General features: G+C 32.8%; 1 protein-coding gene across 1 annotated transcript; it reads left to right on the forward strand.

The window, feature by feature from the left end:
* Nucleotides 1-61,569: 61,569 nt before the first annotated feature.
* On the forward strand, nt 61,570-111,439 carry LOC143235137 (uncharacterized). The gene is made up of 5 exons (XM_076472994.1): nt 61,570-62,045; nt 80,371-80,852; nt 104,427-104,530; nt 106,733-106,827; nt 110,546-111,439. Exons 2-5 carry the CDS (start codon nt 80,378-80,380, stop codon nt 110,805-110,807), a joined length of 936 nt encoding a protein of 311 aa, XP_076329109.1. The 5' UTR covers nt 61,570-62,045; nt 80,371-80,377; the 3' UTR covers nt 110,808-111,439.
* Nucleotides 111,440-144,179: the final 32,740 nt, after the last annotated feature.

Here is a 144,179-nt window from a genome sequence, read left to right on the forward strand (position 1 = left end):
AAAACATTAACAAAAACCAACTTTTCGTGTATTCATTAGTAACACAGAAAACATTAACAAAAACCAACTTCTCGTGTATTCATTAGTAACACACAAAACATTAACAAAAACCAACTTCTCGTGTATTCATTAGTCACACAAAACATTGACAAAAACCAATTTCTTGTGTATTCATTAGTAACAGAAAACATTAACAAAAACCAACTTCTCGTGTATTCATCAGTAACACACAAAACATTTACAAAAACCAACTTCTCGTGTATTCATTAGTAATACACAAAACATTAACAAAAACCAACTTCTCATATATTCATGAGTAACACAAAACATTAACAAAAACCAACTTCTCGTGTATTCATTAGTAACACAAAACACCAACAAAAACCAACTTCTCGTGTATTCATATGTCACACAAAACATTAACAAAACCAACTTATCGTATATTGATTAGTTACATAACACATTAACAAAAACCAACTTCTCGTGTATTCATATGTCACACAAAACATTAACAAAACCAACTTCTCGTGTATTGATTAGTTACACAAAACATTAACAAAAACCAACATGTTGTGTATTCATAGGTCACACAACACATTAACAAAAACCAACTTCTTGTGTATTCATTAGTAACACACAAAACATTAACAAAAACCAATTTCTCATATATTCATTAGTTACACACAATACCTCAACAAAAATCAACTTCTCGTGTATTCATAAGTCACACAAAACATTAACAAAAACTATTTTTTTTTGTTTTCATAAATCACACAAAACATAAACAAAAACCAACTTCTCGTCTATTTATCAGAAACACAAAACATTAACAAAAACCAACTTGTTCTGTATTCATTAGTAACACAAAACATTAACAAAAACCAAGTTGTTGTGTATTCATTCGTCACACACAAAACATTAACAAAAACCAACTTCTCGTGTATTCATTAGTAACACAAAACATTAACAAAAACCAACTTCTCGTGTATTCATTAGTAACACAAAACATTATCAAAAACCAACTTCTCGTGTATTCATTAGTAACACAAAACACTGACAAAAACCAACTTCTCGTGTATTCATTAGTAACACAAAACACCAACAAAAACCAACTTCTCGTGTATTCATATGTCACACAAAACATTAACAAAACCAACTTCTCGTGTATTGATTAGTTACACAAAACATTAACAAAAACCAACTTGTTGTGTATTCATAGGTCACACAACACATTAACAAAAACCAACTTCTTGTGTATTCATTAGTAACACACAAAACATTAACAAAAACCAATTTCTCATATATTGATTAGTTACACACAATACATCAAGAAAAATCAACTTCTCGTGTATTCATAAGTCACACAAAACATTAACAAAAACTATTTTTTTTTGTTTTCATAAATCACAAAACATAAACAAAAACCAATTTCTCGTCTATTTATCAGAAACACAAAACATTAACAAAAACGAACTTGTTCTGTATTCATTAGTAACACAAAACATTAACAAAAACCAAGTTGTTGTGTATTCATTCGTCACACACAAAACATTAACAAAAACCAACTTCTCGTGTATTCATTAGTAATACACAAAACATTAACAAATACCAACTTCTCGTGTATGTATTCCTGACTCAAAAATGAACAAAAACCAACTTCTTGTGTATTCATTAGTAACACACAAAACATTAACAAAAACCAGCATCTTTTGCATTTATTAATGACAAAAAACATTAACAAAAACTACCTTCTTGTGTATTCATTAGTCACACACAAAACATTAACAAAAACCAACTTTTCGTGTATTCATTAGTAACACACAAAACATTAACAAAAACCAACTTCTCGTCTATTTATCAGAAACACAAAACATTAACAAAAACGAACTTGTTCTGTATTCATTAGTAACACAAAACATTAACAAAAACCAAGTTGTTGTGTATTCATTCGTCACACACAAAACATTAACATAAACCAACTTCTCGTGTATTCATTAGTAATACACAAAACATTAACAAATACCAATTTCTCGTGTATTTATTCCTGACTCAAAAATTAACAAAACCAACTTCTCGTGTATTCATTAGTAACACAAAACACCAACAAAAACCAACTTCTCGTGTATTCATATGTCACACAAAACATTAACAAAACCAACTTCTCGTATATTGATTAGTTACATAACACATTAACAAAAACCAACTTCTTGTGTATTCATTAGTAACACACAAAACATTAACAAAAACCAATTTCTCATATATTCATTAGTTACACACAATACCTCAACAAAAATCAACTTCTCGTGTATTCATAAGTCACACAAAACATTAACAAAAACCAACTAATAGTGTATTCATTATTAACACAAAACATTAACAAAAACCAACTTCTCGTCTATTTATCAGAAACACAAAACATTAAGAAAAATAACTTGTTCTGTATTCATTAGTAACACAAAACATTAACAAATACCAACTTCTCGTGTATTTATTCCTGACTCAAAAATTAACAAAAACCAACTTCTTGTGTATTCATTAGTAACACACAAAACATTAACAAAAACCAGCATCTTCTGTATTTATTAATGACAAAAAACATTAACAAAAACTACCTTCTTGTGTATTCATTAGTAACACACAAAACATTAACAAAAACCAACTTCTCGTGTATTTATTAGTAACACACAAAACATTGACAAAAACCAACTTCTTGTGTATTCATTAGTAACAGAAAACATTAACAAAAACCAACTTCTCTTGTATTCATCAGTAACACACAAAACATTTACAAAACCAACTTATCGTGTATTCATTAGTCACACAAAATATTAAAAAAAACAACTTTTTTGTGTATTCATTAGTCACACAAAACATTAACAAAACCAATTTATCGTGTATTCATTAGTCACACAAAACATTAACAAAACCAACTTCTCGTGTATTCATTAGTAACACACAAAACATTAACAAAAACCAACTTCTCGTGTATTTATTAGTAACACACAAAACATTAACAAAACCAACTTCTTGTGTATTCATTAGTAACACAAAACATTAACAAAACCAACTTCTCTTGTATTCATTAGTAACACACAAAACATTAACAAAACCAACTTCTCGTGTTTTCATTAGTTACACAAAACATTAACAAAACCAACTTCTCGTGTATTCATTAGTCACACAAAACATTAACAAAACCAATTTATCGTGTATTCATTAGTCACACAAAACATTAACAAAACCAACTTCTTGTGTATTTATTAGTCACACAAAACATTAACAGAAACCAACTTCTCGTGTATTCATTAGTAACACACTAAACATTTACAAAACCAACTTATCGTGTATTCATTAGTCACACAAAATAGTAACAAAAACCAACTTCTTTTGTATTTATTAGTGACACAAAACTTTAACAAAAACCAACTTCTCGTGTATTCAATAGTAACACACAAAACATTAACAAAAACCAACTTCTCGTGTATTTGTTAGTAATACACAAAACATTAACAAAAAACAACTTCTCGTATATTCATTAGTAACACACAAAATGTTAACAAAAACCAACTTCTTGTGTATTCAGTGGTAACAGAAAACATTAACAAAAACCAACTTCTCGTGTATTCGTTAGTCACAGAAAACATTGACAAAAACCAATTTATCGTGTATTCGTAAGTCACACAAAACATTAACAAAAACTATTTTTTTTTTGTTTTCATAAATCACAAAACATAAACAAAAACCAATTTCTCGTCTATTTATCAGAAACACAAAACATTAACAAAAACGAACTTGTTCTGTATTCATTAGTAACACAAAACATTAACAAAAACCAAGTTGTTGTGTATTCATTCGTCACACACAAAACATTAACAAAAACCAACTTCTCGTGTATTCATTAGTAATACACAAAACATTAACAAATACCAACTTCTCGTGTATTTATTCCTGACTCAAAAATGAACAAAAACCAACTTCTTGTGTATTCATTAGTAACACACAAAACATTAACAAAAACCAGCATCTTCTGCATTTATTAATGACAAAAAACATTAACAAAAACTACCTTCTTGTGTATTCATTAGTCACACACAAAACATTAACAAAAACCAACTTTTCGTGTATTCATTAGTAACACACAAAACATTAACAAAAACCAACTTCTCGTCTATTTATCAGAAACACAAAACATTAACAAAAACGAACTTGTTCTGTATTCATTAGTAACACAAAACATTAACAAAAACCAAGTTGTTGTGTATTCATTCGTCACACACAAAACATTAACATAAACCAACTTCTCGTGTATTCATTAGTAATACACAAAACATTAACAAATACCAATTTCTCGTGTATTTATTCCTGACTCAAAAATTAACAAAACCAACTTCTCGTGTATTCATTAGTAACACAAAACACCAACAAAAACCAACTTCTCGTGTATTCATATGTCACACAAAACATTAACAAAACCAACTTCTCGTATATTGATTAGTTACAAAACACATTAACAAAAACCAACTTCTTGTGTATTCATTAGTAACACACAAAACATTAACAAAAACCAATTTCTCATATATTCATTAGTTACACACAATACCTCAACAAAAATCAACTTCTCGTGTATTCATAAGTCACACAAAACATTAACAAAAACCAACTAATAGTGTATTCATTATTAACACAAAACATTAACAAAAACCAACTTCTCGTCTATTTATCAGAAACACAAAACATTAAGAAAAACAACTTGTTCTGTATTCATTAGTAACACAAAACATTAACAAATACCAACTTCTCGTGTATTTATTCCTGACTCAAAAATTAACAAAAACCAACTTCTTGTGTATTCATTAGTAACACACAAAACATTAACAAAAACCAGCATCTTCTGTATTTATTAATGACAAAAAACATTAACAAAAACTACCTTCTTGTGTATTCATTAGTAACACACAAAACATTAACAAAAACCAACTTCTCGTGTATTTATTAGTAACACACAAAACATTGACAAAAACCAACTTCTTGTGTATTCATTAGTAACAGAAAACATTAACAAAACCAACTTCTCTTGTATTCATCAGTAACACACAAAACATTTACAAAAACCAGCTTATCGTGTATTCATTAGTCACACAAAATATTAAAAAAACAACTTTTTGTGCATTCACTAGTCACACAAAACATTAACGAAAACCTATTTATCGTGTATTCATTAGTCACACAAAATATTAACAAAAACCAGCTTATCGTGTATTCATTAGTAACACACAAAACATTAACAAAAACCAACTTCTCGTGTATTTATTAGTAACACACAAAACATTGACAAAAACCAACTTCTTGTGTATTCATTAGTAACAGAAAACATTAACAAAAACCAACTTCTCTTGTATTCATCAGTAACCCACATAACATTAACAAAAACCAACTTCTCGTGTTTTCATTAGTTACACAAAACATTATCAAAAACCAACTTCTCGTGTATTCGTTAGTCACACAAAACATTAACAAAAACCAATTTATCGTGTATTCATTAGTCACACAAAACATTGACAAAAACCAACTTCTTGTGTATTTATTAGTCACACAAAACATTAACAGAAACCAACTTCTCGTGTATTCATTAGTAACACACTAAATATTTACAAGAACCAGCTTATCGTGTATTCATTAGTCACACAAAATAGTAACAAAAACCAACTTCTTTTGTATTTATTAGTCACACAAAACTTTAACAAAAACCAACTTCTCGTGTATTCAATAGTAACACACAAAACATTAACAAAAACCAACTTCTCGTGTATTTGTTAGTAATACACAAAACATTAACAAAAAACAACTTCTCGTATATTCATTAGTAACACACAAAATGTTAACAAAAACCAACTTCTTGTGTATTCAGTGGTAACAGAAAACATTAACAAAAACCAACTTCTCGTGTATTCGTTAGTCACAGAAAACATTGACAAAAACCAATTTATCGTGTATTCATTAGTCACACAAAACATTGATAAAAACCAACTTCTCGTGTATTCAATAGTAAAATGCAAAACATTAATCAAAACCAATTTCTCGTGTATTCGTTAGTAACACACAAAACATTAACAAAAACCAATTGATCGTGTATTCATTAGTCACACAAAGCGTTAACAAAAACCAACTTCTCGTGTTTTCATTATTAACACACAAAACATTAACAAAACCAACTTCTCGTATATTCATTAGTAACACACAAAACATTAACAAAACCAACTTCTCGTGTATTCATTAGTAACACAAAACATTAACAAAAACCAACTTTTCGTGTATTCATTAGTAACACACAAAACATTAACAAAAACCAACTTCTCGTGTATCCATTAGTAACACACAAAACATTGACAAAAACCAACTTCTCGTGTATTCATTGGTAACACACAAAACATTAATCAAAACCAACTTCTCTTGTATCCATTAGTAACACACAAAACATTAACAAAAACCACCTTCTCGTGTATTCATTAGTAACACACAAAACATTAACAAAAACCAACTTTTCGTGTATTCGTTAGTAACACACAAAACATTAACAAAAACCAACTTCTTGTGTATTCATTAGTAACACACAAAACATTAACAAAAACCAACTTCTCGTGTATTCATTAGAACACACAAAACATTAACAAAAACCAACTTCTAGTGTATTCATTAGTCACACAAAACATTAACAAAAACCAACTTCTCGTGTATTCATTAGTCACACAAAACATTAACAAAACCAACTTCTCGTGTATTCGTTAGTCACACAAAGCGTTAACAGAAACCAACTTCTCGTGTTTTCATTAGTAACACACAAAACATTAACAAAAACCAACCTCTCGTGTATTCATTAGCTACACAAAACATTAACAAAACGAACTTCTCATTATTCATTAGTTACACACAAAACATTAATAAAAATCAACTTCTCGTTTATTCATTAGTAACACACAAAACATTAGCAAAAACCAACTTCTCGTGTATTCATTAGTAACACACAAAACATTAACAAAAACCAACTTGTTCTGTATTCATTAGTAACACACAAAACATTAACAAAAACCAACTTCTCGTGTATTCATTAGTAACACACAAAACATTAACAAAAACTAATTTCTTGTGTATTCATTAGAACACACAAAACATTAATAAAAACCAACTTCTCGTGTATTCGTTAGTCACACAAAGCGTTAACAAAAACCAACTTCTCGTGTATTCATTAGTAACACAAAACATTAACAAAACCCACCTTTTCGTGTATTCATTAGTAACACAAAACATTAACAAAAACCAACTTTTCGTGTATTCTTTAGTAACACAAAACATTAACAAAAACCAACTTCTTTTGTATTCATTAGTCACACAAAACTTTAACAAAAACCAACTTTTCGTGTATTCAATAGTAACACACAAAACATTAACAAAAACCAACTTCTCGTGTATTCATTAGTAACACACAAAACATTAACAAAAACCAACTTCTCGTGTATTCATTAGTAACACACAAAACATTAACAAAAACCAACTTCTCGTGTATTCGTTAGTAACACACAAAACATTAACAAAAACCAACTTCTCGTGTATTCATTAGAACACACAAAACATTAACAAAAACCAACTTCTAGTGTATTCATTAGTCACACAAAACATTAACAAAAACCAATTTCTCGTGTATTCATTAGTCACAGAAAACATTAACAAAACCAACTTCTCGTGTATTCGTTAGTCACACAAGGCGTTAACAAAACCAACTTCTCGTGTTTTCATTAGTAACACACAAAACATTAACAAAAACCAACCTCTCGTGTATTCATTAGCTACACAAAACATTAACAAAAACGAACTTCTCATTATTCATTAGTTACACACAAAACATTAATAAAAATCAACTTCTCGTTTATTCATTAGTAACACACAAAACATTAGCAAAAACCAACTTCTCGTGTATTCATTAGTAACACACAAAACATTAACAAAAACCAACTTGTTCTGTATTCATTAGTAACACACAAAACATTAACAAAAACCAACTTCTCGTGTATTCATTAGTAACACACAAAACATTAACAAAAACCAACTTCTCGTGTATTCATTAGTAACACACAAAACATTAACAAAACCAACTTCTCGTGTATTCATTAGTAACACAAAACATTAACAAAACCCACCTTTTCGTGTATTCATTAGTAACACAAAACATTAACAAAAACCAACTTTTCGTGTATTCTTTAGTAACACAAAACATTAACAAAAACCAACTTCTTTTGTATTCATTAGTCACACAAAACTTTAACAAAAACCAACTTTTCGTGTATTCAATAGTAACACACAAAACATTAACAAAAACCAACTTTTCGTGTATTCAATAGTAACAAACAAAACATTAACAAAAACCAACTTCTCGTGTATTCATTAGTAACACGCAAAACATTAACAAAAACCAACTTCTCGTGTATTCGTTAGTAACACACAAAACATTAACCAAAACCTAATTTCTTGTGTATTCATTAGTCACACAAAACATTGACAAAAACCAACTTCTTGTGTATTCATTAGTCACACAAAATATTAACAAAAACCAACTTCTCGTGTATTCATTTGTAACACACTAAACATTTACAAGAACCAGGTTATTGTGTATTCATTAGTCACACAAAATAGTAACAAAAACCAACTTCTTTTTTATTCCTTAGACACACAAAACTTTAACAAAAACCAACTTCTCCTGTATTCAATAGTAACACTCAAAACATTAACAAAAACCAACTTCTCGTGTATTCATTAGTAACACACAAAGCATTAACAAAAACCAATTTCTCGTGTATTCGTTAGTAACACACAAAACATTAACAAAAACCAATTGATCGTGTATTCATTAGTCACACAAAACATTGACAAAATCCAACTTCTCGTGTATTCATTGGTAACACAAAACATTAACAAAAAACAGCTTCTCGTGTATTTGTTAGTCACACAAAGCGTTAACAGAAACCAACTTCTCGTGTATTCATTAGTAACACAAAATATTAACAAAAACCAACTTGTTCTGTATTCATTAGTAACACACAAAACATTAACAAAAACCAACTTCTCGTGTATTCATTAGTAACACACAAAACATTAACAAAAACCAACTTCTCGTGTATTCGTTAGTCACACAAAGCGTTAACAGAAACCAACTTCTCGTGTATTCATTAGTAACACACAAAACATTAACAAAAACTAATTTTTGTGTATTCATTAGTAACACAAAACATTAACAAAAACCAACTTTTCGTGTATTCTTTAGTAACACAAAACATTAACAAAAACCAACTTCTTTTGTATTCATTAGTCACACAAAACTTTAACAAAAACCAACTTTTCGTGTATTCAATAGTAACACACAAAACATTAACAAAAACCAACTTCTCGTGTATTCATTAGTAACACGCAAAACATTAACAAAAACCAACTTCTCGTGTATTCGTTAGTAACACACAAAACATTAACCAAAACCAACTTCTTGTGTATTCATTAGTAACACACAAAACATTAACAAAAACCAACTTCTCGTGTATTCATTAGTAACACACAAAACATTAACAAAAACCAATTTCTCGTGTATTCATTAGAACATACAAAACATTAACAAAAACCAACTTCTAGTGTATTCATTAGTCACACAAAACATTAACAAAAACCAATTGATCGTGTATTCATTAGTCACACAAAACATTGACAAAAACCAACTTCTTGTGTATTCATTAGTCACACAAAATATTAACAAAAACCAACTTCTCGTGTATTCATTTGTAACACACTAAACATTTACAAGAACCAGGTTATTGTGTATTCATTAGTCACACAAAATAGTAACAAAAACCAACTTCTTTTTTATTCCTTAGACACACAAAACTTTAACAAAAACCAACTTCTCCTGTATTCAATAGTAACACTCAAAACATTAACAAAAACCAACTTCTCGTGTATTCATTAGTAACACGCAAAGCATTAACAAAAACCAATTTCTCGTGTATTCGTTAGTAACACACAAAACATTAACAAAAACCAATTGATCGTGTATTCATTAGTCACACAAAACATTGACAAAATCCAACTTCTCGTGTATTCATTGGTAACACAAAACATTAACAAAAAACAGCTTCTCGTGTATTTGTTAGTCACACAAAGCGTTAACAGAAACCAACTTCTCGTGTATTCATTAGTAACACAAAATATTAACAAAAACCAACTTGTTCTGTATTCATTAGTAACACACAAAACATTAACAAAAACCAACTTCTCGTGTATTCATTAGTAACACACAAAACATTAACAAAAACCAACTTCTCGTGTATTCGTTAGTCACACAAAGCGTTAACAGAAACCAACTTCTCGTGTATTCATTAGTAACACACAAAACATTAACAAAAACTAATTTTTGTGTATTCATTAGTAACACAAAACATTAACAAAAACCAACTTTTCGTGTATTCTTTAGTAACACAAAACATTAACAAAAACCAACTTCTTTTGTATTCATTAGTCACACAAAACTTTAACAAAAACCAACTTTTCGTGTATTCAATAGTAACACACAAAACATTAACAAAAACCAACTTCTCGTGTATTCATTAGTAACACGCAAAACATTAACAAAAACCAACTTCTCGTGTATCCATTAGTAACACACAAAACATTAACAAAAACCAACTTCTCGTGTATTCATTAGTAACACACAAAACATTAATAAAAACCAACTTCTCTTGTATCCATTGGTAACACACAAAACATTAACAAAAACCACCTTCTCGTGTATTCATTAGTAACACACAAAACATTAACAAAAACCAACTTTTCGTGTATTCGTTAGTAACACACAAAACATTAACAAAAACCAACTTCTTGTGTATTCATTAGTAACACACAAAACATTAAGAAAAACCAACTTCTCGTGTATTCATTAGAACACACAAAACATTAACAAAAACCAACTTCTAGTGTATTCATTAGTCACACAAAACATTAACAAAAACCAATTTCTCGTGTATTCATTAGTCACAGAAAACATTAACAAAACCAACTTCTCGTGTATTCGTTAGTCACACAAGGCGTTAACAGAAACCAACTTCTCGTGTTTTCATTAGTAACACACAAAACATTAAGCAAAACGAACTTCTCATTATTCATTAGTTACACACAAAACATTAATAAAAATCAACTTCTCGTTTATTCATTAGTAACACACAAAACATTAGCAAAAACCAACTTCTCGTGTATTCATTAGTAACACACAAAACATTAACAAAAACCAACTTGTTCTGTATTCATTAGTAACACACAAAACATTAACAAAAACCAACTTCTCGTGTATTCATTAGTAACACACAAAACATTAACAAAAACTAATTTCTTGTGTATTCATTAGAACACACAAAACATTAATAAAAACCAACTTCTCGTGTATTCGTTAGTCACACAAAGCGTTAACAAAAACCAACTTCTCGTGTATTCATTAGTAACACAAAACATTAACAAAACCCACCTTTTCGTGTATTCATTAGTAACACAAAACATTAACAAAAACCAACTTTTCGTGTATTCTTTAGTAACACAAAACATTAACAAAAACCAACTTCTTTTGTATTCATTAGTCACACAAAACTTTAACAAAAACCAACTTTTCGTGTATTCAATAGTAACACACAAAACATTAACAAAAACCAACTTCTCGTGTATTCATTAGTAACACGCAAAACATTAACAAAAACCAACTTCTCGTGTATTCATTAGTAACACGCAAAACATTAACAAAAACCAACTTCTCGTGTATTCGTTAGTAACACACAAAACATTAACAAAAACCAACTTCTCGTGTATTCATTAGAACACACAAAACATTAACAAAAACCAACTTCTAGTGTATTCATTAGTCACACAAAACATTAACAAAAACCAATTTCTCGTGTATTCATTAGTCACAGAAAACATTAACAAAACCAACTTCTCGTGTATTCGTTAGTCACACAAGGCGTTAACAAAAACCAACTTCTCGTGTTTTCATTAGTAACACACAAAACATTAACAAAAACTAACCTCTCGTGTATTCATTAGCTACACAAAACATTAACAAAAACGAACTTCTCATTATTCATTAGTTACACACAAAACATTAATAAAAATCAACTTCTCGTTTATTCATTAGTAACACACAAAACATTAGCAAAAACCAACTTCTCGTGTATTCATTAGTAACACACAAAACATTAACAAAAACCAACTTGTTCTGTATTCATTAGTAACACACAAAACATTAACAAAAACCAACTTCTCGTGTATTCATTAGTAACACACAAAACATTAACAAAACCAACTTCTTGTGTATTCATTAGAACACACAAAACATTAATAAAAACCAACTTCTCGTGTATTCGTTAGTCACACAAAGCGTTAACAAAAACCAACTTCTCGTGTATTCTTTAGTAACACAAAACATTAACAAAACCCACCTTTTCGTGTATTCATTAGTAACACAAAACATTAACAAAAACCAACTTTTCGTGTATTCTTTAGTAACACAAAACATTAACAAAAACCAACTTCTTTTGTTTTCATTAGTCACACAAAACTTTAACAAAAACCAACTTTTCGTGTATTCAATAGTAACACACAAAACATTAACAAAAACCAACTTCTCGTGTATTCATTAGTAACACGCAAAACATTAACAAAAACCAACTTCTCGTGTATTCATTAGTAACACGCAAAACATTAACAAAAACCAACTTCTCGTGTATTCGTTAGTAACACACAAAACATTAACCAAAACCTAATTTCTTGTGTATTCATTAGTCACACAAAACATTGACAAAAACCAACTTCTTGTGTATTCATTAGTCACACAAAATATTAACAAAAACCAACTTCTCGTGTATTCATTTGTAACACACTAAACATTTACAAGAACCAGGTTATTGTGTATTCATTAGTCACACAAAATAGTAACAAAAACCAACTTCTTTTTTATTCCTTAGACACACAAAACTTTAACAAAAACCAACTTCTCCTGTATTCAATAGTAACACTCAAAACATTAACAAAAACCAACTTCTCGTGTATTCATTAGTAACACGCAAAGCATTAACAAAAACCAATTTCTCGTGTATTCGTTAGTAACACACAAAACATTAACAAAAACCAATTGATCGTGTATTCATTAGTCACACAAAACATTGACAAAATCCAACTTCTCGTGTATTCATTGGTAACACAAAACATTAACAAAACCAACTTCTCGTGTATTCGTTAGTCACACAAGGCGTTAACAAAAACCAACTTCTCGTGTTTTCATTAGTAACACACAAAACTTTAACAAAAACCAACTTCTCCTGTATTCAATAGTAACACTCAAAACATTAACAAAAACCAACTTCTCGTGTATTCATTAGTAACACGCAAAGCATTAACAAAAACCAATTTCTCGTGTATTCGTTAGTAACACACAAAACATTAACAAAAACCAATTGATCGTGTATTCATTAGTCACACAAAACATTGACAAAATCCAACTTCTCGTGTATTCATTGGTAACACAAAACATTAACAAAAAACAGCTTCTCGTGTATTTGTTAGTCACACAAAGCGTTAACAGAAACCAACTTCTCGTGTATTCATTAGTAACACAAAATATTAACAAAAACCAACTTGTTCTGTATTCATTAGTAACACACAAAACATTAACAAAAACCAACTTCTCGTGTATTCATTAGTAACACACAAAACATTAACAAAAACCAACTTCTCGTGTATTCGTTAGTCACACAAAGCGTTAACAGAAACCAACTTCTCGTGTATTCATTAGTAACACACAAAACATTAACAAAAACTAATTTTTGTGTATTCATTAGTAACACAAAACATTAACAAAAACCAACTTTTCGTGTATTCTTTAGTAACACAAAACATTAACAAAAACCAACTTCTTTTGTATTCATTAGTCACACAAAACTTTAACAAAAACCAACTTTTCGTGTATTCAATAGTAACACACAAAACATTAACAAAAACCAACTTCTCGTGTATTCATTAGTAACACGCAAAACATTAACAAAAACCAACTTCTCGTGTATTCGTTAGTAACACACAAAACATTAACCAAAACCAACTTCTTGTGTATTCATTAGTAACACACAAAACATTAACAAAAACCAACTTCTCGTGTATTCATTAGTAACACACAAAACATTAACAAAAACCAATTTCTCGTGTATTCATTAGAACATACAAAACATTAACAAAAACCAACTTCTAGTGTATTCATTAGTCACACAAAACATTAACAAAAACCAATTGATCGTGTATTCATTAGTCACACAAAACATTGACAAAAACCAACTTCTTGTGTATTCATTAGTCACACAAAATATTAACAAAAACCAACTTCTCGTGTATTCATTTGTAACACACTAAACATTTACAAGAACCAGGTTATTGTGTATTCATTAGTCACACAAAATAGTAACAAAAACCAACTTCTTTTTTATTCCTTAGACACACAAAACTTTAACAAAAACCACCTTCTCGTGTATTCATTAGTCACACAAAACATTAACAAAAACCAACTTCTCGTATATTCATTAGTAACACACAAAACATTAACAAAAACCACCTTCTCGTGTATTCATTAGTAATACAAAACATTAGCAAAAACCATCTTCTCGTCTATTCGTTAGTAACACACAAAACATTAACAAAAACCAACTTCTCGTGTATTCATTAGTCGCACAAAACATTACCAAAAACCATCTTCTCGTGTATCCATTAGTAACACAAAACATTAACAAAACCCACCTTCTCGTGTATTCATTAGTAACACAAAACATTAACAAAAACCAACTTCTCGTGTATTCATTAGTAACACACAAAATGTTAACAAAAACCAACTTCTTGTGTATTCAATAGTAACAGAAAACATTAACAAAAACCAACTTCTCGTGTATTCATTAGTTACACAAAACATTAGTAAAAGCCAACTTATCGTGTATTCATTAGTAACACACAAAACATTAACAAAAACCAACTTTTCCTGTGTTCATTAGTCACACAAAACATTAACAAAACCATCTTCTCGTGTATTCATTAGTAACACACAAAACTTTAACAAAAACCAACTTTTTGTGTGTTCATTAGTCACACAAAACATTAACAAAAACCAACTTCTCGTGTATTCATTAGTCACACAAAACATTAACAAAACCAACTTGTCGTGTATTCGTTAGTCACACAAAGCGTTAACAGAAACCAACTTGTTGTGTAATCATTAGTTACACACAAAACACTAACAAAATCCAACTTCTCGTGTATTCATTGGTAACACAAAACATTAACAAAATCCAACTTCTTGTGTATTCATTGGTAACACAACACATTAACAAAAAACAGCTTCTCGTGTATTTGTTAGTCACACAAAGCGTTAACAAAACCAACTTGTCGTGTATTCGTTAGTCACACAAAGCGTTAACAGAAACCAACTTGTGTAATCATTAGTTACACACAAAACATTAACAAAAACCAACTTCTCGTGTATTCATTAGTAACACACAAAACATTAACAAAAACCAACTTCTCGTGTATTCGTTAGTCACACAAAGCGTTAACAGAAACCAACTTCTCGTGTATTCATTAGAAACACACAAAACACTAACAAAATCCAACTTCTCGTGTATTCATTGGTAACACAAAACATTAACAAAATCCAACTTCTCGTGTATTCATTGGTAACACAAAACATTAACAAAAAACAGCTTCTCGTGTATTTGTTAGTCACACAAAGCGTTAACAGAAACCAACTTCTCGTGTATTCATTAGTAACACAAAATATTAACAAAAACCAACTTGTTCTGTATTCATTAGTAACACACAAAACATTAACAAAAACCAACTTCTCGTGTATTCATTAGTAACACACAAAACATTAACAAAAACCAACTTCTCGTGTATTCGTTAGTCACACAAAGCGTTAACAGAAACCAACTTCTCGTGTATTCATTAGTAACACACAAAACATTAACAAAAACTAATTTTTGTGTATTCATTAGAACACACAAAACATTAATAAAAACCAACTTCTTGTGTATTCGTTAGTCACACAAAGCGTTAACAAAAACCAACTTCTCGTGTATTTATTAGTTACACAAAACATTAGTAAAAACCAACTTATCGTGTATTCATTAGTAACACACAAAACATTAACAAAAACCAACTTTTCGTGTGTTCATTAGTCACACAAAACATTAACAAAACCAACTTCTCGTGTATTCATTAGTAACACACAAAACATTAACAAAAACCAACTTTTTGTGTGTTCATTAGTCACACAAAACATTAACAAAAACCAACTTCTCATGTATTCATTAGTCACACAAAACATTAACAAAACCAACTTGTCGTGTATTCGTTAGTCACACAAAGCGTTAACAGAAACCAACTTGTTGTGTAATCATTAGTTACACACAAAACATTAAGAAAAACCAACTTCTCGTGTATTCATTAGTAACACACAAAACATTAACAAAAACCAACTTCTCGTGTATTCGTTAGTCACACAAAGCGTTAACAGAAACCAACTTCTCGTGTATTCATTAGAAACACACAAAACACTAACAAAATCCAACTTCTCATGTATTCATTGGTAACACAAAACATTAACAAAAACCGACTTGTTCTGTATTCATTAGTAACACACAAAACAATAACAAAAACCAACTTCTCGTGTGTTCATTAGTAACACACAAAACATTAACAAAAACCAACTTGTTCTGTATTCATTAGTAACACACAAAACATTAACAAAAACCAACTTCTCGTGTATTTGTTAGTCACACAAAGCGTTAACAAAAACCAACTTCTCGTGTATTTGTTAGTCACACAAAGCGTTAACAGAAACCAACTTCTCATGTATTCATTAGTCACACAAAACATTAACAAAACCAACTTGTCGTGTATTCGTTAGTCACACAAAGCGTTAACAGAAACGAACTTGTTGTGTAATCATTAGTTACACACAAAACATTAAGAAAAACCAACTTCTCGTGTATTCATTAGTAACACACAAAACATTAACAAAAACCAACTTCTCGTGTATTCATTAGAATCACACAAAACACTAACAAAATCCAACTTCTCATGTATTCATTGGTAACACAAAACATTAACAAAATCCAACTTCTCGTGTATTCATTGGTAACACAAAACATTAACAAAAAACAGCTTTTCGTGTATTTGTTAGTCACACAAAGCGTTAACAGAAACCAACTTCTCGTGTATTCATTAGTAACACACAAAACATTAATAAAACCGACTTGTTCTGTATTCATTAGTAACACACAAAACATTAACAAAAACCATCTTCTCGTGTGTTCATTAGTAACACACAAAACATTAACAAAAACCAACTTCTCGTGTATTCATTAGTAACACACAAAACATTAACAAAAACCAACTTCTCGTGTATTTGTTAGTCACACAAAGCATTAACAAAAACCAACTTCTCGTGTATATGTTAGTCACACAAAGCGATAAGAGAAACCAACTTCTCGTGTATTCATTAGAAACACACAAAACACTAACAAAATCCAACTTCTCGTGTATTCATTGGTAACACAAAACATTAACAAAATCCAACTTCTCGTGTATTCATTGGTAACACAAAACATTAACAAAAAACAGCTTCTCGTGTATTTGTTAGTCACACAAAGCATTAACAAAAACCAACTTCTCGTGTATTCATTAGAAACACACAAAACACTAACAAAATCCAACTTCTCGTGTATTCATTGGTAACACAAAACATTAACAAAATCCAACTTCTCGTGTATTCATTGGTAACACAAAACATTAACAAAATCCAACTTCTCGTGTATTCATTGGTAACACAAAACATTAACAAAAAACAGCTTCTCGTGTATTTGTTAGTCACACAAAGCGTTAACAGAAACCAACTTCTCGTGTATTCATTAGTAACACAAAATATTAACAAAAACCAACTTGTTCTGTATTCATTAGTAACACACAAAACATTAACAAAATCCAACTTCTCGTGTATTTGTTAGTCACACAAAGCGTTAACAAAAACCAACTTCTCGTGTATTCATTAGTAACACACAAAACATTAACAAAATCCAATTTCTCGTGTATTTGTTAGTCACACAAAACATTAACAAAAACCAACTTCTCGTGTATTCATTAGTAACACACAAAACATTAATGAAAACCAACTTCGTTTGTGTTTTAAACTTATTATTTATTTGTAGTTTATCATCTTAGTTTGGCTTTTGTCATTGTGCCAGTTAGTAAAACATAAACATTGTTGATACAAATATATATGCAAAAACGGCTCGTTTGGGTTGAGAAAATATTTTGCATATAAGATCGAACAACGTTTCAACCTTCTTCGGTCATCATCAGGTTCACAAAGAAAGAAAGAGGTAACTGACCGGAAGCTGACCTTTCTGTTTAGGTGTGTGCATATAATGCTTTCTACTGTTTGTGTAGGAGATTAACACAGCATAACATCCACCACTACACTGGTACCAATTAACACAGCATTACATCCACCACTATACTGGTACCAATTAACACAGCATTACATCCACCACTATACTTGTACCAATTAACACAGCATTACATCCACCACTATACTGGTACAGATATGTAGATGACACGGTTGAGGGATTCAAATCTACAGAACACATACCTAATTTTTTCAATCACATTAACTCTATACATCCCAACATTAACTTCACATGTGAACAGTAAGAAAGCAATCAAATATCATTTCTTAATCTCAAAATTACAAGAATCGACACTCAATTCAAAACAGAAATCCACCGAAAAATCACCCATACTGGACTATACATTCCTTGGGACTCGGCACATGAAACAAAACAAACACTCAAAATATTAAGAAACCAAATAAACACAGCCATTAAACTATGCTCACCAGATAAAATTAACGATGAATTAGACAAAATAAAACAATACTTCATCAACATCAATAAGTTTCCTCCACAAACCGTAGAAAACATTATACACGCACACCTAGACAGAAAGCAAAATCAACCAACTAAAGTAAATATATCTCACGAATCAAAAAATCACGGAACCATATACTGCTGCATACCGTATATTCCTGACATCAGCAAACAAATAACCAACATTTGGCAAAAATTAGTAACAAAATATGACATTCCAATTAATACCAAATTTATTCAAAAACCAGGCACAAAACTCAGGTCTATACTATGTAAAAACTACACTGACAAACACCACACCAACATTATTTATAAAATACAATGTGATAACTGTCACGACTTCTATATTGGAGAAACAAGTAGAAAAATGGAAACCAGATTCAAAGATCATAAAAAGTCACTTTCACACGTTTTCGAACACTGTAGGTCAAATAAACACAACATAACCATAGAAAACACCCAAATACTAAATAAAGAAACAAACATGAACAAATGCAAAATTAAAGAAGCCTTACTTATACAACAATTTAAACCCAAAATAAACCAATATAAAGGAACACCTTTATACCTTTATTAAATACAATAAAATAAAATAATATATTCAAACATCTAGCACCGCCCTCTAGATTTCGACACTCAGTTACACAACCCCTTCCAAACATGTCGTCAGCTTCTGGTCAGTTACCTCTTTCTTTGTGAACCTGACGATGACCGAAGAAGGTTGAAACGTTGTTCGCTCTTCTATGTAAAATATTTTCTAAACCCAAACGAGCCGTTTTTGCATACATATTTCTCTACAATTGGGTTTTCTCAACATCACTGATAGTTGATACAAAAAAAATTTTGTCGTTGTATCGTTTTATCTGTTATCACAGTAATTTAACTTACTAAGCAGATGCTGTGTAGTAATGTTATGTCTATCAGAAAGATATGAAAACATATTTTGTTGTATCGTTTTATCTGTTATCACAGTAATTTAACTTACTAAGCAGATGCTGTGTAGTAATGTTATGTCTATCAGATAAATATGAAAACATATTTTGTTGTATCGTTTTATCTGTTATCACAGTAATTTAACTTACTAAGCAGATGCTGTGCAGTAATGTTATGTCTATCAGATAAATATGAAAACATATTTTGTTGTATCATTTTGTCTGTTATCACAGTAATTTAACTTACTAAGCAGATGCTGTGTAGTAATGTTATGTCTATCAGATAAATATGAAAACATATTTTGTTGTATCGTTTTATCTGTTATCAGAGTAATTTAACTTACTAAGCAGATGCTGTGTAGTAATGTTATGTCTATCAGATAAATATGAAAACATATTTTGTTGTGTCGTTTTATCTGTTATCACAGTAATTTAACTTACTAAGCAGATGCTGTGTAGTAACGTTATGTCTATCAGATAAATATGAAAACATATTTTGTTGTATCGTTTTATCTGTTATCGCAGTAATTTAACTTACTAAGCAGATGCTGTGTAGTAATGTTATGTCTATCAGAAAGACATGAAAACATATTTTGTTGTATCGTTTTATCTGTTATCACAGTAATTTAACTTACTAAGCAGATGCTGTGTAGTAATGTTATGTCTATCAGAAAGATATGAAAACATATTTTGTTGTATCGTTTTATCTGTTATCACAGTAATTTAACTTACTAAGCAGATGCTGTGTAGTAATGTTATGTCTATCAGATAAATATGAAAACATATTTTGTTGTGTTGTTTTATCTGTTATCACAGTAATTTAACTTACTAAGCAGATGCTGTGTAGTAACGTTATGTCTATCAGATAAATATGAAAACATATTTTGTTGTATCGTTTTATCTGTTATCGCAGTAATTTAACTTACTAAGCAGATGCTGTGTAGTAACGTTATGTCTATCAGATAAATATGAAAACATATTTTGTTGTATCGTTTTATCTGTTATCACAGTAATTTAACTTACTAAGCAGATGCTGTGTAGTAATGTTATGTCTATCAGAAAGATATGAAAACATATTTTGTTGTATCGTTTTATCTGTTATCACAGTAATTTAACTTACTAAGCAGATGCTGTGTAGTAATGTTATGTCTATCAGATAAATATGAAAACATATTTTGTTGTATCGTTTTATCTGTTATCACAGTAATTTAACTTACTAAGCAGATGCTGTGTAGTAATGTTATGTCTATCAGAAAGATATGAAAACATATTTTGTTGTATCGTTTTATCTGTTATCACAGTAATTTAACTTACTAAGCAGATGCTGTGTAGTAATGTTATGTCTATCAGATAAATATGAAAACATATTTTGTTCTTGAAACAATAAATTTACAGATTTCTATTACTTTAGGTTATTTTCTGAACTGTTAGAAACGTGAAGATTTCTTTGAAATTAAACTAATAATTATGATTTGTTAAAACCAACCATATTTATACTGTATTCAATACATCTAGAGAAAACTCTGGCCTATTCCTTCACTAATGGTATTTATAAAACACCAATACTGTACATAACCCATTCCAAGAATAATCAGATGGAATTGAGATATGGTACAAAAAGTAAACCAGGAAAGTGAACATCTGTCATCCAGTTAGTGTATTTGCACAGCTTTTAAAAAAACCATAATGAAATGTAACTTAATAAATCAATTAAATAAAAGTGGATGTTTTTCAACAGTTCGAGGTAAGTTTCCCTGGACTGTTTTCAGACTTTTAATGATTTTGAGTGAGGTTTAGCAATTTGTGAAAACTGCAAAATGTTGACTTTGACATGCCAAGGTAAACAGCTTGACTGATTAACTCTTATATTAGTAGATTGTTTATATGATTAAGAAGTTAGCACACAGGATCACATGCAGAAGTTCTAATAGTTCTCAAACAGACCCAGAACTCAAGTTTTCATAGTTTCTTATTCCTCTCATGAGAATAAGTATATCTTTTTTGTATAGTTCAAGTCATAAATAATCATGTACATCTTTAAAAGAAACTTAAGAGTTTTGTGAAATTAGGAACAACTAATTTTGTTAGATAATTGTTGTTATCTTTCTTGTATTTCTTACAGTCCTATTTTTATTCAATACTATGTAACGTTTTAGTTCATACATTGTGGAGATATGATGAAAAAATGTTTCTTTGAAGGTCTTACTTCAATCATATTGTACAAAAAATATGTTATGAAGTGACAAAGATTTGTTACAATGTACAACCAGTAACTAACAACTGTTCCTTTTAATTTTTAAGTGAGATTAAACGTAGTGAAAAATGTGGTCCTTAACGTGTAACTGAAAACAGGTTCAAACTGAAATTCTGTTTGTATGTTTTTCTTTATCTGCATGTATAATGAGAAGTGATACTTTCTGAAATAATGAGAAGTTTCTTTGTACAGTGGTTGGAAAAATTAGATATTTCTGTATTGATTTGGTTTACAGTAGATACACTGTATATTAAATGAGTAACACACGTCTCTTGGTCAAACATTGATAAAAGTGTCACAATAACAGTCTAGTTCAGCCAGGCAAACTGGTTAAGATGTTGACATTGTACAGTTATAAAGGTTGAAAAACTAAATGCTATAACTTAGAAAGAGACAACAGGCACACTTTGGTTTGAGTTCAGTTCTCATAAAATATCTTCCTTAGAAAATCACTGACTTCAGTGTAATAAGTGAGATTTTTTTTATTAATGGTTTTTATAAAATAGCTTAAAACAGATGTAATAAAGTGTGTATTGTGTACTTTGTTCACTTGGAGCTAACTCACTTTTTACATTTCTGTGTAACTTCTTTGTCCTATTTGGAGTCACCAGGCCTTATTGGCCTGTTTCTCATTTGTTATCTGTTAAAAGTAATGGCCATTTCTTTTTGTGGTGTAAAAAAATTATCCAGGGGCATAATACTGTTTATGTTATATGACCAATACCATTAAAAGTGTTTTAGCATGAACCAGTGAGCTGGATGCTGTTACATCTAGCAGTTAACCCAAGACTGATGTTATGGTTGATAACTGAATACAGGCATATTGAGATGGTTGATATCTGATTAAATGTCACAGACTATGGTTAATAGAAGATGCAGATATGGTTGATGATTGAATATAAGGCACTTACAGTTGAATCCTTCTATTTAACAGAAGACTCACATTATGGCTGATGCCTTATTAGAAAACAAAGGATTGTGCTTTGCTACAAAACAGATACAGTGTTTTAAAGTACTTAACTTTCATTTATATTTGCTAGTCATTGTATGGGAAATTTCCTAAGGTGATGATGTGTTGGTAGTTCTTTGGTAGGATTTCACCCTTTTTCACTGATGTATTAAGTTGTTTACAATTTTATGAAAATGGTGCAAACTAGTTTTTGGAAAATAAAATGTTATTCAATAATGTTCATTGGGTTGATTTATTGTAGTTTAAGTGCAGAACTGGTAAAGTAATGCTATTTGAATTGTCTTCTTTAGGAAAAGTGGTGATAAATAGCTCATCAAAACGTTTTGTTTGTTGATGCAGGTATACAAGTATAACATGTTTTATCACAGTAAGTAGGTGGTAGTATTTATAGCAATGGCGAAGAGTTGTTCGTAGCATAATGTAACACATTATTGTAACAACTAAATAAAGCCTTCACATGAAATCAGAAGAAATGACAAGATATATGATGCTTATTATGATTTGTATTGTCGAATATTACGGAATAATCCGGGCATTTCGATAACACGTGCATGCAAATTTAAATGTCATTTGGTTTTGGTTTTAGTTACGGATTTTCCATAATTCAGCTACGCAGATGTCACATGAGGACCTTTTAACAAATCGAAACTATTACTTAGGTCAACTTATTGTTTCGTTTACCACAATGAACATTTATTATTAGTGTTTTAGAACGATCGATGAGATTCGCGTCGCAATTGGTCTAGAGATATGAAAAAAATTCACTTGTAAACTTACGTGTGAAAAATCTCTACGTTGTGGATAAAAATGAGTATTATCGAATTTCATCGCCGAGGAATTGGTGTAGAACAAGAACAATCTGAAGGCAAAGAAACCATAGCAGACGTGTATTTATAGACAAACATTTTACTTTAAGCATGAATATCAGGAAATCTAAAATTCTATAAAAGAACTTTAATTTGTTATTAGATATTTTTTTTTTGAATAACACAACGAGCAAACGGACGAGAGAAAGTTCAGATGGCGCCATTACCTACAATTTACGACTACTGACCAGAGAAAGAGTGAAGCCCTCACCCAGTTAATTAAATAACGATATTGTTAAAACTCCCCATCACTGAATGTGCAAAGAAATGAAATTAGTATCATAGCATGAGACTTGACCTGCAATCTGAGGATCGCGGGTTCCAATCTATGTTACGCCGAGCATGCTCGCCATTACATTCGTAGGGCATTATAATGTGACGGTTAATCCAACTACTCGTTGCTAAAAACCCAAGAGTTAGCAGCGGATGGTGATGACTAGCTGCCTTATCTGTTGTCTATAACTTTTACATTAAGGACAGCTAGTATAAATAGCCTTCTATTTGCGCTAGCTGTCCTCAGTGTAGCTTTGCGCGAATTTTAAAACAAACCAAATTATAGTGCAAGTCGCACCAAACTACCCCTTTAAGCTACACCAAGTTAAGTAATTTACAATTTTGCCCAGGAAACTGTTTCTCTTAATCTGTTTTTGTTTATTCCTAGTACCTTACGTACTTTAATGAATTCATACTAGATGGCGATAGCAGCGCATGGCTAACAAAGTGAGACAATGTGAAACGCGTCTTGTTTCCATTCTCGTCAGTGTGCTCTAGATCTGAATTCCATGTGTGTAAATAGACTGTATTTAATGACGAGTATTGGAAGTAACGACGTTTGTTATTATTTCACACTATGAATAAACATCAGCCTTTCAAAACTCCAATGTATTAAGGTGGAGATAGAACGGGAAAAATTTATTTTTAACACCATATAAGTGTCGTCTTGTGTCATACCACATTGAGTGTCGTCTTCTGACATACCACATTGAGTCCCTGCATGGCCAGGTAATTAAAGCGTTCGATTCGTAATCTGAGGGTCGTGGATTGGTATCCCCGTCACAACAAACATGCTCGCCGTGGGGGCGTTATTATGTTACAGTCAATCCCAATATTCGTTGGTAAAAGAGTTGGCGGTGGGTGACGTTGACTAGCTGCCTTCCCTCTAGTCTTACACTGGTAAATTAGAGACGGATAACGCAGGTAGCACTCGTGTAGCTTTGTGCGAAATTTAAAAAAAACATACAAAACAGATACGTAGCTAACGTATCTGGTTGAGAATCAGAATGTCAGGTTCGGTTCATGACCTTGCGCTCTGAACTTTCAAGTGTAGCTGTGTTATAAGAGTGACAGTTTAGTTGTTTGATCATGCGTAATCGCTATACGCGACGAGCCCTGTCGATTTGATTACCTTCTTTCTTGGTCCGGAGATTGTTTTCGTGTACCTGACCCTCCTGGGTATAAAAATTATATATACCCAAATATCAGAGACAGACAGATCGAACGATGATCCCTGAGTACGATGTCATACTCTGACCCAAAGTCATACCAAATACCACACCCTAACTAAAGTACGGGGTGGAGGAAGAGGTCTCGTGCACCTGACCCTCCAGGGTATTCCACATAATTACCCAAATACCAACACAAAGCTCGAGAGATTGTTTTCCTGAACCACGGGGTCTTCAAGCCTAGCCGTTTAGTCCACTATACAAATGGAGTCATTCAACTGAACAAAGAAACACTAACGAAGAACACTTACATTCATTGTACGAAAGTGTTCAGCAAGTTTGTTGAGACCCAAACGTGACTTTCGAATTCTTGTCTTTGTTGTATTCCATCACAATGTAGCCCTAATGAGTTTTGATGTAATTAGACAGTAGTGAGAAATCAGTTTACATTTACTGCGTCTCGCTGAACGTTCCTTTAATTTATTCCAGAACTCGTGAAGACATCTTATTAGTTGAATATTTATAAATCACTGTTTTTCATGTTTCTTTTTTTTTCGTCGTGTTTTTGTTTACAGAGGTTACTGGCGAACTTTTGCACCTCTGCTTTTATTTACTTGTCTTTATTTTTAACATAGAAAGCTTTAAGAGGTTATAACGTTAAGACACGATGTTCAATCCCTATGACGTTCAGGTTAGCTCATGTTGTATGTTATGTTTAAACAAGAACTGATAGAACTTGTATGACATTTGATTGGTTTGTTAAGAAGCATACTTTTTTTAAAATATCAAATACTGTTCATTGGGTTGGATTGAATTTCGCGCAAAGTTTCACGAGGGCTATCTGCACTAGTCGTCCCTAATTTAGGACTGTAAGACTAGAGGGAAGGCAGCTGGTCATCACCGCCCACTGCCAACTGTTGGGCTACTCTTTAACCAACGTATAATAGGATTGACCCTCACATTATAACGCTCCCACGGCTGAAAAATGAAAGAGCTGTAAGTTTACTAGCCTACGAACACTAAAATCCGAGGTTCGATTCCTTGCAATGAACACAGTACATAGCCAATGTGTTTTTTATCTAGCAGCAAACAATTATAAACGATACTTCATTTAGTCATTCTGCTTATTTCTAAGCATTAAATTGAGTAAATTTATATATACGTGTATGTATGTATGCAGTGGAGCCCCTCTAATCAGACCAGTTTGTCTCAGTTCCGAAGGTGGCTGCTTTAGAGGGGTTCCACTGTATATATATATCACTAATCATGATGTCAGAGAAGCTACCTCTATATATATGACTCATTCAATAACACACACCACCATTCCCAATTTGAAGAAGAAAGGTCCAACTTTCGAAAGCGCTCGGGGTATAAGGTTTTTATTTCATTTCTATCAAGACTTCTTGAACCAGCATCATAAAGAACTTCATGTTATGTGCGTTTAGATAAAACATAAACTTAATGGATTTATTTTCTAAAACGTTTTTCGTGGTTAAAAAAAAATTCAAACTAATAACGTATACAAAATACGTGAAACCTTACATGATGTAGTTGTTTTTCAATAAATAGTTTTGACCTAGGTGGTCAGGATACTCCACTCGTAATATGATGGTCGCGAGTTGGAAACCTCGGCCCACCAAACATGCTCGACCTTTCAGCCGTGGAGACTTTATAATATGACAATAAATCGTTGGTGAACGAGTAGTCCAAGGGGTTGGCGGCGGGTGGTGATTACTGTCTTTCCTCTCGTCTTTCACTGCTCAATCACGGACGATTAGTGAAGAGAGCGCTCGTGTAGCTTTCTTTGCTCGGAATTCAAACCAAATTTAGCCATTTTAAATTTTAGAACAATTTTAAAAATTCATTACGTTTTAAAATCTGATTGTTGGTTGGACAACGCTAATTTTCAACTCCTGAATTCGAAATGATCAGCACGTGTAAACTAAGTGAAATACATAATAGAAGTGTTATCAAGTCTGACTGCTTCGAGCTGTACGCTCAGGAAATACGTCATATTGCTGTAATTTTAGGTTTGAAAGATGGTATGTAAGTAGAATGTGTCGAACTTTACTGAAATATAAGAGTTTTGGTATTTCTAAAACTGAAAACTATCGAATTCGTGTTAGAAACGTTATATATAAAACTTCCTGGTGTAGAACATTTTAAACCTTTAACCGATCGAATGAACACATCCTGGATAGAGTTGCACAGAACCGATCGTGCGATAAAATTCACTTTGCTAAGAACCACCGCGACAGACAGACGTGAATGTTATAAGATGTTAAAGTTTATGCTGGTATCTCATCTTCCTGAAGTGTTAGCCAGGTGGTTAAGACAGTCGACTCGTAATCCGAGGGTTGCGAGTTCGAATCCCCGTTACACCAAACAATCTCGCCCTTTCAGCCGTGGGGGCGTTATTATGTGACGGTCAATCCCACTAATACGTTGGTAAAAGAGTAGCCCAAGAGTTGGCGGTGGGTGGTGATGACTAGCTGCCTTCCCTCTAGTCTTACACTGCAAAATTATGGACGGCTAGCGCAGATAGCTCTCGTGTAGCTTTGCTCGAAATTCAAAACAAACAGACCCTAAATGTTAAGGTTTTTCTTGTTCGTCGTTTCTTTCCTAGCTACTGTTTCTGATAACAGTTGTGGAGCGAAGATATACTCAGTCGATAGTCTTTAAAAATTGGGGTTTCTACCCTGCCCCTTTCTGTCAGACCTGATGTAGATACAAACCTAGTTTCTTAGCAGTCTTGGTGAACTCTCGTGTAGAAATGGGAATGTCTTTTTTTCTCTCTCTAGCAATCCATGCTGTGTAGGGATTTCGAAAGTCGATACAATACAGACAACATCAATCGTAAGAGACAAAAATTTACTTCAATGGGCTTCGCGCCCGTGTTGAATAGGTGTTTGTACAGGTGCAACCCCCTCGTGGATCAGATGATTCATTAGCTGTTGGTATAATAGCACGTGGAGAGATGCCCCTCGTGCCGCACGCGAAAGTGGTCCGTCACGATGATGGATTCAATCCGCAATCAGTTTTTCTCTTCTTTTTGGTAGCCAGCAAACTGTAGCGCATCATTAACCGAACTCCGTCAACCTCCAGGTAACCTCCAGTTCTGAAAACATGTTTCATGATTGTTTTTGTCACGTGCGTTCTCTGTAAGTGCAAACATTTAATACCTTTTGTTTTGTCGGCCACAAACTGTATGAAACCTCATCATACCTTTGCAAGAAAAAAAAAACAAATAAACCAGTCAATGGTATATTTGGGAAAGGGGTGCAGGTGGTATGCAGGTTTGATACCAGTAGCTTACTTTTTGTTAAAAACGGTTGTATTCCTTTAACAGCAAATACTTCTCGGTTGGCTTGGCGGTAAGTCAATGGACTTATAACGCTAAAAATCGAGCTTCGATACCCGCAATGGGCGGAGTACAGGTTGGTGCTTTACAATAAACAAAACGCACCACAAGTATAGAAAGATAATACATAACCACAAGTATAGAAAGTTAATACACAACCACAAGTATAGAAAGTTAATACTTTACAATAAACAAAACGCACCACAAGTATAGAAAGATAATACATAACCACAAGTATAGAAAGTTAATACATAACCACAAGTATAGAAAGTTAATACATAACCACAAGTATAGAAAGTTAATACTTTACAATAAACAAAACGCACCACAAGTATAGAAAGTTAATACATAAATAGATACTGAAAGTCATTAAATATTTCTCCTTTTTGGAACCTTTAACAATGTTTTTTTTTACATCAGGTATTTTTACTATGGACCCAATTTGACATTCTAAGGTCATTCTCCCTCGGTGAAACAACGGTAAGTGAACAGACTTACAACGCTAAATTGTGTGATTCGATTCCCTGCTGTGAACACGAGATAACACAGTATTGTTTTACTCTTAAGTATAACCGCAGACCCATGACTATTTTGTAAACACATTACTGCTGACGTTTGTTTATTATTTTGAACCAATTATTTTCGGTTTTACTCGAGTGAGCTGTTTCTCTTAATGTTATCGTCCTGATTCAAAGCTTACGTCAGACTCATAAAAATCATGTTAATCTTGAACCTTAAACATTCGAAAACGAACTCTAAAACTGGTAGACATTGTTTTGAAAACAAATCGTTGTTACTCTAAGTCACCATCTGAAATCCCATTAACTCCTGTGATGCTTCACTGCTAATTACTATTACTCTAAATTTGAAAGGGTTTCAATAAATGGGCTTAAGTTTTCGTGTCAGTAAAACGGACATAGTAACACGTCTCTCACAGGTAAAAGAACCGATCAGATATTGCAGGATTTGTTTGTTTTTTCTACTTTGTTAAAGATTAGATGCACAAAAATAAAACCAATGACATTTGAAGAAACAACAGACCCTTTTCTGGTCTCATACACTATGGTGGTTCGAGTCCCAAACATGCTCGCTCTTTCAGCTGTGACAGCGTTATAATGTGATGGTTAATCTCACTATTCGTTGGTAAAATAGTTGGCGTTGACTAACTGTCTTTTTTTCTAACCAAGCATTTCAAACATAAGGGACGGCTAGCGAATAAAGCCCTCTAATAACTTTGAGTGAAATCTATCAAACTTAAGTCGAATGAAAAACAAAACGTTACTCGTTCAGTATAAACCTGATGTTTTTTCCTCTTTACGTATTAAAGGACGGTCAAACAGAATAATAATGAAACATACATTATACAAACTGACATAATTTGTTTTTATGAGTTACCTTGTCCACACCATCGATATTATTTATACCCAGTTTCTTCGGAAACAAAGAAAGGCCACAGGTGCCAGGTAAAATCACAGTAAGAACGATCCTTTAGAAAATTGGGTTGGACATCAATTCGAGTTCTCATGCATGCATCACGAAGACAAGATACTGTTTACGTCTGTTTAGAATTCTTCAAAGCTCGGCTGGTTTAGTTATTTGATCAAAAATGCTATTTACATAAAGGGTGATGTGGAAGAATCACACATACATAAAAAAAGTTAACTCAGTCACGAACAGTAACAGTTTGGTTACGTAGAGACGAAAGAAAACAATAGATAAAAAGCTCCCTCTGTTTTTTGTTTTTGTTTTTAGTATTTGCTTGAGTCTGTCATGGTATTAAAATCAGATTTGATTGGACGGACAATCGCAGCGTGATTTTGTTCCAAACACGTGAACGGCAGATTTAATCAATATGTTCAGAAAATACTCTCAATTGAGACATCTGCGTATATTCACTCGGTTGGATCTGCAGATATGTTAAAGAACCGCGTGTAGTAATAAACAGGAACGAATGATCTAACGAAATATTTTCTTAGTAACTGCAACACGAACAATGGTCAAACGAACAAAAAGTTACCATGTTGGAGTTTAATCAAACCCTACATTTCTTATAGTGCGATTACGGATGCGTAGAGTGTTTAACACTTACGAAGAAAATTATGAAACCTCAACGTCAGTGATCATATCTCGCATAATGCGAGACTAAAAATAAAAATAAACCTTATGTCAAAACGTCGCATTAAGCTAGACAAGAGCTATCTGCGCTTCGCCGTCGCTAATTTTGAACTGATAGATTTGGGGGAATGTATATAGTCAATGTCGCATTTGGGGGAATGTATATAGTCAATGACACATTTGGGGGAATGTATATAGTCAATGACACCTATTGTCAACTCTTGAGCTGATTTTAGTCTGATCAAATTGTAGCACCGCAACCATAAACTGCGGATCGTGTTTCTTGTGTGGCAAAGGGACGCAAACCATGTTCCCTCGGAGTTATAGCCCAGCACGTTAAACAATTGGCCACACCTGGCCAATTTGTTAATTAGAAGTTACATATTACAAAGTTTTGGTTTTTACTCAACTTGTAGAGGTCAAGTACATTATATAAAAATATATTTGAATATACAAATTAGTAAGTCACGTGACAACCTCAACCACATAAGGTTTGGGGGAGATGGTATGTATAAGAATTAGTTTTAAAATTTGTTGTCGATTCGTCGATAGTATGACGTCACCGAAAACTGATCGCTTTGCAGATGGTTATGTAACAACTCTTTACGAAGCAAAACATTTAAACCATTGATACCATAAAGTTTTGCTCTAACTGGAAGTTCAGAACACTCAGAATATAATAGCATTGGAAGACAACAGTTGCATACCTCAAGCAAAAAGCGAGTGGAAGGGATATTCGTGCTATGCGATGTAAAGATATACGGGTCAAATCTCCAGGTGTAGCGCCTAAGGATTTCTCTTCGATCGGACCTTTGAAACTGACGTTGGGAAACCGCCGTCCTCGTACACTAGATAGATTATGGAATGTAAACACATAACAGTTGTGTGTCTTGGAAATGATAACCGTAAGACGTAGCCTTTTATAATGTTAACTGCACTGCTATTGTTAAGTTGACCGATATATATAATATGACTTGGCGACATGGACTGTAACGTTGTGGCGAGGTTCCAACATCATGTTAATATATAGTATAGTACATATTAATACAACAACACCAGTTTGTGTTCGATTTTACCCAGAACTTGTTATTACAATTCTTCTCTGAGACCTTCCAACTAGAGTCAGCGTGTTTAAATGTATGATAATTTAGTTCTTATAAGCCCATGACATATTGCTGTAATCACGAAACAAGGGCTGATTCTCCAACGGCAGGATAACAGCTTTGCTTGATGGCTTATTCAAGTGGCTTAGCGTCAGCACACCAAAATGCACGTTAATAGGAGCGCACGTGGAAGGCGCGTGATTTTAGTGCTTTATGACAACAGTCGCAAATTTTACTTTCGAGTGGAACGCAAAACATAATTCGTGAGAACACAACATCCTGGTTCAAGAGTCCTTGATTAAGATTCGGTTTAGTATGTTTCTCATCACTTGGCATTGTATACAAAACACGCTTAGAAAACACTCAATATATATATATTGTTCAATTTTGCTCTCGCCGCGCCCCGTCGAATACGGCCCCTTAAATAGTTATACACACACACTTTCAACCCACTTTGCGCCTATCTTATTTTCAGAGAAAAATTGGGCCTCAGTTTGACCACAATTTAGTTAGTGGGAGGGGACAACCCATCAAGTGGCAGCGTGGACTCTCGCTAGTGTGTTCGGTAATAGATGCTACCAGTCTCGCGCAGCGCGTGCTGAGAAATAGCGGTGATGAACGATCATTGATCGTCATCCGCGAATCCAGGTGCTGCGTTCTCACGGTAACCTCCTCCTCTCTGGCAGCCTAATTAGTTTCTCTCTGTATTGGACTGCAGAGATGCATCAACGCTGGACTTGGTCCGTCCCGTTAGAGGCTCATCATGGTCGCTCCGAATCCTTAAAGGCTAGGCAGACAATAGGCTCGCTTTGAATGACACGTTTGAGAAGCGAGAAATCATTTTGGATTCCTTTGTAATACTTTTTTCTTTTAGCCAATAGTTTGTAATCCGATTCGCATGGTGGTCATTGTTTGCAGCGGTTCTTTCTCTAGATTTCTGTAAAATCCAGCTGCCCACACAATTTCAAGCCCATCAATTCACGTGCAAACCAACTCGAGTAAAGATAACATTAAACCAGCCACGTTCCACTTATTTATAACGTAATGATTCAGTTTCTAGCGTCTGCAAATGTACTACTGGAAACTCAACTTTTTTCTATGAAATAATAACAAAGAAAAATGGTATTTCTAACCAGGTAAGTCAGATGTTCTTCGAAAGGAAGCTAATATGTCTAATAACACTTAGTGGCGTAGTGCTTTCAGCTGTTTCGGAAAGATCTACTGCTTATATTATTAAAATATTATTCCTTAAATATAAGTTGGAAGCTACAAATTATACTTTCCTCACTTGGACGCGAGAGGGCCGTTTTTAAAGAATACTTCAAATGAAAGTACAATATGTGGTGTCTATTGGTTTAATCGGAAGTTTGTTTTTGAATATGGCGCAAAGTTACACGAAGGCTGTCTGCGCTAGCAGTCCCTAATTTAGTAGTGTAAGACTAGAGGGAAGGCAACTAGTCATCACCACCCACCGTCAACTGTTGGGCTACTCTTTTTATCAAAGAGTATGTGTCTCTTTCTTATAGCAAAGCCACGTTGGGCTATCTATTGTGTCCACCGAGAGGAATCGAACCTCCTCATTTACCAACGAATAGTAAGATTGACTGTCACTTTATAATGTTCTCACGGCTGAAAGGGCGAGGATATTTGGTGTGACTGGGATTCGAACACACTACCTTCAGATTATGAGTCGAGCGCCCTAACCACCTGGCCATGCTGTGCCAATTACGGTAGGAAACATACACAAAAACGACAAAACATGGTCCAAATTATCGTAACAAACATAAAATCCGCGAGCATATGGTTCAGATCATGGTATGGAAACATAAAAGTGTACGATGGGCTATTTGTGTTATGATGACCGCAGAGGCTAATAACAAAATAAACGTTGCTCTGTATGATATTTTCTAATATGTTTGAGCCACGTCATTGAAAAAAAGAAATGAACTTGTGTCGATTGCCTCCAAACGTATGTATGCATAATGCATAAAGTCAACATAATGGTTTTATCGTGAATATTGAAAATAACAAACAAAAGTACCACATGTTCAAGAATGGCAAACAAATATTTTCAACTAAAATGTTCTACAAAAGGCCCTCTTGCGGCCAAATGAGAAAACTGTGATTTGGAGCTCTGAAATTAAATTAAAAGAGCAATGTTTTAAGAGGATATGGGGAAGACTTTTTAAACAACTGAAAAGTACGTCCGATTAAATGGGTCGGCAGGGCCAAGTGGTTAGGACGCTCGACTCCTAATCACGGGTTCGAATCCTAGTCACACTAAACATGCTTGCTCTTTCAGCCGTGGGGGTGCAATATGTAACAGTCAATCCCACTATTCGTCGGTGAAAGAATAGCTCAAGACTTGAAGGTGTGTAGTGATGACTAGCTGCCTTCCCTCTAGTTTTACCTTGCTAAATTAGGGACGGCCCGTGCAGATAGCGCTCATGTAGCTTTGCGCAAATTTCAGATAAACAAATATACCACAATTTAGACCATGTGTTGCTTTCGTTTAAGCTTTCTTATCACAATTTAGAACGTGTCTTGACGTCTTTTTATGTTTATTGCCATGATTTGATGTTTTTTTTGTTTCTTAATATGATTCGGACCACATTCTGACATTATTTTATGTCTGTTGGCGTTTATTATGTTTTCTTACCATGATGAGAACCACGTGTAGGTGTTTTTTTAAAGTTTTCTAATCATCATTTGGACCAAGTGTTGGCGTTTACTATGTCTTATTACCATGACGTGCACCATGTGTTGTTTTTACAATGTCTATTTACCATGAATTGGACCAGGTGTTGGTATTCACTATGTCTTATTACTGTAATTTGGTCCAGGTGCTTCACTACCAACCCCACGCCAGTACAGTGGTACGTCTCCGGATTTACAACGCTAAAATCAGGGGTTCGATTCCCCTAGGTGGTCTGAGCAGATAGCCCTTTGTAACTTTGCTATACAAAAAACACATACACACACTTTACTTCCATGACGTGGCCCAGATGTTGGTGTTTACTATGTCTTCTCACCATCATTTGGAACAGGAGATGGTGTTCACTCTGTCTTATTACCATGAAGGGGAACAGGTGTTTTATTACCATGACGTGGATTAGGTTTTGGTATTTACAATGTTATATTACCATGACTTGGACCAGGTGTTTGTGTTTACTCTGTCTTATTACCACGATTTGGGCCAGGTGTTGGTGTTTACTATGTCTTATAACCATGATTTCGACAAGGTGTTGGTGTTTGGTATGCCTTATTACCATGACTTGGAACAGGTGTTGGGGTTTATTATGTTTTATTACCATGATTTGGACCAGGTGTTGGTGTTTACTATGTCTTATTACCATGATTTTTACCAGGTGTTTTATTACCATGACGTGGAGCAGATGTTGGTGTTTACTATGTTTTCTTACCATGATTTCGACCAGGTGTTGATGTTTACTATGTCTCATTACCATGATTTGGACCAGGTGTTTTTGTTTACTATATCTTATTACCATGATGCGGACCAGGTGTTTTCTTACCATCACGTGGAACAGGTGATTCCTTACCATGATTTGGACCACATATAGGTGTTTATTATATCTTACTACTATAATTTGGACCAGGTGCTTTATTACAATGACGTGGACCAGCAGTTTGTGCTTACTATGCTTTATTACCATGACGTGGCCAGGTGTTGTTGTTTACTATGTCTTATTACCGTGATGTTGACCAGGAGTTTGTGTTTACTATGTTTTATTTTCATGATTTGGCCCAGGTGTTGGTGTTAACTAGGTTTAATTACCATGACGTGGACCACATGTTGATGTTTACTCTGTTTTCTTACCATGATTTGGACCAGGTATTGGTGTTTTATATGTTTTCTTGCCATGACGTGGACCCGGTGTTTTCTCATCATTATTTTGACCAGGTGTTTTATTACCATGACGTGGAGCAGATGTTGGTGATTACTATGTTTTCTTACCATGATTTCGACCAGGTGTTGGTGTTTACTATGTCTTATTACCATGATTTTGACCAGGTGTTGGTGTTTACTGTGTCTTATCACCATGATTTGAACCAGGAGTTGTATTACTATGACGTGGTCCAGTTATTGGTGTTTACTCTGTTTTTCTACCATGAAGTGGACCAGATGTTAGTGTTTTTATGTTTTCTTGCAATGTCTTGGACCAGATGTTGGTGTTTACTATGTCTTATTTTCATGATTTGGACCAGGTGTAGGTATTTACTATGTCGTATTACCACGATTTGGACCAGGTATTGGTGTTTACTATGTTTTTTACCATGATTTGGATCATGTCTTGGTGTTTCCTATGTTTTATTAAGATGACTTGTACCTTGTGTGGGTTTTTATTATGTTTTAACACCATGATGTTGACCAGGTGCTGGTGTATACTATGTCTTCTTTTTATGATTTGGACCAGGTGTTAGTGTTTATCATATTTTATTACCATGAAGGGGATCAGGTGTTTTCTTACCATGATTTGGACCAGGTGGTTGTGTTTACTCTGTGTTAGTAACATGACGTGCACCAGATGTTTTCTTACCATGATTTGGTCCAGGTGTTGGTATTATTATGTCTTATTACCATGTATTGGACGAGGTGTTGGTGTTTACTATGTATTATTACCATGATTTTGACCAGATGTTTTTTTACCATGACGTGGATCAGGTGTTGGTGATTACTATGTCTTATTACCACGACTTGGACAGGTATTGGAGTATATTATGTTTTCTTACTATGATGTGGACCAAATGTTGGTGTTTAGTGTGTCTAATTACCATGACTTCGACCAGGTGTTGCTGTTTACTATGTCTTATTACCATGAAGGGGACCAGGTGTTTTCTTACCATGATTTTGACTAGGTGTTTTATTACCATGACTTGGATTATGTGTTGGTGTTTACTATGTCTTATCACCACGATTTGGGCCAGGTGTTGGTGTTTACTATGTCTTATTACCATGATTTGGACCAGGAGATTTATTACTATGACGTGGACCAGATGTTTTATTACAATGACGTGGATGAGGTGTTGGTGTTTACTATGTCTTATCACCACGATTTGGGCCAGGTGTTGGTGTTTACTATGTCTTATTTTCATGATTTGGACCAGGTGATTTATTACTATGACGTGGACCAGATGTTTTATTACAATGACGGGATGAGGTGTTGGTGTTTACTATTTTTTATTACCATGACGTGATCCAGATGTTGGTCTTTTTATGTTTTCTTGCAATGACTTGGACCAGGTGTTGGTATTTACTATGTTTTTGTACCATGATTTGGACCAGGTGTTTGTGTTTACTATGTCTTATTACCATGACGTTGTCAAGGTGTTGGTGTTTATTATATTTTCTTTACATGATATGGACAAGGTGTTGGTGGTAAATATGTCTTAATATTATGACGTTGACTATTTGTTTATGTTTATTATTTTTTCTTACTATGACTTAGAATAGGTGTTGTTGTTTACTATGTTTTATTCCCATCACATGCATCAGGTTTTGGTGTTAACTATGTCTTATTACCATCATGTGGAACAGGTGTTTTCCTTCCATGGTTTCGACCAGGTGTTGGTGTTTACTATGTCTAATTACCATAAAGTTGACCAGGTGTTTTCTTACCATGATTTAGACCAGGTTTTGCTGTTTACTATGTCTTACTTCCATGAGTTGAAACAGATGCTTTATTACCATGGCGTGGATTAGGTGTTGGTGTTTACAATGTCTTATTACCATGACTTGGACCAGGTTTTGGTTTTCACAATGTCTAATTACCATGACGTGAACCAGGTGTTTTCTTACCCTGATTTGGACCAGGTGTTGGTGTCTATTATGCCTTCAGGCAATGATCTGCACCTGATGTTGGCGTTTACTATATCTTATTACCATGATTTGGACCAGGAGTTGGTGTTTAGTATGTTTTCTTACCATTATTTAAACCAGCTGCTTCTTTACCATGTCGTGGATCAAATGTTGGTGTTTACGCTGTCTTATTACCAAAACCTTGACAAGGTGTTGGTGTTTACTATGTTTTATTACCATGACGTGGACCAGGTGTTTGTGGTTATTATATTTTCTTCTTATGATGTGGACGTGGTGTTGGTGGTTACTATGTCTTATTATAATAATGTGAACCAAATGTTGATGTTTTTTACGTTTTCTTACCATGACGTTGACCAGGTGTTGGTGTTAACTATTTCGTATTACCATGCCTTGAACCATGTGTTGGTGTTTACGATGTCTCATAACCGTGATTTGGACCAGGTGTTAGTGTTGACTATGTGATATTATTATGACGTTGGCCAGGTGTTTTCTTACAATGATTTGGACCAGGTCCTTTATTACCATAGCGTGGACCAGGTGTTGATGTTTACTATATTTTCTTACCATGATTTGGACCAGGTGTTTTTTGTTATGTGTTTTTGCCTTGCATTAGACCAGTTGTTGGATTTTACAATGTCTAATTATCATGGATTGGACAAGGTGTTGGTGTTTACTATGTCTTATTACCGTATCTTGAACCAGGTGTCGGTGTATACTATGTTTTATTATCATGATTTGGACCAGGTGTTTGTGTTTACTATGTCTTATAACCATGATTTGAATCAGGTGTTTTATTACCATGACCTTAGCATGATTTGGACCAGGTGTTTGTGTTTACTATGTCTTATGACAATGACTTGGACCAGGTGTTTTCTGTCCATGATGTGGACCTGGTGTTGGTGTTTACTATATGTTATTACCTAGTCTTGTACCAGGTGTTGGTGTTTACTATGTCTAATTTCCATGATTTGGACCAGGTTTTGTTGTTTATTATATCTTAACACAATGATGTGGGCTTGATGATGGTGTTTACTATGTCTTATCACCATGATTTAGACCAGGTGTTGGATTTTACTATGTGTTATTACCATGACGTGGACCAGGTTTTGGTGTTTATTATGTTTTAACACCATGTCAAGGACCAGGTTTTTGTCCTTACTGTCTTATTACCGTGATTTGGACCGGGTATTGGTGTTTTTATATTTTCCTGCCATGCCTTGGACTAGGTGTTGGTTTTAACTATGTCTAATTACCATGATTTGGACAAGAAGTTTTCTTACCATGAGTTGGACCAGGTGTTGGTGTTTACTATGTCTTATTACCATGAGGTGGGCCAGGTGTTCCTGTTTATTATGTTTTCTTGCCATGACTTGGACCAGGTGTTGGTTTTTACTATGTCATCTTACTATGAGGTGGACCAGGTGGTAGTGTTTATTATGTTTTTTGCCATGATTTGGTCCATGTGTTGGTTTTTACAATGTCTAATTACCATGATTTCAACCATGTGTTGGTGTTTACTATGTCTTATTAACATGACGTAAGCTAGTTGTTGGTATTTACTATTTTTTATTATCATGATTTTTACCCGGTTTTGGTGTGTACTATGTCTTATTACCATGATTTGAATCAGATGTTTTATTACAATGTCGTGGACCAGGTGTTTTCTTACCATGATTTGGGCCAGGTGTTGATGTTTACTATGTGTTATTATCTAGGCTTGGGTATGTGTTGGTGTTTACTTCGTCTTAGTACCATTTCTTGGACCATGTGTTGGTGTTTACTATGTCTTATTACCATGTCTTAGATCAGGTGTTGTTATTTACTCTGTATTATTTCCATGACGTGAACCAGTTGTTTTCTTACCATGTTTTCCACCATGTGTTGGTTTATCTACTATGTTTTATTACCATGATTAGAACCAGGTGTTGGTGTTTACTATGTTTTATTACTATGACGTGGACCAGTGTTTTGTGTGGTTACAATTTCGTATTATATTGACTTTGACCAGGTGTTTGGTGTTTATTATGTCTTAACACCATGATGTGGACCTGGTATTAGTGTTTAGTATGTCTTCTTACCATGATTTGAACCAGGTGTTCGTGTTTACCATGTGTTATTACCTCTACTTGTTCCAGGTTTTGGTGTTTACTATGTCTCATTACCATGATTTGAACCTGATGTTGTTGTTTACTGTGTCTTATTACCATGACGTGGACCAGTTGTTTTCTTACCATGATTTCGACTAGGTGTTGGTGTTTACTATGTCTTATTACCATGATTTGGAAAAAGAAGTTTTCTTTCCATGATTTGGACCAGGTGTTGGTGTTTACTATGTCTTATTACCATGACTTGGACCAGGTATTTGGTGTTTATTATGTCTTAACACCATGATGTGGACCTGGTGTTGGTGTTTAGTATGTCTTCTTACTATGATTTGAACCAGGTGTTCGTGTTTACCATGTGTTATTACCTCTACTTGGACCATTTATTGGTGTTTATTATGTTTTCTGCCATGACTTTGACCAGGAGTTGGTTTTTACAATATCTAATTACCATGAATTGGTCCAGGTGTTGGTGTTTACAATGTCTCATTACCGTGACGTGAACTAGGTGTTTTTTAGCATGATTTTGACCATATGTTGGTGTTTATTATGTCTTATTACCATGATTTGTACCAGGTGTTGGTTTTTATTATGTCTTAACACCAGAATGTGGACCATTTGTTGGTGTTTACTATTTCTTATTACCGTTTTTGGACCAGGTTTTGGTGTTTACTATGTTTTCTTACCATGACGTGCACCATGTGTTGTTTTTACAATGTCTATTTACCATGAATTTCGACCAGGTGTTGGTGTTTATTATATTTTCTTACCATAATGTGGACCAGGTGTTGGTGTTTACTATGTCTTCTTACCATTATTTGTATCAGGTGTTTTTTATGATGTTTTTTGCCATGACGTGGACCAGGTGTTCGTGTTTACTATGTCTTATTACCATGACTTGGACCAGGTGTTTGGTGTTTATTATGTCTTAACACAATGATGTGGACAAGGTTTTGGTGTTTACTATGTCTTATTACCAGGATTTGGACCAGGTGTTTTCTTACCATGACGTGGACTACGTGTTTTCTTACCATGATTTGGACCAGGTGTTGGTGTTTACAATGTCTCATTACCGTGACGTGAACTAGGTGTTTTTTAGCATGATTTTGACCATATGTTGGTGTTTATTATGTCTTATTACCATGATTTGTACCAGGTGTTGGTTTTTATTATGTCTTAACACCAGAATGTGGACCATTTGTTGGTGTTTACTATTTCTTATTACCGTTTTTGGACCAGGTTTTGGTGTTTACTATGTTTTCTTACCATGACGTGCACCATGTGTTGTTTTTACAATGTCTATTTACCATGAATTTCGACCAGGTGTTGGTGTTTATTATATTTTCTTACCATAATGTGGACCAGGTGTTGGTGTTTACTATGTTTTCTTACCATTATTTGTATCAGGTGTTTTTTATGATGTTTTTTGCCATGACGTGGACCAGGTGTTCGTGTTTACTATGTCTTATTACCATGACTTGGACCAGGTGTTTGGTGTTTATTATGTCTTAACACAATGATGTGGACAAGGTTTTGGTGTTTACTATGTCTTATTATTATGACTTGGACCAGGTGTTGTGTTTATTATGCCTTTTTACCATGATTTGGAAGAGGTGTTGGTGTTTATTATGTTTTGCCATGACTTTGACCAGGAGTTGGTTTTACAATATCTAATTACCATGAATTGGATTAGCTGTTGGTGTTTACAATGTCTTTTACCATAACACGGAACAGTTGTTGGTGTTTGCTATGTCTTATTACCGTGATTTGAACCAAATGTTGCTGTTTACTATGTCTTATTACCAGGATTTGGACCAGGTGTTTTCTTACCATGACGTGGACTACGTGTTTTCTTACCATGATTTGGACCAGGTGTTGGTGTTTACAATGTCTCATTACCGTGACGTGAACTAGGTGTTTTCTTAGCATGATTTTGACCATATGTTGGTGTTTACTATGTCTTATTACCATGATTTGTACCAGGTGTTGGTTTTTATTATGTTTTCTTACTATGAATTGGACCAGATGTTGGTGTTTATTATGTTTTTTGTCATGATTTGGACCATGTGTTGTTTTACAATGTCTATTTGCCATGACTTCGACCAGGTGTTGCTGTTTACTATGTCTTATTACCATGAAGGGGACCAGGTGTTTTCTTACCATGATTTTGACTAGGTGTTTTATTACCATGACTTGGATTATGTGTTGGTGTTTACTATGTCTTATCACCACGATTTGGGCCAGGTGTTGGTGTTTACTATGTCTTATTACCATGATTTGGACCAGGAGATTTATTACTATGACGTGGACCAGATGTTTTATTACAATGACGTGGATGAGGTGTTGGTGTTTACTATGTCTTATCACCACGATTTGGGCCAGGTGTTGGTGTTTACTATGTCTTATTTTCATGATTTGGACCAGGTGATTTATTACTATGACGTGGACCAGATGTTTTATTACAATGACGGGATGAGGTGTTGGTGTTTACTATTTTTTATTACCATGACGTGATCCAGATGTTGGTCTTTTATGTTTTCTTGCAATGACTTGGACCAGGTGTTGGTATTTACTATGTTTTTTGTACCATGATTTGGACCAGGTGTTTGTGTTTACTATGTCTTATTACCATGACGTTGTCAAGGTGTTGGTGTTTATTATATTTTCTTTACATGATATGGACAAGGTGTTGGTGGTAAATATGTCTTAATATTATGACGTTGACTATTTGTTTATGTTTATTATTTTTCTTACTATGACTTAGAATAGGTGTTGTTGTTTACTATGTTTTATTCCCATCACATGCATCAGGTTTTGGTGTTAACTATGTCTTATTACCATCATGTGGAACAGGTGTTTTCCTTCCATGGTTTCGACCAGGTGTTGGTGTTTACTATGTCTAATTACCATAAAGTTGACCAGGTGTTTTCTTACCATGATTTAGACCAGGTTTTGCTGTTTACTATGTCTTACTTCCATGAGTTGAAACAGATGCTTTATTACCATGGCGTGGATTAGGTGTTGGTGTTTACAATGTCTTATTACCATGACTTGGACCAGGTTTTGGTTTTCACAATGTCTAATTACCATGACGTGAACCAGGTGTTTTCTTACCCTGATTTGGACCAGGTGTTGGTGTCTATTATGCCTTCAGGCAATGATCTGCACCTGATGTTGGCGTTTACTATATCTTATTACCATGATTTGGACCAGGAGTTGGTGTTTAGTATGTTTTCTTACCATTATTTAAACCAGCTGCTTCTTTACCATGTCGTGGATCAAATGTTGGTGTTTACGCTGTCTTATTACCAAAACCTTGACAAGGTGTTGGTGTTTACTATGTTTTATTACCATGACGTGGACCAGGTGTTTGTGGTTATTATATTTTCTTCTTATGATGTGGACGTGGTGTTGGTGGTTACTATGTCTTATTATAATAATGTGAACCAAATGTTGATGTTTTTTACGTTTTCTTACCATGACGTTGACCAGGTGTTGGTGTTAACTATTTCGTATTACCATGCCTTGAACCATGTGTTGGTGTTTACGATGTCTCATAACCGTGATTTGGACCAGGTGTTAGTGTTGACTATGTGATATTATTATGACGTTGGCCAGGTGTTTTCTTACAATGATTTGGACCAGGTCCTTTATTACCATAGCGTGGACCAGGTGTTGATGTTTACTATATTTTCTTACCATGATTTGGACCAGGTGTTTTTTGTTATGTGTTTTGCCTTGCATTAGACCAGTTGTTGGATTTTACAATGTCTAATTATCATGGATTGGACAAGGTGTTGGTGTTTACTATGTCTTATTACCGTATCTTGAACCAGGTGTCGGTGTATACTATGTTTTATTATCATGATTTGGACCAGGTGTTTGTGTTTACTATGTCTTATGACAATGACTTGGACCAGGTGTTTTCTGTCCATGATGTGGACCTGGTGTTGGTGTTTACTATATGTTATTACCTAGTCTTGTACCAGGTGTTGGTGTTTACTATGTCTAATTTCCATGATTTGGACCAGGTTTTGTTGTTTATTATATCTTAACACAATGATGTGGGCTTGATGATGGTGTTTACTATGTCTTATCACCATGATTTAGACCAGGTGTTGGATTTTACTATGTGTTATTACCATGACGTGGACCAGGTTTTGGTGTTTATTATGTTTTAACACCATGTCAAGGACCAGGTTTTTGTCCTTACTGTCTTATTACCGTGATTTGGACCGGGTATTGGTGTTTTTATATTTTCCTGCCATGCCTTGGACTAGGTGTTGGTTTTAACTATGTCTAATTACCATGATTTGGACAAGAAGTTTTCTTACCATGAGTTGGACCAGGTGTTGGTGTTTACTATGTCTTATTACCATGAGGTGGGCCAGGTGTTCCTGTTTATTATGTTTTCTTGCCATGACTTGGACCAGGTGTTGGTTTTTACTATGTCATCTTACTATGAGGTGGACCAGGTGGTAGTGTTTATTATGTTTTTTGCCATGATTTGGTCCATGTGTTGGTTTTTACAATGTCTAATTACCATGATTTCAACCATGTGTTGGTGTTTACTATGTCTTATTAACATGACGTAAGCTAGTTGTTGGTATTTACTATTTTTTTATTATCATGATTTTACCCGGTTTTGGTGTGTACTATGTCTTATTACCATGATTTGAATCAGATGTTTTATTACAATGTCGTGGACCAGGTGTTTTCTTACCATGATTTGGGCCAGGTGTTGATGTTTACTATGTGTTATTATCTAGGCTTGAGTATGTGTTGGTGTTTACTTCGTCTTAGTACCATTTCTTGGACCATGTGTTGGTGTTTACTATGTCTTATTACCATGTCTTAGATCAGGTGTTGTTATTTACTCTGTATTATTTCCATGACGTGAACCAGTTGTTTTCTTACCATGTTTTCCACCATGTGTTGGTTTATCTACTATGTTTTATTACCATGATTAGAACCAGGTGTTGGTGTTTACTATGTTTTATTACTATGACGTGGACCAGTGTTTTGTGTGGTTACAATTTCGTATTATATTGACTTTGACCAGGTGTTTGGTGTTTATTATGTCTTAACACCATGATGTGGACCTGGTATTAGTGTTTAGTATGTCTTCTTACCATGATTTGAACCAGGTGTTCGTGTTTACCATGTGTTATTACCTCTACTTGTTCCAGGTTTTGGTGTTTACTATGTCTCATTACCATGATTTGAACCTGATGTTGTTGTTTACTGTGTCTTATTACCATGACGTGGACCAGTTGTTTTCTTACCATGATTTCGACTAGGTGTTGGTGTTTACTATGTCTTATTACCATGATTTGGAAAAAGAAGTTTTCTTTCCATGATTTGGACCAGGTGTTGGTGTTTACTATGTCTTATTACCATGACTTGGACCAGGTATTTGGTGTTTATTATGTCTTAACACCATGATGTGGACCTGGTGTTGGTGTTTAGTATGTCTTCTTACTATGATTTGAACCAGGTGTTCGTGTTTACCATGTGTTATTACCTCTACTTGGACCATTTATTGGTGTTTATTATGTTTTCTGCCATGACTTTGACCAGGAGTTGGTTTTTACAATATCTAATTACCATGAATTGGTCCAGGTGTTGGTGTTTACAATGTCTCATTACCGTGACGTGAACTAGGTGTTTTTTAGCATGATTTTGACCATATGTTGGTGTTTATTATGTCTTATTACCATGATTTGTACCAGGTGTTGGTTTTATTATGTCTTAACACCAGAATGTGGACCATTTGTTGGTGTTTACTATTTCTTATTACCGTTTTGGACCAGGTTTTGGTGTTTACTATGTTTTCTTACCATGACGTGCACCATGTGTTGTTTTTACAATGTCTATTTACCATGAATTTCGACCAGGTGTTGGTGTTTATTATATTTTCTTACCATAATGTGGACCAGGTGTTGGTGTTTACTATGTCTTCTTACCATTATTTGTATCAGGTGTTTTTTATGATGTTTTTTGCCATGACGTGGACCAGGTGTTTGGTGTTTATTATGTCTTAACACAATGATGTGGACAAGGTTTTGGTGTTTACTATGTCTTATTACCAGGATTTGGACCAGGTGTTTTCTTACCATGACGTGGACTACGTGTTTTCTTACCATGATTTGGACCAGGTGTTGGTGTTTACAATGTCTCATTACCGTGACGTGAACTAGGTGTTTTTAGCATGATTTTGACCATATGTTGGTGTTTATTATGTCTTATTACCATGATTTGTACCAGGTGTTGGTTTTTATTATGTCTTAACACCAGAATGTGGACCATTTGTTGGTGTTTACTATTTCTTATTACCGTTTTTGGACCAGGTTTTGGTGTTTACTATGTTTTCTTACCATGACGTGCACCATGTGTTGTTTTTACAATGTCTATTTACCATGAATTTCGACCAGGTGTTGGTGTTTATTATATTTTCTTACCATAATGTGGACCAGGTGTTGGTGTTTACTATGTTTTCTTACCATTATTTGTATCAGGTGTTTTTTATGATGTTTTTTGCCATGACGTGGACCAGGTGTTCGTGTTTACTATGTCTTATTACCATGACTTGGACCAGGTGTTTGGTGTTTATTATGTCTTAACACAATGATGTGGACAAGGTTTTGGTGTTTACTATGTCTTATTATTATGACTTGGACCAGGTGTTGTGTTTATTATGCCTTTTTACCATGATTTGGAAGAGGTGTTGGTGTTTATTATGTTTTTGCCATGACTTTGACCAGGAGTTGGTTTTTACAATATCTAATTACCATGAATTGGATTAGCTGTTGGTGTTTACAATGTCTTTTTACCATAACACGGAACAGTTGTTGGTGTTTGCTATGTCTTATTACCGTGATTTGAACCAAATGTTGCTGTTTACTATGTCTTATTACCAGGATTTGGACCAGGTGTTTTCTTACCATGACGTGGACTACGTGTTTTCTTACCATGATTTGGACCAGGTGTTGGTGTTTACAATGTCTCATTACCGTGACGTGAACTAGGTGTTTTCTTAGCATGATTTTGACCATATGTTGGTGTTTACTATGTCTTATTACCATGATTTGTACCAGGTGTTGGTTTTTATTATGTTTTCTTACTATGAATTGGACCAGATGTTGGTGTTTATTATGTTTTTTGTCATGATTTGGACCATGTGTTGTTTTTACAATGTCTATTTGCCATGACTTCGACCAGGTGTTGCTGTTTACTATGTCTTATTACCATGAAGGGGACCAGGTGTTTTCTTACCATGATTTTGACTAGGTGTTTTATTACCATGACTTGGATTATGTGTTGGTGTTTACTATGTCTTATCACCACGATTTGGGCCAGGTGTTGGTGTTTACTATGTCTTATTACCATGATTTGGACCAGGAGATTTATTACTATGACGTGGACCAGATGTTTTATTACAATGACGTGGATGAGGTGTTGGTGTTTACTATGTCTTATCACCACGATTTGGGCCAGGTGTTGGTGTTTACTATGTCTTATTTTCATGATTTGGACCAGGTGATTTATTACTATGACGTGGACCAGATGTTTTATTACAATGACGGGATGAGGTGTTGGTGTTTACTATTTTTTATTACCATGACGTGATCCAGATGTTGGTCTTTTTATGTTTTCTTGCAATGACTTGGACCAGGTGTTGGTATTTACTATGTTTTTGTACCATGATTTGGACCAGGTGTTTGTGTTTACTATGTCTTATTACCATGACGTTGTCAAGGTGTTGGTGTTTATTATATTTTCTTTACATGATATGGACAAGGTGTTGGTGGTAAATATGTCTTAATATTATGACGTTGACTATTTGTTTATGTTTATTATTTTTCTTACTATGACTTAGAATAGGTGTTGTTGTTTACTATGTTTTATTCCCATCACATGCATCAGGTTTTGGTGTTAACTATGTCTTATTACCATCATGTGGAACAGGTGTTTTCCTTCCATGGTTTCGACCAGGTGTTGGTGTTTACTATGTCTAATTACCATAAAGTTGACCAGGTGTTTTCTTACCATGATTTAGACCAGGTTTTGCTGTTTACTATGTCTTACTTCCATGAGTTGAAACAGATGCTTTATTACCATGGCGTGGATTAGGTGTTGGTGTTTACAATGTCTTATTACCATGACTTGGACCAGGTTTTGGTTTTCACAATGTCTAATTACCATGACGTGAACCAGGTGTTTTCTTACCCTGATTTGGACCAGGTGTTGGTGTCTATTATGCCTTCAGGCAATGATCTGCACCTGATGTTGGCGTTTACTATATCTTATTACCATGATTTGGACCAGGAGTTGGTGTTTAGTATGTTTTCTTACCATTATTTAAACCAGCTGCTTCTTTACCATGTCGTGGATCAAATGTTGGTGTTTACGCTGTCTTATTACCAAAACCTTGACAAGGTGTTGGTGTTTACTATGTTTTATTACCATGACGTGGACCAGGTGTTTGTGGTTATTATATTTTCTTCTTATGATGTGGACGTGGTGTTGGTGGTTACTATGTCTTATTATAATAATGTGAACCAAATGTTGATGTTTTTACGTTTTCTTACCATGACGTTGACCAGGTGTTGGTGTTAACTATTTCGTATTACCATGCCTTGAACCATGTGTTGGTGTTTACGATGTCTCATAACCGTGATTTGGACCAGGTGTTAGTGTTGACTATGTGATATTATTATGACGTTGGCCAGGTGTTTTCTTACAATGATTTGGACCAGGTCCTTTATTACCATAGCGTGGACCAGGTGTTGATGTTTACTATATTTTCTTACCATGATTTGGACCAGGTGTTTTTTTGTTATGTGTTTTTGCCTTGCATTAGACCAGTTGTTGGATTTTACAATGTCTAATTATCATGGATTGGACAAGGTGTTGGTGTTTACTATGTCTTATTACCGTATCTTGAACCAGGTGTCGGTGTATACTATGTTTTATTATCATGATTTGGACCAGGTGTTTGTGTTTACTATGTCTTATGACAATGACTTGGACCAGGTGTTTTCTGTCCATGATGTGGACCTGGTGTTGGTGTTTACTATATGTTATTACCTAGTCTTGTACCAGGTGTTGGTGTTTACTATGTCTAATTTCCATGATTTGGACCAGGTTTTGTTGTTTATTATATCTTAACACAATGATGTGGGCTTGATGATGGTGTTTACTATGTCTTATCACCATGATTTAGACCAGGTGTTGGATTTTACTATGTGTTATTACCATGACGTGGACCAGGTTTTGGTGTTTATTATGTTTTAACACCATGTCAAGGACCAGGTTTTTGTCCTTACTGTCTTATTACCGTGATTTGGACCGGGTATTGGTGTTTTTATATTTTCCTGCCATGCCTTGGACTAGGTGTTGGTTTTAACTATGTCTAATTACCATGATTTGGACAAGAAGTTTTCTTACCATGAGTTGGACCAGGTGTTGGTGTTTACTATGTCTTATTACCATGAGGTGGGCCAGGTGTTCCTGTTTATTATGTTTTCTTGCCATGACTTGGACCAGGTGTTGGTTTTTACTATGTCATCTTACTATGAGGTGGACCAGGTGGTAGTGTTTATTATGTTTTTTGCCATGATTTGGTCCATGTGTTGGTTTTTACAATGTCTAATTACCATGATTTCAACCATGTGTTGGTGTTTACTATGTCTTATTAACATGACGTAAGCTAGTTGTTGGTATTTACTATTTTTTATTATCATGATTTTTACCCGGTTTTGGTGTGTACTATGTCTTATTACCATGATTTGAATCAGATGTTTTATTACAATGTCGTGGACCAGGTGTTTTCTTACCATGATTTGGGCCAGGTGTTGATGTTTACTATGTGTTATTATCTAGGCTTGGAGTATGTGTTGGTGTTTACTTCGTCTTAGTACCATTTCTTGGACCATGTGTTGGTGTTTACTATGTCTTATTACCATGTCTTAGATCAGGTGTTGTTATTTACTCTGTATTATTTCCATGACGTGAACCAGTTGTTTTCTTACCATGTTTTCCACCATGTGTTGGTTTATCTACTATGTTTTATTACCATGATTAGAACCAGGTGTTGGTGTTTACTATGTTTTATTACTATGACGTGGACCAGTGTTTTGTGTGGTTACAATTTCGTATTATATTGACTTTGACCAGGTGTTTGGTGTTTATTATGTCTTAACACCATGATGTGGACCTGGTATTAGTGTTTAGTATGTCTTCTTACCATGATTTGAACCAGGTGTTCGTGTTTACCATGTGTTATTACCTCTACTTGTTCCAGGTTTTGGTGTTTACTATGTCTCATTACCATGATTTGAACCTGATGTTGTTGTTTACTGTGTCTTATTACCATGACGTGGACCAGTTGTTTTCTTACCATGATTTCGACTAGGTGTTGGTGTTTACTATGTCTTATTACCATGATTTGGAAAAAGAAGTTTTCTTTCCATGATTTGGACCAGGTGTTGGTGTTTACTATGTCTTATTACCATGACTTGGACCAGGTATTTGGTGTTTATTATGTCTTAACACCATGATGTGGACCTGGTGTTGGTGTTTAGTATGTCTTCTTACTATGATTTGAACCAGGTGTTCGTGTTTACCATGTGTTATTACCTCTACTTGGACCATTTATTGGTGTTTATTATGTTTTCTGCCATGACTTTGACCAGGAGTTGGTTTTTACAATATCTAATTACCATGAATTGGTCCAGGTGTTGGTGTTTACAATGTCTCATTACCGTGACGTGAACTAGGTGTTTTTTAGCATGATTTTGACCATATGTTGGTGTTTATTATGTCTTATTACCATGATTTGTACCAGGTGTTGGTTTTTATTATGTCTTAACACCAGAATGTGGACCATTTGTTGGTGTTTACTATTTCTTATTACCGTTTTTGGACCAGGTTTTGGTGTTTACTATGTTTTCTTACCATGACGTGCACCATGTGTTGTTTTTACAATGTCTATTTACCATGAATTTCGACCAGGTGTTGGTGTTTATTATATTTTCTTACCATAATGTGGACCAGGTGTTGGTGTTTACTATGTCTTCTTACCATTATTTGTATCAGGTGTTTTTTTATGATGTTTTTTTGCCATGACGTGGACCAGGTGTTCGTGTTTACTATGTCTTATTACCATGACTTGGACCAGGTGTTTGGTGTTTATTATGTCTTAACACAATGATGTGGACAAGGTTTTGGTGTTTACTATGTCTTATTACCAGGATTTGGACCAGGTGTTTTCTTACCATGACGTGGACTACGTGTTTTCTTACCATGATTTGGACCAGGTGTTGGTGTTTACAATGTCTCATTACCGTGACGTGAACTAGGTGTTTTTAGCATGATTTTGACCATATGTTGGTGTTTATTATGTCTTATTACCATGATTTGTACCAGGTGTTGGTTTTTATTATGTCTTAACACCAGAATGTGGACCATTTGTTGGTGTTTACTATTTCTTATTACCGTTTTTGGACCAGGTTTTGGTGTTTACTATGTTTTCTTACCATGACGTGCACCATGTGTTGTTTTTACAATGTCTATTTACCATGAATTTCGACCAGGTGTTGGTGTTTATTATATTTTCTTACCATAATGTGGACCAGGTGTTGGTGTTTACTATGTTTTCTTACCATTATTTGTATCAGGTGTTTTTTATGATGTTTTTTGCCATGACGTGGACCAGGTGTTCGTGTTTACTATGTCTTATTACCATGACTTGGACCAGGTGTTTGGTGTTTATTATGTCTTAACACAATGATGTGGACAAGGTTTTGGTGTTTACTATGTCTTATTATTATGACTTGGACCAGGTGTTGTGTTTATTATGCCTTTTTACCATGATTTGGAAGAGGTGTTGGTGTTTATTATGTTTTTGCCATGACTTTGACCAGGAGTTGGTTTTTACAATATCTAATTACCATGAATTGGATTAGCTGTTGGTGTTTACAATGTCTTTTTACCATAACACGGAACAGTTGTTGGTGTTTGCTATGTCTTATTACCGTGATTTGAACCAAATGTTGCTGTTTACTATGTCTTATTACCAGGATTTGGACCAGGTGTTTTCTTACCATGACGTGGACTACGTGTTTTCTTACCATGATTTGGACCAGGTGTTGGTGTTTACAATGTCTCATTACCGTGACGTGAACTAGGTGTTTTCTTAGCATGATTTTGACCATATGTTGGTGTTTACTATGTCTTATTACCATGATTTGTACCAGGTGTTGGTTTTTATTATGTTTTCTTACTATGAATTGGACCAGATGTTGGTGTTTATTATGTTTTTTGTCATGATTTGGACCATGTGTTGTTTTTACAATGTCTATTTGCCATGAATTGGACCAGGTGTTGGTGTTTATTATATTTTCTTATCCTAATGTGGACCAGGTGTTGGTGTTTACTATGTCTTCTTACCATTATTTGTATCAGGTGTTTTTTATTATGTTTTTTGCTACGACGTGGACCAGGTGTTGGTGTTTACAATGTCTAATTACCATGAATTGGGCCAGGTGTTTATGTTTACTATGTCTTATTACCATGACGTTGACCAGGTGTATGTGTTTACTATGTCTTATTACCATGATTTGAACCAGGTGTTGGTGTTTACTGTATCTTATTACCATAATTTGAACCAGGTGTTTTATTACCATGACGTGGACCAGGTGTTGGTGCTTACTATGTCTCAATTTCCTCATTTAGACCAAGTGTTGGTGTTTACTATGTTTTTTTACCATGACGTGTACCAGGTGTTTTCTTACCATTATTTGGACCAGGTGTTGGTGTTTACTACGTCTTTTTACCTAGACGTGGACCAGGTGTTGGTGTTTACTATGTCTTATTACCATGACGTGGACCAGGTGTTGGTGCTTACTATGTCTCAATTTCCTCATTTAGACCAAGTGTTGGTGTTTACTATGTTTTTTTTACCATGACGTGTACCAGGTGTTTTCTTACCATTATTTGGACCAGGTGTTGGTGTTTACTACGTCTTTTTACCTAGACGTGGACCAGGTGTTGGTGTTTACTATGTCTTATTATCATGACTTGGACAAGGTGTTTGGTGTTTATTATGTCTTAACACAATGATGTGGACTTGGTGTTGGTTTTTACTATTTCTTATTAGCATGACTTGGACAAGGTGTTTGGTGATTATTATGTCTTAACACAATGATTTGGACCAGTTGTTGGTATTTACTATGTTTTATTACCATGACGTGGACCAGGTGGTTTCTTACCATGATTTGAACCAGATGTTGTTGTTTACTTTGTCTTATTAGCATGACGTGGACCAGATGTTGGTGTTTATTATGTTTTTTACCATGATGTGTACGAGGTGTTGGTGTTTTCTACATCTTATTTCCATGATGTGGACCAGGTGTTGGTGTTTACTATGTCTTATTACTATGACGTGGACCAGGTGTTGGTGTTTACTATTTTTTCTTACCATAATTTGTTGTATTCTGCTGGAAGGGGAACAATACTAAAGGTCAAGTTGAGAAAAGATCTAATCTGACAGTTTACTGACGTTGTTCTGATTTGTTGTTTTAAATATGAATTCCTGACATTTTTGGCTACAAAAATAGAGCTTTGCTTCCTTTTATTCGACAAAGTCAAAATAATAAGTAAAATAACAGACTTGTATTGTACTTCGAAAACATTAAGAAAAGAATTTATTTAGTTTTTAATTAAGCACAAAGCTAAACAAGGGGAAATATATGCTTGCTGATCACAGGTATCGAAACCCAGTTCCTAGTGTTGTAAGTCCTCAGAAATTCCGCTGTGCCACTGGGGACACTATACAGAAAAGAGTTGGCTGGGGGTGTTGCTGACCAACTGCCTTTTCTCTAGCGTATTACAGCCAGTACAGATACCTTTGAAATTAAAATCAATTTTCCGAGCGATAATCGGTAGAAATGTGTAAGTTTCGTAGAGTCACTGAAAAAAAACAAACACTTGTTACTACACATTCGGAAAAATGTTACATATATTAAACTTGTTAATACACAGTCAAATATATCAGTGTAAATGCTAAACGTTCAATGGACATGGTCCCAACAGGGGTGTTGTAATCATGCTGGTTACATTTATCAGTGTAAATGCTAAACGTTTAATGGACATGGTCCCAACAGGGGTGTTGTAATCATGCTAGTTACATTTCGTGAAACGGACACCCTCACTTATAGAATGTTCAGGATTTTATCAAAATGCTAGTAGAAGTGGGAAGAATAGGTGGAAGTATCAAATCTCGCCCTTCCTATAAAGAAGAGATTATGTAGACGGATAGTTTATTAGTGTAGATTTTGGTTATTATGGGAAACAAGCCAAAATGCTATAGGTTTACGTTACAACCTTTGACATGTAGAGTTTTCTTGTGGCGGGAGTTTTTCCAAACTCAACTATTTTCAATAACTACTACAGTAACGATATACAGGATATTTTGTGAAATGGGTTTCCCGCTGGGACAACGATAAGTCTACGGGTTTACGATGTTAGAATCAGGATTCGATGGACACAGCGGATAGCACAGCGTGGCTTAGCTACAAGATGAAAAAAACACTCTTTAGGAAATGAAGTCCCTCGCTGGTACAGCGGTAGCTGTACGGATTTACAACGCCAAAATCAGCGGTTCGATTCCCCTCGGTGGACTCAGCAGATAGTCTGTTGTGGCTTTACTATAAGAGAACATACACGTAAAATAAAATATTTTTATGTTTCAATATATTAGAAGTTTTAATATGAACATGATGTCTTCTTAGAGCGGTATATCTGAGGAATTACAATACTATAATCCGGGTTTCGATACCTGTAGTGGTCTGAGCACAGATAGCCCATAATATAGGTTTGTGTTTAACTACATACTCAACTATCTAGTCTAGGTCAAAGGTGTGATTATTATAATTTATCTTTTTAAAAAGAACAAAACGAATCTATAGTCTTAAAATAATTTGTATTAATGTTTTATATGTAACAGAGGATGTACCGCCATCTATAGATGAATTTGAATGTTAATTACCAACACCTTTAGAGTTAAATAATAAGTGCAAAAGAAGAAAAAACATTTAAATAGTGTTAACTATTTGAATCTACTTACACCAATGAGAGTGGCGGATACCTAAACATGGCTTGTTTATAGCCATTAATGTATTTTTAATATGTAGTGTACTGTCTGTATAGAAGTGAGCCTTGTAACATAAGTATAGCCAAAGGTTAATAGTAATAACAAGAGTTGATTTAAAGAACGACTTGATTTCCTATAGATCACAGGATACTAATGTCACTAAAGATAAAACGATGATTAGCCTGCCCAGACTGTTTATCCGAGAGTCCATGGCTCGCACCTCGCCGCACTTTGGAGCGTTTGGGCGGCGTTATAAAATTAAAACACAGTCACATTGCGATAACACAAGAGGTTGTGGTGTTCATAAGTTAGATACATTATATATATTTTATGTACCAGTCTAAAATTAGGGAAGGCTACGCGCAATTAGCCCTTGAGTAGCATTTCATAAAATTTTGGAACAACAAAACATGCAAAGTTCGATGTTATCATTCTATCCGTTCGAGTCACTTGTAGAAAGATAGAACAGTTTATACGAAACTTTTTAGCACTACGAGAAGTGAATGATTGGATCACAAGTGTGAGTTATGGAGGGCATATCCCCGACTATTGAAACATGTAAAGTGATATTTTATTTTTCTATCCTCCGAGTCACTTGTATGTAGATGGAACAGTTTATACTAAAATTTATGACGTAATTTACAGGGAACATACCCCCCCACTATTGAAACATGTAAAGTGATATTTTATTTTTCTATCCTCCGAGTCACTTGTATGTAGATGGAACAGTTTATGCTAAAATTTATGACGTAATTTACAGGGAACATACCCCCCACTATTGAAACATGTAAAGTGATTTTATTTTTCTATTCTCCGAGTCACTTGTATGTAGATGGAACAGTTTATACTAAAATTTATGACGTAATTTACAGGGGGCATACCCCCCACTATTGAAACATGTAAAGTGATATTTTATTTTTCTGTCCGTCCGAGTCACTTGTATGTAGATGGAACAGTTTATGCTAAAATTTATGACGTAATTTACAGGGGGCATACCACCCACTATTGAAACGAAAGCCTTTTAGAAGACGCCACAATAATATTTCATGTTTGTTTTTCTTAGGTTCCTTTAAATTACTCTAAAGCTAATGACCGAACGATCATTTCAAAGACCAAGAATTACTTTCTACTTTAAAAACTAAGAACACTTAATTCAACACAGATCATTTAATTTTATGTATATCTTGTACCGCTCGATAGTCCATCAACAAAACAGCATAATTAAGTTGAAGAAAGAACATTAGAAACAAGCCAAGGGAAAGGAACTGAGAATCAATGTTTAATTTAGCCAAGGCACACACCTGCATGCCCAACAGAATAAAAAAGCTGTTAACTGATCACACAAGGGCAAGCCAATTAAAACGTAAGTTTTTTTCATGAACAACAGCGGAAAGATATAAGTTGACATGCTATCATTAGGCGCTAGTAATAATATATGTATAACGCTCGTCCGAAATAAATATCACTGGAAAGTAGATCCGTTTAAAATATGAACTTTCGTTTCTTTAGGCCTTACAAGCTCAACGTTAATTTATACGCGGACAGACGAATATATTGTAGCCTTTGTGTAGGTGTTTCAGTAAGGCTTAGCTACTGAGCCTGCGCAACCACGCAGTGTGAAACGTAGTTTAATTAACTGCTTTACATATACTAGCAGAAATGCAATCCTCCGGACGATTGTTTAATCTTGTAATTACTAGTCGTAGAATTAAACTTTAATGTTTTATACACCTAAAATGATACAGTTTATTGAAAAAAAATGTTTTTAAGAACTCCGTTTTTTAATTCTGTATCTACAAATCACATAATAAAACACGTACGGTGCTATATAAAGTTGTTGCTGCAAAGTGAGTGTTGTTATTTAAAGTTATGTTCTATTATAAAGAAATGATTGTTCCACAAACCACAGTTATGTTTCTAATTTTTTGAGCCTTGAATACCCGAAGTGTGAATTTTTTTATGGATTTTTATTTGTGGTGCTACTCAGTAGTTAGCAAAGGAGTTTTGGTCACATACATAGATAGCGACATAACGCTACATCCATTATAGTAAGATATATGTTTAGATTTGGTTTGATTTTTAAATTTCGGGCAAAGCTACACGAAGACTATCTGCGCTAGTCGTCCCTAATTTACTAGTGTAAGACTAGAGGGAAGGCAGCTAGTTATCACCACCCACTGCCAACTCTTGGGCTACTCTTTTACCAATGAATAGTGATATTGACTGTCACATTATAATGGCCCCATGGCTGAAAGGGCGAGCATGTTTGGTGCGACCGGGATTCGAACCCACGACCCTCAGTTTACTTACTATGCCGTATATTAACATCTTTTTTTGTCTTGAGATAATACAAACCAAACATTGGAAGGTGAGAAAAACAAGGTGTTATAAATATTAAAATGTTTTACTAGCTATTTATGGTCTATTGATGAGCATGAGGATTTATAACACTATGAATGAGAGTTCGACACCCTCAGTGGACACAACGCAAATGGCCGATAATGTAGCTTTGCGCTTAAATACTAACAAAATAAATATTAAAAAAACAACATACATAACAGTTATATCTGATTTTTGAGTAATTAGGCTTAGCACATAGTTTATTCGGCAAGAGAGAAAAATTTCATTTTTAGTTAGAATGAAATGGTTCATTTACAAATCCGCTGAAGTCTGTTTTTATTTCGTGAATAATGACTGCAAGAAGGTTTTATTGATTAAAAACTATAACTTCTACTGCCAGTGGAACTAACCTCTCAGTGATACCCGTGGCGGCCACAGTACAGATGGTCCATTGTGTAGCTTTATGCTTCTAAACAAGCAGACGAAATTGAAACCCAGTGGTGTTCCACATATTTTAAAATGGATAGCTTTATTTTACAACTCAAAGTTCCATATTAACAGCGAGTGGATATCAGTTGCTGATTCGATGCCATCTAATCAATTGTTCCAGTTTTATTCTTCCATAATTCTACTCAGATAGCCCATTGTTTAGCCTTGTTCCAGAACAAAACCTTCAACTTTTTTTGCCTAGATAGTGTGATTATTCCTAAAATTAAGAAAGAAAATCATTACCAGTATACGCATGCGTGAAATAAGAAAAATAAAAATGTTCAGAATGAGCCGTTTTTCAAAAAACATTTACAGAAATAAAATCAATGTCTATATTTGTAGTGAACTATTGTTTAGGCTTAACTGTATCCTGAGCAACTGTTTAAATGGGAACAAAAAACTGATAATACAGGCTCCATCTGTGCCACCTTTTAGATTATTTAATGTTTTTCTGCCTAATATTAAAATATCACAATAATTCTTTTAGGTAAATTCCACAATATTGTCTTAAACACAGTCGCCTAAAAGAAGACGGTAGAAGGGAGAATAAACAGTTGAACATGCCAGGAGTGTCCAAGTCGAAATCAGGAAGACAAGTGGAGTTAGGCCCGGTATGGCCAGGCGGTTAAGGTACTCGACTCGTAATACGAGGGTCGCGGGTTCGAATTCCCATCACACCAAACATGCTCGCCCTTTCAGCCGTGGGGGCGTTATAATGTGACGGTCAATCCCACTATTCGTTGGTAAAAGAGTAGCCCAAGAGTTGGCGGTGGGTGGTGATGACTAGCTGCCTTCCTTCTAGTCTTACACTGCAAAATTATGGGACGGATAGCGCAGATAGCCCTCGCATAGCTTTGCGCGAAATTCAAAACCCAACAAGTGGAGTTATTTTACAATTAGGGTTAACTTTCGACATATTCTGTTGTTGTGAGGCACCAAGGTATAAACACAAGCAAAGCTGATGCGAAAAAAACAAACGGTTTGATAACCAAAGGTTACTTATTTTTTATACTTTCTTACATTAACTAATCTATCTTTTCAACATCAGTTATGAAATTCATGTTTGGGTTAAAACTTGTGAACATGTTAACATTTTAAATAGACCAAGTTCAAATATGTTCTCAAGACAGCTGGTATGGGTATTAAAACTTTAATTAAAATAAAGTACACAACGTTTCGATAGGTCATATTCAGGTTAATATGTTCGTGCTGTCTTTTCTAGTCCTGACGTCATGTTAAATCTGCAGTAAGCTATTTTAATCTCGTCTAACTACCAATCAACAACCCTCTCCCCTGTGGCACGACGGTACGTCTGTGGACTAACACATCTAGAAACCGGGTTTCGATACCCGTGGTGGGCATAACACACATAGCCGACTAAGTAGCGTTGTGTTTTACATAGTAACCAATATCGTTGACCATGGTAGCGCTATCTCTCAGTGGGTGGTACTCACTGTCACGTTTATCACTACCGTCATGGTTATTAGCTGACATGATCACATAAGGCTCTTATTGTTGAGTAGTTACATATTTTTCATTTTTAGTACTAGATAAAAATAGCTAAATATTTTAATCCTACAAGTAATCTACTACCATCATGAGATAAAAACATCCTGAGAAGGACTATATTTGTGGTGAGGACAAAAAGGATTCGATATACTGATATACGTACAGTCCTTCAGAGGACTTCTCTGAAATCTCCCTTACCCTTCGATATACTGATATACGTACAGTCAGTCCTTCAGAGGACTTCTCTGAAATCTCCCTTACCCTTCGATATACTGATATACGTACAGTCAGTCCTTCAGAGGACTTCTCTGAGATCTCCCTTACCCTTCGATATACTGATATACGTACAGTCAGTCCTTCAGAGGACTTCTCTGAGATCTCCCTTACCCTTCGATATACTGATATACGTACAGTCCTTCAGAGGACTTCTCTGAGATCTCCCTTACCCTTCGATATACTGATATACGTACAGTCCTTCAGAGGACTTCTCTGAGATCTCCCTTACCCCAGGTCCACCAACTTTAGCCTGTGCTCGGCTAGGGCACTCGACTCATGCTGCTCGTGGACTGGAACCCCATCGCTAACCTCTGTTTTAGCAGCCCAGGCGTTATTAACTACGGTAAATCACACTATTTAATTATAGAGAGAATCAACTGTTGGCGGTGAGTGATGTTGACTGGTTGTCTTTGTTGTAATTTATCACTTCCAAATTAGGGAACGTTAGAACAGGTAGCTAGCTCTCAAGCAACTTCGCGCCAAATGAACTAATTTTATTTTCTCGTTTAATTAAGTGGGGTCCGGCATGGCCAGGTGGTTAAGGCGTGCGGTTTCGGTTGTGGGTTCGCATCCCCATCACACCAAACATGCTCGCCCTCCCAGCCGTAGGGGCGTTATAATGTTACGGTCAATTCCACTATTCGTTGGTAAAAGAGTAGCCCAAGAGTTGGCGGTGGGTGGTGATGACTAGCTAACTTCCCTCTAGTCTTACACTGCTAAATTAGCGACGGCTAGCGCAGATAGCCCTCGAGTAGCTTTGCGCAAAACTCAAAAACAAACAAACAAACTTTTAATTAAGAGACGCAACTTTTACATCATTTAGTCAACAGGAATTTTGTTGTTCAACTGCACGCACATAAGCTTGAAAGATTTGAATAAATCTATGCCAATATAAATTAATAAGAATGGTAAAAATAGTTGAAAAATATGTGTTTTTTTTAACCTATTCCAATACAATCTATTTATGTACATACAGTACATGTTATTCTCTAATGTTATTATACTATTTAACGGTAGTGGTATTTGTATGGTTAAAAAGAAAACTTCTTTATTTTTGAATTTGTACAGAAAGTTTTTGTTCCCATATAGACTATCTACGTATCCGTCAGAGGGCGTATCATACAGATTGCCACAAGAAACTATCAACATTTCACTGACGAACTCGAGCGGGTCTTCACACCAAAGATCGAGGACTGCTGAGTCATACAAATTATAACATAATAACGAGTTTAATTTAACGAAATGCAGTAATACTAGTCAAAACGGCTTCAGACCAAGTCTAAGTGTATTACAATATACCGTTTAAAATTCCAAAATACCTCTTCACCCCAAAGAATGAGGAAAGGTCTTTCGAATGCGTGTGTTTTCAAAAGTTTGATAGTGTTTATTGGTTCCTGCTCGAGACTGTGTTGCGTGTTTGCAAGCTTTTGTTTTTCATAATCGCTTCTTGCTTATATTGAGTATCAACTAGCAATCGACTGTTGGTCTGAATTTTCTTTGAAATGTGTAGCAAAGCTGTAAACTAAAACTGATACGAAGTAGGGTTTTCCTACGTCTGTTCGCTCACTGTACTTCTAAGTTGTCGAAAATTCGAGTTTAATTACGTTTTGAATACAAATACGTCACAAAATACAGGGGAATTTATTAATTCCAACTGTTGAAACCAGTTGAATTCCAATAGACCATATTTTCGTGCCGAGAAACGTGGAATTCGTATGTTTCGTGTTCGTAATATATCCCGCAGTTGCTTCGAAAGGAAGCGGGCGGCTAACGCTGTCATCCGAAAACGAAAAGCCGCTTTGATTCGTACGCTATCACTGAAGGATTTCAGTAGCAACCGTTTACGTCTGCTCTCCCAGGGTGTTGACAATTGTACGTTAGGCCGAAAGAGGCGTGGCTAACTGAAAACCACAGGGCCACCGGCAATTAGACCTGTAAAGTGCTTAAACGTGTGGGGATGGGCAGAGGGGTTGCACTCACGGTAACGCAATGAGCTCCGATCGATTTTAAACTGACTGCTAAAGAGGAATATTGGACACTTTACAGAAACCCGGCACATCATCACGGGGATTGGACGAACAACACGCGAAGGACGGCGGGGTACCTTCGGAGTGAGGCGAAGTGAACCGAGCAGACAATTGTCAGTCAGCCGTCTTGTGCCACCTGTTAACATGGAGCACACCGGAATCTATATGTGTTTGTGTCATAACTTACTTTAGACACTGTCTACTGCCTTTCTGTGTCACGCTATAGGTAAGCAAGTGGTCACGATGAACCTTCGAATTGTTAAGAGAGGTAAAATTTAAATTAAAAACAAAACGGTTAGAACTGAGTAATTGTATAGCAATTAAAGTATGGATTAAAGTATTATTTCTGAATATATTTTTAGAACCAAATGTAATAATATTGTTTATTATATCTAGATTTATTCCAGACAATTAAGTACTTTATCATATCTCTTTTTCAGAAGTTAGTGTAATAAAAAACACGTTTAAAATGTATAAATTATTCTAAGAAGCTGAACACAATTATCGGTATATTTGTTACCTAGGTTTGTTGTGTTCAATTCGTTACTGAAACTTTGTTAACATTTATTGTTTACTTTCTTTATTGGTATTAAGTGATGACGAGAAAATCCACTTACAGCTCTCCACATTTCTACACAACCCCCTTCAAACATGTGGTCAGCTATCGGTCAGTTACCTCTTCCTTTTTTAATGAACCTGACGATGACCGAAGAAGGTCGAAACGTTCTTCGCTCCTCTACATAAACATTTTCTCAATCCAAACCGTTTTAACATATATATCGTTCTTGGCATTGTTTGTTTTTACATATATATCTTTCTTGGCATTGCTTGTTTTTACATATATATCTTTCTTGGCATTGCTTGTTTTTACATATATATCTTTCTTGGTATTGCTTGTTTCTACATATATATCTTTCTTGGCATTGCTTGTTTCTACATATATATCTTTCTTGGCATTGCTTGTTTTTACATATATATCTTTTTTGGCATTGCTTGTTTCTACATATATATCTTTCTTGGCATTGCTTAGTTTTACATATATATCTTTCTTGGCATTGCTTGTTTTTACATATATATCTTTCTTGGCATTGCTTGTTTCTACATATATAACTTTCTTGGTATTGTTTGTTTCTTGTTTCTACATATATATCTTTCTTATATATTGTATTGTTTGTTTTACATATATATCTTTCTTGGTATTGTTTGTTTCTACATATATATCTTTCTTGGTATTGTTTGTTTCTACATATATATCTTTCTTTGCATTGTTTGTTTTACATATATATCTTTCTTGGCATTGCTTGTTTTTTTACATATATATCTTTCTTGGTATTGTTTTGTTTCTACATATATATCTTTCTTGGCATTGTTTGTTTCTACATATATATCTTTCTTGGCATTGCTTGTTTTTTTACATATATATCTTTTTTGGCATTGTTTGTTTCTACATATATATCTTTCTTGGCATTGCTTTGTTTTACATATATATCTTTCTTGGCATTGTTTTTTGTTTTACATATATATCTTTCTTGGCATTGTTTGTTTCTACATATATATCTTTCTTGGCATTGTTTGTTTCTACATATATATCTTTCTTGGTATTGCTTGTTTCTACATATATATCTTTCTTGGTATTGCTTGTTTTTACATATATATCTTTCTTGGTATTGCTTGTTTCTACATATATATCTTTCTTGGTATTGCTTGTTTCTACATATATATCTTTCTTTGCATTGTTTGTTTTACATATATATCTTTCTTGGCATTGTTTTGTTTTACATATATATCTTTCTTGGCATTGTTTGTTTTACAAATATATCTTTCTTGGCATTGCTTTGTTTTACATATATATCTTTCTTGGCATTGCTTGTTTTTTTACATATATATCTTTCTTGGCATTCCTTGTTTTTACATATATATCTTTCTTGGCATTACTTGTTTTTACATATATATCTTTCTTGGCATTGCTTGTTTCTACATATATATCTTTCTTGGTATTGCTTGTTTTTACATATATATCATTCTTGGCATTGCTTGTTTCTACATATATATCTTTCTTGGCATTGCATGTTTCTACATATATATCTTTCTTGGCATTGCTTATTTTTACATATATATCTTTCTTGGCATTGCTTGTTTCTACATATATATCTTTCTTGGCATTGCTTGTTTTTACATATATATCTTTCTTGGCATTGCTTGTTTCTACATATATATCTTTCTTGGCATTGCTTATTTTTACATATATATCTTTATTGGCATTGCTTGATTTTACATATATAACTTTCTTGGCATTGCTTGTTTTTACATATATATCTTTCTTGGCATTGCTTGTTTTTACATATATATCTTTCTTGGTATTGCTTGTTTCTACATATATATCTTTCTTGGCATTGCTTGTTTTTACATATATATCTTTCTTGGCATTGCTTATTTCTACATATATATCTTTCTTGGCATTGCTTATTTTTACATATATATATTTCTTGGCATTGCTTGTTTCTACATATATATCTTTCTTGGCATTGTTTGTTTCTACATATATATCTCTTTCTTGGCATTGTTTGTTTTTTACATATATATCTTTCTTGGTATTGTTTGTTTCTACATATATATCTTTCTTGGCATTGCTTGTTTTTACATATATATCTTTCTTGGCATTGCTTGTTTCTACAAATATATCTTTTTGGCATTGCTTATTTTTACATATATATCTTTATTGGCATTGCTTGATTTTACATATATATCTTTCTTGGCATTGCTTGTTTTTACATATATATCTTTCTTGGCATTGCTTGTTTCTACAAATATATCTTTTTGGCATTGCTTATTTTTACATATATATATTTCTTGGCATTGCTTGTTTTTACATATATATCTTTCTTGGCATTGCTTGTTTTTACATATATATCTTTCTTGGTATTGCTTGTTTCTACATATATATCTTTCTTGGCATTGCTTGTTTTTACATATATATCTTTCTTGGCATTGTTTTTTTTTTATATATATCTTTCTTGGCATTGTTTGTTTTACATATATATCTTTCTTGGCATTGTTTGTTTCTACATATATATCTTTCTTGGCATTTGTTTGTTTTTTACATATATATCTTTCTTGGTATTGCTTGTTTCTACATATATATCTTTCTTGGCATTGCTTGTTTTTACATATATGTCTTTCTTGGTATTGCTTGTTTGTACATATATGTCTTTTTTCGCATTGCTTGTTTTTACATATATATCTTTCTTGGCATTGCTTGTTTTTACACATATATCTTTCTTGGTATTGCTTGTTTTTACATATATATTTTTCTTGGTATTGCTTGTTTCTACATATATATCTTTCTTGGCATTGCTTGTTTTTACATATATATCTTTCTTGGTATTGGTTGTTTTTACATATATATCTTTCTTGGCATTGCTTGTTTTTACATATATATCTTTCTTGGCATTGCTTGTTTCTACATATATATCTTTCTTGGTATTGCTTGTTTCTACATATATATCTTTCTTGGCATTGCTTGTTTTTACATATATATCTTTATTGGCATTGCTTGTTTCTTCATATATATCCTTCTTGGTATTGCTTGTTTCTACATATATATCTTTCTTGGCATTGCTTGTTTTTACATATATATCTTTCTTGGTATTGCTTGTTTCTACATATATATCTTTCTTGAATTGTTTGTTTTACATATATATATTTTTTGGCATTGTTTGTTTTTTACATATATATCTTTCTTGGCATTGCTTGTTTCTACATATATATCTTTCTTGGCATTGTTTGTTTTTACATATATATCTTTCTTGGTATTGCTTGTTTCTACATATATATCTTTCTTGGCATTGCTTGTTTTTACAGATATATATCTTTCTTGGCATTGCTTGTTTCTACATATATATCTTTCTTGGTATTGCTTGTTTTTACATATATATCTTTCTTGGCATTGCTTGTTTCTTCATATATATCTTTCTTGGCATTGCTTGTTTTTACATATATATCTTTCTTGGTATTGCTTGTTTCTACATATATATCTTTCTTGGCATTGCTTGTTTTTACATATATATCTTTCTTGGTATTGCTTGTTTTACATATATATCTTTCTTGGCATTGCTTGTTTTTACATATATATCTTTCTTGGCATTGTTTGTTTTACATATATATATCTTTCTTGGCATTGTTTGTTTTACATATATATCTTTCTTGGCATTGTTTGTTTCTACATATATATCTTTCTTGGCATTGTTTGTTTCTACATATATATCTTTCTTGGCATTGTTTGTTTTTACATATATATCTTTCTTGGCATTGTTTGTTTTACATATATATATTTTTCTTGGCATTGTTTGTTTTACATATATATATCTTTCTTGGCATTGTTTGTTTTTTATATATATATTTTTTTTGCATTGTTTGTTTTTTTACATATATATCTTTCTTGGTATTGTTTGTTTTTACATATATATATCTTTCTTGGTATTGTTTGTTTTTACATATATATCTTTCTTATATTGTTTCTTTTTACATATATATCTTTCTTGGTATTGCTTTTTTTTTACATATATATCTTTCTTGGCATTGTTTGTTTTTACATATATATCTTTTTTGGCATTGTTTGTTTTTTACATATATATCTTTTTTGGCATTGTTTGTTTTTTTATATATATATTTTCTTGGTATTGTTTGTTTTACATATATATCTTTCTTGGTATTGTATTGTTTTACATATATATCTTTCTTGGTATTGTTTGTTTTCTTATTATATATCTTTCTTGGTATTGCTTGTTTTTTACATATATATCTTTCTTGGTATTGTTTGTTTTTTACATATATATCTTTCTTGGCATTGTTTGTTTTACATATATATCTTTCTTGGCATTGTTTGTTTCTACATATATATCTTTCTTGGCATTGCTTGTTTTTTTATATCTTTCTATATTGTTTGTTTCTACATATATATCTTTCTTGGCATTGCTTGTTTTACATATATATCTTTCTTGGTATTGCTTGTTTCTACATATATATCTTTCTTGGCATTGTTTTACATATATATCTTTCTTGGTATTGTTTGTTGTTTTACATATATATCTTTCTTGGTATTGTTTGTTTTTACATATATATCTTTCTTGGCATTGCTTTTGTTTATACATTATATATTCTTTCTTTGGTATTGTTTGTTTTTACATATATATCTTTCTTGGCATTGTTTGTTTTACATATATATCTTTTTTTTATTATATTTGTTTTTACATATATATATCTTTCTTGGTATTGTTTGTTTTACATATATATCTTTCTTGGCATTGCTTGTTTCTACATATATATCTTTCTTGGCATTGCTTGTTTTACATATATATCTTTCTTGGTATTGTTTGTTTCTACATATATATCTTTCTTGGTATTGTTTGTTTTTTATATATATCTTTCTTGGCATTGTTTGTTTCTACATATATATCTTTCTTGGTATTGTTTTGTTTTTACATATATCTTTCTTGGTATTGTTTGTTTTTGCTTGTTATATATATATCTTTCTTGGTTTGTTTGTTTTACATATATATATCTTTCTTGCCATTGCTTGCATATATATCTTTCTTGGCATTGTTTGTTTTACATATATATCTTTCTTGGCATTGTTTTTTTTACATATATTTCTTGCATTGTTTGTTTTTACATATATATCTTTCTTGGCATTGTTTGTTTCTACATATATATATCTTTCTTGGTATTGCTTGTTTTACATATATATCTTTCTTGGTATTGCTTGTTTTTTTACATATATATCTTTCTTGGCATTGTTTGTTTTTCTATATATATATCTTTCTTGGTATTGTTTGTTTTTACATATATATCTTTCTTGGTATTGTTTGTTTTATTGTTTGTTTTACATATATATCTTTCTTTGGCATTGTTTGCTTGTTTTACATATATATCTTTCTTGGCATTGTTTGTTTTTTTACATATATATCTTTCTTGGTATTGTTTGTTTTACATATATATCTTTCTTGGTATTGTTTGTTTTACATATATATCTCTTCTTGGTATTATTGTTTCTTTTTACATATATATCTTTCTTGGCATTGTTTGTTTTTACATATATATATTTCTTGGTATTGTTTGTTTTTTTACATATATATCTTTCTTGGTATTGTTTGTTTTACATATATATATGCATTCTTGTTTTACATATATATCTTTCTTGGTATTGTTTGTTTTACATATATATCTTTCTTGGTATTGTTTGTTTTTACATATATATCTTTCTTGGTATTGTTTGTTTTTACATATATATCTTTCTTGGTATTGTTTGTTTTTATATACATATATATATCTTTTCTTGGCATTGTTTGTTTTTACATATATATCTTTCTTGGCATTGTTTGTTTTTACATATATATCTTTCTTGGTCATTGTTTGTTTTACATATATATCTTTCTTTGCATTGTTTGTTTTTACATATATATCTTTCTTGGTATTGTTTTTTTTTACATATATATCTTTCTTGGCATTGTTTTGTTTTTATATATATATCTTCTTTCTTTTACATTATATTGTTTGCATTGCTTTTTTTTACATATATATCTTTCTTGGCATTGTTTGTTTTTACATATATATCTTTCTTGGTATTGTTTGTTTTTACATATATATCTTTCTTGGCATTGTTTGTTTTTTACATATATATCTTTCTTGGCATATATATATCTTTGTTTGTTTCTACATATATATTTCTTTTACATATATATCTTTCTTGGTATTGTTTGTTTTTACATATATATATTCTTTCTTGTTTGTATTTTGTTTTTACATATATATCTTTCTTGGTATTGTTTGTTTTACATATATATCTTTCTTGGTATTGTTTGTTTTTACATATATATCTTTCTTGGCATTGTTTGTTTTTTATATATATATCTTTCTTGGCATTCTTGTTTGTTTTTACATATATATATCACATATATATCTTTGGCATTGTTTGTTTGTTTTATATATTCTTCTTGGCATTGTTTGTTTTACATATATATCTTTCTTGGCATTGTTTGTTTTTACATATATATCTTTCTTGGCATTGTTTGTTTTACATATATATCTTTCTTGGTATTGTTTGTTTTTACATATATATCTTTCTTGGTATTGCTTGTTTTACATATATATCTTTCTTGGTATTGTTTGTTTTACATATATATATTGTGGCATTGCTTGTTTTTTACATATATATCTTTCTTGGTATTGTTTGTTTTACATATATATCTTTCTTGGTATTGTTTGTTTTACATATATATATCTTTCTTTCTTATTGTTTGTTTTACATATATATCTTTATATCTGTTTTTACATATATTCTTTCTTGTATTGTTTGTTTTTTACATATATATCTTTCTTGGTATTGTTTGTTTTACATATATATCTTTCTTGGCATTGTTTGTTTTTTACATATATATCTTTCTTATCTTTCATTGTATTGTTTGTTTTACATATATATCTTTCTTGGTATTGTTTTTTTTACATATATTGCTTATTTTTACATATATATCTTTCTTGGTATTGTTTGTTTTTTACATATATATCTTTCTTGGTATTGTTTGTTTGTATTGTTTGTTTCTACATATATATCTTTCTTGGTATTGTTTGTTTTTACATATATATCTTTCTTGGTATTGTTTGTTTTATATATATATATATATCTTTCTTGGCATTGTTTGTTTTTACATATATATCTTTCTTGGTATTGTTTGTTTTTTACATATATATCTTTCTTGGTATTGTTTGTTTTACATATATATCTTTCTTGGCATTGTTTGTTTTACATATATATCTTTCTTGGTATTGCTTGTTTTTTACATATATATGCTTGTTTTTTATATATCTTTATTGGCATTGTTTTTTTACATATATATATCTTTCTTGGCATTGTTTGTTTTTACATATATATCTTTCTTGGTATTTCTTGTTTTTTACATATATATATATCTTTCTTGGTATTGTTTGCATTTTTTACATATATATCTTTCTTGGTATTGTTTGTTTTTACATATATATCTTTCTTGGTATTGTTTGTTTTTACATATATATCTTTCTTGGCATTGTTTTTTTTTACATATATATATCTTTTCTTGGTATTGTTTGTTTTTTACATATATATCTTTCTTGGTATTGTTTGTTTCTACATATATATCTTTCTTGTTATTGTTTGTTTTACATATATATCTTTCTTGGTATTGTTTGTTTTTACATATATATATTGTCTTTTACATATATATTTCTTGGCATTGTTTGTTTTTACATATATATCTTTCTTTGTTGCTTGCATTATATCTTTCTTTTGTTTGTTTTACATATATATCTTTCTTGGTATTGTTTGTTTTACATATATATCTTTCTTTATTGCTTGTTTTACATATATATCTTTCTTGGTATTGTTTGTTTTTACATATATATCTTTCTTGGTATTGTTTGTTTTACATATATATCTTTCTTCTTGGCATTGTTTGTTTTACACATATATATTTTTTTTACATATATTTTTTTACATATATATCTTTCTTGGTATCATTGTTTGTTTTACATATATATATCTTTCTTGGTATTGTTTGTTTTTACATATATATCTTTCTTGGCATTGTTTGTTTTTTATATATATATTGCTTGTTTTTTACATATATATATCTTTCTTTGTTTTACATATATATCTTTCTTGGCATTGTTTGTTTTTTACATATATATATCTTTCTTGGTATTGTTTGTTTTACATATATATACATATATATCTTTCTTGGCATTGTTTGTTTTTACATATATATATCTTTCTTGGCATTGTTTGTTTTTACATATATATATCATATATATCTTTCTTGGCATTGCTTTTTTTACATATATATCTTTCTTGGCATTGTTTGTTTTACATATATATCTTTCTTGGTATTGCTTGTTTTACATATATATCTTTCTTGGCATTGCTTGTTTTTACATATATATTTCTTGGCATTGTTTGGCATTTTTTACATATATATCTTTCTTGGCATTGTTTTTTTACATATATATATCTTTCTTGGCATTGCTTGTTTTTACATATATATCTTTCTTATATTGTTTGTTTTTCATATATATATCTTTCTTGGCATTGTTTGTTTTTTACATATATATCTTTCTTGGCATTGTTTGTTTTACATATATATCTTTCTTGGCATTGTTTGTTTTTACATATATATATCTTTCTTGGTATACATATATATTTTTTTACATTGCTTGTTTTCATATATATCTTTCTTGGTATTGTTTGTTTTTACATATATATCTTTCTTGGCATTGCTTGTTTTTACATATATATCTTTCTATTCTACATATATATCTTTCTTGGCATTGTTTGTTTTACATATATATCTTTCTTGGTATTGTTTGTTTTTACATATATATCTTTCTTGGCATTGTTTTTTTTACATATATATCTTTCTTGGTATTGCTTGTTTTTACATATATATCTCTTCTTGGTATTGTTTGTTTTTTTACATATATATCTTTCTTGGCATTGCTTTTTTTACATATATATCTTTCTTGGCATTGTTTGTTTTTTACATATATATCTTTCTTGGTATTGCTTGTTTTACATATATATATCTTTCTTGGTATTGCTTGTTTGTTTTTTACATATATATCTTTCTTGGCATTGCTTGTTTCTACATATATATCTTTCTTGGCATTGCTTGTTTTTACATATATATCTTTCTTGGCATTGTTTGTTTTCTACATATATATCTTTCTTGGCATTGTTTGTTTTATATATATATCTTTCTTGGCATTGCTTGTTTTTACATATATATCTTTCTTGGCATTGCTTGTTTTACATATATATCTTTCTTGGTATTGCTTTTTTACATATATATCTTTCTTGGCATTGTTTGTTTCTTTACATATTGTTTGTTTTTTATACATACATATATATCTTTCTTGGCATTGTTTGTTTTTACATATATATCTTTCTTGGTATTGCTTGTTTTACATATATATATCTTTCTTGGCATTGTTTGTTTTTTACATATATATCTTTCTTGGTATTGGCATTTTGTTTTACATATATATCTTTCTTGGCATTGTTTGTTTCTACATATATATCTTTCTTGGCATTGCTTGTTTTTACATATATATCTTTCTTGGTATTGTTTGTTTCTACATATATATCTTTCTTGGCATTGCTTTGTTTTACATATATATCTTTCTTGGCATTGTTTGTTTTTTACATATATATCTTTCTTGGCATTGTTTGTTTTTACATATATATCTTTCTTCATATATATATCTTTCTTGGCATTGTTTTTTTTTACATATATATCTTTCTTGGCATTGTTTGTTTTACATATATATCTTTCTTATATCTTGTTTTCTACATATATATCTTTCTTGGCATTGTTTGTTTTTACATATATATCTTTCTTGGTATTGTTTGTTTCTACATATATATCTTTCTTGGCATTGTTTGTTTTTACATATATATCTCTTCTTGGTATTGTTTGTTTGTATATATATATATCTTTTTTTCGCATTGTTTGTTTTTTTTACATATATATCTTTCTTGGCATTGTTTGTTTTTTTACATATATCTTTCTTGGTATTGCTTGTTTTTATATATATATCTTTCTTGGTATTGCTTGTTTCTACATATATATCTTTCTTGGTATTGCTTGTTTTTACATATATATCTTTCTTGGTATTGGTTGTTTTTACATATATATCTTTCTTGGCATTGCTTGTTTCTTCATATATATCTTTCTTGGCATTGCTTGTTTTTTACATATATATCTTTCTTGATATTGCTTGTTTGTACATATATATCTTTCTTGGTATTGCTTGTTTTTACATATATATCTTTCTTGGTATTGCTTGTTTCTACATATATATCTTTCTTGGCATTGCTTGTTTTTACATATATATCTTTCTTGGCATTGCTTGTTTTTACATATATATCTTTCTTGGCATTGCTTGTTTTTACATATATATCTTTCTTGGTATTGCTTGTTTCTACATATATATCTTTCTTGGCATTGCTTGTTTTTACATATATGTCTTTCTTGGTATTGCTTGTTTGTTTGTATATATATATTTTTTTCGCATTGTTTGTTTTTTTACATATATATCTTTCTTGGTATTGTTTGTTTTTACATATATATCTTTCTTGGTATTGTTTGTTTTACATATATATCTTTCTTGGTATTGTTTGTTTCTACATATATATCTTTCTTGGTATTGGTTGTTTTTACATATATATCTTTCTTGGTATTGGTTGTTTTTACATATATATCTTTCTTGGCATTGCTTGTTTTTACATATATATCTTTCTTGGTATTGCTTGTTTCTACATATATATCTTTCTTGGTATTGCTTGTTTCTACATATATATCTTTGTTGGCATTGCTTGTTTTTACATATATATCTTTCTTGGCATTGCTTGTTTCTACATATATATCTTTCTTGGTATTGCTTGTTTCTACATATATATCTTTCTTGGCATTGCTTGTTTTTACATATATATCTTTCTTGGTATTGCTTGTTTCTACATATATATCTTTCTTGGCATTGCTTGTTTTTACATATATATCTTTCTTGGTATTGCTTGTTTCTACATATATATCTTTCTTGGCATTGCTTGTTTCTACATATATATCTTTCTTGGCATTGCTTGTTTCTACATATATATCTTTCTTGGCATTGCTTGTTTCTACATATATATCTTTCTTGGTATTGCTTGTTTTTACATATATATCTTTCTTGGCATTGCTTGTTTCTTCATATATATCTTTCTTGGCATTGCTTGTCTTTGCATATATATCTTTCTTCGCATTGCTTGTTTTTACATATATATCTTTCTTGGCATTGCTTGTTTTTACATATTTTTTTTTTTGGTATTGTTTGTTTTTTACATATATATCTTTCTGGCATTGCTTTTTTTTACATATATATCTTTCTTGGCATTGTTTGTTTTACATATATATCTTTCTTGGTATTGTTTGTTTTACATATATATCTTTCTTGGCATTGCTTGTTTTACATATATATCTTTCTTGGCATTGCTTGTTTTTTTACATATATATCTTTCTTGGCATTGCTTGTTTCTTGATATATATCTTTCTTGGCATTGCTTGTTTTTACATATATATCTTTCTTGGTATTGCTTGTTTCTACATATATATCTTTCTTGGCATTGCTTGTTTTTACATATATATCTTTCTTGGCATTGCTTGTTTCTACATATATATCTTTCTTGGTATTGCTTGTTTTTACATATATATCTTTCTTGGCATTGTTTGTTTCTTTTGATATATATTTTCTTGGCATTGTTTGTTTTTTACATATATATCTTTCTTGGTATTGTTTGTTTCTACATATATATCTTTCTTGGCATTGTTTGTTTTACATATATATCTTTCTTGGTATTGTTTGTTTCTACATATATATCTTTCTTGGCATTGCTTGTTTTTACATATATATATCTTCTTGGCATTGTTTGTTTTTACATATATATCTTTCTTGGCATTGCTTGTTTTTACATATATATCTTTCTTGGCATTGCTTGTTTCTACATATATATCTTTCTTCGCATTGCTTGTTTTTACATATATATCTTTCTTGGTATTGCTTCTTTCTACATATATATCTTTCTTGGCATTGCTTGTTTTTACATATATGTCTTTCTTGGTATTGCTTGTTTGTACATATATATCTTTTTTCGCATTGCTTGTTTTTACATATATATCTTTCTTGGTATTGTTTGTTTTTACATATATATCTTTCTTGGTATTGCTTGTTTTTACATATATATCTTTCTTGGTATTGCATGTTTCTACATATATATCTTTCTTGGTATTGGTTGTTTTTACATATATATCTTTCTTGGTATTGGTTGTTTTTACATATATATCTTTCTTGGCATTGCTTGTTTTTACATATATATCTTTCTTGGCATTGCTTGTTTCTACATATATATCTTTCTTGGTATTGCTTGTTTCTACATATATATCTTTCTTGGCATTGCTTGTTTTTACATATATATCTTTCTTGGCATTGCTTGTTTCTACATATATATCTTTCTTGGTATTGCTTGTTTTTACATATATATCTTTCTTGGCATTGCTTGTTTCTACATATATATCTTTCTTGGCATTGCTTGTTTTTACATATATATCTTTCTTGGTATTGCTTGTTTCTACATAGATATCTTTCTTGGCATTGCTTGTTTTTACATATATGTTATTGCTTGTTTCTACATATATATCTTTCTTGGCATTGCTTGTTTTTACATATATATCTTTCTTGGCATTGCTTGTTTTTACATATATATCTTTCTTGGCATTGCTTGTTTTTACATATATATCTTTCTTGGCATTGCTTGTTTTTACATATATATCTTTCTTGGCATTGCTTGTTTCTACATATATATCTTTCTTGGCATTGCTTGTTTTTACATATATATCTTTCTTGGTATTGCTTGTATCTACATATATATCTTTCGTGGCATTGCTTGTTTTTACACATATGTCTTTCTTGGTATTGCTTGTTTGTACATATATATCTTTTTTCGCATTGCTTGTTTTTACATATATATATTTCTTGGCATTGCTTGTTTTTACACATATATCTTTCTTGGTATTGCTTGTTTTTACATATATATCTTTCTTGGTATTGCTTGTTTCTACATATATATCTTTCTTGGTATTGCTTGTTTTTACATATATATCTTTCTTGGTATTGGTTGTTTTTACATATACATCTTTCTTGGCATTGCTTGTTTCTTCATATATATCTTTCTTGGCATTGCTTGTTTTTACATATATATCTTTCTTGATATTGCTTGTTTCTACATATATATCTTTCTTGGTATTGCTTGTTTTTACATATATATCTTTCTTGGTATTGCTTGTTTCTACATATATATCTTTCTTGGCATTGCTTGTTTTTACATATATATCTTTCTTGGCATTGCTTGTTTTTACATATATATCTTTCTTGGCATTGCTTGTTTTTACATATATATCTTTCTTGGTATTGCTTGTTTCTACATATATATCTTTCTTGGCATTGCTTGTTTTTACATATATGTCTTTCTTGGTATTGCTTGTTTGTACATATATATCTTTTTTCGCATTGCTTGTTTTTACATATATATCTTTCTTGGTATTGCTTGTTTTTACACATATATCTTTCTTGGTATTGCTTGTTTTTACATATATATCTTTCTTGGTATTGCTTGTTTCTACATATATATCTTTCTTGGTATTGGTTGTTTTTACATATATATCTTTCTTGGTATTGGTTGTTTTTACATATATATCTTTCTTGGCATTGCTTGTTTTTACATATATATCTTTCTTGGGATTGCTTGTTTCTACATATATATCTTTCTTGGTATTGCTTGTTTCTACATATATATCTTTCTTGGCATTGCTTGTTTTTACATATATATCTTTCTTGGCATTGCTTGTTTCTACATATATATCTTTCTTGGTATTGCTTGTTTCTACATATATATCTTTCTTGGCATTGCTTGTTTTTACATATATATCTTTCTTGGTATTGTATTGTTGTTACTACATATATATCTTTCTTGGTATTGTTTGTTTCTACATATATATCTTTCTTGGTATTGCTTGTTTTTACATATATATCTTTCTTGGTATTGCTTGTTTCTACATATATATCTTTCTTGGCATTGCTTGTTTTTACATATATATCTTTCTTGGTATTGCTTGTTTCTACATATATATCTTTCTTGGCATTGCTTGTTTCTACATATATATCTTTCTTGGCATTGCTTGTTTCTACATATATATCTTTCTTGGCATTGCTTGTTTCTACATATATATCTTTCTTGGTATTGCTTGTTTTTACATATATATCTTTCTTGGCATTGCTTGTTTCTTCATATATATCTTTCTTGGCATTGCTTGTCTTTGCATATATATCTTTCTTCGCATTGCTTGTTTTTACATATATATCTTTCTTGGCATTGCTTGTTTTTACATATTTTTCTTTCTTGGTATTGCTTGTTTTTACATATATATCTTTCTGGCATTGCTTGTTTTTACATATATATCTTTCTTGGCATTGCTTGTTTTTACATATATATCTTTCTTGGTATTGCTTGTTTTTTGAATTTCGCGCAAAGCTACACGAGGGCTATCTGCACTAGCTGTTCCTAATTTGGCAGTGAAGACTAGGGAAAAGGCAGTTAGTTTTCATCATCCACCGCCAACTCTTGGGCTAATCTTTTACCGACGCATAGTGGAATTGACCGTGCTATTATAACGCTCCCACGGCTGAAAGGGCGAGCATGTTTGGTGTGACGGAGGCTCGAACCCGCGACCGTTAGATTACGAGTCGAGCGTCCTACGCATAAAGGGTTTTTTCTTTGTAACTTTCTTTATATGCGCTTTTATAAAAGTTTGTTGACTCAAGATTTAATGAACTGAGGACATCGTCAACAGTCTCTTGAATTACGTCATGAGTCATTACTTTTATGTTTCGCGACACCCACTGGTCTTGCACTAGGTTAGTTCTATCTGTCCGTGTTTTTATATTATCTTACCATGATGTTCTCTGGACTTATTTTACCCCCTTGGTTCTCAACCGGCCCATGAACACTGTTGGTGTCCAACCTGTGGGAAGAAGTCACATGACTAAACGATGAACACCAGGAAAAGAGGTTTCAAAGACAGCTGCGACTTCTTAGTTGGTTCCGTGAGTAGTGGGTGGGGCACATAGTATCTTCTGTCAATCTTTCCTCTCGTTCAGTTATCATTATGACGTAAACATTATTTTAGTTTTTCATTACAAAACTAGCTGTTTACAAGAAATACCAACAAATATTCAGTATTAATAAACTGTTAGTCAATCGATTATCGGTAATCTAGTGTTTCGACGTTTCTTTAATTGTATGGTAGAAATTTACCGAATTATTATTATAGGAAATGGGAGGACACACGTGCCCTCAAATTTGGATGAGGAAGTGAAGTGCTTCTTTAAATGGAAAACAGAGACTTGTGTATAGCTGTTATGGAAAGTTAGTTTCAGTTTTGAATTAGGTGCCCCCAGTCTTCAGTGTCCCCAAAAACACAACTAAAATATCTTCCGCCGCTTACGTAATATTAAATTTTTAGAGTTATGTACTTTTCTAATCAGGCTTAAATGACAAACGGACAGATTGATATCTGTTTTGCATTCACAGAAAATACAGAACTACCTTTATATGAGTGCGTACGTATGCGTGCATGTTTCATACCTTGAATCCAGATCTTTAGTTCGGATATACAGTACAAGTTACACCTACGTGACTTTCAACTTTTGTTTATCTGTTTACTTTCGAGCTAAGCCACATTGGACTATGTACTTGTGACCCCTCCCCCCACGGGGAATCGAACCCAGGATTTTAGCGTTGTTACTCCGTAATGTTACCGCTGTATCACTGGAAGACAACTTTCAACTGTTAAAATTACGGTCTGAACACGTAATTTAGGATACGGAACTGCGGTTAACACCATGTTTTATGGTTTATTCACTTTCCAAAATAACGCGTTAGTAGAGGATCACTAAACGAAAACAAATACTTTATGAACACCTGGTGTTAAAGACGTGTGTCAAAAACTGTGTCATTCATGTCTGAAACTGACAAAAAATGAAAACGCTTTGCGCAATAACAAGGTGTTTAAAAAATTGATAGAAAAAAGGAAAAACACTGATTTTTACTGGATACATGTTAATATTAAGAAAATCATCCATAATACGTCACAAATGTACAGCTTTAGTACAGCTGTATTTTAAAACATGACAACACTAAAGCTATTGAGTTAGTTCTTCATATTCATTAAGACACTAAAGGAAACGTGAAAAATGGATGCCAACAGCCTTACTGAGAACGTTTCTGTAAAGATGTCTAGAGTAACAACGTTTCAGAAATACTACGCCAGCAGCACGTGCTGGCTTTTCTTACCTTGTGGATTTGGTGCAGAGAACACGTATAATGGAACGAAACTTAAAATACGTTTAAAATAGTTCCAATGGAAGGCACTGGCTTGAGGTAGCAATGAGATACGTTTTTGGGGGCCTGACTTCGCTGGACCCATCCTACATACGGATTACACACTTCTAAATCTTCGTCACTCTCTGAGATACATTTCAGGAGGCCTGACTTCGCTGGATGCATCCTATATACGGATTAAACACTTCTAAATCTTTGTCACTTTCTGAGATACATTTCAGGAGGCCTGACTTCGCTGGATCCATCCTACATACGGATGAAACACTTCTAAATCTTTGTCACTTTCTTTATTGGCACTCTTTTAGTAGCTTGCTATCTTTGTATGACACTTGGTGACAATTTTCATTCTTGTTTGATCACGTACACACTGTCCGAACCGTCAGTTAAGGAAGTCATTCAGATATTGTTTTTATCTGTTGCAATTAAGATAATACGTCCTTCTACTGTGTGCTATCTAAAGATTAAAATAATACGTCCTTCTACTGTGTGCTATCTAAAGAATAAGATAACACGTCCTTCTACTGTGTGCTATCTAAAGATTAAGATACGGCCTTCTACTGTGTGCTATCTAAAGATTAAAGTAATACGTCCTTCTACTGTGTGCTATCTAAAGATTAAGATAATACGTCCTTGTACTGTGTGCTATCTAAAGATTAAGATAATACGTCCTTCTACTGTGTGTTATCTAAAGATTAAGATACGTCCTTCTACTGTGTGCTATCTAAAGATTAAGATAATACGTCCTTCTACTGTGTGCTATCTAAAGATTAAGATAATACGTCCTTGTACTGTGTGCTATCTAAAGATTAAGATAATACGTCCTTCTACTGTGTGCTATCTAATGATTAAGATACGTCCTTCTACTGTGTGCTATCTAAAGATTAAGATAATACGTCCTTTTACTGTGTGCTATCTAAATATTAAAATAACACGTCTTTCTACTGTGTGCTATCTAAAGATTAAGATAATACGTCCTTCTACTGTGTGCTATCTAAAGATTAAAATAACACGTCCTTCTACTGTGTGCTATCTAAAGATTAAGATAATACGTCCTTCTACTGTGTGCTATCTAAAGATTAAGATAATACGTCCTTGTACTGTGTACTATCTAAAGATTAAGATAATACGTCCTTCTACTGTGTGCTATCTAAATCATATGTATCTCTGTGTTCGCCTTGTGTGTATATTTGAGTACATCTAATGTATGTACGTAAGTCTAATATATACATAGGTATGCAACTGTAAGTCTTGTCTATATCTGCTTATGTGCGTCCTGTGTATGTGTCCGTATGTGTGTAAGTCTAGTGTATATTTGTATGTGTATGTAAGTCTAGTGTTTATTGTTTGTTTATACGTCTAATGTATATGTATGTGTTTGTAAGTCTAGTGTTTAATGTTTCAGGCTAAAGTTATAAATATAAAGTATATTCTTACTTCCATTAAGACTTGTAGAATGTTTTAGATGGCAGATCAGTATTCAAATCTATAAGCACAACTGTCCAGGTTTAGATTTGTTTTTTGTTCCTTCTTTTAGAGCACCAATGGAGTCTAGAAAGAAAAATGACGTCACTCCTTTGGAATCGTCATCACCATGTTCCAGTTTACCCGTTACGAACTTTTCCATAGACACTATCTTGGGGTCTGAGAAGAAACGGTTTTTACCCACAGACAGCGGTAGGGAAGACCATTCAGAAGTAACCTCTTCCCCCGAACCCCCTTCCCCTCCGTTTAACTCCAGGCCCCATTCAGTCCTCCCCAGGCCCCATCCAGTCCTCCCCAGATGCTTTCAGCCTATCCCCGTCACTCTGAGCACTCTCTTCCACTCCGGACTGACACAGGCACCTCTCCACCCACAGCTCCACGTCGGGTGCTTCTCCAACTGTCTTGGACTGCAAGATGACAGGCAGGATAGCACGTCTATTTCTCCCGGTACAGACTACTGCGGTAGCCCTACCGTCAGCCAGTCTGCAAGTCTGGGCTACTTGTTAAGTCGAACTCCTTTTCTCACCCTAACAGGTAAGGAGGAGATAAGCATATTTACTGTAGTCTTGGTTGTTGTTGTTTTGAACCCATAAAGCACCGGTGTGAAATATACCTTCACTCTATAACACAGCTCACACTGAGTACTCATGAAAGCCTTAGTTTTATTACAACACAGTTTCTCATACCGAATACTTTATAATTCCACCACACCAGACACCTTAGTTTTATTACAACACAGTTTCTCATATTGAATACTGTATAATTCCACCACACCAGACACCTTAGTTTTATTTCAACATACTTTCTCACATTGAATACTGTATAATTCCACCACACCAGACACCTTAGTTTTATTACAACATACTTTCTCACATTGAATACTGTATAATTCCACCACACCAGACACCTTAGTTTTATTACAACATACTTTTTTACATTGAATACTGTATAATTCCACCACACCAGACACCTTAGTTTTATTTCAACATACTTTCTCACATTGAATACTTTATAATTCTACCACACCAGACACCTTAGTTTTATTACAACACAGTTTCTCATATTGAATACTGTATAATTCCACCACACCAGACACGTTAGTTTTATTACAACATACTTTCTTACATTGAATACTGTATAATTCCACCACACCAGACACATTAGTTTCATTACAACATAGTTTCTCATACCGAATACTGTATAATTCCACCACACCAGACACTTTAGTTTTATTTCAACATACTTTCTCACATTGAATACTGTATAATTCCACCACACCAGACACCTTAGTTTTATTTCAACATACTTTCTCACATTGAATACTGTATAATTCCACCACACCAGACACCTTAGTTTTATTACAACATACTTTCTTACATTGAATACTGTATAATTCCACCACACCAGACACCTTAGTTTTATTTCAACATACTTTCTCACATTGAATACTTTATAATTCTACCACACCAGACACCTTAGTTTTATTACAACACAATTTCTCATATTGAATACTTTATAATTCCACCACACCAGACACCTTAGTTTTATTACAACACAGTTTCTCATATTGAATACTGTATAATTCCACCACACCAGACACGTTAGTTTTATTACAACGTACTTTCTTACATTGAATACTGTATAATTCCACCACACCAGACACCTTAGTTTTATTACAACATACTTTCTCACATTGAATACTGTATAATTCCACCACACCAGACACCTTAGTTTTATTACAACATACTTTCTCACATTGAATACTGTATAATTCCACCACACCAGACACCTTAGTTTTATTACAACACAGTTTCTCACATTGAATACTGTATAATTCCACCACACCAGACACCTTAGTTTTATTACAACATACTTTCTCACATTGAATACTGTATAATTCCACCACACCAGACACCTTAGTTTTATTACAACATACTTTCTCACATTGAATACTGTATAATTCCACCACACCAGACACCTTAGTTTTATTACAACATACTTTCTCACATTGAATACTGTATAATTCCACCACACCAGACACCTTAGTTTTATTACAACATACTTTCTCACATTGAATACTGTATAATTCCACCACACCAGACACCTTAGTTTCATTACAACATAGTTTCTCATACCGAATACTGTATAATTCCACCACACCAGACACCTTAGTTTCATTACAACATAGTTTCTCATACCGAATACTGTATAATTCCACCACAACTGACAATTTAGATTCATTTTGTATCGATGCCATACCAAAATACATTTTGAGACACCTGGGGGCGAACAGAGACGTTATATGAAGTAAAAAAGAGAAGTCGGGTAAGAAATAAAGTGTTTTATAAGTTTTACAAAATCTTACATCTGTATCTCGGTCCTTATAGTTCAAGTATTTCAACAGTATGGAAAGTAGGTCCTCTCTTAGCATAATATATTTCAGGATATTTTTGGCAAAAGGAAAAGTATGAAGAATCAACCTGACCTCTACAAACATTAGATAAAAAAGCTTTTCTGTTGTAATTTTTTATAACTTACATCAGATTAATGTAAAACGATACGTTAATCTAATGTTGTTATTTTGATTCGTTTATTTCTTTTAGAATGAAACCACATTAGGTTACTTGCTGCGTTCGCCACAAGGAATCTAACCCCGTATTTTAACGTTGTAGGTCCGTAAACGTACCGCTGTCTCACACGGAGACAATTATTTTGGGTTTATTTTAGAATCACTACGCCCATTTCACGGTTCTTGTGTTTAAGAACAAAACGTAGTTCGGGATTTTTCTGCTAAACTTTGTTTTTGGTGGAAGTGTAACTAAATTATTCTGGTGTTTTGTTTTTAGTGGAAGTGTAACTAAATTATTCTGGTGTTTTGTTTTTAGTGGAAGTGTAACTAAATTATTCTGGTGTTTTGTTTTTAGTGGAAGTGTAACTAAATTATTCTGGTGTTTTGTTTTTGGTGGAAGTGTAACTAAATTATTCTGGTGTTTTGTTTTTAGTGGAAGTGTAACTAAATTATTCTGGTGTTTTGTTTTTAGTGGAAGTGTAACTAAACTTTTCTGGTGTTTTGTTTCAAAGTTTGTTTATCGTATGATGAACTTGACATTGTATATTTTTTAATAAGGAAACAGAAAACGAAAGTATATATTTATCTAATACTGCAAACTTTGTGACAATAACAACAAAAACAGAAGTATTTATTTATCAAATACTGCAAACTTTGTGACAATAACAACAAAAACAGAAATATTTATTTATCTAATACTGCAAACTTTGTGACAATAACAACAAAAGCAGAAGTATTTATTTGTCTAATATTGAAAACGTTGTGACAATAGCTTTCAGATTTTACTATGTATCCGGTTTATACATAATACTGTAACTTATTCTGTCTCAAAAACGAGGTTAATTAATTAGTCTAAACAAGCTCGGCGTGTATCAATGAAGTTAAAGTATTAACCTGTAAAGCTGGACCATCATGTTATAATATTTTAACCGTAGTTTGATGATAAAGATAATGCTTTAACCAGTATTTCGACGATGAGGTTAAAACATGAACCCATTATCATATATTAACCCACTCTACCTTTACGTTGAGGTTAACACATTAATTTATAATAGTCCGATGCTGAGGTTAATAGTTCAACTTACACCAGCTCAGCTCTGAGGATAATGATTTAATTTACCTAATTTTGATTATGAGGTTAATAGATCAACCTATTATGACTCAGCGGTGAGATTAACACTTAAATTTACACTAGCTTTGTAATGAGGTTACTAGATCAACTATGCCAGATCGGTGCTGAGGTTAATACCTTAATGTACTCTGGTTATGTGATGAGGTTAATAGATCTATCAACACGAATTAACTTTTGAGATTAATACATTAATTTATGCTTGGTCTGTGATTGGGTTAACAGACCAACCTACATTAAGTCGGTGCTGAGATTAATACATTAATTTATGCTTGGTCTGTGATTGGGTTAACAGACCAACCTACACCAACTCAGTACTAAGGTTAATACACTATTTACACTAGCTTTGTGATAAGATTAACGTACAGCATCTCAAGTAAGATGTTAATTACTTTACAAAACACGTGGTATAAATATATTTTATATATGAAATCTTTCTTCTGGAAATCCTCATAAAACCACATTCATCCCAGATATTTTCTCTTCCGTTAGGATCTTCTACTACATGAATTATATCATTAATAAGGATCTTCTACTACATGAATTATATCATTAATAAGGATCTTCCACTACATGAATTATATCATTAATAAGGATCTTCTACTACATGAATTATATCATTAATAAGGATCTTCCACTACATGAATTATATCATTAATAAGGATCTTCTACTACATGAATTATATCATTAATAAGGATCTTCTACTACATGAATTATATCATTAATAAGGATCTTCTACTACATGAATTATATAATTAATAAGGATCTTCTACTACATGAATTATATCATTAATAAGGATCTTCTACAACATGAATTATATCATTAATAAGGATCTTCTACTACATGAATTATATCATTAATAAGGATCTTGTACAACATGAATTATATCATTAATGAGGATCTTCTACTACATGAATTATATCATTAATAAGGATCTTCCACTACATGAATTATATCATTAACAAGGATCTTCTACTGCATAAATTATATCATTAATAAGGATCTTCCACTACATGAATTATATCATTAATAAGGATCTTCTACTACATGAATTATATCATTAATAAGGATCTTCTACAACATGAATTATATCATTAATAAGGATCTTTTACAACATGAATTATATCATTAATAAGGATCTTCTACTACATGAATTATATCATTAATAAGGATCTTCTACAACATGAATTATATCATTAATAAGGATCTTCTACTACATGAATTATATCATTAATAAGGATCTTCTACTACATGAATTATATCATTAATAAGGATCTTCTACTACATGAATTATATCATTAATGAGGATCTTCTACTACATGAATTATATCATTAATGAGGATCTTCTACTACATGAATTATATCATTAATGAGGATCTTCTACTACATGAATTATATCATTAATGAGGATCTTCTACAACATGAATTATATCATTAATGAGGATCTTCTACAACATGAATTATATCATTAATGAGGATCTTCTACAACATGAATTATATCATTAATGAGGATCTTCTACTACATGAATTATATCATTAATAAGGATCTTCTACAACATGAATTATATCATTAATGAGGATCTTCTACTACATGAATTATATCATTAATGAGGATCTTCTACAACATGAATTATATCATTAATGAGGATCTTCTACTACATGAAAATGAATTATATCATTAATGAGGATCTTCTACTACATGAATTATATCATTAATAAAAATCTTCTACTACATGAATTATATCATTAATAAGGATCTTGTACAACATGAATTATATCATTAATAAGGATCTTCTACTACATGAATTATATCATTAATAAGGATCTTCTACTACATAAATTATATCATTAATGAGGATCTTCTACTACATGAATTATATCATTAATAAGGATCTTCTACTACATGAATTATATCATTAATAAGGATCTTCCACTACATGAATTATATCATTAATAAGGATCTTCTACTACATGAATTATATCATTAATTTCGGACAAATATGATCGACATTATTGTGAATCACTTAAATTTATTTAGAAAGGAAATTCTTGGATGTTTGAGAAAGCAGTTTCTTGAAAATTCGCACATCAATATTTTAGTCATGTATCCTTCGAACGAATAGGAATAGGTGATACGAACACTTAGTTTACATCTGTGACGGTTAGTTAAACTTAATCAAGCTACCAAAAACATCATTATTTGTATCGCAAACTTTCCGTTTGAAGGATTACAACGGTGAAAACCGGGTTTCGAAACCTATAGCGGGAACAGCATAGATAGCCCCTACGTTATACTTTTTATGGATTTTGAGCCATGAAATTAGTAATGTGGTTTTATAACATAATCAGCAGTCTCTCGTTGAGGAAGCGGTACATTTACGGACTTACAACGCTAAAATCCGAGGTTCGATTCCGAGAGGTGAAAACAACAGACAGCTCGATGTGGCTGTGCTCTGAAACAAACAACCACCGCCAGTGACGTAAATATTTCGTCACTGGGAAAATTTTAGTGTGTGTTTGTCTCGTTTCTGCTCAGTGTAAATAAGGCTAATTGTTTGTGGAAAATGCGAAAGTTTGTTTGTTTAATTTCGCACAAAGTTACTCGAGTGTTAATTTAAAAGTCTAAAACTAGAGGGAAGACAGCACCACCAACTCTTGGACTACTTTTTACCAAGAAATAGTAGGATCGACCGTAACACTAACGCCCTCTCGGCTGAAAGAGCGAACGTGTTTGGTGCGACGAGGATTTGAATCCGCAACCGTCACACCAAAAATGCTCGACATTTCAACCGTGCGAGCGTTATAATGTTACGGTTAATCCCACCATTCGTTGGTAAAAGGGTAGCCCACAAGAGTTGGAAGCCGTTAGTGATGACTAGCTGTCTTCCCTCTAGTTTTATTTTACACTGTTAACTTAGGTACGGCTCTCGCAGATATCCCTCGTGTAGCTTTGTGCAAAATTCAAAAACAAACAAATGGAACCCGCGACCCTCAGATTACAAGTCAATCGTTCTGAACACGTGACCATGCCGAGCCAAAAATAAGGAGTCCCAGCAGTCGTCAAAGGAGATAACACTATAGCTTCAGCTGTTAATTTCACACTAAAGTTTTTAACGCTTAAGAATCTAAACTTTGTTTAATCAGACTATATTTATTTTATATCTGTTTGTATTAATCAAGGGAACAAGACGAGTTGCACATGTTCTCCATTGCACAGAGTTTGGGAGCATAATCTTGGCCATCCCACCCCTACTTATTGTTTCCTTTTGAATTTAAATAATTCAAAATCAAAGATTTTCCTAAACGTACTGAGGGAGAACCCTCTTTATTACTGCCAAGCCGTTCAGATGGTTTTCTTTCTCACATCCATATTAGGTTTGTAATAGCTGGAATTTTCAATTTTTTTCCATGTGTCATTTAGAATTTTAATAAGAAGGAACAAGCTGATCGACCGCGCTGCCCCACAGAAGCTCTTTTTAAAATGTGTTGGTTTAATTCACTCTAAGAAATGCTCGTTTCACACGTGTTTATTATAAGTGCGAGTTTACATGTAAAAACAGGCAGTTCGTCTGCGAATAACCGGGCATGCAATAATACGATAAAAACCGTTTCTATAGATTGGTCCATGATTAAAGGTGAAATTAGTGAATATTTTTATATCTGAAAAGGCGATTGAAGTATATTTTCTTAGTTTGTTGTAAATACACGTGCATGTAGTTTGTTTATGGTTAATTACAACCACAGTTCGAACATTTCCCTGAAACTATATCAACTGTGATAATGACAATTTCGACGTACCGTGCACGTGTTTCATATTGATATGGTAACATCGTATTTTATGCGTTTATTTAAAAACAAATTTAATTTTCTTTTGAATATAAATCATAACGAAAACAATAAACGAGGCTCATTGATAGCATTGTATACAACATTGACGACTCAGAATGAGGCTACCCAAAAACGGAAATCTATCTTCCTTTAATCTTAAGATAAAACTGGGCATTGAACAGAACTTTTAAAGTTGTATTTTTAGCCCATATTCACTCATTTCCAGCAAGGAACAAATATCTCTTCTGAGCAATATACATGAGATAAAAAACACCTCAGGCGTGTAATAAAATGTGACTAACAAAAAGGTTTGAATGAGCAATTTCTACAAATAAAACCAAAACTGGGGGCTTTTATTTGTTTGTTTTAATTTCGCACAAAGGTACTCGAGGGCTTTCTGTGCTACCCATCCCTAAATTACCAGTGTAAGAATAAAGAGAAGGCAGCTAGTCATCACTACCCACCGCTACTCTTTTACCCACGAATAGAGGGATTGATCTTATAACGCCCCCACGGCTGAGAGGGTGAGCATGTTTGGTATGATGGAGGATTCGAACTTGCGATCCACGGATTACGAGTTAAGTGCCTTATCCACCTGGTCATGCCCGGCTGTTCCTTGTGTCCAGAATGAATCACATTATAGTTTATGTATATAGGAAAACATTACAATACTAACTCTCTTCATCACGAAATTCTTCGATCGGTTTCGTTACTTCAAACATCTCTCTTCAGGACGTGTAATTTGTAAAAATAAAAATAAAATATATCAAATGTTATTCGTTTTTCAACTGAACATAAATAACTTAAATTAAATATATATTTTATCAAAACGTGTAAACATGAAATAGAATCTTCGTAAAATTAAATATATTACATTGTATTAAAAATTAAATTAGTCTACATTTATCAAATAATTTTCATTAATATCTCTTTATCATTTCTTTCAATTATATAAACCAAAACGAATATATCTACTGAAAATCCATAACAGACATTTACTTACAACAAGTCGCGGCATGGCCAGGTGGGTTAAGGCGTTTGACTCGTAATCTTAGGGTCGCGGATTCGAATCACCGTCGCACAAAACATACTCGTCCTTTCAGTTGTGGGGGCGTTATAATATGACAGTCAATCCCACTATTCGTTGGTAAAAGAGTATCCCAACAGCGGTGGGTGATGATGATTAACTGCCTTCCCTCTAGTCTTACACTACTAAATTAGGGACGACTAGCGCAGATAGCTCTTGAGTAGCTTTGCGAGAAAGCTATATATATATATATTCAAAAGTATATATATAAAATAAAGTATATATATATACAAAATAAAGAGCACACTGTCGATTATTAACGAATTATTTTTCGTTCACACCTTGTCTAGTATTTAGAAACAGTTCACAATTAACTTATAGAAATTCTAAGAACTTTCTACTTAAAGTAGAGAGTCCACATCGGAATTAGATATGCTTAGCCCACCGAGGGGAATCGAACCGCTGATTTTAGCGTTATAAATCCGTAGACTTACCGCTGTTCTAGCGGGGGGCTCTTAAAACAATGCAGAAAATACAATGGATTTAATTTGTTTTATATTTTTTGGCGACATTTTAGGCTTCAGAATGTGCGTACGACTCCGTGGTTTTCTGTTTCTCAAAAAATTATTTCGCATTACGCAAATCTATGTTATTTTTATTGTTTTTCTTGTAGTTGTATAAATAAACTTTGAAAGCTAACAGCTAACTTGTGTTATAAAAATTCATACTTGATCAAAAAGAAAGTTTAGTATCAAATAAACACATTTCTTCTATGGTGAAAAATGGTGAGAAATTCCTTGACGTAAATCGTCGTGTCTCAAATTCTCAACTGTTACTGGTTTTCAAATAAAGATCAAAATATAACGAATTTTGCCCCTAGTGGCACAGCGATATATTTGTGGACTTACAGCACTAGAAACGGGATTTCGATACCCGTGGTGAGCAGAACATAAATAGCTCATTGTGTAGCTTTGTGCTTAAGTCCAAAACACACGCACACATGCCGAATTTTGTTTATCGTCAGATATGACTTGGAAACACATGAACATTTCTTATTAGGGTTTTTTTTATCATTATTAATATGCAGATTTCGTTGTTACTAGCAATTAATATGCAAATCATAGAGATAAGCTTCTTATATGATAAGGTTGAAAAATTCCCATTAGGTAACGTTATGATAAGAGAAATATTCATTAGAACTATAGTTTTGACTTTCTTTAAACGTACGCCTAATAAAGTGAACTTTTCACAATGAAATAATTTCTTCTGGTGAAGATGAAATGACGGTTTTAAAAATGTGGTGCAATAGAGAATTAGGTATATCATTATAAATAAAATTTTAATTTGAAACGTAATTAACCGTATCGCTGCAAGATGAAACGATGCCCAACTCTGTAAATAGTTAAGTGTCTTATTCTATTGTAAGAAGCGAAATTTTAATTAAAGCTATGTTCATAATTTAAATTAGTATGGTTAATTAAAGTTTTCTAAAGCAACAAGCAATTATTTATAATCGAAATCAACAAATCTAGTATAACAGCTTAGATCTTGGAAGTAATTTGAATATGTTTTTATGTGTTCACTGGCTCTATAGGTGGCGCTAGAGTTTTTTGTTGTTTTTTTGAAATTCCAACAACTTATTTAACACTACAGGATGCCTTAACATACGGACATTATGTTACCTATGTAACTTTTATACGGTTGTTTTATGGAAAACAAAAGCAGATAATATTTTGAACATAACAATAACCTAAAAATGCAGAACCCATAAAAATAACTAAAATATATAATCGAATGAACTTGGAGGTAAAGAGATAAGGTTTTCCTCAAGCTTTGTTTTAAAATTCGTTTAACGGTTGCTTTTCCTTCAATACGAAACACTTTGTTACATGGGCTGTTGAAGACGCTCCCTCGTGGTTTTATTACTAAACTAAAAAATAATAATTTGCTTTCTTATAAATTAAGAATCTCATTTTCTGCGTGGAGTTAATTCTGAAGTGAACATTTTTGGTATGAGTTTTCATACCTACTGTTGACCACCTATCACATCTGTTCTTTGTCAGGTCTTCTGAATTCTTTTCTTGTTTATGGTTTCTTCAGTCCTTTTCTTCTAACGCTTTGCTAGCCTTCTCTGTCTTCTCTTGTCGGATATTGGAATCTCTAATATCTCCTCATTACTTCTTCACGTGACCAAACCATTCTAGCCTCTCTTCTCTTGTCTTTTCCTATTCCACAAACTCCCGCCACTTTCTTACATCTCTTATTCATTCTTTTCTCTTTCAGCAACACTCCTAACGGCCATCTAAGTATTCCCATTTCTGCGCTTATCAATAAGCTATCTTCGCTGTCAGTATTCTATTCTGGAAGCACTGATATTTCTTATGGATGACTTATGATAATGTTTTAGTCACATAGATCTGTTAATATCCGTCAACAGATAAAAACATTAATTTGTAATTTATATAATATAAAGTTCATGATCTTGCCTCTAGAATGGTTGTCGTTAAGTGTAAAGCTACACAATGTTTACCACGGGTATTGAAACCCGATTTTTAGCCATTTAAATTCTGTTTACCACGGGTATTGAAACCCAATTTTTAGCTATTTACATCTAGATGATAAAAGAAGTACAATTTCTGATTTCACCGTTAGGCCATCAACAAGAGATTCATTCATTTGTTGGCTCAGCATAGCCAGGTGATTTTGGCGCTCAATTCGTAATCTCAGGGTCGCGGGTTCGAATCCTCGTCACACCAACCATGCTTTTCCCTTCAGCCGTGGGGTTATTATAAATTTACGGTCAATCCCACTATTTTGTGGTAAAAGAGTAGCCCAAGAGTTGGCGGTGGGTGGTGGTGAGTAGCTGCCTTAATTCTGGTCTTACGCTGCTAAATTAGGGATGGCTAGAGCAGATAGCCCTCATGTAACTTTGAGAGAAATTAAAAAAAAAATTAACCAATCAGTTGTTCTCTAACATTCAAATGTCATTTGGAGTAACAACCGTTGTAAGCATAATTATGAACATTTAAGGAATTTTATCAGTTTTCCTTTTATCTTTGGACAAAATATGAAACACCTATTAATTCTTACAGTGCCAACTCCTGGGCTACTAGTTACCAAAGAATAGTAAGATTGACAGTAGCATTATGACTGAAAGAGTGACCATTTTCGGGGACAGAATTTTAAAATACACGTCTTTGAGTTTCCTAAACACCGGGTCATTGTAGCTCAGGTTTTGTTTGTTTGTTTGTTTTTTAATTTCGCACAAAGCTACTCGAGGGTTATCTGTGCTGGCCGTCCCTAATTTAGTAGTGTAAGACTAGAGGGAAGGCAGCTAGTCATTACGACCCACCGCCAACTCTTGGGCTACTTTTTTTATCAACGAATAGTGGGATTGGTCGTAACATTATAACGCCCTCACGGCTGAAAGGGCGAGCATGTTTGGCGCGACGGTGGATGAGAACTCGCGACCCTCAGATTACGAGTCGCACGCCTTAAGCTCAGGTTTCATTTCAATGCTTTAAAATTCAACCACTGATAGGAATGACATCATAATAAACGAGTTAATACGCGTAAAAGCAGCTTTCTAAATAAACTACAAATCGAACTGCTTAAGAACTATATTTTTATAAGTTGTGAATGTCAAGTTTTGTCGGCCGGATTCTTTATAGTAGGTGTGTGTGACTTATCAACGATAAATTTTACTAATAAGCATACGGCACACAGTCTACTTATTTTAAAATATATAAAAACAAATTAAACTTATATACAAATGTTCATTACAATGTTGGTTTCACGGTTATATCCAGATATTTAAATAACTGTCTCTTTTTTGACAACGTGTACACAGTCTGGTTCAATTACTTTAGAACAAAATTGAAAAGACAAATTATTCTTCTCTACTCTGTTCTTACAATACAATCTGTGATAATTTCACTTTAAAAATTGCCACAATTTGCCCTTTATGGCAAAGCTGACTATCGCAAGTTTAGATCTATCTAACAAAATTTCCTACTAGTATTTATACCCCAACAGAGGCCCAGAACATCCAATACATTAATAGATATAATGATTCAGTAATACGTAATTAAGATAACAAGAAAAACTCAAAATATTCTGGTAACATTACCCAGTAGTATAACAATCACCAATTCATTACTACTGAACTGCACAATATATAAGTCGTAAAAAATAGCAAACTATCACTTCTAAAAATAAATTGAATATTCACGCTAAATAAACTATTTAAATCATAACGCATTAAACTTAAGCTAAAAGAAACAATGAAATAAAAACTCTTTTCGGCTTTAAGGCAACATCAACTTACTTTTCTGAAAAATAAAAACAAAAACTCAAGTTAAAACAAGTTTTAGTAGTTAAAATATTTCGTTCTGACTTTTCTGTAGAGCTCACCAGTAGCTCAGTGTGTAGCCGTATTTAGCTCTGAGGTATTCAAGACAATGATTCCAAAAATACAGAAAATGTTTTTAAAAGAATGTCTTGACGATGAATAGGTCGGTGAAAAATATGAACATTTCTGACGCATTTCAGGCTTAGGCAAAAGTAACAAGTGATCGAAATAAGCCTGTTGACTTACGGGTAGTAATACAGAGCATTTGAAGCAGTATTACATAGTCATAGATTGATAAGGCTACATGGAAATCATGTGTATTGCTCTGTTTTTGTTGTTTTGAATTAAGCACAAAGCTACACAATGGGCTATCTGTGCTCTACTCACCACGGGTATCGAAACCCGGATTTTAACGTTGTAAGTCCGGTATTCCTCTGTGTTAAGTAAATATACTAAATACTAATGCATCAAAATTATTCGATTTTCTGTTGTATTAATTTATTAACAAATTCGCCATCTGTTGGTTTCTCATTTCTTTAGAATAATTATTTCTATAAATAAAAATCTCTTCGTTTTTCATATACATGTAATTTCGTATATTTATGACGTATTTCCTTGACAGTGTACAAATACCAAAGAACGAAAAAGTACACATTGAGTCGCCTTCTTTAATGAATAAAAGTATTTTTTCCTTTTCTTTGTACATTGTAGTTTTAAGGAATTATTTGAAATACCGTTGGTTGTTGTACAGTTTTAAACATAACAGGAAGAAGTATGTTAGAGAAACAAAAACTAGATTTGTTTGTAGTTTGTGATGCCTAACACATACAGGACTGTGAGTATATTTTCGTATGGAAATATATGACACAACTATAACAGCGCTAGTGTATAATTTCAGCGTCGTACGAGAGATATATTTCCAGTAAAATGACCTGACTGACTTTACTGACCAGTGTCATCAACAAATGCTCCGTTTTTTTATTAATTGCTTAAAGATAAATAAATGTTTAGGTGACGCCTCGATCGACAACTAATACTGACAACTATAGTTTGATATTATTAAATGTTATATGTCTGTTTGTTTGTTTTGAATTTCGCGCAAAGCTACACGAGGGCTATCTGCGCTAGCCGTCCTAATTTAGCAGTGTAAGACAAAAGGGATGGCAGCTAGTCATTACCACCCACCGCCAACTCTTGGGCTACTCTTTTACTAACAAATAGTGGGATTGACTGTCACCTTATAACGCCCCCACGGTTGAAAGGGCGAGCATATTTGGTGCGACCGAGATTCGAACCCGCGACCCCCAGATAATGAGTCGCACGCCTTAACACGCTTGGCCATGCCGGGCCATTTATCTGTCTGTAATTTCCACAGCTGCACAGAAGTATGTCTTCGAACCTAGAACGCTAGTAACCGGTTTCGATACACGTGATAGGCAGAGCATAGATAGCCCATTATGCAGCTTTGTCCTCAACTTCAAACAAACCAATCTATTTTTTCCTAGTAAATTTTAACGCTGTGACTGATCTAAATAATTTTTAAGTATCAAATTACAATATTTCTAGGCCTTTTTAAAAATAAAAACTTGCTTAATAGAATATACTTTTTATAAAAAGGTAATAATAACTAAAACATATAACAAATCCAGATGTCGCCTTATAAATTGTTTTGTAACGATTTTAAAATATTGTAAATTTTGATTTTTTTAAACGTTTGTGCACCGGATTTCTTTGTTTAGTACCAAGCCAGATATTTGGTCCGATCGGAATAGATAATACTATGTTCTTGCGTATTTACCCTAATTGGAGGCGGCGGAACATACATACTTTTTTTGGGGTGAAGTATACCTTATTTGCTACGTTAACTGTGGCCATTGAATTCAAAACTGAAACAACTACTTTTCCTGAGTTTTATACACAAGTATATTTCATATTCAAAAAAACATTCCCTATTGCGTCAAAATTGAGTGACTCATAAATTCGCCGCTTATGCCCCTGGTTTATATACACACATCTTTGTATAGTTTCGCTAAAAAAATTAGACCAAATGTAAATAATATTTACACCAGTAAAAAAACGTAGCATCTTGTTGATAATCTATCTCTTACAATCATTTGTTTGTTTAGTTTTGAATTTTGCGCAAAACTACACGAAGGCTATCTGCCCTAGCTGTCCTAATTTAGCAGTGTAAGGCTAGAGGGAAGACAGCCATCACCACCCATCACTAACTGTAAGGTTACTTTTTTAACAACGAATAGTGGGATGGACCGTCACATTGTAAAGCTCCCACGGATGAAAGGGAGAGCGTGTTTGGTGAGACGGGGATTCGAACCCGCGACCTTCATATAAGAAGTAGAATGCTCTAATCACCTGGCCATGCCGAGTTCTTGAACAATGCACACATTAGTACTTTTCATATTATAAATAACTCCTATTCAATCTACAAACCACTTCAAAACACCACAATAATTTCATTTTATCATCTCTTCTTGCTCGTAAGTAATGTCCCTCATCCTGGTAAGTCAGAGATAAATATCCGGACTTACAACGCTAAAATTCAGGGTTCATTTTTCTGCGGTGGACAAAGTGCAAGTGGCCTGTTGTGTAGTTTTTTTGTTAAACAACGAAAAACAACAATGGCACAAATAATATCGTTTTGTGGCCACTAAAGTTGTTAATATACTTACATAAATGGCTTAGAGACACAGAAACATAAGATTATTTTGAGTTGGGGACGTACAGTTACTTTGCTGGACTGGAAACCTGAGAGTACATGTTTTGCTGGCCCGGCATGGCCAGGTGGTTAAGGCACTCGACTCGTAATCTGAGGATCGTGAGTTCGAATCCCCGTCACACCAAACTCGCTCGCCCTTTCAGCTGTGAAGGCGTTATATGTGACGGTCAATCCCACTATTCGTTGGTAAAAGAGTAGCCCAAGAGTTGGCGGTGAGTGGTGATGACTAGCTGCCTTCCCTCTAGTTTTACTAGACTAGCGCAGATAATTCTTGAGTAGCTTCGCGCGAAATTCAAACACAAAGACAAAAGAAACAACTAAAAGTTTGTTCAAAATATATCATGGCAAATGATCAATATTACGTTATTATTTATTATCGCATTTGCAAGGATTTGTCTCTAAAATTTATGTTAAGCCTAACATTCGCTATAAAGGTGATACTATGGTATTTTAACAATGCATAATTAGTTACTTTTGTGATGTAAATACATTGTGCACACGTTGGTCATGACGTTTCGTATTCTTTAAACCCAATCTAATCACGAAACGATGGATTAAAAACAACAAAAGATATTTGTTGAAATGAGTGAAGAAAAATAACTTAAATAAAGACTGGTTCTCGCGAGTGCTACATGCGGGTAAATTCTAGTTTCCTGCTACAGTTCAAATTCCTCTGCTTTGTGGTAGTGCCATCTGGTGGTTATACGTTTAAAGTGGAAATTAGCACCAACTGAGTGGATTCATTTACGTTATTTAAATATTTTCATTATTAACGAAAGCGAAAACCACACACAATCCTTCCCTCATTTGCATTTCACTTTGATAGACGTACAGTTACTTTGCTGGACTGGAAACCTGAGAGTACATGTTTTGCTGGCCCGGCATGGCCAGGTGGTTAAGGCACTCGACTCGTAATCTGAGGATCGTGAGTTCGAATCCCCGTCACACCAAACTCGCTCGCCCTTTCAGCTGTGAAGGCGTTATATGTGACGGTCAATCCCACTATTCGTTGGTAAAAGAGTAGCCCAAGAGTTGGCGGTGAGTGGTGATGACTAGCTGCCTTCCCTCTAGTTTTACTAGACTAGCGCAGATAATTCTTGAGTAGCTTCGCGCGAAATTCAAACACAAAGACAAAAGAAACAACTAAAAGTTTGTTCAAAATATATCATGGCAAATGATCAATATTACGTTATTATTTATTATCGCATTTGCAAGGATTTGTCTCTAAAATTTATGTTAAGCCTAACATTCGCTATAAAGGTGATACTATGGTATTTTAACAATGCATAATTAGTTACTTTTGTGATGTAAATACATTGTGCACACGTTGGTCATGACGTTTCGTATTCTTTAAACCCAATCTAATCACGAAACGATGGATTAAAAACAACAACAGATATTTGTTGAAATGAGTGAAGAAAAATAACTTAAATAAAGACTGGTTCTCGCGAGTGCTACATGCGGGTAAATTCTAGTTTCCTGCTACAGTTCAAATTCCTCTGCTTTGTGGTAGTGCCATCTGGTGGTTATACGTTTAAAGTGGAAATTAGCACCAACTGAGTGGATTCATTTACGTTATTTAAATATTTTCATTATTAACGAAAGCGAAAACCACACACAATCCTTCCCTCATTTGCATTTCACTTTGATAGATTTACAATGTACACCTGACGCACGAACATATCCCATCTTCACATTCGGAACTTCTTGGAAAACATCTCGTGATTAATAAAGATCCTAATTATTTTTGCGGAAGCTACCACGAGTTGATAAGAGTTACATAGGGTCGGCTACATAGGTGATAATTACACAATGTTAATCAGCCTCTACCCGCGCGAAAGTACAATCGGTCTTCCATTAAAGTGTCATCCTTTATCCAAAGTTCTATAATTTCACGTGAATGGAATGCACGAGCGTGGCCGAAATAAGCTCACTTAATTTGATGAAGTGTTTTCGGAATAAACTAGTCCGTTATGAAATAATGTTAGTTTACATAATTAGACAGCGTGGCACATTATAACAGTTATGTACGAAACCCTGCGGGCGTTGAAGTTTCCATGAAGCCTTAAAATGGAGTTGTGTCTTTGGTGCGCGATAAAACCTTTAAACCTTAACACGTCAGAAAATTTTCTAATTTCTAGTTTTCTTAAATTATTTTAATTAAATTTTTAAAGTGGGTGCTTATTACATAGAGAGACAGGTGTGTATTTTGTATTCCTATATCGTGTGAATCAATAAACCCTCAGCTATGTAACAAAAGTAAATAAACTTCAGGTAAATTGGAGGTTATGTACATTAGATTTTATAGCTCGCACTTGAGGTTTACTCAGGAGAATCACGGATCTTAACAAGACGCTACACATCTACGCGAATTCTTAAAGAATAAATTCCACGAGTTGTCACGTGAGAAATAGTCTAAGCGCCATATTCCTGTAACTTATTATTTGCATAATATCCTAAATATCGACTAGTTTTTATACTGCTATTGGTCAAAGTGTTTACATTCTGTTATACATTTTACATACTGTTATACATTGATGTTATTGTTTATATACATGGAGTAGGTATTGAGTAAATGTCTAAATAGTAAACCAGAGGGCAGTGTGTGATTAAAACACTGTACGAGTTGTTATTCTGATTTGTGTGTTGTTGGTTTGAACATTTGTTTGTCAAAACACACTTACACACCTATTTTGTATAAAAGGGTGTGTTTTGGTTCAATCTTCTTCGAAACAGATCAACGCTTTGTTCAGACATTTTCTCTGTACATGGTGTAGAGTCATGCCTTGTCACGTGCCAGAAGTTATAAGACGTCAAATTGTTAACTGTCCATAAATGGTATGAAGCAAACAGACATTGTTAGAACAGTAGGGTACTGTATCTAGAATCCTGAAACGTCATCAGACTACAGGAAACATTGTTGCAGGAAAACTACTGCCCGAGATGACATTGTTTTGATCAGGTTAGCATGTCAATGTTGAAAGAAGTCTTGCAACACTTTACAACAGGAATGGCATGAACATATTTATTTCAGAGTATCCAGAAGAACAGTGAATAGGAAACTGACCAAACAGAGTTATTTTCTAAGAAAAGCTATTTGCACACCAGTATTAACCAGAATTTATCGCTGTCACCACCATGAGAGTTAGGACAATGAAGACATGTCATCTTTACACATTAGTCATGTTTCCAGTTTGTAGAATTTGATGGTATAATTCGTTTTCTTCGTTTGCCTGGAGAAGAGAGGAGAGAAAACTCTTCCACAGGATGTGGTGCAGTATATGTTTGGGCAGCTATTTATCATGCTCTTCATATCCTTTAGGGAAACGTCAATGGTCCTTCTAAAGGCACTACAGAGAGACGATATTTCTGCCATATGCTAGGGCAAGATTTGGCAATAACTTTGTTTTCCAGGATGACAATATCACTGCGTACAGTACACACATTACACAGGATTATCTCGACCAGAAGAACGTTACAAGATTGCATGACCAGCAAAGTGTCCATATATTAATCCTATAGAAATGAGCCGGAAAATTACTAACCACAACCCTAAACCAGCTACTGTAGCTGAGTTGTAGCGTTTTCCCAATGACAAGTTGGGATAAAGTCACAATGAATTACATCAATAACCTTATCGACAACATGCCACGTCATCATGTGAAGGTTAATAAAGTACGATGTTTGTTTCTTATAGCAAAGCCACATAGGGCTATCTGCTCAGCCCACCGAGGGGAATCGAACCCCTGATTTTAGCGTTGTAAATCCGGAGACATACCACTGTACTACCGGGAGGCAATAAAGTACGAAGAGGACCAATCAAGTACTGAATACTTAATATGAAGCAATATAAATTACAGACCCTTTTTTATAATAATGTGATATTATGTTTGTCTCTGTATATGTGTTCTCGTGATAGATGAAATTCTGAATTACACGTTTTTCTACGGGTGTCCGATAAAATTGTTTTCTGTTCTAATAAATTATTCACGAAACCAGTTTCATTATACACATTACATTTCACAGTGTTATGTCACCTCGTGCATCTTTAAAATAATGATCTTATTTGTTAGAAAATATGTTTGTTTCTAATTAAACACAAAGCTACACAATGGGCTATCTGTGCTCTGCCCACCATGGGTATCGAAACCTGATTCTAATTTGTTAGTTCACAGACGAGTTACAAAATATACAAACATTTTTGTCAAGATTGTGTATGATTCATATTGAATTCCAGCCTGACAATCTTAGTGGTTAAAACGGTTCACTCTCTCTCTCTGCGGGTCTCTGGCTAACTTTCTCTCTGCGGATCGCTGGTTAACTTTCTCTCTGCGGATCGCTGGTTAACTCTCTCTCTGCGGGTCGCTAGTTAACTCTCTCTCTGCGGGTCACTGGTTAACTCTCTCTCTGCGGGTCGCTGGTTAACTCTCTCTCTGCGGGTCACTGGTTAACTCTCTCTCTGCGAGTCGCTGGTTAACTCTCTCTCTACTGATCGCTGGTTTGAATCCCGTTTCTGTGTATGATATCTCTTTTATTCCGAGCTTTATAATATGAGGGTAAATCACATTTTTCGTCACTAAAACTGTAGCACAAACTTTGGCGATAGATCGCGTTGAATAGCTGTTTTTTTTTTATATAGGAATGGCTAGCGTGGAAGGTCCTCGAGTAGCTTTGCTTAGAAAAATAGAATAAAACAAGAAAACATTTTTTATAGTTTTATCAATTACAACATTCAGTTGTAAAAAAATAATTAAAGTCTCTCATTTTCTCTTTAAATTACATAAGTTTTTTAGCGGAATTCTTTGTAATAGTAATAGTAATTTATATGCAAAAACGGCTCGTTTGGGTTGAGAAAATATTTTACATAGAAGAGCGAACAACGTTTCGACCTTCTTCGGTCATCGTCAGGTTCACAAAGAAAGAGGTAACTGACCGGAAGCTGACCACATGTTTGAAAGGGGTTGTGTAACTGTGTGTCGAAATGTAGAGGGCGGTATTAGATGTTTGAATATATAATTTTATTTATTTTATTATATTAATATAGGTATTAATTAGCTATTGATTTGGTCAATACTAAGAACGACAGAGACAAAAAGATCTGCCACAACAAAAAACTAGAAAAACTAAGATGCAAACAACAGAAAAGACACCAAAACGACAAACCGTTGACTAACCTCATAATTAACAGATCCGACCGACAATTAAACACAGACGAGATACATCTACTTAACAAAGGACTCAACTTCGCAATAGCACCTAGGTACATTCCAACCATAGAAATCAAAACTTGTTTAGAAGACCTAGCTAGGAGACTTGTGATACTTTCTACAGAGAAGAAAAACAAGGAAACAACCAAACACAACCAACAGAAAGATGACAACTTAGATAATTTTATTGACATCCAACAGCCAAACTTCCCAGGTAAAATTACAAATTTATATTTTCCAGAAACACCTAAAAACAACATCTTAAACGATTTTTTCAAAGAATTTTCTCACAAAACCATCAACATAATTTCATAAAACAGAAAACTAAAAAACAACCTTACAAAAAGAGACATTAATTCCATTAAAAACCTAAAACAAGACAAAAACATAAAAATTCTAAAAGCAGATAAAGGTAACGCTATAGTCATAATGAACATGAATGAATACATCCAAAAAAATGAATAACATCTTATCAGACACGAACAAATTTAAACCAATACACACAAATCCAACAAAGACACACGAGACGCAACTGAACAAATTACTACTACAAATGAAAAAAGCCAACACAATTTCACAAACACTTTATTCCTACCTACGTAAAACCGACTCACGCACACCGCAAATATACGGCATCCCCAAACCTCATAAACCAGATTGTCCATTACGACCAATAATGTCCACATATGAATCGTTTAATTACAATCTTGGTAAATACATAGCATGGGCATTCTCTAAATATGTAACATCAGCCAGCTCATTCATCAAAGACTCTTTTAATTTCAAGTCTAATCTAAATCAACTTAATCATAAAGCCTTAATGGCCAGTTTCGATGTTATATCCCTCTTTACAGAAGTTCCAACCACTGAAGCCTGCAAGATAGCCTTAGAACTCTATATCCGAGACCCTAACCCAACTATAGAAATTCCCAGTAACCAGTTAGCAACCCTCATAGAATTCACCACGATAAAGACAAACTTCATGTTCAACAACCAAAACTATATACAAACAAATGGCCTAAGCATGGGCAACCCAGTATCACCAGTTCTAGCCAATATTTTTATGACACAAGTTGAAACACAAGCAATTAACACAGCATTACATCCACCACTATACTGGTACAGATATGTAGATGACACGGTTGCGGGATTCAAATCTACAGAACACATACTTAATTTTTTCAATCACATTAACTCTATACATCCCAACATTAACTTCACATGTGAACAGGAAGAAAGCAATCAAATATCATTTCTTAACCTCAAAATTACAAGAACTGACACACAATTCAAAACAGAAATCCACCGAAAAATCACCCATACTGGACTATACATTCCTTGGGACTCAGCACATGAAACAAAACAAAAACTCAGCATACTAAGAAACCAAATAAACACAGCCATAAAACTATGCTCACCAGATAAAATTAACGATGAATTAGACAAAATAAAACAATACTTCATCAACATCAATAAGTTTCCTCCACAAACCGTAGAAAACATAATACGCACACACCTAGACAAAAAGCAAAATCAACCACCAACTAAAGTAAATACAGCTCACGAATCAAAAAACCACGAAACCATATACTGCTGTATACCATATATTCCTGACATCAGCAAACAAATAACTAACATTTGGCAAAAATTAGTAACAAAATATGACATTCCAGTTAATACCAAATTTATTCAAAAACCAAGGCACAAAACTGAGGTCTATACTATGTAAAAACTACACTGACAAACACAACACCAACATTATTTATAAAATACAATGTGATAACTGCCACGACTTCTATATTGAGAAACAAGTAGAAAAATGGAAACCAGATTCAAAGAACATAAAAAGTCACCTTCACACGTTTTCGAACACTGCAAGTCAAATAAACACAACATAACCATAGAAAACACTCAAATACTAAATAAAGAAACAAACATAAACAAACGCAAAATTAAAGAAGCCTTACTTATACAACAACTTAAACCCAAAATAAACCAATATAAAGGAACGCCTTTATACCTATATTAATATAATAAAATAAATAAAATTATATATTCAAACATCTAATACCGCCCTCTACATTTCGACACACAGTTACACAACCCCTTTCAAACATGTGGTCAGCTTCCGGTCAGTTACCTCTTTCTTTGTGAACCTGACGATGACCGAAGAAGGTCGAAACGTTGTTCGCTCTTCTATGTAAAATATTTTCTCAACCCAAACGAGCCGTTTTTGCATATAAATTTCTCAACAAGTGGGTTTCTCGACATCACTGATTAATAGTAATAGTGTTTTTGTTTGGCGATATGGCTCATGTTATGTTTTAGTTTGTTTTGAATTTCGCGCAAAGCTGCACAAGGGCTATCTGCGCTACTCTTGGGCTACTCTTTTACCAACGAATAAGGGAATTGACCTTCACATTATAACACCACCACAGCGGACAGGGCGAACATGTTTGGAGAAACGGGAATTCGAATTCTCGGCCATTAGATTACGACTCAAGTGCCTCTAACCACGTGGCTATACCCGGGGCCCACGTGTTAGGAACCCTGTAATGAACAACAAATGTAAGAAACTGGTATGTGTTTGGTAATTTTAGTGTTAAGCTCCGTTCGTTAGACTGTGGTAGATTCGAATTATTCTTGCATTTAATAAATATAGTTTGAACTAACAACACGAAATTCATTCATGTTAAAACTTTATCTTCATTGTACGAGCTGAATTTTATAAATTAATTAAACCTATTCCTTATTAAGTTTTTCAACAAAACTGGGTTTGTACAGCACATTGTGCAGTCTTGTGCTTCATAATAAAAACATGAAACAGGATGATTTCTTTTTCCTGACGTAACAGTTTTAAGTGTAACAAGATATTTAATTAATTGGCGTCTAATTTACTACTAATAATAAATCAATAAAGATAACACATAGTAAATCAAAATCACGCAGAACTCACAGTAATTTTAGTTTTGTTTAATGTGTAATATTTCATCGTTTAATTTCGAAACGTTCCCATACGCCCAATAAATCTTATATACTTCGGCAAACTCAGTGTTGAGTCCACATTTATTTAAATAATTTCCATCAGATTAGTTGTTTGAATGTTCAGTCTATACGTATCGTATCTAGTATTCTACAGTTGTTAAACTCTTTGTATATTTAATCTTTATGCATTCTTATCCAACAGTTTCAGTAATTTACATGTTTGTTTACATTTGTTTCTATCCTACATTTTTATCATGTATCTTTTCTTATCTTTAGCCCCCAAACCCACGGGGCGTCGACCACGAAAACCGGGAGTAGAAAGGAAACCTCGGCAAGCTTATTCTGCCAAACAACTCGAGAGACTGGAAGCAGAATTTAAGGTAGTTTTCTCTTCATTGTCTTGAATATGAACGTTGTTAGTGAAAAAAACGATCGGTGATGAAAGAATCTAGCCTGTTAAGCCTATTTCAAATATATTCCTGTCCTTATGTTTAGTAAAGCTACGTTGATCGAAAGATACATCACTGTTAAGACTTGTTTCATTCAGTATATGTAGTTTTGGTATCGTAACCAGCACTCTTATAGCATAGTAACTATGGTCTGTGTTTGTATCGCCACCAGCACTCTTACAGTTTAGTAAGTAGGTCTGTGTTGGTATCGCCACCAGCACTCTAATAGCTTAGTAAGTATGGTCTGTTGTAGTATCGCCAAGAGCACTCTTATAGCTTAGTAAGTATGGTCTGTTGTAGTATCGCCACCAGCACTCTTATGGCTTAGTAAGTATGGTCTGTTGTAGTATCGCCACCAGCACTCTTATTGTTTAGTAAGTATGGTCTGTGTTGGTATCGCCACCAGCACTCTTATAGCTTAGTAAGTATGGTCTGATGTAGTATCGCCACCAGCACTCTTATAGCTTAGTAAGTATGGTCTGTTGTAGTATCGCCACCAGCACTCTTATAGTTTAGTAAGTATGGTCTGATGTAGTATCGCCACCAGCACTCTTATAGCTTAGTAAGTATGGTCTGTGTTGGTATCGCCGCCAGCACTCTTATAGTTTATTAAGTATGGTCTGTTGTGATATCGCCACCAGCACTCTTATAGCTTAGTAAGTATGGTCTGTGTTGGTATGGCCACCAGCACTCTAATAGTTTAGTAAGCATGGTTTGTTGTAGTATCGCCACCAGCACTCTTATGGCTTAGTAAGTATGGTCTGTTGTAGTATTGCCACCAGCACTCTTATAGTTTAGTAAGTATGGTCTGTGTTGGTATCGCCACCAGCACTCTTATAGTTTAGTAAGTATGGTCTGTGTTGGTATCGCCACCAGCACTCTTATAGCTTAGTAAGTATGGTCTGTTGTAGTATCGCCACCAGCACTCTTGTGGCTTAGTAAGTATGGTCTGTGTTGGTATGGCCACCAGCACTCTTATAGTTTAGTAAGCATGGTCTGTTGTAGTGTCGCCACCAGCACTCTTATGGCTTAGTAAGTATGGTCTGTTGTAGTATCGCCACCAGCACTCTTATAGTTTAGTAAGTATGGTCTGTTGTGATATCGCCACCAGCACTCTTATAGTTTATTAAGTATGGTCTGTTGTGATATCGCCACCAGCACTCTTATAGTTTAATAAGTATGGTCTGTTGTGGTATCGCCACCACCACTTTTATAGCTTAGTAAGTATGGTCTGTGTTGGTATGGCCACCAGCACTCTTATAGTTTAGTAAGCATGGTCTGTTGTAGTATCGCCACCAGCACTCTTATGGCTTAGTAAGTATGGTCTGTTGTAGTATCGCCACCAGCACTCTTATAGTTTAGTAAGTATGATCTGTTGTGATATCGCCACCAGCACTCTTATAGTTTAGTAAGTATGGTCTGTGTTGGTATCGCCACCAGCACTCTTATGGCTTGGTAAGTATGGTCTGTTGTAGTATCGCCAAGAGCACTCTTATAGCTTAGTAAGTATGGTCTGTTGTAGTATCGGCAAGAGCACTCTTATAGCTTAGTAAGTATGGTCTGTTGTAGTATCGCCACCAGCACTCTTATGGCTTAGTAAGTATGGTCTGTTGTAGTATCGCCACCAGCACTCTTATTGTTTAGTAAGTATGGTTTGTGTTGGTATCGCCACCAGCACTCTTATAGCTTAGTAATTATGGTCTCTGTTGGTATCACCACCAGCACTATTATGGCTTAGTAAGTATGGTCTGTTGTAGTATCGCCAATAGCACTCTTATAGCTTAGTAAGTATGGTCTGTTGTAGTATCGCCATCAGCACTCTTATGGCTTAGTAAGTATGGTCTGTTGTGGTATCACCCCCAGAGTAACATCAAATACTTCTAAAGGATTCATGTTTATTGTAATTCATTTAGTGTTAACTGTTTATTTTACTGACAGAATAATTTTCTTAAATGACATTTTGAAATGTATACAAATTTGAAATCAAAATTGTATTTCGTTTCTTAAATAATTGAAATATTGTAACTGATGTACAAATCGTCTTATTTGTTAGTTTATATCATGCACATTACATGTTACCTCATGCCTCGCACAATAAATACAAGTAACTTTGTTCCTATTGTTTCTCGCCAGGTCGACAAATATCTGAGTGTTAGTAAACGTATGGAATTGTCAGCAGCTTTAAACCTCACTGAGGTTCAGATTAAGACCTGGTTTCAGAACAGGAGGTAAGAAACGACCGTTTCTTAAAGCTCATTTATCACAGAGTAATATTACATCTTTTTTACAGATTAGTACAGGGTAATATTACGTCATCACTATAGATTAGCTCAGAGTAATATTACGTTTTTATTATATTTTAACATAAAGTAATATTGCATTTTCAATATAGAAACATTTACAGTGTTAGACTGATGTTTAACTTAGAGAAAGCTAGATTATGGTTGTTACATTTTAACTTTTCGGAAAAAGGTAAAGTTCATAAATAGCCACCAGTCTATCTAAGTATATAGTATAGAGTATTTGGGCAAAATGGTCAACTCATTTCTTTCTTTAGCTTTGAACCTTTGATCAGAGCGAAGCCAATCTGTCAGCAACATTTCCCTCCTACATGGTTACTGTTAACCAAATATTGAAAACAACTATAGGTTTTATAACATGGTCACAGCTATAAGAACAGAGCATGTTCGGCGACATAATGGAGGCTCGAACCTTTCACCTATCTAACAACAACTCACTAAACCACGTTTGAACCTTTACTTTTTTAAATTCGAATCATTAGTGAATTTTTTGTATGGATCTCGGATGGCTCAAAACGGTAAGCTGGAGAACTTGTAACACTGAAAATCTGTCGTGTAGCTTTACGTTTAGACCCATTACTTATATTATGTTCTCCGTGTTCTTTACTTTTTTAAATTCGAATCATTAGTGAATTTTTGTATGGATCTCGGATGGCTCAAAACGGTAAGCTGGAGAACTTGTAACACTGATAATCTGTCGTGTAGCTTTACGTTTAGACCCATTACTTATATTATGTTCTCCGTGTTCTTTACTTTTTTAAATTCGAATCATTAGTGAATTTTTTGTATGGATCTCGGATGGCTCAAAACGGTAAGCTGGAGAACTTGTAACACTGATAATCTGTCGTGTAGCTTTACGTTTAGACCCATTACTTATATTATGTTCTCCGTGTTCTTTACTTGTTTAAATTCGAATCATTAGTGAATTTTTGTATGGATCTCGGATGGCTCAAAACGGTAAGCTGGAGAACTTGTAACACTGATAATCTGTCGTGTAGCTTTACGTTTAGACCCATTACTTATATTATGTTCTCCGTGTTCTTTACTTTTTAAATTCGAATCATTAGTGAATTTTTGTATGGATCTCGGATGGCTCAAAACGGTAAGCTGGAGAACTTGTAACACTGAAAATCTGTCGTGTAGCTTTACGTTTAGACCCATTACTTATATTATGTTCTCCGTGTTCTTTACTTTTTAAATTCGAATCATTAGTGAATTTTTTGTATGGATCTCGGATGGCTCAAAACGGTAAGCTGGAGAACTTGTAACACTGATAATCTGTCGTGTAGCTTTACGTTTAGACCCATTACTTATATTATGTTCTCCGTGTTCTTTACTTTTTTAAATTCGAATCATTAGTGAATTTTTTGTATGGATCTCGGATGGCTCAAAACGGTAAGCTGGAGAACTTGTAACACTGATAATCTGTCGTGTAGCTTTACGTTTAGACCCATTACTTATATTATGTTCTCCGTGTTCTTTACTTTTTTAAATTCGAATCATTAGTGAATTTTTTGTATGGATCTCGGATGGCTCAAAACGGTAAGCTGGAGAACTTGTAACACTGATGATCTGTCGTGTAGCTTTACGTTTAGACCCATTACTTATATTATGTTCTCCGTGGTACGGTCAAGAAATGAAAAAAGTTAAAAGCAAAAGTCGTTTGGTTACAATTTTATTTTGCAAGAAGAGTTACCTTAAAAATATACAATATAATACTAGGAACACATAAAGAAACTGTCACGTGACTGTTGTTGACACAATGGTTTTGTTTGTTTTCTTATCCTATTCGCTGGTCTGACGTGACGTGACTCGTAATATGCTGGTCACTAGTTTGAATCTATCTCACCGAACATGCTTGCTCTTTCAACCGTGGGGGTGTTAATATATAATATCAATCCCATTATTTGTTGATAAAAGAATACCCTAACTTTTCACAGTGTGTGGTGCTGATAAGCTGCTTTACCTCTCGCCTGTTACTGCTTAATTAAGAACGACTAGAGCCTATAGCCCTCACGTAGTTTTGTTCGAAATTACTTCTAGTGACCCGGATTATTTGATAGTCTGAAACAGAGTACATGCAAAAAATCAAAAACACAATTCCACATTAATGTCGTTTCGACTAAGTTGGTAATTAATTAACTGTATGTATGATTAGCGAAGACTACAAAAATATTATACATAATTCTATAATAATATTTCATATGCTCAATGTTTCAAAAATCATATCCGCTGTTCGGGTTACCATGTTCTGGAAACGTCTAGTTAAACTTGGTTTGTTTACCACGCTGAAGAGACGTACGCATTTCAGCCCTCCAGTAGCACAGCGGTAAGTCTTCGGACTTACAACGCTAGAATCTGGGTTTCGAAACCGATCTTAGGCAGAGCACAGATAACCTGTTGTGTAGCTTTGAGCTTAACTTCTAAGCAACATTACATTAAAGGAAAAAGTCCATCGAATAATGTTTTGTTATTTTATATATGATTCCGACCAAAATCTTGCAACCTGATAAAATGTTGCTTTGTTTTTAACTTTAAACAAACATACTTCAAGAATTTGTTTATATCTGCTTGAAAACGATTTAAAATTATGTAGTGTAAATCATATACGATGGATTTTACACCCACAAGTACCAAGTTCTGTAAACCGTAACACATCACATATACATGGACGTTAGATTTTACACCCACAAGTACCACGTTCTTTAAACAATAATGTCATCGTAAGACACCACAGATACATGGACGATAGTTGTTTACACCTAAAGATACTAAGTTGTGTAAACCGTAACTCATCACAGGACGATCGATTCTACTCCCACGAATAGCACGCTGTGTGAACCATGGTGTCATCGTAACACACCACACGTACATGATAATACTGGTTGTCACCATGGTTAACACAACTCGTCACCTGTGGACCTGTATTATTGGTGTATTGAAGCATGTTATGTAATAGAGTTTAAAAGATTAAATCAAGAGAACAAATTCATTCGAAATGAGCATTCATACAGACTATAGGACTTAACTATTTTGTAATGTTATCTACAGACTATAGGACTTAACTATTTTGTAATGTTATCTACAGACTACAGGACTTAACTATTTTGTAACGTTATCTACAGACTATAGGACTTAACTATTTTGTAATGTTATCTACAGACTACAGGACTTAACTATTTTGTAATGTTATCTACAGATTATAGGACTTAACTATTTTGTAATGTTATCTACAGACTACAGGACTTAACTATTTTGTAATGTTATCTACAGACTATAGGACTTAACTATTTTGTAATGTTATCTACAGACTATAGGACTTAACTATTTTGTAATGTTTTCTACAGACTATAGGACTAAACTATTTTGTAATGTTATCTACAGACTACAGGACTTAACTATTTTGTAATGTTATCTACTATAGGACTATTTTGTAATGTTATCTACAGACTATAAGACTTAACTATTTTGTAATGTTATCTACAGACTACAGGACTTAACTATTTTGTAATGTTATCTGCAGACTACAGGACTTAACTATTTTGTAATGTTAGTTATTGGTAGTTGCATTTATTGCTGTAGCAATTTGTTTCAGTATTTATGCTGTAAAAGTAACTTCGGTCATTTAACTCTGATTTTGGTACAGGACAAAGTGGAAAAAACAAATGACCACACGGATGAAAATCGCTCAGCGTCAGGGGATTTGGCCCCCACATTATCTCACCACTAGCCATGCCTTTAGTCCCTTTCTGAGTACGCCCTACATATCCCCAAGTGTTGGGTCTCTCCACTGTTCTCCTGCCGGAGCACGTGGCTCGGAAGATCCGACATCTGCGCTCAGCCTCGCGTGTGGAAACAGCGGGTGCACAAGTAACTCGCTGATCGAGCAATTAGAAGAAAAGAACTAACTTATCTGGGATCATACAACAACATTTGGGGTTTGTAAAGTCTCGAGCTGTTCGGTATGACTGTGAGATTCTAACAGTTTCAGAACTAACCTATCTGGGATCATACAACAACATTTGGGGTTTGTAATGTCTCGAGCTGTTCGGTATGACTGTGAGATTCTGACAGTTTCAGAACTAGCCTATCTGGGATCATACAACAACATTTGGGGTTTGTAAAGTCTCGAGCTGTTCGGTATGACTATGAGATTCTGATAGTTTAAACGAAAGAAAAACATCAACTTTAGAATTTAGACGAAACATTCATTATTCTTGATAATTCCAAAAGAATTATCGCGTCTTTTTAACCCACAGTAGTTGTCTGTGTTATTTATTACCGAGGTAATAAAACAGAACTATTGAACCATCGAACACTAAAGTGTGTGTGTTTGTGTGCAGAGAAACTATGTGTGTATATATATATATATACGTGACCTAAACATTTGCTCCAAGAGACTCAAGTCTGAGAACAATAAATCATTAATTTAGAAATCCTTGGAAAGCTCGTGCCTGTGAGTTGGTTGGTATACGTTTCAAGCACAGACTACACAATTCGTTCTTCAAGCAAAGATAATTTCGAAACTAATTGGTTGTGTTCTTTAGTTTTTTGCTTCGATTAGTGTTTGGAGTTTTATGAGTGTAGAAAATTTCTTGTTTGTACAATGTTAATATTACAAAGTTTTTCTATTGTTTAAGTACTTGAGACAAGGAAACTGTGTAAATAAAGTAGACAAGTGTGTATCTACAAACCACAGTTGTATCACATTTCTTCCTGACTTCTTGTTTAATTATCTCATAAGGAAAGTTGGGAAACACTAGACAAGGGTCATGTTATTCTGAACAGAACAGCGAGGTTACAGAACTACGAAAATATCGTGTTTCTTAAACGTTATTGTCCTCCGTACGGTAAAGTTCGAGGTTCGATCCCTCTCGGTAGACAACGCAGACAAAAAACATTGTAATAATTAAAATCATAATTTCTAATTGTAATTGTCCTACTTCAGAATTATATTTTATATGTTACAACATGGGGGACTCCTTTGTTTTACTGATTAGTAGTCGAGATAACGGCGCACAAACGTAGGTTGTGTCTTTTGTATATTGTAACTGATCTAGTTTGTTAGTGTGTAGGAAAACTGAATGGCTACATTTTAAGTATTATAAAGATAAGTTGAGTCATGATGTTTTACAACAATGTAAATGAGATAATAATATACCCAGATTTCTGATCATGATGTTTTACAACAATGTAAATGAGATAATAATATACCCAGATTTCTGATCATGATGTTTTACAACAATGTAAATGAGATAATAATATACCCAGATTTCTGATCATGATGTTTTACAACAATGTAAATGAGATAATAATATACCCAGATTTCTGATCATGATGTCTTACAACAATGTAAATGAGATAATAATATACCCAGATTTCTGATCATGATGTCTTACAACAATGTAAATGAGATAATAATATATCCAGATTTCTGATCATGATGTCTTACAACAATGTAAATGAGATAATAATATACCCAGATTTCTGATCATGATGTCTTACAACAATGTAAATGAGATAATAATATACCCAGATTTCTGATCATGATGTCTTACAACAATGTAAATGAGATAATAATATACCCAGATTTCAGATCATGATGTTTTACAACAATGTAAATGAGATAATAATATATCCAGATTTCTGATCATGATGTTCTACAACAATGTAAATGAGAAAATAATATATCCAGATTTCTGATCATGATGTTTTACAACAATGTAAATGAGATAATAATATACCCAGATTTCTGAATTTTAAAACTTAAGAGAAATTTATTGCTCTAAACCTTAAATTATGTTGTTAAAATGTGTCATTCTTTTATCATACCAACAATTCTTAAGCTAATTTTTTTTTGTCAATCGTAAACTACAGTGAGAGCACACTTCAATATTTAACCTTTGTTAAAACTATAACTCAGAACTATACCTCCAGTAAGATAGAAATGTAATCACTCTATCCGTATAGTGTGAAATAACCAAGAACATATTATATATTATTAAAACTTTTAAATGTCCAGTTGAAAGTTGGTAAACAAGTCGTATCAGTGTTGATCGGTTGTTAAGGCCGTTGGTATGCGGGCAAAATTCGTAGCAGAACTTTATGGCTTACAGTTTTTGTAGAATAGTGAAAACTAGCTGATTCCCTTAGGCCTAATTTATGAACAATGCCGGTTATCTATCCCGCCGTTGTTCTATTAAAATGTTATACTGAAGATAAAACAAATACGTTCATTGGTACGATAATACGATTATCGGCTTTTATATTCAAAAACTTATTAACTTATGATTAATTCCTGAAATCAGATCAAAATATTGAATAAAATGTTAAGCTTTAAGATTTACATGAGGACTGGTGGATGTGCACTAAGTGATCAAGATAAATTTATATGCAAAAACGGCTCGTTTGGGTTGAGAAAATATTTTACATAGAAGAGCGAACAACGTTTCGACCTTCTTCGGTCATCGTCAGGTTCACAAAGAAAGAGGTAACTGACCGGAAGCTGACCAGTTCTAGCCAATATTTTTATGACACAAGTTGAAACACAAGCAATTAACACAGCATTACATCCACCACTATACTGGTACAGATATGTAGATGACACGGTTGCAGGATTCAAATCTACAGAACACATACTTAATTTTTTCAATCACATTAACTCTATACATCCCAACATTAACTTCACATGTGAACAGGAAGAAAGCAATCAAATATCATTTCTTAACCTCAAAATTACAAGAACTGACACACAATTCAAAACAGAAATCCACCGAAAAATCACCCATACTGGACTATACATTCCTTGGGACTCAGCACATGAAACAAAACAAAAACTCAGCATACTAAGAAACCAAATAAACACAGCCATAAAACTATGCTCACCAGATAAAATTAACGATGAATTAGACAAAATAAAACAATACTTCATCAACATCAATAAGTTTCCTCCACAAACCGTAGAAAACATAATACGCACACACCTAGACAAAAAGCAAAATCAACCACCAACTAAAGTAAATACAGCTCACGAATCAAAAAACCACGAAACCATATACTGCTGTATACCATATATTCCTGACATCAGCAAACAAATAACTAACATTTGGCAAAAATTAGTAACAAAATATGACATTCCAGTTAATACCAAATTTATTCAAAACCAAGGCACAAAACTGAGGTCTATACTATGTAAAAACTACACTGACAAACACAACACCAACATTATTTATAAAATACAATGTGATAACTGCCACGACTTCTATATTGGAGAAACAAGTAGAAAAATGGAAACCAGATTCAAAGAACATAAAAAGTCACCTTCACACGTTTTCGAACACTGCAAGTCAAATAAACACAACATAACCATAGAAAACACTCAAATACTAAATAAAGAAACAAACATAAACAAACGCAAAATTAAAGAAGCCTTACTTATACAACAACTTAAACCCAAAATAAACCAATATAAAGGAACGCCTTTATACCTATATTAATATAATAAAATAAATAAAATTATATATTCAAACATCTAATACCGCCCTCTACATTTCGACACACAGTTACACAACCCCTTTCAAACATGTGGTCAGCTTCCGGTCAGTTACCTCTTTCTTTGTGAACCTGACGATGACCGAAGAAGGTCGAAACGTTGTTCGCTCTTCTATGTAAAATATTTTCTCAACCCAAACGAGCCGTTTTTGCATATAAATTTCTCAACAAGTGGGTTTCTCGACATCACTGATCAAGCTAAAGATTTACATGAGGACTGGTGGATGTGCATTACGTGATCAAGCTAAAGATTTACATGAGGACTGGTGGCTGTGCACCACGTGATCAAGCTAAAGATATACATGAGGACTGGTGGATGTGCACCACGTGATCAAGCTAAAGATTTACATGAGGACTGGTGACTGTGCACTACGTGATCAAGCTAAAGATTTACATGAGGACTGGTGACTGTGCATTACGTGATCAAGCTAAAGATTTACATGAGGACTGGTGGATGTGCATTACGTGATCAAGCTAAAGATTTACATGAGGACTGGTGGCTGTGCACCACGTGATCAAGCTAAAGATTTACATGAGGACTGGTGGATGTGCACCACGTGATCAAGCTAAAGATTTACATGAGGACTGGTGACTGTGCACTACGTGATCAAGCTAAAGATTTACATGAGGACTGGTGACTGTGCACTACGTGATCAAGCTAAATAATCAAATTTAAGTAAAACTGAAAACAGGAGATGGGGTGGAAGTTAGAATAAAACAATTACTGATTGGTGACTTCAGACAGCAGACGATTGGTGCTCTTAAAACCAATCAGTAACTGTTTACTTTATTTACGTGTATCACATTTATCTTACGTAGCTTTTTGGATACAAATTACTTCTTTTTAAGTTTAGTTGTTGATGTAATTAAACCAAAAGAAGTGCATTGTAATGTAACCAATATTTTCATAACTAACAAACTGTCTATGTCCGACAAATCTTCTCTCTCGGTAATTGTATAATCCATAACTAACAAACTGTCAATGTCAGACAAGTCTTCTCTCTCGGTAACTGTATAATCCATAACTAACAAACTGTCTGTGTCAGACAAATCTTCTCTCTCGGTAATTGTATCATCCATAACTAACAAACTGTCTGTGTCAGACAAGTCTTCTTTCTCGGTAATTGTATAATCCATAACTAACAAACTGTCTGTGTCAGACAAATCTTCTCTCTCGGTAATTGTATAATCCATAACTAACAAACTGTCTGTGTCAGACAAATCTTCTCTCTCGGTAATTGTAAAATCCATAACTAACAAACTGTCTGTGTCAGACAAATCTTCTTTCTCGGTAATTGTATAATCCATAACTAACAAACTGTTTGTGTCAGACAAGTCTTCTCTCTCGGTAATTGTATAATCCATAACTAACAAACTGTCTATGTCAGACAAATCTTCTCTCTCGGTAATTGTATAATCCATAACTAACAAACTGTCTGTGTCAGACAAATCTTCTCTCTCGGTAATTGTATAATCCATAACTAACAAACTGTCAATGTCAGACAAATCTTCTCTCTCGGTAATTGTATAATCCATAACTAACAAACTGTCTGTGTCAGATAAATCTTCTCTCTCGGTAATTGTATAATCCATAACTAACAAACTGTCTGTGTCAGACATATCTTCTCTCTCGGTAATTGTATAATCCATAACTAACAAACTGCCAATGTCAGACAAGACTTCTCTCTCGGTAATTGTATAATCCATAACTAACAAACTGTCTATGTCAGACAAATCTTCTCTCTCGGTAATTGTATAATCCATAACTAACAAACTGTCTGTGTCAGACAAATCTTCTTTCTCGGTAATTGTATAATCCATAACTAACAAACTGTCAATGTCAGACAAATCTTCTTTCTCGTTAATTGTATAATCCATAACTAACAAACTGTCTATGTCAGACAAGTCTTCTTTCTCGGTAATTGTATAATCCATAACTAACAAACTGTCTGTGTCAGACAAATCTTCTCTCTCGGTAATTGTATAATCCATAACTAACAAACTGTCAATGTCAGACAAATCTTCTCTCTTGGTAATTGTATAATCCATAACTAACAAACTGTCTGTGTCAGACATATCTTCTCTCTCGGTAATTGTATAATCCATAACTAACAAACTGCCAATGTCAGACAAGACTTCTCTCTCGGTAATTGTATAATCCATAACTAACAAACTGTCTATGTCAGACAAATCTTCTTTCTCGGTAATTGTATAATCCATAACTAACAAACTGTCAATGTCAGACAAATCTTCTTTCTCGTTAATTGTATAATCCATAACTAACAAACTGTCTATGTCAGACAAGTCTTCTTTCTCGGTAATTGTATAATCCATAACTAACAAACTGTCTATGTCAGACAAATCTTCTTTCTCGGTTATTGTATAATCCATAACTAACAAACTGTCAATGTCAGACAAATCTTCTTTCTCGTTAATTGTATAATCCATAACTAACAAACTGTCTATGTCAGACAAGTCTTCTTTCTCGGTAATTGTATAATCCATAACTAACAAACTGTCTGTGTCAGACAAGTCTTCTCTCTCGGTAATTGTATAATCCATAACTAACAAACTGCCTATGTCAGACAAATCTTCTCTCTCGGTAATTGTATAATCCATAACTAACAAACTGTCAATGTCAGACAAATCTTCTCTCTCGGTAATTGTATAATCCATAACTAACAAACTGTCTGTGTCAGACAAATCTTCTTTCTCGGTAATTGTATAATCCATAACTAACAAACTGTCAATGTCAGACAAATCTTCTTTCTCGTTAATTGTATAATCCATAACTAGCAAACTGTCTATGTCAGACAAGTCTTCTCTCTCGGTAATTGTATAATCCATAACTAACAAACTGTCTGTGTCAGACAAGTCTTCTCTCTCGGTAATTGTATAATCCATAACTAACAAACTGTCTGTGTCAGACAAGTCTTCTCTCTCGGTAATTGTATAATCCATAACGAACAAACTGCCTATGTCAGACAAATCTTCTCTCTCGGTAATTGTATAATCCATAACTAACAAACTGTCAATGTCAGACAAATCTTCTCTCTCGGTAATTGTATAATCCATAACTAACAAACTGTCTGTGTCAGACAAATCTTCTCTCTCGGTAATTGTATAATCCATAACTAACAAACTGTCTGTGTCAGACAAATCAGAAGCTATAAAAGTCACGCCTTTGTGGACATTGACTGACAATTTATGATCTATATGATAAAATTAATTAATCATATATTAGATTAGGTCGATTATTTAGGTTTAATTGAACACAATTGTTTATATACTAATTGTTAAAACAACAGTTATCACACCATTTCAAGAAATTGAACTTCTAACAAAATTATTATGTTTTTCATGATTGTTGAAACAACAGTTATCACCTTGTGTGAAGAACGTAGAACCTCTGAGAAAAGAATTCTCTGTTTTTAAGGGTAAAATAATTTGTGGAATTTTGTTTTTTGAAATGCTTCATTTAATGTGGTTTGCTTTTAATTATTTTAAAGTTACTTTTGAGTTCCTATTTTAATCTGAACTAATCTAATAACTTTCAATTTATGATATTTTATAAAGATTTCACGAAATTTTCACACCCAACCATCTCACACCATATCCTGCCAGATTCCATGGACTTTTTACCATTATTTTTCAACACCAATATGTCACGACCTACTGGTTAGGGCGTCGACTCCCGATCTATTGGTCGCGGGTTATAATTCTATCAATTCAGCATATTCACCCTTTCAGCCCTGGAGGCAGTTTTAAGTGAAGATCAATCCCATTACTCGCTGGTAAAAAGTAGTCCAAGAGTTGGCGGGGGCTGGTGTTAACTAAGTGCTTTCCCTCTAGTTTATCATTTCCAATATAAGGAACGGCTAGAATAGATAGTCATCGAGCAGTTTGACGCGAAATTCGGTAAACAAATAATTTCTTTGCCACTTTTAGAAATGACACTTGGTTAAGTGTTTAGTATTTGGTTTGGTTTTTTTAATCGGGTTTTCTTTGTTTTTTGTTCTTGTGTTGTAAGAGCTGGAATTTTATGTTCTTCCTTTCTAACATTGTAGCTGCTTCAAGGAGTTAAAAAGTGTAGTTCACGAAATTAATGTTTATGTCAATGCGTAGCGAGTGACATCTATTGGATTAAATGGTTTAACTGAAAAGTTTTCATGCGTCTTTTTCCCACGATTTCTTTTATTTTTCCTTCTGATTTATGGCGCCACCTTGAAAGTGCAGCTCTCGATCTGTAATAAATGACTCAAGACCTACCATTTTCTTTTAAAGAAATAGCAACAAAATATTTAACTGTTTGTCAGAAGCTAAATATGGATTACTTGTTTCATCACCGCGCCCTAACGATGACACTTTCCCTCTCTTGTTCAGCTATTATGATTTGTTTCTTCCGCTGTACTTCACTTTTTTATTCGTTAGAACCGAAATGTTGAGAAGGAAAACAAGTTCAAAGAAAGAAAAGATTACTAGACTTTTCATAATGGAATGGCGGGAATATCTTCGTGCATATGTTTACAGATTTGTCGATTATCGATTTACTTCCTAGTAGCTTACTCACAGCTGGCGTTTTAAATATTTCCGAAAAGGAACTCGAACTTTCGTTGCATATGCAAAACCTAGCAAAAATACTGAGAAAACGGCTTATTGAGTTTATTTACTTTTCCACATGTTCGAGTTCTTGGAATAATAAAAAAATAACAACAAACAATAAACTTTCTCTATAGCACGTCCTGAATTATTATTATTTGAAAATCCTGACCACGTGTATGTGGTAAATCTTTCCACATATGTATGTACATAACAATTCCATTTATATATATTTTTTTTAAAATGCAGAGTTTTCTTTAATAAACTTTCTTTAGAAGTTGGTTAAATCCACTGCAAACTTTTCTAACAGGAACTCAAAGTCACTGACTGTTGTTCCTATATAGATGTTTTAACAAGTTTTATTTCACCACTCTCTGCGTTCAAAAGAAAATGATTTAATATTAAACTTTGTATCTTTTCTTCTTTTTTTTTTTCTGGGGGGGTGAAGAGATGAACTGATACATTATTGGTGAAAACAACAAGACAAAGAGTGCCGTAAACAACTATCCTCGTGAATTTCCAGTGAAAGTGACACTGATATAAGTAAGTATATCACGCAATGAAGTTTTCTAATAAAAATTATTTTCATTTAATCGAACATGGTGACATTTATTTTCTTTGTTGATTCCAAATTATAATACGGAAATCCATATCTCTTAAAATACTATACGTGTAATTTCCTAGCTGTGGATATGGCAACAATATCTTAACAGGTAATGATTTCGTCACGATATCTGTTCATATATCTACTACTTCCGGATAACCAAACTGTCCTACTACTTCCGGATAACCAAACTGTCCTACTACTTCCGGATGACCAAACTGTCCTACTACTTCCGGATGACCAAACTGTCCTACTACTTCCGGATAACCAAACTGTCCTACTATTTCCGGATAACCAAACTGTCCTACTACTTCCGGATAACCAAACTGTCCTACTACTTCCGGATAACCAAACTGTCCTACTACTTCCGGATGACCAAACTGTCCAAAACATCAAAATATGAGTTGTTTGTTTTCTAACACATTTCATAATGTATATCGTCTGTATCAATGTGAATTAAAATTTACATTAAATGTGTTTCGTGTCCCTGTCACTGGTCTATATATAAAACATGTTAACTCGAGATAGAAGCTCTACATTAAATGTGTTTCGTGTCCCTGTCACTAGTCTATATATAAAACATGTTAACTCGAGATAGAAGCTCTACATTAAATGTGTTTCGTGTCCCTGTCACTAGTCTATATATAAAACATGTTAACTCGAGATAGAAGCTCTACATTAAATGTGTTTCGTGTCCCTGTCACTAGTGTATATATAAAACATGTTAACTTGAGATAAAAGCTCTACATTAAATGTGTTTCGTGTCCCTGTCACTAGTCTATATATAAAACATGTTAACTCGAGATAAAAGCTCTACATTAAATGTGTTTCGTGTCCCTGTCACTAGTCTATATATAAAACATGTTAACTCGAGATAAAAACTCTACATTAAATGTGTTTCGTGTCCCTGTCACTAGTCTATATATAAAACATGTTAACTCGAGATAAAAGCTCTACATTAAATGTGTTTCGTGTCCCTGTCACTAGTCTATATATAAAACATGTTAACTCGAGATAAAAGCTCTACATTAAATGTGTTTCGTGTCCCTGTCACTAGTCTATATATAAAACATGTTAACTCGAGATAAAAGCTCTACATTAAATGTGTTTCGTGTCCCTGTCACTAGTCTATATATAAAACATGTTAACTCGAGATAGAAGCTCTACATTAAATGTGTTTCGTGTCCCTGTCACTAGTCTATATATAAAACATGTTAACTCGAGATAGAAGCTCTACATTAAATGTGTTTCGTGTCCCTGTCACTAGTCTATATATAAAACATGTTAACTCGAGATAGAAGCTCATCTCTTATTAACTATTCATATAATTAGCTTCAGGTCTATGCTGAGTGATCGTAAGTGTTCTAGATTTCGAATGATTCTATACATGTAATCATGTTAACCTCCTAAAAGTTTAGTTTTCAGTTCAAATGTTTAACTAAGTCCTCCTAGCTTCAGATCTGCATCTCGAAATAATATCGAGTTTAGCACCGCAGAAGAAGTTCCGAAATCCATCAGCTCTAAGTTCTAATTACAAATATTCTATCAAGTAAGAAGGTATCCAATCTTCATGTTTGATCATTTACGTTTAGTTATGAATTCAGACATTACATAACCTAAAACTTCCTAAGCGCTGAACTTACATATTCCAGACAAGATAGCTCCTCACGGTCCTCATGTAAAGATGCAAGAAACACTTATTTTGTTGGCTCCTAGAGTTTATATCTGAGATAATTTACTGAACTGTACTATACAAGTTCCAAGCTGGTACAGCGGCTTTACGTGTGTGTTAGGTTTCTTATAACAAGACAAGAAAATCACTGAAACTGTACCGTACTATGCAAGTTCCAAGCTGGTACAGTGGCTTTACGTGTGTATTAGGTTTCTTATAACAAGACAAGAACATCACTAAAACTGTACCGTACTATGCAAGTTCCAAGCTAGTACAGTGGCTGTATGTGTGTGTTAGGTTTCTTATAACAAGACAAGAACATCACTAAAACTGTACCGTACTATGCAAGTTCCAAGCTGGTACAGCGGCTTTATGTGTGTGTAAGCTTTCTTATAACAAAACAAGAACATCACTAAAACTGTACCGTACTATGCAAGTTCCAAGCTGGTACAGTGGCTTTACGTGTGTGTTAGGTTTCTTATAACAAGACAAGAACATCACTAAAACTGTACCGTACTATGCAAGTTCCAAGTTGGTACAGTGGCTTTACGTGTGTGTTAGGTTTCTTATAACAAGACAAGAAAATTACTGAAACTGTACCGTACTATGCAAGTTCCAAGCTAGTACAGTGGCTGTATGTGTGTGTTAGGTGTCTTATAACAAAACAAGAACATCACTAAAACTGTACCGTACTATGCAAGTTCCAAGCTGGTACAGCGGCTTTATGTGTGTGTAAGGTTTCTTATAACAAAACAAGAACATCACTAAAACTGTACCGTACTATGCAAGTTCCAAGCTGGTACAGCGGCTTTATGTGTGTGTAAGGTTTCTTATAACAAGACAAGAACATCACTAAAACTGTACCGTACTATGCAAGTTCCAAGCTAGTAGAGCGGTAAGTCAACACTAAACTCAGGGGTTCGATTCTCCTCGGTGGACTCAGCAGATAGCCCGTGATGGCTTTGCTAAATGAAAACACATACGCACTATGCAAGTGGCACTTCGGAATCATGTTCCTCTAGGTGTTGTATAAAACAACACAGATCTAACACGTAAATGTAAAAACGAAAGATGAACCAAAGTAACTCAAGTTACAATAAAATTATTATTGACGAAGTAACCACGGAAGAATAACTTCAGTGTTCGAAGATTATGACGTCGAACATTGGAAAATGTGAGACATGTTTAACAAGGAATCAACAAACTGAACCTCACCAGTTTACAATATTCTCTAAAGCAAACAAAAATTTGCTCATGCTTTATAACAATCGAAAAATGTAGAAAAATCGTTTACACTTTGAAATCAAACGATTTTCAGTTTAAACAAAAACCTTTCAATACGGATGTTTCTTAAATAATCAAACATCCTGAAATGTACTTATAATTGTTTTACAAAACTTATAGATAGATCATAACACATAGTAACTACTGATGTTAATATCTACACATAGTAACTTCTGGTGTTAATATCTATACATAGTAACTTATGGTGTTAATATCTACACATAGTAACTTCTGGTGTTAATATCATCTACACATAGTAACTTTTGGTGTTAATATCTACACATAGTAACTACTGATGTTAATATCTACACATAATAACTTCTGATGTTAATATCTACACATAGTAACTTCTGGTGTTAATATCTACACATAGTAACTTCTGGTGTTAATATCTACACATAGTAAATTCTAGTGATGATATCTACACATAGTAAATTCTGGTGTTAATATCTACACATTGTAACTCCTGACGTTAATATCTACACATAGTAACATCTGGTATTAATACAATCTACACATATTAACTTCTGGTGTTAATATCTATACATAGTAACTTCTGGTGTTAATATCTACACATAGTAAATTCTGGTGTTAATATCTACACATAGTAACTTCTGGTGTTAATATCATCTACACATATTAACTTCTGGTCTTAATATCTACACATAGTAAATTCTGGTCTTAATATCTAAACATAGTACCTTCTGGTGTTAAAATCTACACATAGTAACTTCTGGTGTTAATATCTACACATAGTAAATTCTGGTGATGATATCTACACATAGTAACTTCAGGTGTTAATATCTACACATTCTAACTACTGACGTTAATATCTACACATAGTAACTTCTGGTGTTAATATCTACACATACTAACTTCTGGTGTTAATATCTACACATAGTAAATTCTGGTGTTAATATCTACACATAGTAACTTCTGGTGTTAATATCTACACATTGTAACTCCTGACGTAAATATCTACACATAGTAACTTCTGGTGTTAATATCTACACATAGTAACTTCTGATGTTAATATCTACACATAGTAACTTCTGGTGTCAATATCATCTACACATAGTAACTTCTGGTGTTAATATCTACACATAGTAACTTCTGGTGTTAATATCTACACATAGAAACTTCTGGTGTTAATATCTACACATTGTAACTCCTGACGTAAATATCTACACATAGTAACTTCTGGTGTTAATATCTATACATAGTAACTTCTGGTGTTAATATCTACACATAGTAACTTCTGATGTTAATATCTACACATAGTAAATTCTGGTGTCAATATCATCTACACATAGTAACTTCTGGTGTTAATATCTACACATTGTAACTATTGACGTAAATATCTACACATAGTAACTTCTGGTGTTAATATCTACACATTGTAACTCCTGACGTTAATATCTATACATAGTAACTTCTGGTGTTAATATCTACACATAGTAACTTCTGGTATTAATATAATCTACACATATTAACTTCTGGTGTTAATATCTACACATAGTAACTTCTGGTGTTAATATCTATACATAGTAACTTCTGATGTTAATATCTACACATAGTAAATTCTGGTGTTAATATCTACACATAGTAACTTCTGGTGTTAATATCATCTACACATAGTAAATTCTGGTGTAAATATCTACACATAGTAAATTCTGGTGTTAACATCTATACATAGTAACTTCTAGTGTTAATATCTACACATAGTAAATTATGGTGTTAATATCTACACATAGTAAATTCTGGTGTTAATATCTATACATAGTAACTTCTGGTATTAATATCTACACAGTAAATTCTGGTTTTAATATCTACACAGTAAATTCTGGTGTTATTATCTACATATAGTAAATTCTGATGTTAATATCTACACATAGTAAATTCTGGTGTTAATATCTACACATAGTAAATTCTGGTGTTAATATCTATACATAGTAACTTTTGGTGTTAATATCTACACATAGTAAATTCTGGTGTTAATATCTACACATAGTAAATTCTGGTGTTAATATCTATACATAGTAACTTCTGGTGTTAATATATATATAGTAACTTCTGACTTTAATATCTACTCATGACGTTACTATCTCTTTACACATAGTAACTCCTGATGTTAATTTATGCACATGGTAACTTCTAATGTTAAACTTTACACATGGTAACTTCTGGTGTTAATATCTACACATAGTAACTTCTGGTGATAATATCTACACATAGTAACTTCTGGTGTTAATATCTGCACATTGTAACTTCTGGTGTTAATATCATCAACACATATTAACTTCTGGTGTTAATATCTATACATAGTAACTTCTGGTGTTAATATATACACATTGTAACTACTGACGTTAATATCTACACATAGTAACTTCTGGTGTTAATATATATACATAGTAACTTCTGGTGTTAATATCTACACATAGTAATTTGTGGTGTTAATATCATCTACACATAGTAAATTCTGGTGTTAATATCTACACATAGTATTTTCTGGTCTTAATATCTACACATAGTACCTTCTGACGTTAATATCTACACATAGTAACTTCTGGTGTTAATATCTACACATAGTAACTTCTGACGTTAATATCTATACATAGTAACTTCTGGTGTTAATTTCTACACATAGTAACTACTGATGTTAATATCTACACATAGTAACTCCTGACGTCAATATCTACACATAGTAACTTCTGGTGTTAATATCTACACGTACTAACTCCTGACGTTAATATCTACACATAGTGACTTCTGGTGTTAATATCTACACATAGTAACTACTGACGTTAATATCTACACATAGTAACTTCTGGTGTTAATATGTATATATAGTAACTTCTGGTGTTAATATCTACACATAGTAAATTCTGGTGTCAATATCATCTACACATAGTAACTTCTGATGTTAATATCTATACATAGTAACTTCTGGAATTAATATCTACACATACTAACTTCTGGTGTTAATATCTACACATAGTAATTTCTGACGTTAATATCTATACATAGTAACTTCTGGTGTTAATTTCTACACATAGTAACTACTGATGTTAATATCTACACATAGTAACTTCTGGTGTTAATTTCTACACATAGTAACTACTGATGTTAATATCTACACATAGTAACTCCTGACGTCAATATCTACACATAGTAACTTCTGGTGTTAATATCTACACGTAGTAACTTCTGGTGTTAATATCTATACATAGTAACTTCTGGTTTTAATATCTCTACATAGTAACCTCTGGTGTTAATATCATCTACACATATTAACTTCTGGTGTTAATATCTACACATAGTAACTTCTGACAATAATATGTACATATAGTAACTTCTAGTGTTAATTTCTAGACATAGTAACGTCTAGTGTTAATAAATACACATAGTAACTCCTGACGTCAATATTTACACATAGAAACTTCTGATGTTAATATCTACACATAGTAACTTCTGGTGTTATTATCTATACATAGTAGCTTCTGGTGTTAATATCTCTACATAGTAACTTCTGGTGTTAATATCTACACATAGTAACTTCTCGTGATAATATCTACACATAGTAACTTCTGGTGTTAATATCATCTACACATAGTAAATTCTGGTGTTAATATCTACACATAGTAAATTCTGGTGTTAATATCTACACATAGTAACCTCTGGTGTTAAAGTCTACACATAGTAACTTCTGGTGTTAATATCTACACATAGTAACTTCTGGTGTTAATATCATCTACAAATAATAATTTCTGGTGTTAATATCTCTACACAGTAAATTCTGGTGTTAATATCTACACATAGTAAATTCTGGTGTTAATATCTACACATAGTAAATTTTGGTGTTAATAACTAAACATAGTAACTTCTGGTGTTAATATCTATACATAGTAACTTCTGGTTTTAATATCTCTACATAGTAACTTCTGGTTTTAATATCTCTACATAGAAACCTCTTGTGTTAATATCATCTACACATAGTAAATTCTGGTGTTAATATCATCTACACATTGTAAATTCTGGTGTTAATATCTACACATAGTAACTTCTGGTGTTAATATCTACACGTAGTAACTTCTGGTGTTAATATCTATACATAGTAACTTCTGGTTTTAATATCTCTACATAGTAACCTCTGGTGTTAATATCATCTACACATAGTAACTTCTGACAATAATATGTACATATAGTAACTTCTAGTGTTAATTTCTAGACATAGTAACGTCTAGTGTTAATAAATACACATAGTAACTCCTGACGTCAATATTTACACATAGAAACTTCTGATGTTAATATCTACACATAGTAACTTCTGGTGTTAATATCTATACATAGTAGCTTCTGGTGTTAATATCTCTACATAGTAACTTCTGGTGTTAATATCTACACATAGTAACTTCTCGTGATAATATCTACACATAGTAACTTCTGGTGTTAATATCATCTACACATAGTAAATTCTGGTGTTAATATCTACACATAGTAAATTCTGGTGTTAATATCTACACATAGTAACCTCTGGTGTTAAAGTCTACACATAGTAACTTCTGGTGTTAATATCTACACATAGTAACTTCTGGTGTTAATATCATCTACAAATAATAATTTCTGGTGTTAATATCTCTACACAGTAAATTCTGGTGTTAATATCTACACATAGTAAATTCTGGTGTTAATATCTACACATAGTAAATTTTGGTGTTAATAACTAAACATAGTAACTTCTGGTGTTAATATCTATACATAGTAACTTCTGGTTTTAATATCTCTACATAGTAACTTCTGGTTTTAATATCTCTACATAGAAACCTCTTGTGTTAATATCATCTACACATAGTAAATTCTGGTGTTAATATCATCTACACATTTTAAATTCTGGTGTTAATATCTATACAAAGTAACTTCTGGTGTTAATATCCACACATAGTAACTTCTGGTGTTAGTATCTACACATAGTAAATTCTTCTCTTAATATATACACTTAGTAAATTCTGGTGTTAATATCTACACAGTAAATTCTGGTGTTAATATCTACACATAGTAAATTCTAGTGTTAATATCTACACTTAGTAAATTCTAGTGTTAATATCTACACAGTAAATTCTGGTGTTAATATCTACACATAGTAATTTCTCGTGATAATATCTACACATAGTAACTTCTGGTGTTAATATCACCTACACATAGTAAATTCTGGTGTTAATATCATCTACACATAGTAAATTCTGGTGTTAATATCTAAACATAGTAACTTCTGGTGTTAAAATCTACACATAGTAACTTCTGGTGTTAATATCTATACAGAGTAACTTCTGGTGTTAATTTCTCTACATAGTAACTTCTGGTGTTAATATCATCTACAAATAATAAATTCTGGTGTTAATATCTCTACACAGTAAATTCTGGGGTTAATATCTACACATAGTAAATTCTGGTGTTAATATCTACACAGTAAATTCTGGTGTTAATATCTACACATAGTAAATTTTGGTGTTAATATCTACACATAGTAACTTCTGGTGTTAATATCTATACATAGTAACTTCTGGTTTTAATATCTCTACATAGTAACTTCTGGTTTTAATATCTCTACATAGTAACCTCTGGGGTTAATATCATCCACACATAGTAAATTCTGTTGTTAATATCATCTACACATAGCAAATTCTGGTGTTAATATCTATACATAGTAACTTGTTTTTTTAATATCCACACATACTAACTTCTGGTGTTAGTATCTACACATAGTAAATTCTAATGTTAATATATACACAGTAAATTCTGGTGGTAATATTTACAAATAAAAATTCTGGTGTTAATATCTACACTTAGTAAATTCTAGTGTTAATATCTACACAGTAAATTCTGGTGTTAATATCTACACATAGTAACTTCTCGTGATAATATCTACACATAATTACTTCTGGTGTTAATATCATCTACACATAGTAAATTCTGGTGTTAATATCTACACATAGTAACTTCTGGTCTTAATATCTACACATAGTAAGTTCTGGTGTTAATATCTACACATAGTAACTTCTGGTGTTAAAATCTACACATATTAACTTCTGGTGTTAATATCTATACATAGTTACTTCTGGTGTTAATATCTCTACATAGTAACTTCTGGTGTTAATATCATCTACAAAAAATAAATTATGGTGTTAATATCTCTACACAGAAAATTCTGGTGTTAATATCTACACATAGTAACTTCTCGTGATAATATCTACACATAATTACTTCTGGTGTTAATATCATCTACACATTGTAAATTCTGGTGTTAATATCTACACAGTAAATTCTGGTGTTAATATATACACTTAGTAAATTCTGGTGTTAATATCTACACAGTAAATTCTGGTGTTAATATCTGCACATAGTAACTTCTGGTGTTAATATCATCAACACATATTAACTTCTGGTGTTAATATCTATACATAGTAACTTCTGGTGTTAATATATACACATTGTAAATACTGACGTTAATATCTACACATAGTAACTTCTGGGGTTAATATATATACATAGTAACTTCTGGTGTTAATATCTACACATAGTAATTTGTGGTGTTAATATCATCTACACATAGTAAATTCTGGTGTTAATATCTACACATAGTATTTTCTGGTCTTAATATCTACACATAGTACCTTCTGGTGTTAAAATCTACACATAGTAACTTCTGGTGTTAATATCTACACATAGTAACTTCTGACGTTAATATCTGTACATAGTAACTTCTGGTGTTAATTTCTACACATAGTAACTACTGATGTTAATATCTACACATAGTAACTCCTGACGTCAATATCTACACATAGTAACTTCTGGTGTTAATATCTACACGTAGTAACTCCTGACGTTAATATCTACACATAGTGACTTCTGGTGTTAATATCTACACATAGTAACTACTGACGTTAATATCTACACATTGTAACTTCTGGTGTTAATATGTATATATAGTAACTTCTGGTGTTAATATCTACACATAGTAAATTCTGGTGTCAATATCATCTACACATAGTAACTTCAGGTGTTAATATCTACACATAGTAACTACTGACGTTAATATCTACAGATAGTAACTTCTGGTGTTAATATCTACACGTAGTAACTCCTGAAGTTAATATCTACACATAGTAACTTCTGGTGTTAATATCTACACATAGTAACTTCTGGTGTTAATATCTATACATAGTAACTTCTGGTTTTAATATCTCTACATAGTAACCTCTGGTGTTAATATCATCTACACATATTAACTTCTGGTGTTAATATCTACACATAGTAACTTCTGACAATAATATGTACATATAGTAACTTCTAGTGTTAATTTCTAGACATTGTAACGTCTAGTGTTAATACATACACATAGTAACTCCTGACGTCAATATCTACACATAGAAACTTCTGATGTTAATATCTACACATAGTAACTTCTGGTGTTAATATCTATACATAGTAGCTTCTGGTGTTAATATCTCTACATAGTAACTTCTGGTGTTAATATCTACACATAGTAACTTCTCGTGATAATATCTACACATAGTAACTTCTGGTGTTAATATCATCTACACATAGTAACTTCTGGTGTTAATATCTACACATAGTAACTTCTCGTGATAATATCTACACATAGTAACTTCTGGTGTTAATATCATCTACACATAGTAACTTCTGGTGTTAATATCTACACATAGTAACTTCTGGTGTTAATATCATCTACAAATAATAATTTCTGGTGTTAATATCTCTACACAGTAAATGCTGGTGTTAATATCTACACATAGTAAATTCTGGTGTTAATATCTACACATAGTAAATTTTGGTGTTAATATCTAAAGATAGTAACTTCTGGTGTTAATATCTATACATAGTAACTTCTGGTTTTAATATCTCTACATATTAACTTCTGGTTTTAATATCTCTACATAGTAACCTCTGGTGTTAATATCATCTACACATAGTAAATTCTGGTGTTAATATCATCTACACATTGTAAATTCTGGTGTTAATATCTATACATAGTAACTTCTGGTGTTAATATCCACACATAGTAACTTCTGGTGTTAGTATCTACACATAGTAAATTCTTCTCTTAATATATACACTTAGTAAATTCTGGTGTTAATATCTATACAGTAAATTCTGGTGTTAATATCTACACATAGTAAATTCTAGTGTTAATATCTACACTTAGTAAATTCTAGTGTTAATATCTACACAGTAAATTCTGGTGTTAATATCTACACATAGTAATTTCTCGTGATAATATCTACACATAGTAACTTCTGGTGTTAATATCACCTACACATAGTAAATTCTGGTGTTAATATCATCTAGACATAGTAAATTCTGGTGTTAATATCTCTACATAGTAACTTCTGGTGTTAATATCATCTACAAATAATAAATTCTGGTGTTAATATCTCTACACAGTAAATTCTTGTGTTAATATCTACACATAGTAAATTCTGGTGTTAATATCTACACAGTAAATTCTGGTGTTAATATCTACACATAGTAAATTTTGGTGTTAATATCTACACATAGTAACTTCTGGTGTTAATATCTACACATAGTAACTTCTGGTGTTAATATCATCTACAAATAATAATTTCTGGTGTTAATATCTCTACACAGTAAATGCTGGTGTTAATATCTACACATAGTAAATTTTGGTGTTAATATCTAAAGATAGTAACTTCTGGTGTTAATATCTATACATAGTAACTTCTGGTTTGAATATCTCTACATATTAACTTCTGGTTTTAATATCTCTACATAGTAACATCTGGTGTTAATATCATCTACACATAGTAAATTCTGGTGTTAATATCATCCACACATTGTAAATTCTGGTGTTAATATCTATACATAGTAACTTCTGGTGTTAATATCCACACATAGTAACTTCTGGTGTTAGTATCTACACATAGTAAATTCTTCTCTTAATAGATACACTTAGTAAATTCTGGTGTTAATATCTACACAGTAAATTCTGGTGTTAATATCTACACATAGTAAATTCTAGTGTTAATATCTACACTTAGTAAATTCTAGGGTTAATATCTACACAGTAAATTTTGGTGTTAATATCTACACATAGTAATTTCTCGTGATAATATCTACACATAGTAACTTCTGGTGTTAATATCACCTACACATAGTAAATTCAGGTGTTAATATCATCTACACATAGTAAATTTTGGTGTTAATATCATCTACAAATAATAAATTCTGGTGTTAATACCTCTACACAGTAAATTCTTGTGTTAATATCTACACATAGTAAATTCTGGTGTTAATATCTACACAGTAAATTCTGGTGTTAATATCTACACATAGTAAATTTTGGTGTTAATATCTACACATAGTAACTTCTGGTGTTAATATCTCTACATAGTAACTTCAGGTGTTAATATCATCTACAAATAATAAATTCTGGTGTTAATATCATCTACAAATAATAACTTCTGTTGTTAATATCTCTGCACAGTATATTCTGGTGTTAATATCTACACTTAGTAAATTCTGGTGTTAATATCTATACATAGTAACTTAAGGTGTTAATATCTCTACATAGTAACTTCTGGTGTTAATATCTACACATAGTAACTTCTCGTGATAATATCTACACATAGTAGCTTCTGGTGTTAATATCATCTACACATAGTAATTTCTGGTGTTAATATCAACACATAGTAACTTCTGGTTTTAATATCTATACATAGTAACTTCTGGTGTTAATATCTCTACATAGTAACTTCTGGTGTTAATATCATCTACAAATAATAAATTCTGGTGTTAATATCTCTACACAGTAAATTCTGGTGTTAATATCTACACATAGTAAATTCTGGTGTTAATATCTACACAGTAAATTCTGGTGTTAATATCTACACATAGTAAATTTTGGTGTTAATATCTACACATAGTAACTTCTGGTGTTAATATCTCTACATAGTAACTTCTGGTGTTAATATCATCTACAAATAATAAATTCTGGTGTTAATAACTCTACACAGTAAATTCTGGTTTTAATATCTGCACTTAGTAACTTCTGGTGTTAATATCTATACATAGTAACTTCTGGTGTTAATATCTCTACATAGTATCTTCTGGTGTTAATATCTACACATAATAACTTCTCGTGATAATATCTACACCTAGTAACTTCAGGTGTTAATATCATCTACACATAGTAATTTCTGGTGTTTATATCTACACATAGTAACTTCTGGTTTTAATATCTACACATAGTAAATTCTGGTGTTAATATCTACACATAGTAATTTCTGGTGTTAAAATCTACACATAGTAACTTCTGGTGTTAATATCTATACATAGTAACTTCTGGTGTTAATATCTCTACATAGTAACTTCTGGTGTTAATATCTCTACATAGTAACTTCTGGTGTTAATATCTACACATAGTAACTTCTCGTGATAATATCTACACATAGTAACTTCTGGTCTTAATATCTACACATAGTAAATTCTGGTGTTAATATCTACACATAGTAACTTCTGGTGTTAAAATCTACACATACTAACTTCTGGTGTTAATATCTATACAAAGTAACTTCTGGTGTTAATATCTCTACATAGTAATTTCTGGTGTTTATATCATCTACAAATAATAAATTCTGGTGTTAATATCTCTACACAGTAAATTCTGGTGTTAATATCTACACATAGTAACTTCTGCTGTTAATATCTATACATAGTAACTTCTGGTGTTAATGTCTCTACATAGTAACTTCTGGTGTTAATATTTACACATACTAACTTCTCGTGATAATATCTACACATAGTAACTTCTGGTCTTTATATCTCCACATAGTAAATTCTGGTGTTAATATCTACACATAGTAACTTCTGGTGTTAAAATCTACGCATAGTAACTTCTGGTGTTAATATCTATACATAGTAACTTCTGGTGTTAATATCTCTACATCGTAACTTCTGGTGTTAATATCATCTACAAATAATAAATTCTGGTGTTAATATCTCTACACAGTAAATTCTGGTGTTAATATCTACACATAGTAACTTCTGGTGTTAATATCTATACATAGTAACTTCTGGTGTTAATATCTCTACATAGTAACTTCTGGTGTTAATATCTACCCATAGTAACTTCTCGTGATAATATCTACACATAGTAACTTCTGGTCTTAATATCTACACATTGTAAATTCTGGTGTTAATATCTACACATAATAACTTCTGGTGTTAAAATCTACACATAGTAACTTCTGGTGTTAATATCTATACATAGTAACTTCTGGTGTTAATATCTCTACATTGTAACTTCTGGTGTTAATATCATCTACAAATAATAAATTCTGGTGTTAATATCTCTACACAGTAAATTCTTGTGTTAATATCTACACATAGTAAATTCTGGTGTTAATATCTACACAGTAAATTCTGGTGTTAATATCTACACATAGTAAATTTTGGTGTTAATATCTACACATAGTAACTTCTGGTGTTAATATCTCTACATAGTAACTTCTGGTGTTAATATCATCTACAAATAATAAATTCTGGTGTTAATACCATCTACAAATAATAAATTCTGGTGTTAATATCTCTGCACAGTAAATTCGGGTGTTAATATCTACACTTAGTAAATTCTGGTGTTAATATCTATACATAGTAACTTAAGGTGTTAATATCTCTACATAGTAACTTCTGGTGTTAATATCTACACATAGTAACTTCTCGTGATAATATCTACACATAGTAGCTTCTGGTGTTAATATCATCTACACATAGTAATTTCTGGTGTTAATATCTACACATAGTAACTTCTGGTTTTAATATCTACACATAGTAATTTCTGGTGTTAAAATCTACACATAGTAACTTTTGGTGTTAATATCTATACATAGTAATTTCTGGTGTTAATATCTCTACATAGTAACTTCTGGTGTTAATATCATCTACAAATAATAAATTCTGGTGTTAATATCTCTACACAGTAATTTCTGGTGTTAATATCTACACATAGTAAATTCTGGTGTTACTATCTACACAGTAAATTCTGGTGTTAATATCTACACATAGTAAATTTTGGTGTTAATATCTACACATAGTAACTTCTGGTGTTAATATCTCTACATAGTATCTTCTGGTGTTAATATCTACACATAATAACTTCTCGTGATAATATCTACACCTAGTAACTTCAGGTGTTAATATCATCTACACATAGTAATTTCTGGTGTTTATATCTACACATAGTAACTTCTGGTTTTAATATCTACACATAGTAAATTCCGGTGTTAATATCTACACATAGTAATTTCTGGTGTTAATATCTATACATAGTAACTTCTGGTGTTAATATCATCTACAAATAATAAATTCTGGTGTTAATATCTCTACACAGTAAATTCTGGTGTTAATATCTACACATAGTAAATTCTGGTGTTAATATCTACACATAGTAAATTCTGGTGTTAATATCTACACATAGTAACTTCTGGTGTTAATATCATCTACACATAGTAACTTCTGGTGTTAATATCATCTACAAATAATAAATTCTGTGTTAATATCTCTACACAGTAAATTCTGGTGTTAATATCTACACATAGTAAATTCTGGTGCTAATATCTACACATAGTAACTTCTGGTCATAATATCTACACATTGTAAATTCTGGTGTTAATATCTACACATAGTAACTTCTGGTGTTAAAATCTACACATAGTAACTTCTGCTGTTAATATCTATACATAGTAACTTCTGGTGTTATTATCTCTACATAGTAACTTCTGGTGTTAATATCTCTACATAGTAACTTCTGGTGTTAATATCTACACATAGTAACTTCTCGTGATAATATCTACACATAGTAACTTCTGGTCTTAATATCTACACATAGTAAATTCTGGTGTTAATATCTACACATAGTATCTTCTGGTGTTAAAATCTACACATACTAACTTCTGGTGTTAATATCTATACATAGTAACTTCTGGTGTTAATATCTCTACATAGTAATTTCTGGTGTTTATATCATCTACAAATAATAAATTCTGGTGTTAATATCTCTACACAGTAAATTCTGGTGTTAATATCTACACATAGTAACTTCTGGAGTTAATATCTATACAGAGTAACTTCTGGTGTTAATATCTACACATACTAACTTCTCGTGATAATATCTACACATAGTAACTTCTCGTCTTTATATCTCCACATAGTAAATTCTGGTGTTAAAATCTACGCATAGTAACTTCTTGTGTTAATATCTAAACATAGTAACTTCTGGTGTTAATATCTCTACATCGTAACTTCTGGTGTTAATATCATCTACAAATAATAAATTCTGGTGTTAATATCTACACAGTAAATTCTGGTGTTAATATCTACACATAGTAAATTTTGGTGTTAATATCTACACATAGTAACTTCTGGTGTTAATATCTCTACATAGTAACTTCTGGTGTTAATATCATCTACAAATAATAAATTCTGGTGTTAATAACTCTACACAGTAAATTCTGGTGTTAATATCTGCACTTAGTAACTTCTGGTGTTAATATCTATACATAGTAACTTCTGGTGTTAATATCTCTACATAGTATCTTCTGGTGTTAATATCTACACATAATAACTTCTCGTGATAATATCTACACCTAGTAACTTCAGGTGTTAATATCATCTACACATAGTAATTTCTGGTGTTTATATCTACACATAGTAACTTCTGGTTTTAATATCTACACATAGTAAATTCTGGTGTTAATATCTACACATAGTAATTTCTGGTGTTAAAATCTACACATAGTAACTTCTGGTGTTAATATGTATACATAGTAACTTCTGGTGTTAATATCTCTACATAGTAACTTCTGGTGTTAATATCTCTACATAGTAACTTCTGGTGTTAATATCTACACATAGTAACTTCTCGTGATAATATCTACACATAGTAACTTCTGGTCTTAATATCTACACATAGTAAATTCTGGTGTTAATATCTACACATAGTAACTTCTGGTGTTAAAATCTACACATACTAACTTCTGGTGTTAATATCTATACAAAGTAACTTCTGGTGTTAATATCTCTACATAGTAATTTCTGGTGTTTATATCATCTACAAATAATAAATTCTGGTGTTAATATCTCTACACAGTAAATTCTGGTGTTAATATCTACACATAGTAACTTCTGGTGTTAATATCTATACATAGTAACTTCTGGTGTTAATGTCTCTACATAGTAACTTCTGGTGTTAATATTTACACATACTAATTTCTCGTGATAATATCTACACATAGTAACTTCTGGCCTTTATATCTCCACATAGTAAATTCTGGTGTTAATATCTACACATAGTAACTTCTGGTGTTAAAATCTACGCATAGTAACTCTGGTGTTAATATCTATACATAGTAACTTCTGGTGTTAATATCTCTACATCGTAACTTCTGGTGTTAATATCATCTACAAATAATAAATTCTGGTGTTAATATCTCTACACAGTAAATTCTGGTGTTAATATCTACACATAGTAACTTCTGGTGTTAATATCTATACATAGTAACTTCTGGTGTTAATATCTCTACATAGTAACTTCTGGTGTTAATATCTACCCATAGTAACTTCTCGTGATAATATCTACACATAGTAACTTCTGGTCTTAATATCTACACATTGTAAATTCTGGTGTTAATATCTACACATAATAACTTCTGGTGTTAAAATCTACACATAGTAACTTCTGGTGTTAATATCTATACATAGTAACTTCTGGTGTTAATATCTCTACATTGTAACTTCTGGTGTTAATATCATCTACAAATAATAAATTCTGGTGTTAATATCTCTACACAGTAAATTCTTGTGTTAATATCTACACATAGTAAATTCTGGTGTTAATATCTACACAGTAAATTCTGGTGTTAATATCTACACATAGTAAATTTTGGTGTTAATATCTACACATAGTAACTTCTGGTGTTAATATCTCTACATAGTAACTTCTGGTGTTAATATCATCTACAAATAATAAATTCTGGTGTTAATACCATCTACAAATAATAAATTCTGGTGTTAATATCTCTGCACAGTAAATTCTGGTGTTAATATCTACACTTAGTAAATTCTGGTGTTAATATCTATACATAGTAACTTAAGGTGTTAATATCTCTACATAGTAACTTCTGGTGTTAATATCTACACATAGTAACTTCTCGTGATAATATCTACACATAGTAGCTTCTGGTGTTAATATCATCTACACATAGTAACTTCTGGTGTTAATATCTACACATAGTAACTTCTGGTTTTAATATCTACACATAGTAACTTCTGGTGTTAAAATCTACACATAGTAACTTCTGGTGTTAATATCTATACATAGTAATTTCTGGTGTTAATATCTCTACATAGTAACTTCTGGTGTTAATATCATCTACAAATAATAAATTCTGGTGTTAATATCTCTACACAGTAATTTCTGGTGTTAATATCTACACATAGTAAATTCTGGTGTTACTATCTACACAGTAAATTCTGGTGTTAATATCTACACATAGTAAATTTTGGTGTTAATATCTACACATAGTAACTTCTGGTGTTAATATCTCTACATAGTAACTTCTGGTGTTAATATCATCTACAAATAATAAATTCTGGTGTTAATAACTCTACACAGTAAATTCTGGTGTTAATATCTGCACTTAGTAACTTCTGGTGTTAATATCTATACATAGTAACTTCTGGTGTTAATATCTCTACATAGTATCTTCTGGTGTTAATATCTACACATAATAACTTCTCGTGATAATATCTACACCTAGTAACTTCAGGTGTTAATATCATCTACACATAGTAATTTCTGGTGTTTATATCTACACATAGTAACTTCTGGTTTTAATATCTACACATAGTAAATTCCGGTGTTAATATCTACACATAGTAATTTCTGGTGTTAATATCTATACATAGTAACTTCTGGTGTTAATATCATCTACAAATAATAAATTCTGGTGTTAATATCTCTACACAGTAAATTCTGGTGTTAATATCTACACATAGTAAATTCTGGTGTTAATATCTACACATAGTAAATTCTGGTGTTAATATCTACACATAGTAACTTCTGGTGTTAATATCATCTACACATAGTAACTTCTGGTGTTAATATCATCTACAAATAATAAATTCTGGTGTTAATATCTCTACACAGTAAATTCTGGTGTTAATATCTACACATAGTAAATTCTGGTGTTAATATCTACACATAGTAACTTCTGGTCATAATATCTACATATTGTAAATTCTGGTGTTAATATCTACACATAGTAACTTCTGGTGTTAAAATCTACACATAGTAACTTCTGCTGTTAATATCTATACATAGTAACTTCTGGTGTTATTATCTCTACATAGTAACTTCTGGTGTTAATATCTCTACATAGTAACTTCTGGTGTTAATATCTACACATAGTAACTTCTCGTGATAATATCTACACATAGTAACTTCTGGTCTTAATATCTACACATAGTAAATTCTGGTGTTAATATCTACACATAGTATCTTCTGGTGTTAAAATCTACACATACTAACTTCTGGTGTTAATATCTATACATAGTAACTTCTGGTGTTAATATCTCTACATAGTAATTTCTGGTGTTTATATCATCTACAAATAATAAATTCTGGTGTTAATATCTCTACACAGTAAATTCTGGTGTTAATATCTACACATAGTAACTTCTGGAGTTAATATCTATATAGAGTAACTTCTGGTGTTAATATCTACACATACTAACTTCTCGTGATAATATCTACACATAGTAACTTCTCGTCTTTATATCTCCACATAGTAAATTCTGGTGTTAATATCTCTACATAGTATCTTCTGGTGTTAATATCATCTACAAATAATAAATTCTGGTGTTAATATCTCTACACAGTAAATTCTTGTGTTAATATCTACACATAGTAAATTCTGGTGTTAATATCTACACAGTAAATTCTGGTGTTAATATCTACACATAGTAAATTTTGGTGTTAATATCTACACATAGTAACTTCTGGTGTTAATATCTCTACATAGTAACTTCTGGTGTTAATATCATCTACAAATAATAAATTCTGGTGTTAATACCATCTACAAATAATAAATTCTGGTGTTAATATCTCTGCACAGTAAATTCTGGTGTTAATATCTACACTTAGTAAATTCTGGTGTTAATATCTATACATAGTAACTTCTGGTGTTAATATCTCTACATAGTAATTTCTGGTGTTTATATCATCTACAAATAATAAATTCTGGTGTTAATATCTCTACACAGTAAATTCTGGTGTTAATATCTACACATAGTAACTTCTGGAGTTAATATCTATACAGAGTAACTTCTGGTGTTAATATCTACACATACTAACTTCTCGTGATAATATCTACACATAGTAACTTCTGGTGTTAATATCATCTACAAATAATAAATTCTGGTGTTAATATCTCTACACAGTAAATTCTTGTGTTAATATCTACACATAGTAAATTCTGGTGTTAATATCTACACAGTAAATTCTGGTGTTAATATCTACACATAGTAAATTTTGGTGTTAATATCTACACATAGTAACTTCTGGTGTTAATATCTCTACATAGTAACTTCTGGTGTTAATATCATCTACAAATAATAAATTCTGGTGTTAATATCATCTACAAATAATAAATTCTGGTGTTAATATCTCTGCACAGTAAATTCTGGTGTTAATATCTACACTTAGTAAATTCTGGTGTTAATATCTATACATAGTAACTTAAGGTGTTAATATCTCTACATAGTAACTTCTGGTGTTAATATCTACACATAGTAACTTCTCGTGATAATATCTACACATAGTAGCTTCTGGTGTTAATATCATCTACACATAGTAATTTCTGGTGTTAATATCTACACATAGTAACTTCTGGTTTTAATATCTACACATAGTAATTTCTGGTGTTAAAATCTACACATAGTAACTTCTGGTGTTAATATCTATACATAGTAATTTCTGGTGTTAAAATCTACACATAGTAACTTCTGGTGTTAATATCTATACATAGTAACTTCTGGTGTTAATATCTCTACATCGTAACTTCTGGTGTTAATATCATCTACAAATAATAAATTCTGGTGTTACTATCTACACAGTAAATTCTGGTGTTAATATCTACACATAGTAAATTTTGGTGTTAATATCTACACATAGTAACTTCTGGTGTTAATATCTCTACATAGTAACTTATGGTGTTAATATCATCTACAAATAATAAATTCTGGTGTTAATAACTCTACACAGTAAATTCTGGTGTTAATATCTGCACTTAGTAACTTCTGGTGTTAATATCTATACATAGTAACTTCTGGTGTTAATATCTCTACATAGTATCTTCTGGTGTTAATATCTACACATAATAACTTCTCGTGATAATATCTACACCTAGTAACTTCAGGTGTTAATATCATCTACACATAGTAATTTCTGGTGTTTATATCTACACATAGTAACTTCTGGTTTTAATATCTACACATAGTAAATTCTGGTGTTAATATCTACACATAGTAATTTCTGGTGTTAAAATCTACACATAGTAACTTCTGGTGTTAATATCTATACATAGTAACTTCTGGTGTTAATATCTCTACATAGTAACTTCTGGTGTTAATATCTCTACATAGTAACTTCTGGTGTTAATATCTACACATAGTAACTTCTCGTGATAATATCTACACATAGTAATTTCTGGTCTTAATATCTACACATAGTAAATTCTGGTGTTAATATCTACACATAGTAACTTCTGGTGTTAAAATCTACACATACTAACTTCTGGTGTTAATATCTATACAAAGTAACTTCTGGTGTTAATATCTCTACATAGTAATTTCTGGTGTTTATATCATCTACAAATAATAAATTCTGGTGTTAATATCTCTACACAGTAAATTCTGGTGTTAATATCTACACATAATAACTTCTGGTGTTAAAATCTACACATAGTAACTTCTGGTGTTAATATCTATACATAGTAACTTCTGGTGTTAATATCTCTACATAGTAACTTCTGGTGTTAATATCATCTACAAATAATAAATTCTGGTGTTAATATCTCTACATAGTAAATTCTTGTGTTAATATCTACACATAGTAAATTCTGGTGTTAATATCTACACAGTAAATTCTGGTGTTAATATCTACACATAGTAAATTTTGGTGTTAATATCTACACATAGTAACTTCTGGTGTTAATATCTCTACATAGTAACTTCTGGTGTTAATATCATCTACAAATAATAAATTCTGGTGTTAATATCATCTACAAATAATAAATTCTGGTGTTAATATCTCTGCACAGTAAATTCTGGTGTTAATATCTACACTTAGTAAATTCTGGTGTTAATATCTATACATAGTAACTTAAGGTGTTAATATCTCTACATAGTAACTTCTGGTGTTAATATCTACACATAGTAACTTCTCGTGATAATATCTACACATAGTAGCTTCTGGTGTTAATATCATCTACACATAGTAATTTCTGGTGTTAATATCTACACATAGTAACTTCTGGTTTTAATATCTACACATAGTAATTTCTGGTGTTAAAATCTACACATAGTAACGTCTGGTGTTAATATCTATACATAGTAACTTCTGGTGTTAATATCTCTACATAGTAACTTCTGGTGTTAATATCATCTACAAATAATAAATTCTGGTGTTAATATCTCTACACAGTAATTTCTGGTGTTAATATCTACACATAGTAAATTCTGGTGTTACTATCTACACAGTAAATTCTGGTGTTAATATCTACACATACTAAATTTTGGTGTTAATATCTACACATAGTAACTTCTGGTGTTAATATCTCTACATAGTAACTTCTGGTGTTAATATCATCTACAAATAATAAATTCTGGTGTTAATAACTCTACACAGTAAATTCTGGTGTTAATATCTGCACTTAGTAACTTCTGGTGTTAATATCTATACATAGTAACCCTTGGTGTTAATATCTCTACATAGTATCTTCTGGTGTTAATATCTACACATAATAACTTCTCGTGATAATATCTACACCTAGTAACTTCAGGTGTTAATATCATCTACACATAGTAATTTCTCGTGTTTATATCTACACATAGTAACTTCTGGTTTTAATATCTACACATAGTAAATTCCGGTGTTAATATCTACACATAGTAATTTCTGGTGTTAATATCTATACATAGTAACTTCTGGTGTTAATATCATCTACAAATAATAAATTCTGGTGTTAATATCTCTACACAGTAAATTCTGGTGTTAATATCTACACATAGTAAATTCTGGTGTTAATATCTACACATAGTAAATTCTGGTGTTAATATCTACACATAGTAAATTCTGGTGTTAATATCATCTACACATAGTAACTTCTGGTGTTAATATCATCTACAAATAATAAATTCTGGTGTTAATATCTCTACACAGTAAATTCTGGTGTTAATATCTACACATAGTAAATTCTGGTGTTAATATCTACACATAGTAACTTCTGGTCATAATATCTACACATTGTAAATTCTGGTGTTAATATCTACACATAGTAACTTCTGGTGTTAAAATCTACACATAGTAACTTCTGCTGTTAATATCTATACATAGTAACTTCTGGTGTTAATATCTCTACATAGTAACTTCTGGTGTTAATATCTCTACATAGTAACTTCTGGTGTTAATATCTACACATAGTAACTTCTCGTGATAATATCTACACATAGTAACTTCTGGTCTTAATATCTACACATAGTGAATTCTGGTGTTGATATCTACACATAGTATCTTCTGGTGTTAAAATCTACACATACTAACTTCTGGTGTTAATATCTATACATAGTAACTTCTGGTGTTAATATCTCTACATAGTAATTTCTGGTGTTTATATCATCTACAAATAATAAATTCTGGTGTTAATATCTCTACACAGTAAATTCTGGTGTTAATATCTACACATAGTAACTTCTGGAGTTAATATCTATACAGAGTAACTTCTGGTGTTAATATCTACACATACTAACTTCTCGTGATAATATCTACACATAGTAACTTCTCGTCTTTATATCTCCACATAGTAAATTCTGGTGTTAAAATCTACGCATAGTAACTTCTGGTGTTAATATCTAAACATAGTAACTTCTGGTGTTAATATCTCTACATCGTAACTTCTGGTGTTAATATCATCTACAAATAATAAATTCTGGTGTTAATATCTCTACACAGTAAATTCTGGTGTTAATATCTACACATAGTAAATTCTGGTGTTAATATCTACACAGTAAATTCTGGTGTTAATATCTACACATAGTAAATTTTGGTGTTAATATCTACACATAGTAACTTCTGGTGTTAATATCTATACATAGTAACTTCTGGTTTTAATATCTCTACATAGTAACTTCTGGTTTTAATATCTCTACCTAGTAAGCTCTGGTGCAAATATCATCTACACATAGTAAATTCTGGTG

This window comes from Tachypleus tridentatus, chromosome 2, assembly GCF_004210375.1.
Source record: "Tachypleus tridentatus isolate NWPU-2018 chromosome 2, ASM421037v1, whole genome shotgun sequence".
In the NCBI taxonomy this organism is placed as follows: Eukaryota; Metazoa; Arthropoda; class Merostomata; order Xiphosura; family Limulidae; genus Tachypleus; species Tachypleus tridentatus.

Bases quoted from the DNA above. Each gene is read 5' to 3' on its own strand.
- LOC143235137 (XM_076472994.1), top strand. From the start codon at position 80,378: ATGGAGTCTAGAAAGAAAAATGACGTCACTCCTTTGGAATCGTCATCA. The intron at 80,853-104,426 runs GTAAGGAGGAGA...TCTTATCTTTAG, and splicing joins TCCTTTTCTCACCCTAACAG to CCCCCAAACCCACGGGGCGT. The intron at 104,531-106,732 runs GTAGTTTTCTCT...GTTTCTCGCCAG, and splicing joins GACTGGAAGCAGAATTTAAG to GTCGACAAATATCTGAGTGT.